This window comes from Centrocercus urophasianus, unplaced genomic scaffold (assembly GCF_019232065.1).
Source record: "Centrocercus urophasianus isolate 14NV4802_14NV808 unplaced genomic scaffold, USGS_Curo_1.0 seq_10, whole genome shotgun sequence".
NCBI lineage: Eukaryota > Metazoa > Chordata > Aves > Galliformes > Phasianidae > Centrocercus > Centrocercus urophasianus.
This window is the reverse complement of record NW_024884142.1, coordinates 45,199,651-45,343,829: the sequence shown is the minus strand read 5'-3', so window position 1 is coordinate 45,343,829 and position 144,179 is coordinate 45,199,651. Positions and strand designations below refer to the sequence as shown.

At 40.5% G+C, this 144,179-nt stretch overlaps 5 protein-coding genes across 11 annotated transcripts in view; 3 read left to right on the top strand and 2 right to left on the bottom strand.

Moving 5' to 3' along the window:
- Positions 1 to 1,084, top strand: part of SOGA3 (SOGA family member 3) — a 31,668-nt gene extending 30,584 nt beyond the window's left edge. Inside the window, exon 7 of the mRNA XM_042828465.1 lies at positions 1,012 to 1,084. The gene's annotated coding sequence lies outside the window, so the exon portion shown is untranslated. The remainder of the gene's footprint in view (positions 1 to 1,011) is intronic.
- KIAA0408 (KIAA0408 ortholog) lies at positions 1,032 to 15,188 on the top strand. Of its 2 annotated transcripts, none has more exons than XM_042828442.1 (6): positions 1,032 to 1,119; positions 4,956 to 5,153; positions 7,654 to 7,995; positions 8,318 to 8,397; positions 9,085 to 10,444; positions 12,294 to 15,188. In XM_042828442.1, exons 2-6 carry the CDS (start codon positions 5,019 to 5,021, stop codon positions 12,465 to 12,467), a joined length of 2,091 nt encoding a protein of 696 aa, XP_042684376.1. In that variant the 5' UTR covers positions 1,032 to 1,119; positions 4,956 to 5,018; the 3' UTR covers positions 12,468 to 15,188. The 2 variants fall into 2 exon arrangements, with proteins under 2 accessions (XP_042684376.1, XP_042684387.1); XM_042828453.1 differs by having other exon boundaries at positions 1,035 to 1,119; positions 5,010 to 5,153.
- Positions 15,189 to 56,577: 41,389 nt separating this feature from the next.
- Positions 56,578 to 96,765, top strand: ECHDC1 (ethylmalonyl-CoA decarboxylase 1). Of its 2 annotated transcripts, XM_042828461.1 has the most exons (7): positions 56,587 to 56,652; positions 57,115 to 57,326; positions 65,946 to 66,167; positions 70,899 to 71,041; positions 74,345 to 74,397; positions 76,541 to 76,621; positions 91,773 to 96,765. In XM_042828461.1, exons 3-7 carry the CDS (start codon positions 65,948 to 65,950, stop codon positions 92,176 to 92,178), a joined length of 903 nt encoding a protein of 300 aa, XP_042684395.1. In that variant the 5' UTR covers positions 56,587 to 56,652; positions 57,115 to 57,326; positions 65,946 to 65,947; the 3' UTR covers positions 92,179 to 96,765. The 2 variants fall into 2 exon arrangements, with proteins under 2 accessions (XP_042684319.1, XP_042684395.1); XM_042828385.1 differs by lacking the exon at positions 57,115 to 57,326 and having other exon boundaries at positions 56,578 to 56,652.
- Positions 96,766 to 97,277: 512 nt separating this feature from the next.
- Positions 97,278 to 107,229, bottom strand: RNF146 (ring finger protein 146). 5 transcript variants are annotated; one of them, XM_042827941.1, is made up of 3 exons: positions 107,186 to 107,229; positions 102,612 to 102,769; positions 97,278 to 99,034 (listed from the first exon to the last, which is right to left on the bottom strand). In XM_042827941.1, exon 3 carries the CDS (start codon positions 99,031 to 99,033, stop codon positions 97,975 to 97,977), a length of 1,059 nt encoding a protein of 352 aa, XP_042683875.1. In that variant the 5' UTR covers position 99,034; positions 102,612 to 102,769; positions 107,186 to 107,229; the 3' UTR covers positions 97,278 to 97,974. The 5 variants fall into 5 exon arrangements, with proteins under 5 accessions (XP_042683875.1, XP_042684046.1, XP_042683963.1 ...); XM_042828112.1 differs by having other exon boundaries at positions 102,612 to 102,766; positions 107,186 to 107,216; XM_042828029.1 differs by having other exon boundaries at positions 107,169 to 107,209.
- A 22,919-nt stretch (positions 107,230 to 130,148) lies between these two features.
- Positions 130,149 to 144,179, bottom strand: part of RSPO3 (R-spondin 3) — a 59,288-nt gene continuing 45,257 nt past the window's right edge. Inside the window, exon 5 of the mRNA XM_042826971.1 lies at positions 130,149 to 131,210. Coding sequence (XP_042682905.1) covers positions 131,017 to 131,210 — 194 coding nt within the window. The 3' untranslated portion in view covers positions 130,149 to 131,016. The remainder of the gene's footprint in view (positions 131,211 to 144,179) is intronic.

Genomic DNA, 144,179 nt, shown 5'->3' with positions numbered 1-144,179 from the left:
TGCCACAGCATAGCAGTCTAATGATGCAGCGATGCCTCTCTGCTGCACGAGTGTGGGGTCAGCATACACGTAAGAATTTGGGACTTCTTCTGTCTGTTGATCAGCTTCAGGATCTCCTGTGAATGTTCTCTGGCCTGGTCTTTTTTTCATGCCAGCACTTGCTGTGGGTACTCCTAATCCTCTACATCCAGGCTGTGGTGCTTTTGGAGCTTCCTCGCTAGCCTTACACCAGGGGTGAAACTCCCTGTGCAAAGGAGATTCTCAATTTCAAGCACTCTGCTTTGCTGAGACACAAAGTATCATAACAGACCAGAGAATCTAATCCAGAATCTTTATAAAGTAGCAGGAATATTTGAGTATATCCCAAAGAAACCGTTGTCACCATTTCCAGAATGCAGGAAAGTAGGATTACACAATGCCTAGTAATTCTGCCCTTTCTAAGTGCTAGTGTGTGAATGCAGAAAAAAAGATTTTAGGGAGGTGTGGTTTGCTTTTAGCTCTTGCAGATAGCTATAAACCAACAAAATTGCTGCTTTAAACACACTCCCCTTACAAAGCAGTTTACGAGATCAAGTTGCAAAGCTCTGAATGATCATACCAAAAAGTATAACCCTGGAAGCTGGGGCTGGGAGGCAGAAAAGAATCTTCCTTCTCAACATGGACTCTAATAAAAGCAACCTAGAATTGCCTATTGTCATAGCTGTAATGTTAACACTGGCTGCTTTGGCAAGCTTTGAAGACTGGACTGCACTATAAAGCCTAAAAATGTCCTGGACTTGGAGTTGTTTACACAAAATATGAGCAGATATAAAGTTACAGAGCTGGGGGTTGGAAGATATGGCTTTAAAGCCATCCTCCATGCACTGACGTCACATGGAAGCCAGCTGCTGGGATGATGCTGAGCGGAACTGTTTTTCAGTTAGCAAAAGTTGTGGAGTTATTCACAGACAGTTGCAAATGCTGCCCAACTGAAAGGTTGCATATTGCTTAGCTTTCTTATTTCTTTTAAAGATCAAGATTTGCAGAACTGGATCTCAGCTAGCTATGCATTTCCTTGCTTTCACTGCTGTTTAGAAATGGACTGAAAACCTTCTCAAGGATTTTTTTATTCCATGAAAGGTATGGTTATTGCTTATTTGAAATCTTTGAGCAATTAAAATTTAAAAACCCTGCAATTTACTAATTACTATTTAAATATCTCTTCCATGTTGCAATTCAGATGTTACGTGGTGTTTTATGTATCTTGTGCATATTCTTTATTCTTAGAGAAAGACTTGGCATTAGTTCAGTTGTTGTTTTTTTTTTAGCACAGACACAGATGTATCAACAGAATAGGGACAACAGGTATCATTTTGAGAACTTTTTTTTCCTTCTTTTTCCTCTTTCCATTTTCTTTTTCTTCTCTTCATCCCTTTTTCTCTTTCACTCCTCTTTCATTCTCATTCAAATGCAGTTTCTTTCTAATGATAAAATGCTCAGTATTGTGACAGCTTTCTTTCACAATTGAACAAATGAATTACTCTATGGTTGTTTTAGTCATTGAAAAGATAGAAATTTGCTGGAAATATAGTTTAATTGCCAATTGCCTTTTTTTGTTTGTCTTTTGTAAACTCAGTGGAAGATTTTTTTGTCTAAATGGTTGTGCAAAACCAGTCTAATTAATCTCTGTTGAAAACTAAAGTCTCCCCAGATGATGTCACTGCAGATTATTTTGAGAAGTTGGTAGCAGTTGATTTCAAACTGCTGTGCATAGTTAGATAGAAAGGATGCAGGTAAGACATAGGGGAATACTAACAGTAATGTCAAATAGCAGCTGAAGTCATTTTTTTTCTTGAGAGCAGGTAGAGCTAACGGGAAAGTTAAGAGAAAAATGCAGCTGATGTAGACAAAATTGATTATTTGCTTGAAGTTGATTGCTGTAATGAGCTTCTGACCTTGTCTAGGACGTGCAGAATATGCCAATACTGCAAGAGCACAGATCCACATGGCTGATTAAAATGTGGCATTTGACATCTTTTTGTGTTGCATAAGCCATATGCAATACCCATGGGGACATCATGGTGCACCAGACAGACAGGGTACACTGTCTGAACTACAAATAAGAACTACTAAAATAAGTAAGCAAGCAAATAAAAAATATATCAACAAATAAACGATAAAGACCAAGAAAAAAAGCAAACAGAACCACAGAAACAAGAGATAAACTGTCTGAGGAAATTACCCATTGTACAATAGCAGCAGTTTTCTTTTGAGAATTTATATACAGAGAATATCAGAGAACAAGAAGCAGCAATAGTTCTTTGTGACCTTAGTGCTACAAGAAACTACCTGTAACTTCTATAACTAACCTCTTCACAACATCCAAGGCCTGATTGCATTTTGATTATCTCCAATTCTCTTTATAATTACAACATCACATGAAACAGTTTGGAAATTGTTAAGCAGTAGTAGCTCCCAGCACAAAGAAACCACCAGGGACCTCTTTGATGTTATATGCGTGCTTGAAAGAACTAAATATCTGCTCTCATATGCATATAAATTAAGTATGATGTATAGTCTTTGGTGCTTGTCAAGTAATATGCTGCTGATTGAATTGCAGCCATTGTTACCAATGGTGCACTGGTAAAATCGCCATTCCTTAATGTTACAGACAGATTGTGCCAGCCTCTCTGGTTTGTGATTTTGCAGTGCTGACGTATTTGTTGTTGTTATTGTTTCTTTCTGACACGTGTTTGAAGATTTCAGAGAAGCAGAGTAAGTAGACAAGTTACTTGTTTATAAAAATTACAACTTTTGAACTAAGAAGGTGGGAAAGTATTGAAACAGCTGTAAAATTATTTTGCAATAGATGCTTAGATTGCAACAGATCTCAAGTGTAGTGGAATTCTTTTGTAAGTTGTTTTTGGTTAATGCTGAAGTCTGGCCCAAAGTTTTGGCTTGGAAAGGTGCATCTCTGTAGCCTGGCCATTTTCCCTAGGAACCTGTGAGTGAACAAGTGTTTAACTTCTTTTATAATGAGAATGCTGTGTTGTCTTTGAGCAGTTCTTAATTTAGAGAGTTTAAGGTGTTTGAAAAGCTGCCTCATGCATTTTTATGCAGGGAGAAGGGCAAATGATCATTTCAGAGCTCCCAGACAGGTATGAATAAGATATTAAAAGAGTAAGCTCCAAAAACAAGTTACGTGGTGACAGGACTATGCTGCTATGAAACAGGTTAACAGAGATGTTTGGTGACTGCTTCCTCACTCCCAAGGTGCTTGGGGTCAATGATATTACAGTCAGTGGGCTAGGACTGGCCCCAAGATGCCTGCCAGGTGAGATGCTGCAGCAAGACTTCCTGTGGCACCAAGATCTGAGTACCCTCTGCTCTCAGCTGAGCTTTACTCACTTGCTCATGAAAAAAGCTGACTCTAGGATTGGCATCAACTTACCAGTCAGCTGAAATAATGCAGACACTGGTAAGTGCTGATTACATAGTAGCCACAGTTGAATCAACAAGTCTCACCCAATAAAATATGGGATGAGGAAGAGCTTTGTGTGAAGCTCGAGTGTGAATATGTACTACATCAAAGAAGATATGGGTGGCAAAATGGGCAGTTCCTGTGAGCTGACAGTCACTGTCTGTCAGTCAGGGAAGTGAACAAATTCCAAGAAGGCAAACCAGAACTCACCCCTTGTTCACTCTCTGGTAGTTCATTTGCCTGCCTGTACACTTGGCTTCTGGAAGGAGACCAAAGCAGTGCAGAGGCATTTTGTGACTAGAACTAGATTCCAGCCCAACCTAAGTGACACAACAGCATGCTTGGAGACACAAAGTTAATGACTTGAGCATCAATGGGTATGTACCTGCTGTTATACTGCAGAAGTCACTGTAGCTGAATGAGCGTAGATTTGGCCTTTCTGGCATGGTGAATGTCCTGGCAGTACTGGAACTTCTATTGTGAGCCTAACAAAGCAGGAAGAGTATTAGGCCCATAAAATCTGTAATTGTTTTGTTCCAAAGTCAAATGAGCAGATCCAAAGTACTTAAAACATTTAGTAGTTATATTAATAATTTTTCATCAACACTTAGTAAGAAACTAATGACTTCTGAAAAGGATCAAGAAACTGAAGCACAAATGAGTTAAATGTTCTGAGTGAGGTTTTGAAATAAGTTTGATTTAGTGCTATCAGATAACTGTTTCCATTTTTCCCTATGCTGGTCCTATCTTTTTCCTTATGCTGTGTGTTTGTGAATCCAAAGTACATAAGTACGTAAAAATACATACAAAGTACATAAACTCTTAATAGAGGCCTATAGTCAGAATGATGCTTTCTACAGCATGTATGTGCTTGTTACCTGTTTCTAGCTTTTCTCTCCATTTTTTTTTTAATGTATTCTAAAGCATCCATACAGCCATGAGAAATTTCTTCCCATGTATCAAGTTTACGGTCTTCAATTGCCAAAAGATTTTTGGTCTCTCTCTTGCTAAATGCCTGTGTGAAAAGAGTGCCTCAGCAAACATGATACTTTTACACTTGTGGTTGTCTTTTGAACAAACGTAAATATAGCTTTCACCCTCAAGGGCAGACCTTAGAGAATCCCAAGGTCCTGATCTGCCACTCAGTATCACGCAGAGTCAGATTTCAAGGAAAGCAGGTTTATAGCGAGGTATAACAGCAAAGATGTGAAGAGGCCATGGTACACAGCCTGATGTGGAAGACACTGGTGAATCCTGTGATGCTGGTTGTGCATCCACCCTCTCATTTTCAGATTGGATCTGTTTCCTTCTGGAGTTTTGTCCTACAGCACTTAGGTCTTCCATATTCCTGTCACACTGCAGATATATGTTGTGCAGTCTTGCGCTGCTGTCTTCTGCATGCACGTTTAAGTTAATAATTTTAGGGTTTGTTTGCTTGTTTGTTTTTTCCTGGAAGCTAGAATGAAAGACAAGACTAATTCTGATAATCTTTCAGGAAGCATTCAGGGAAGAAAAAGAAAGACAGATCTGTCTTGTTGCTGTTACACAGACTGTAACCATGGACGTGCATAAACAACTTGAGAACACCGAGAGGAACTGGAATAAAGAGAAGATGGAACTGCTGGAAAAATTTGACAATGAGAGGAAAGAATGGGAATGTCAATGGAAAGTTATGCAGAAGAAAATTGAAGAGGTACTTTAAAACAAAGCTTTGAACACTAATATTTTTACTTAAGTATTTTCAGTGACTAGAGATCAGTTTAATTTATTTTTCTCTGAGTTATATCCTATTTCCTATCCGTCACTGGTCTTTTGTAGGATGCAGAGCCTGGGATTAATCAGTATTTGCAATTGCTCATTTAATACTCAGAAATATGAAGCAGGAGGTTAAACATAACTCTGTGTCAAGTTTGCTGTATTGTTGGCTGTATATACTTGTGCCAGTTCTTCTGGCACTGAGCCATGGTGCTCATTTTATACATGCTTTTTGCAAGTACAGACATGCTAAATAGATCTGAATGTATGAGGCATAGGAAAAAGCATATTTAGTGACAAAAAAAAAGTATCGATTCTCTGGCAAAAAAAAAAAAAAGGCATTACTTGGCACAAGTCTGGTAGGAAAACATTAATGTTAAAAAGAATGTAATATATCAATCTCTGTATGATGCTGAATTGTTCTGTCGAGAACGTGTTCCATTTATGGACAACATTTAATAGAGAAAATGGCTGCGGTAAATAGCATGAAAGCCCTCACACCACTTGTGTTTACACGTATTAACAGACATTCACTTTCTGCCATTTCTATGGCGTCTCCTTCCAGAAATAATTTAGATAATTATTTGTTACTTCTTTATCCCCAAATTGTCACTTGAGTAGAACCCTCTGGCATCCTGAAACACATAAATTGAATCTGCTTTGGCAGTACATAGAGACAAGCTTTTTCATCACCGAGTTTTCCACATTTTTCATGCTAATATACACATGGAGTAGCTTTGCTTGCTCTCTGCCAACACCTCCCTGTGGCTGAGCAACACAGGAATGTGTGGCAGAGACTGCTCACGTGGAAGTAGGAGATGGAAAAAGAACTGCAGCCATAGTGTCCAAAGCATGCAGTATTACTTCATGTCAGCAATCCTGTCTTTTCCCAGAGGTTTTTACAAACTTTGGTGTTCCAATCCCCACTACATTCTGTCTTTTATGTTAGGATGCTTCTGTGCTGTCAGGAAAGAGATGAAAAATGGAATGGATTTGAGGGGAAATACAGAACCAGACAGTACTAGAGGTGATGCCCCAAGGTTATTGACATCCTAAGGTCCTTTTTAATCTATGACTGTGGCAGCCCTTGATTTCAGTTTCCTGGCAGTTCTTCACAAAAAGCCACAAGTCTAGAGAAAAGGGGAGATCCCTTTTTAAATGCTGTCATCTGCAGAGGGTTTTCCTAAACAAGGCTTGTGCTACTTTATCAGGTTGTGATTTTGTTTGGTAATTTTCTTCAGCCCACCAAATGTGAACTTCATTGAAGGATCTCTCCAGAAGGGCCTATGGTGGTTTAAGAGATGATATTGCTGAATTAGCACCCTGTTAGTACCTGTGCTGAATCCGAATGAGGCTCTCTTTTATTGGATATTACAAAGTTTGGCCCTCAGATCTCTTGAATAGTTGGGCTTTGAGAATGAATTCTGAAAGCCTCAGAGGAGGTCAAGTGTCAAGTCTCTGAATATGAGAGTACTTCTTATCAACAGCACTACTCATGAAATGACTCTGTGTTCTTCACATTGTCATTCTTTTTCACTGTCCTTCCAAAAGGACAGTGCACAACAAGAGAGCAGGCAGATGGTTATTTGGAGGTGCCTACTCTGTTCTTTCTTCATAAGAGAAAGTTAAGAATGAATGTTTATAAGGAGCCGTGGGATTCTTGGCACTAGAAATAATAATGTAAGCATAAAAGGTTTTTATGATGCTGCTATTTTTTCAACTTTGTGGTTTATCACAGTACTCTGGTTTGTATATACTGGATGACAGGAATTAGCACCTTCTCATTTACTAGTAGAGCCACTGGTTCTCAGCAGGTAGAAAGAAAATAGGACAGTGACAGCACATTGCCAAATAGTACCATTCTGGAGTACTGATTTATCACTGAAGTCATAGGGAAGAATTCCATTTCTCTGAGAACCAGAAGAGTCTGCTTTAGTGCAGATGGCACTGTATGTGATGAAAATTCACTTCCCCTTCTTAAACTAACATAGTTTACCAGGCTGTGACGTAGAGCCCTCTCTCACATCTGTTCTCATTCCCCATGCAGCCTGTCAGAACTGTGTTCTGTGATTCTGTGATTCACAATATAATGCACTGATATTACTTGGAAGGCAATCATACAACTTCTGGCTGGACATTGTCCTCATGAGATCTCTTGGAATCCCATCCTATGTGTGCCAGCCATTTATTAAAACCATGGCAAAGGGTTTTGAATAGCAACCTCCCATTCCACATCCTGTGACAATAACATCCTGTGGACTATCATGCTGTGTGACTCAACACTTTTCTACTAACACGTGTATCAAATTTTTCTTCTTAGTGCTACCAAGTGAAGCATTATTCGAAATAGAAAATTAATATGTGGTGGATGTTTTTTTTTTCAAAAGTTGATCAAAGTACTGTGATTTAATAGAAGGTTCTGTTGTCTTTTTTTTTAGCTTTACCAGGAGGTAAAACTTAGAAGAGAGAACAATATGAATGTCCACGACAATAAGGCTATTCAGAGCAAGATGCTGCAGCTGTCCATGCATTCTCCTACTTCAGAAAAGAGTGACACAGTGGAACTGAACTATCAACACAATGTGGTAAATGATGGGATGGAAAGAGGGAGTTTGCTGAGTAAAAGAGGACCTGAATGCAAAGAAATCAGAGCCAAGAGAAAAAACGATACCCTGTTAATGAACAGTCTGGCCTTTGAGAACCATGAGGAACTTGAAGACAGCCTCAGCATCAAAAATTCCAAGAAAAATGCCAAGAGCTATATTGGTGATCTCAATGTGGTAAGTAAAGTATTAGCATGTTTCACTTAAAAGGATGAAGAAAATACCCTAGCTGTAGTCTGCTAGGATTAACCTGATTTTATTCTCCCAGCGAGGTGCTGTCTCTACTTCCTCCTCAGTTTGCTGATGATGTGCATCTTCTCACTGTTTAAATGTGTTTATAGCATGCACTTTACCTCAGTTCATAACCATTTTCATATCTTTCCCTACACTGCTTTCCTGTGCTGTGACTATTAAATGAAAATCCCAACAGTTTTCAAAGTAGTTCTGGAGATGCTATTTAAAAGGCTTATGTTAAAAAACTATTCTTATATTTACAAAGGCTCTTAAAGAACTTGCCAGAGTTAGTGAAGAATTATGCAGCTATCAAGAGGAAATTCGGAAGAAGTCTAACCACAGAAGGTAAAGGCATATTTGGACTCTATATCTTACAGGAAGAAAACAGATACAAGTCCATGTTTCTGTTTACTTTGAAGGGAGGGTTGCTCTTGAATTTATCAGCAGCCGATCAGTTTCTGTCCTCTCAGTCTCTTAGTATAAAAGCATAAATCATTCAAATGAAATGTTCTGAAATATGATACAGGACACATTTTACTAGTAAAATGAAGTTTATAGAACCTACAAAATGAGGTAAGTATTTGTATGAGATTAAATTGTACCTGTTTATAATGTCCATATAGAGGCTTGGGAAAGGGAACAGATATTTTTGTCTGCCCTGATTGCTGTGTGGTTCTATAGAATATTTTATATTAGGCTGGGAAGTTTCTTACGTTAATCCCAGATTTAGCCTTAAATATTGGAAATGCGTCAAGGAATGCCTGACAAGGAATCCCTGCTATAGGATAGTTAAGAAAATAAGCAAATAGTTTTAGTGGCAAGGGAAAGGAACACAAAATTCTCTGTGTTGAGCTTTCTTCAAATTCATCATGTTTGTTCTGAATAAACTGTATCAGCTGTAGCAAAACAGCTGCCAAAGCCTTTTAAGCAGCCAGTGATAAAATACCTGCTCATAGAATGAGTCCATGCTGAAGTCCCCTTAGGGAATATTCTTTTTGCTCACCCCTGAAATATCTATCTTTTTATGTCCAGAATGAAATCAGTTCCTTTCCTGGGGGAGTTTGAAGAAACCCAAAACACAGTTATTCTGCCTGAGATGAACCATCTGTCCAACAATGAATCACAGTCTTCAGTTGCATTTGTAACAGAGGAGCATAATAATAGGAAGAATCTGATGAGCTCCACCAAGGTTTTGAAGGATATGTCTTACGGTAGTCTTACTGGCAACAGAGGAGAGGTTTTCAGAACTTGGCAACAGAAAGAAGCTCCACCAGTTCCTCCACGAAGCACTTCTCGGCACTTAACAAACTCACTTTCTACAGTTGTACAGCTTTCTGAAGCACCAATGAGAGATCCAGGCATCAAAAGCAATTGCAAGGTTCAGGACAGTAGGAGTGGAAGGAAATTGACAAATCCTTCATCTATAAAACAGAATGAAACAGCAATGGCCTATGCAAATGAGGAGCAGGCTGGGAAAGGTCCTGTGGTGGTAACTGCTGCAATACCTGTAGCTAAAAACGAGTGCATTGTGCCAAGTTTCTGCCACAATACATGGGCATACGATGTTGGTAAAGACAGTAAAAGTGAGCCTTCCCCACTGTCAGCCCAGAAGAGTTGTTCAGATGGAAATATGGCTCATAGTAACAGAATGCACCAGAAACAAAATTCCAAGTCTCATTGCAGTCCTTATTACAGCAACGACTTTTACGCCCCTGCTGCCCTGCACAATGATCTTTTGGGAGACTCCAGTTGTACTTTGGGAAAGACTCAGAGAAATGAAACTTTAGCAGCAAAGATTGATGAGTTTAACCGGACTGTGTTTCACACAGATAAACGTAACAATACTTTACAAGAAAACCAGGTGATTCGGACAGCATTAGATCACAAACCCTGCAGCCCACAGTGTGACTCTGCTATTAGCAGGACAGAAACGCTAGATACATCTTGTGTTTCAAATCCCAAATTCTCTGCAGCAAAAGAACAAGAAACTAGCAACCCCAGCAAAGTTGTCAGAACAGTAGGACAACAAAAGCAAATAAATGAACCTTCAAATACTAGTGGTTACAGGCACATGCTTCATGAGCACGACTGGAGACCGAGTAATTTATCCGGTCGCCCGCGTTCAGCTGACTCAAGATCAAACTATGGTGTTGTTGAAAAGCTTTTGAAAAACTATGAAAAATCTGCAGTGATTTCTCCATGTAATGCAAAATACTGCAAAGATAAGTGGACATGGCCAAACTCTGAATCCACTGATGGAGGTTGTGAGACACTGAATCAGTGTTTAGAAATGCTTCCAAGTGAGCAAGGAAAACAAGAATTTCTGAGGAATTCAGCCAGGCATATTGGGCAGCAACTGAAGCAAGGAAAGGAGAGACAGAAGTTACCAGAGGTAAGGTTCAGAAGAATGGCAAGAACAATATCCATTTTATACTTAGCTTCATGTTTTAAAGTGAGGCAGACTATCATGATACTGTAAAAAATTACATAAAAATTGGTAAGTCAGGCCAGGATCTAGGTGAATCAGAAGGATTTCCTTTAAATCCTAACAGTCGTGAGAGGGCAGAAGTATGTAAGTAGGCATGACTAGTGAAGTTATGTGCCAGATTGTAGCCTTTGCTGCTGCTATGTAAAACTAGATGTTAACAGCAGTTTGGGGTTTGAACTACTGAAAATCAGATATTAGTTCCCTCCCTTCTTCCTTTAGCTGATACTTGTTTCATAAACCTTCTCAAATGACTTAAGACTACTCTGCCATGTCAAAATTCTAGATGGCTGAGGCAGCATCCTTAAGAGTCGTGGGTGCTGCTTGGTTCAGGATTTCCTTGGAACTGACCATGAAAATGGGAGCTATGTTATTCTTAGAGCTTTCAGGAATGAAATGACATCCACTTACATCTCCACGCTTGTCCTATAAATTCAAGTATATGCTCACAAGAGTAGAAGAGTATGGCATAACTAATTAATTTATATTTGGCTGAATTGTATTTGCAAAAGTGCTGCCTTTGCCAACATTCTTTCTTAATGAAAATAGAAACAGATGTTTGTTTTTTTCTAAATAAACTATAAGTTACAGATTTTGTAAGAGGCCTCAGAGAAGGAAAAATCTGTTTTCCTGGAGAGCTCCTTGGCCTAAACACAAATGAATGTGTTCCTCACTGTCTCAGAAACAAGAAGGCAAATATGTTTAGAGCTGAGAAACTTAGACGGATTCAGACTGTCATCTGGTATGCCTTACACTGTCACAAATTCACAGACTTCAGTGGAGGTATGTGGATTTAAACAGCTGAGAATGTGAGCATGTAGATTTTAATCTGCGTGTTTTTATGTCAGCCTTGCAGTGATGCAACATCTTGCTTAGCAGAAGCATCTTTGTTACAGCACAGGAAAATACATAAAGCCTCTGATTTCTTTCTCATCCAGTGAAAGTTTGATAGGAAAATGGAATTTCATCAACGAATATGTAAGGAAGAAATAATGATGAATGACTGAATTTGCATTGATGCAAGCCCAGAATAACTTTACTAATCCAGTTGGATTATTTTCTCCATAGACTCACACTTTATGATATCATTTATGTTGCATAAAGTAAGAGTAGAATACTGCTCGATTGGGGGTTCCGTTCAGCAGCTTTTCAAAGATGTGAAAAACTACACCCAGCATGAAGCATGGAGTTTTATCTTTATTATTTCAGATTTATATTTCTGTAGCTAAAATCAAGGTCTGTTGTTTCTCCTGTACATATAAGGCTTGGCATGCAGGCATAGCACTGCATTAATAAATAATCATTCTGAATTATTTACCAACTGTAAACAGCTTTGTGCTGTGCTAATAGAAAGAGAGTTCTTAGCAAAATGCATCTGCTGAAATGGAAGCTATCAAAAATTACCTAAAAAGTATGTAGGTCGTACTCTTAAGATGCTGAGAGTTCATTCACAAGACTTCCAACAATGAAGAGAAATGAAAAATGGGTGTTCAGTTTTAACTTGCATTAACATTTTGTCTCTTTCCTTGTGTCTGACACTTGTCTCTGCATATTTTAAACTGCTGCTGAAGTGAGAATCCCTATACATAGAAATGCCTGTTCTTTTGCATTCTGCGCATTACTTTGTTCCTTTTAATAGCTTCAAACCACCTGCTCTGTGGTCACCCTGAATGTCTTCCTACATTCCCAGTGCACTCCCTGAAGGACTTTCCTGCTGTAACTCATTAAATCAAGGATGGTTGCTTTTGTGTTCTAGATATCTGTGCCAGCTAAATGTTCAAATGGGAAGGGTTTCTCACGGCCAGCCCGACCAGCAAATAGACGTCTACCTTCCAGATGGGCATCCAGATCACCATCAGCACCTCCAGCTGTGAGAAGGACAGCATACAACTGGTCTGTCTCCTTTCGGTCTGAGACCTCAGTAGTTTGAACCCAGAAATGGGTTGGATGGTGTTGTGAAAGCTCTGCACCTCACTATGACTGTGTTCGGTATGTGTTGTAGCAACCAGATCTACACTGTCCTATCTTGTTCAAGAATGACTCCATCACATGCTGGACAAAATGTTTTGAATCTTAGGTCATCATCATGGTCTTCAGTGTTTTTATTGAGAGGAAACAATGATACCCCCGGTTTCTCCTGTTTTGTTTTTTTTGTTGTTGTTGTTTTGTTTTGAATACTAGCTCACAGAGAATTTATTTTGAGTGGCATTTCTTAATTCGCCAATCAATTTTGAGTTGAAACAATGTATAGTGCTGTATATTCTGACTCTTCTGCAAACAGCAGAACATAAAGCTGTATGCATGATCATGTGTTTGTAAGTGCATGTGTTGGACTAAGAAGTATACAGGTCTGTACTTAGAAGAGACAAACTGTGCTAGTGTTGCCATTGAAATTACAACCTATATGCCAACATATATATATATACTTTGTGTTTATTATAAAAGTTTGAAATATACAGTCCTGATGACATTTATATTTTGTATATCTTTTACATAGGTTCACAGGTGTAGTATTTAATGTACAAAAACTAAATATGCATTTTTGTGACTCTAATTGCAGCGATAATGCCTTGCACAATATGTATCTGAAGCAGACTAGCTCGACTGATTTATCAGTCATGCTTCATGGCATTCTTGTTCAGTTTCCTAACCCTTATAGTACGAGGTCAAAATACCCAAACATATTTTTTCTGAATTAAAATATTATATGATTTGTAATACACAGCCTTTTTCAACACCACAGACATTCCTGAAATGTTCTGATCTCTTTAAAATGTTTAAGCGTGCCATTATATATATATAGCATATTGTAAACAGTTCAGCATTTCCAACTAGTGTAACATACAGTTTATGAAGGGAAGAAAAGGGTTGTATGTGCTCAATTCTGCAAAACTTATTTTTTCTTCTAGCATTATACTTTGAGGTTTGGCAAAGTCAGAAAACAATGGACTTGTTTACTTTTCACTCAAGGCAGGAGAACAAGGACTGTTGTTCCCAGTGCTGCAGACACACTCCTTTTTTATTCTCCTCCTAGACTGGAGTGCCTGAGCCGCTTGCTAGCAGCATGCTGCTCCCTAACTGACTTCTGACAGTCAGTAATGAAGTTTACTTGCATTCTAGCAACATCCACATCTAGTATGGAAGTACTGCATCGAGATCTCATCACAGTAGTGACAGAAATTCTCAACAAATGACATCGGAAGTGTTATTGCCTTCACTTGAGTCAGTATTATGGGCCATCACAATGATGTGTACAGAGCTTGGCTTGTTCTTTCCCACAGTGTGAAAGAAGTGCAGATGCTGCCCAGACTCTTGCTGAAAAGATGGTTGTCCATCCTGGAATTTTTTGCACCCTTTTCTAGGTTGTTGCTGAATGCACAGGGTAGTGACGATGATAAATGGTACCTCTAAACAGCATGTCTAGGTGAAAAGGAGTAAAGAGGCCCTTCTTCAACATCAGCTTAATCTTGTCCTGCAAATTTCCTTCTTCTTCCGGAGAAACATAGTGTGTTCAAAGGAGTTTCAAAAATCATCCCAAGCTCCATTAATATGTACGTCCTCATATGTGAATGTAAAAAGGATTTCAGAGAGAGTGTAGGCTTTTGTCCTAGTGAATTGTATGTTTGGCAATATATGGAAAATTAGCTGTGCTTAATCTGATAGTGATATGTTGTCTAATCCCAGTCATGCTGAGAACCCTCACCTTTTTTCTTCTTTTTAGGGCCTTATTCTTCTTTTCCGTATGCAACTGCCTTTTTGCAGAGTAAAAAGCAGACAGCTATGTGTTCTGAACAATGTACCCTCTATTGTAGGATCAATAACTTTTCAGGCATGCCAGAGTTGGATTGAGTAGGTGTTAGAGCCATAAATCCAAAATTGCATGCAGAATCATGGCTGCCTACATGGCAAAAACATGCTCAGACTAATTTGGCTCATCTAAACTTTCTGGCACTTTATGTGTGAGTATATATATGAAGGCTTCAAGCAGATCAACAATAAACCAAAAACAGCTCAGATTTTATTGCAAGGTTATTACTAGAAAAGACAGAAGGACAGAAGACCTTGAAGAAAATTCATACAATTTGGACAGAGATAAAAATCTGTGTTTGAATGAAAAATGAAGAGTAATAAAATTTTTTCTCTTTGCCCTAATGTAGAGATTGCACTCTGTTGAAGTCCTTTGAACTAGAAAGATTAAGATGACTTACAGTGAACTTGGAACATTAAGATTCTCCTAACTATGAAAACTAGCATACCAAAATACCTTGCAAATTGACCTTTTAAATGCCGAAGTAGTCAGGAGACTTTAAATGTCTGTAGCTGAGGAAAGGGTAATATGAGAGAATGGTAAAATTATGGTTCTTTATTTCAGTCACAATCAAAACTCTCAGTTACCTTCATGGTAAAGTTATGCAAATTTATTCTGAAAAATGGGTGGTGCACTTTTCTTTTGAGAACATAATACTGCAGAACCATTTCCATCAGTTAGTCAATGGATGTGTTTCTTTTGCGTGCTTAACGTTCTTTGATCACTTTTGACATAGTCACGTTTTTGAATAACAGAGAAAGGATCAAATATCTACAACATTCCCTTATGTATGTAAATTTAATGAACAGAAGATTTTTGAAATAAACTAATAGGTCAAGGATACGTTCATTTTGTCAACGTTTTATGTGTCCATCAAATTACAGACATTGGTTCTAATGCCTGAAAGTATCAAAACTGGTGATTTTCATCTGTAGGAGGTTTGCTGGATATATTGATTTTAGAAACTTGCCACTGAGACTGTTGAAATATTCTCTTCAACCATACCCATAGGTATAGGACCTACGTACTGTGGCAAGTTTTTTGTTTCCAGAGCAGTGATTACTGAACCATAGCACTGGTTTTATTGTACATGTTTGCTGTAGGAAGAGCTCCAAGTTCCCCCATATGATCTTTGACAGGAAAATGCATTAATCTTGGAAGTCTCAGGCAAAGGTGGCTCTATATGCCTGCACACAGGCATACTCATGGAAGAACAACTAATGACCTAAGCATTGACCTTCCTTTAATACTGGAGTCACCTATGGAAGCTGATAGTTTTCCAAGTTATTTTTTAAAATAGGATTTTATTATTCTTCAGTATGTCATCTGTATGCCATCTGCCTGGGGAAGTGATGGAGTTGCTTTCCCTGGAGGTGTTCAAGAAATGTGTGGATGTGGCACTGAAAGACATGGTTAGTGGGTGTGGTGGTTACTGACTGATGTGTTGGACTAGGTGATGTTTTCCAACTTTAATAGCTCTATGATTCTATATAATGCAGATACAGATTGTTCTTACCTGTGCTCTGAATGAGTCTATGGTCTTGTTATGGCATGGTTAGGGACATTAATACTGAAACGCAGCAGGAAATTTTCAAAGTGTAAAACCCTTAAATGGAGTTACAGAGAGGACACTTGAATCAATGCCCTCTCACACACAAAAAGCCAGCTGCTCACTGGCACATTTACAAGCTGTCAGAGCTAGGGGACACCACTGGGAATCAGCTGGCTGGTGCTTAGCTGATGGAAGGGATTGTTCTCTGTTGTGGTTGGAGATGGAGGCATCATCTTTCCTTCAAACTCTTAAGGAGGAGCATGGAGGGGCAGAGACACTGACTTAATCAGATCATGCCTACAGATACAGCATAGCAGGCTATCCCAGTTCTCAAAAACTAGGCTGGCTCATGGCTTTTGATAGAGGCAGAAAGAGTAGAGGAAAAAAGATGTACTTTTAAGCTTATGGATATCATTCTTCAAAGTCAGTGTATATTCCCACTGAATATTTCATCTTTACAGTGTTAGTGATAGACTTTTATGTATGTTTAAGATGTTGCTGAGGGATGAATTTTGCATGTTCTCCATCGACAATAAAATTATCTTTTGACTATAATACTTACTGTAAAGGAGTTAGCTGTTAGATATAGAAAAGAATCAGCAATCAGCATAATGTAATTTTCCAGAGCATTCAGAGCACCAGTTTATTTCTGCAGTTGTTTTTGTTGCTGTTTTTCTTTTTAAGAATTTGTTTCTGTAAATAGGGATTTTGTATCCAATGGCTCAACAGCAGCTCAGCAAGCTCTACAGCAGCTCAGCAGGCAGGCCATTTCCCTTGGAGTTTTGTTATTTCTGGACCAAGCCTAAATTTCCTAGCATGCGAGAACTTATGCAATTCTCACACTGTTGCTATGCAAACAATTCCTTTAGCTCTGAGATCTGTAATATACAGCTCTAGCTGTTACACTTTTGATATTCTCTATTGAACAAATCTGTTGCAGTCTCTTTGATTGCTTAAATGCTCTTTAAACTGGAGGGCAGAATGCATTTCCTCTCAGTGCACTAAGTCAGTGCCCCTTTGGCCTTTCCATCCCTCCTTGATCCCAGTGAATGTTTACTGACATTGCTCTTTATGTATATGCCATACCATGAGACTTTCTACTTGTATTGATGTCAAAATATTTTGGGACAGCCTATTCTTAAAAATGCTGGTATTATTATAGCCATTCAAAAACATATTAGACCTTAATCTATTGTTTTGCATCACTGAAAATACAATTTTTTCATCAACTGTTAATGGCATATGTTATATAAAACTTGTTGCTCTCACTTTTTGAAATGAGGATTGATGTGCTTTGCCTCTAACCCTTGCCCATACACCTTTTCTGTTTTGCATAGTACTTGTATCAGCAGAGGTGTGTTTCTGATGTATGTGGTTCATCCTGTTATTGTGTGGCTGTGGGAGCTCATACCTAAGGGTGCCTTGCTAGTTGTATACCCTAAAATCAGCTGTATCAGATTTTCCCTCGGGGAGGAGAGCTTGAACCCTCAATGAGTTCAAAGTGGAAGTGTACAAATAAAAGTCAGAGGAAAACAGATAATTGAGTAGGAGAGTGTAACACTTGTTAATGCTGTGGCTAGTTCTTTGCTTCTAATGGAAGACCAATGTGTTCTGCCTATTTCGAATCTCCTGGAACCTCCAGTAATGTACTCTTTTCTCAATCAGCATCTTTCTATGTATACTTTTCCCATTCTGTGAACTCGTAGTAGCAAGAAATATTGAAATGTATGTTAGATTAACACCAGTTCTTCCTCTTTCCATATTTGATGGTATGATGTTTACTGAAGTATTTTAAAGTTTCATTTGTTAATCCTTTCATTGGCAGCAGTTGGTTTTACCAGCAGGTACATGACAGTGCTCATAGCATGAACATTCCTGAATGCAAAACAGATTGGAGCTTCCACCCACACAGGATTCCCAGCGCTGAGCAAGGGGGCACTCTGTCATGCTGCTAAAACATAGAGATTCCTGGAAGATGAATGTAAACCAACATTTTGCTTGAATACAACCAGAGCCAGACTGTATTTCATCTCCACAGATTGTGCCAGGAAGCATGATGAGAGTACAAGCAAAGTCAGTTCCTTAGTACAGGATATTTTTCACCAGAGTGGTACAAAATTTACAGTCGTATGATCTTTTGTGGCTGGGTGCCCTTCTCAAAGGACATCTGGGGAAAAAAAAGGGAATCACAGAATCACAGAATGGCCAGGGTTGGAAGGGACCTCAAGGATCATGAATCTCCAACCCCCCTGCCACAGGCAGGGCCACCAACCTCCACATTTAATACCAGACCAGGCTGCCCAGGGCCCCATCCAATCTGGCCTTGAACACCTCCAGGGACGGGGCATCCACAACCTCTCTGGGCAGCCTGTTCCAGCACCTCACCACTCTCTCTGTGAAGAACTTCCCCCTGACATCCAACCTAAATCTTCCCTCCCTCAACTTAAAACCATTTCCCCGTTGTCCTGCTGTTATCTACCCTTTCAAAGAGTTGATTCCCCTCCTGTCTGTTGGCTCTCTTTAGGTACTGAAAGGCTGCAATGAGGTCACCCCGCAGCCTTCTTTTCTCCATGCTGAACAAGCCCAGCTCCCTCAGCCTGTCTTCGTAGGGGAGTTGCTCCAGCCCCTGATCATCTTTGTGGCTCTCCTCTGGACCCTCTCCAATGGCTCCCTTTCTTTTTTGTACTGAGGGCTTCAGACCTGGACGCAGTACTCCAAATGGGCCTCACAAGAGCAGAGCAGAGAGGGACAATCACCTGCCTGTCCTTGCTGGCCACCCCTCTTCTGATGGAGAGCACGTGTAGCACATATTCTAGAACAGGGCATCTCATGAATTTGAATCAGATCCATTTCATGTAGTCTTACATTCCTTACTATCTAGGGAAAAGTGGGGAAAAAAAATCCAACTACTGGTTGCACTAACAAATCAGTGTTTATTTTTGTAAGTGCTAGGAAGGCTCCTATCCAGGCGCTGCTGCTTTATGCCTTTACTTTAACAACCGCAATCTACAGTGTTTCTGTGGAAAAGTCCAGAATCTGATTTCTCCTAGTGATGCACTTCTGTGTGGCCAAAAAATCACTGTGGCCAAGGTTCTCTGAAAAATGACACTGTAGGGAAAAATCCCTACATCTCACTTTTCAGTCTCAAACATTTGGGCTGTATTGCATGAGAGGTTTCCCTTTACTAGGGAGTAGATGGGATCCCAATACAAAATAGAAGGGAGAGAGAGTAAACACTGCACAGATGCGTAATACAGATAAGCAATCTGCACTGGTTAATACCAATTAGTGAGTTAAAATCCCTTGACCAGTCACTCCAGTAAAGCAAAATGTTATTTAATATTTAGTCTCAGTGGACTTCTACTTAGTAGCACATTCCATCAGATTTTCCTAAGTAGTTGACAGTGGCTGAAAGAATTTTTAGTTTCACCAAATCTTATTCATGACAAAAAATGACTTTTATTAAAGAAAATTACACTCACATGTGCACTGTGTGAACATGACACTGCTAGTTGGCATAGTGACACAGAAAATTATGCTGAGTTTTACATCTGCATCATGAGATACCTACAGCGGATCATCTCTGCTGGTATTACGTATAGTGGAGAGCTGCTTAGAATATTGTTGATGGAAGTGCACCACAGACAAATACATGCGTGTGTATGGACTGTATGTTCCTTTGCAGAATCCTTGTTTTCATAAAGATATTCTGACTGTTCTGGAAGTTTGGTTTTTCAAAATCACCTGGAGGCAGATGAACTACCTAAGCTACTCCTGACAAGAAGTCATACGGAGAATTCTGAAACAAAAAGTAGCCTGCTATCAAAAGAGGTAACATGTTCACATGCTGGCTCTTATGCTGTTGTATCTCCTGTACATATACATATATATATGCAAAGGCACTGGATCTTCTGGATTGAATGATAACATCCCAAGTGACACATTAGCACTTTTCCCTCAAGGAAGCCCCACAGTGTTCAGTGTAGCTGGTTTTGCTCTAAGATACCATACAATTTGTAGATGGGTATACCACAGTCAGACATATTGCAAACAAACTGTCTCCAATATTGTGTGTAAACAAACTCTTCACCCTACAAATGGTACTGAAATGCTTTATACATTAAAAACAGCCTGTGGGTTAATGAGACCCACAAGTTTCTGAGGGCTCATTTTCTTTTAAGTAAGTAAATGCAATCAAAGCTTTTACTGACAAAAAAATACTTATAGATGCCACATTTTCCTTCCAAATGTAAGCCTACTGTGCAGCTCTGATTCCAATTTTGCCTCTTTTTCTGCAAGAAAGAAAAAACAATGTGGAAATCTGAGATAGTTAGAAAAATCCTCTGCTTAGGTACTGCAAAATGACATGTATTGTTCTCCCTGTGCGTGGGGCTGAGACTCATGTAGTACTTTGACATCTTAAGGTCAAACAAACAAAACCACATTCTTGTCTATGCTGAGAAGCTGAACCTGCATTTCTCCCTGCTGTAGTTTCACTCCTTCACCACCACTCCTTCCATGAGGAGGTAAAGCTTCAAACACCCAAGCTGAAGGGAAATGGATCTTGGGAAAGCAGCTGCCTGGAAGATTCTCTTCATTTTCCAGCTCTTCTTCTGCAGGTCAGCAGAGCTGTAAGGCATGAGAAGTTTCCACGGGCATGCTCTGAGCAGCCAGAGAATTTGTGTTTTTCTGGCAAGAGGTGTTATTTTGGGGCCAAATAATTTTATGGGTTTTTTGCTTTTGTTCTGTGCAAAAAGCTTTTGCCTCTTCTGTGCAAGAGAACCCTCAACAATGGATTTTTGCCATTGTAATTCTTTTTGTAGCAATTGCAGCAGCTTGGACAGAAAGTGAAGAATTCCTCATTCACTATTGAAAGGTAGCCAAAAGCTGAACTAGAAGCATAAAGGGCCAAGAAGAATTTAGAACTGTTTAAAAATCTCCAGCCAGTGATCTGCAGTCAACCCAAAATTTTTAGAACTGACTAATCTGTTGAAGCTTGGCTCTGGGAAATAGACAAGCTTGTTTCTGTGATAGTGAGTGGAAAGCAATGATGGAAATAATCTTCAAAATTCAGAAAAACAGTGATCAGGTTATTTAAACGTCACTCTACTACTTGTACAATCTCCTATGAGCAGTTAAATCTTAGATATTTAGTTTTTCCAAGGAGATGCTATTCAGCACTAGTTCATGTCTTTTGGTCTAGACTGCTGTGTTTTGTAGAAAGTATGCATTGATGTATTTCTGGGAGAACCAGGATGATGTAGTGCTGGAGATACCATCTCTGTGGCTCTGTAACATTTGAGAAAAATCAAAGCTCACTAGTTCACAATGCTTGCTTTGCTTTTATGCACCCAACACATGCATATATGCACTCATCTATTTTTTACTGCTTCCTTCTTGATTTCACTTTTAGTTCACTCTGTGGAAACACCTATGGTGGGGCACATATACTGAATCAATCGGAGCTAAACTGAAACAAATGGTGGTATTACATTGGCCTTGGATCTCAACCGACATCCTGATGAAAGTAAATGTTGAGACATTTCAGGGTAGGGAGTTGCACCATGTCATTTATTATTCATTTCAGCTAAAGCAGACCTACTCCTTCCTTGTGATATTCTGTTCAAACACAGTAGGTTCGCTGCTATATCTATAGGGCCCCTTTGAGTATGTTCATATTTTTCCCTGCCTACATTCTTTTATGATTTGGAGAAACATAGGCCATATGAAGAAGACTTGGAATAAAATTGAAGGTTTCCCAAATTCAAGAGTCAGTCAATTCATTTGGGGCAGAGAGGTCAAAAGTAAACTGTCTCTTTACTAAATTTATCCAAAATTGGAGAGGAACATGGTTTTCATATTCAGACCTCTGGTTTAGTCTAATTTGTTCAGATTGCTTTTTTTTAAAAAAGTTTTTTCCTCGATGTTGAATTTACTCAGATTAGTCTAATTTGCACAGTCTAGCAATGCAAATTTTGTCTGGCTTATTCTAGCTAGGAAATGTGCAACAGCGGATAAGTAATTCTGTAATTCTGTGTTCACAACTTGAACAGTTGTAGAGTTCATTTTTAAAATGGAACATCCACAGATATTCACCCATGTACTCATATTTTGGGCCCAACCGCTGCACTCGCTGTTAGTTTCCTGTTCTTGTTTGTCTTAATCCAAAGAACAGAAACAGCAGCAAGATGGAGCATGGGACTTAGACTGTGGAGATCTCTGCTCAGGTTTTTTTGGGAACCAAGAGGCAAATATATCTTGCTTGAATCAGTGGGTCAGCTTATCAAAAAAATTTAATGCTTGTTTATTTCTGCAGGAGAGAGTAAAGCACTTGCATAGTTTTGAAGGTCTGCACTTTCATTCCCCTTCTACGAAGTAGTGGTTATAATACGCTTTCTTTGGCTGCCGTGTCTGTTTAGATTGTGTTAGTCACTGTAGATTTATCAAAGAGACAATGGGAACTCCCTTTCAGGACAGAAAGTATTGCAACAAATCCAAAATCCTTTGAAGTCATTCAAAGTCTTTTCTAGTTTGGATCATGCCCTGTGTGTTTAAGATCAATTTTCACCTTATATTTCCTATCATTGAATTTGGGAGAACAATAAAGAAAGGAGCATGGAAAAATGGCCTGAACAGATGTAAAGAGAATTCTTCAATTAACAAATGTTTCCAAATTAACTCTGGCAATATCTGCTGAGTGTTAGTTCTAGTCCTGGAAAAATGTTGTTGACATGCAAAAGGCCGACTAAGCATCTCACAGAATGTCATCAGAGAAGCTTTTTATTATCAAGCTAGTGGGTAAAGTTATTAAAATATTGCTGAATCTACCATATAAGGCACACTGAGCTGGTCTCTGACTGACTGCATTAACCGATTCCAAGCAGTAGATTCCAAATCTGTGATTCTTTATTCTTCTGCCTCTAATTAAGGTCTTGGATCCACACGACTCACATTTAGTTGCACTCTTCTCAGTTAAAAGCACATTTTTAATCAAGCAGTGGCAGCCACATCTTGCACAATCAAATGTTCTAATGAAAGAAAGAAGTGGTAGGTGCTGCCAGCAGAGCTCACACAAAGCACACTGAAAAAGAACGCAAGATGTTGGCTGGAAAGTTTCTGTCTTTTTCCTTCTCTTTAGTAACCCTTTCCCTCTCCTGCTGACATTTTCTAACTCTGTAGAAGCTGCCAAATTGCAGATGGTCGCAAGGCCTGTGTGAACCAGAATAAAACAAGTAAGTTATTATCTGTAGGAGAGATTGGAACAGTAACAAATATGACTGACCTGATTATTCAGGCATGGTCAGATATGATGCCAGAGTCCATTTTCTGATATTTGTTGAGTGCTTTATATACCAGCTCTGTACAGAAAGCAGTCAAAAAATCACTGTATCCCCTTTTGTCTCCTCTGGTGGGGCTCCAGGGGCTGCCAGATGCTTTGGACCTGCTGGTCTTCAAACTTTGCTGTATTAATACCTCAAACACAGCTTCCTGTGGGCAGCAATACCAAATCTGAAAATGTTTGCACACACAGTTATAAGTACAGATATCTTGTTACCAAGTTTTTCAATTCCTGTGCAGCCTCTACTCTGTCTAGAGGAAGATGTGATGCTGCTGAAACTACACCTGTAGTTTTAGCACTGTAACCTGTGTATGGAAAACAAGCAAAGGGTCATCACAGTGTTGCTAAAATTTGGTTCCAAGATTCATGCTGAATTCACATTTATTATCTTTTCTGATGCTTTTTCGTTGAAAGTCTGTTCTGGAGAAGATGTGTAGATATCACTAAACATTTAAAGAACACAGAAAAGGTAAAGGGATGCTGAGTCACTGACAGGAGACAGTGAGTTCTCCTACCTCTATGACACTAAAATAATCCCCATCCAGGAGCAAGACCATTGCAGTGTGAGCCCTGCCTGCCTTGCTGGTTGTCAGCAGTAGTGTATTATTTGGGGCAAGGAGAAAAAAGGGAACAAGCAGAAGTAGGAACTTGAGTTAATTGTGAAGTAATGTTTTTAATTTTCCTGGTGGCGTGAATATGTATCAGTGCACTTCCTAAACGTTGATGGATTGGCCCTTATGCATTTTTTGGGTGGAGAGCAATGCCATTGTTCCCACTTTGTAATTGGAAAGCAGAGGCACAGAGAGACCCATGTTTTAAAGGCACTGACATATGTAATTCCAAGGGCTCCTCATGGGAGTTTGGTTTCCAAACCAAGTTTCAGCATCTGGCTCTCTGTTGTCTTTCCTCTCTCCCTACTCAAACTGAAATTACAGGGTGGAGAAGGAAATTGAACCCATATCTCTCACATCCACCATTGCAGACACATCCAGCCATTCCCACCAACAAAGACTGGAACTTGGAACCTGTCTACTCCTATTGAAATTGTTTTCAGGTTTAAGCACAGCTATCCTGCACTTCTTTCTCAGGGGTGCTTAATTTAAGGACAACATACATTGTTCATGTGTTGAAAATGTGTATATTTTTAAACTATTTTTCTTTCATTTTCTCTCTTGTAAGAGAGAGAATAAATTCTGAATTTCTGATGCACTTTCTTGATCTGGATTGTTTCATGTTCTTCTAGTCTTGTTCCTTTTTGGTCAATCTTTTTTATTCAGTCTACAAGAACTGCCTCCAAATTTTCATGCACTCTTTACGGTTAATTCTGCCATGTCTGATTATGCTTTGAGTTGCCTCTAATACCATCCAGTCCTCCCAGAATAAGCAGTATTCTTTGGATGAGAAACTCTCCATAGATTATCAAATGACCCAGAACATATTTCATACTGCTCTCCATCCTCCACTTTTTGTATTCTGTATTCATCAGCTATTATCAGCACTTCTACAAAGAGGTCAGAGGTCAGAGGTCTTCTGTAGCTCTCTATGCCAACACCAAGTTATTTCCTAACAGGGATGCTCTAGGCCACGTCTGCACAATGGAGTGGAGCTTGAGCAAGCACTGACGTGAGCTACTCTAAGCCACCAAATGTTGCTTTGTAGTCATCTCTGAGAAACTCAGCAGTGTTTAGTTATGAATTAGTACCTGGGTCACAGCTAATGAGCCCTGCAGGTTCACTTGGTGGCTCTGAAAGACGATTCTTCTAGAAACTCTAGACATTTACATAGAGGCAATTAAATTGCTGTGTCTATTTATTCTCCTGTACACACATAAAGAAGAATCAACTTTCCTTTTAGAAACTGGTCATTTTGTTTTGTAAAGCAGTGGGCAGCAAATGCTAATGAGAGACTAAAAACCATCACACAGCCTAAATGACATGTCTCTTTCTGTGGACAAATATAACTTGCATTGAAGTCCATGGGAGTTTTGCCAATGACGAGTAGAAACACTAGACGTTCCTCAGGGACAGACAAGCAGTAAAACTATACAGGGAAAGCCCATCTGAAAGCTGCAAGTCTTCCTTATAAGAAATTCACTGTCTAGGTCTGCACAGCTGCTCAAGAGCAGCCCCCAGACTAACCCTAGAGCCTAACTCTCCCTCTCTGGGACGCAGCGTCAGATGATTCTCCTCAATGTGTTCCCTGAGATAGAGTAGCTCCCTTCTGCATGGAGTAACCCTAGCACTGGCTCCTCTGGTAGTGGCAGATCACAGGTGGAGAGGGGTCAGTCCTGTGTCATGCCAAAGAAAAACATCCTTAACTTTTCCTAAAAAAACTATTTGCCATGGGGCACATGAAACTTATGAGCCTGAGTTCAGGATGTCTGAAAGAGCAGGGGTGCTGCAAGTTCAGCCTGTACTGGTACAAAGCAGATGGGTCTTTGTGATACAACCCCATTCAAAGCTGCTAGTAAAGCAGAATCCTCTCCCCCTTTAAAAAGAAGATAACAGCCAAAATACACAAATGCAGCACACAGAATCCTGCTGCTAAGCACAGACCAGTGCGGTGATTCCTGACTTGATTAAAAAATGTTTCAGTGGGTAATTTTGTTTCAGTAAAAATAAGCCATTATCTTAGATAACAAGAGATTACTTAGTGTTCAGCCAAATGTAAGATTTGGAAAAAAATATTCTTTAGAACAGAGTAGACAAAAGGAAGAGGGTGGGATGCTGGGAAATTGATTAGAAACATCACAATACTAGTAGATATGCATTTAATATGGAAAACACAAATCTATGGAGTCAACAGATCTGGATAGTGCCAGCTCCATACAAACACATGCTGATCAGAACTTGTTGGCATGAATAATATACAACATAAAATGGGGAAAACAAGGCAATTAAAAAGTTGTCCTCGTGCTGAAAGTTGCTGCTGTAGGCGGAATCAGAGAGAAAATGTCTCTGTAACTGTTATAACTAAAATAAGTGTAGTTACTGCATCTCCAAATACCCTAGTGTAATTTTCCACACCAAGAAGCATCCTGCATTTCTTATAACTGTGCAGACAAACACTAAGAGACACTTTACTGCAAAATGAGATCAATTTTCTTTCAAATGATCTCATAGACTCAATAAGTTTAAGAGATCAGCAGTAACTCATTTCTGAGTGAGTAGGTCACAGCAGTGCTACTAACTATAGTCTGGTATTGAAAGTATTGTGTGTGACCTCTTCCTAACATTGTGTGTTTACATATTTACCCTGGTGATGATATATACATAGCTGTGGTCATTTGGTGCCTATAGGCCTCAGTACTGCCTGTGAAACTGGATAGTATAACCAGAAATGGAAGAGGAGGAGGATCTCACCCACTGACCGTGAGATCCTTGCACACCTGATGCCTATTTGATGTGTTAAAGATACAGAGCTTTAAGAAGCAATGATTTGGTAATGTGAACTCATGTTTGATGTCAGGATAACCACTGGACATCCTTTAGTAGATGTAAGACATGGTATCTGTCCTTGTGGGTGAGTACTACCAGGACTTTCCACAGCGAGAAGAAAATGAATTTTGGCTTCTGAAGAATGGCAGCATCCAAATGTCCATCCCAGTAATATACAGTTTCTCTGGAAATGAAGATGCAGATATTAGGAACTCTTGTCAGAAAGTATTAAGCGTTTTGGAGAAACCAGGGATGTAATTGCTGCTATGTAGAATAGATACAGGAAATTACAATAACTGCCATTGTGCTTACCATCATAATGCAGTACATGATTGAAAGTTTTCCTTAAAGCTTTTAAAAGGCAGCTCCTGTTCTTTTCTCACAGAGATAAACACAGAACGAAAGATAAAACTTGCACTTTTCTCACTGTTAATTACTTCCAGTACTTCATTTTTGAAAAGGAAAAATTGCTGAAAGTTGAAATTATGTGCTTATTGTAAGTCCAATTCTCATTGTGTTAACACACAGTATTTGGATTTAATTTACTTTTGTTTTGAACATTTGAAGCCTGCAGGTTGATCATGTTCAGTTTGTTTTCCTGACCTGTCATCTTCTTTCTTTCCCTTGTATTTTTTCTCTCTCTGTTCACTGTAGTTAGGAAATCTTGAAGGGTCATATGCCCTTGCAGTCTCTTGATTTCCCCATACAAAGAGATATTATCTTTGTTGAGGTTTGTATGCAGCTAGGATATGAATCTTTTCATTTAATTAACTTAGAGAGTGCTCTTGTGAAGACAACTGGTCATGTGGGCAGTACAAGCTCAGAGAAGGGCCCTACGTGTGGACTGCAACAAGCCCTGTGAATGGGACGTGGCCTGAACACAGGAAACCACAGCCATTATTTTGGAATATTCCTAATTGAATGTGACTCCTAACAAAACCACTGCTGTGAGTCACACCAGTGCTGCAGCCTAAGTACTTCTCTCAATCAGACACAATAAAATATAATTGGAGTCAGGCTGTTGTTATTGATTAGATCATAATGCATTAGAGAACATCCTTTTTAATACGTTCTATTTATAGTGTCTGCATCATGGAACAGTCATTACAGCTTTTCCATCCTTAGTGCTCAGTCATGAGCAAAGCATTAAACATGCATTCCTGATAGCACATTAACTCATGCCTGTCAAAAATGACAGGCACTAAAGCCAACCCAAGCTTTTAAGGAGGAAGCACTTCTGTCAGAATCTATCCAAGTAGAGTGAAATGTAGGGGAGGAGGGGAAGGATTTATCAAGGGGTGTTAATTTTCGATATGGGAAATGCTACATGTTGAAGACACGATACGCACTTGCACTGCCAAAACATTTACAGGAAGATGGCACTCTATGAGCCTTCTCTCCCTGGAAAAGCATCTCCAAGCCCAGCTTCACAGCTTTCCATTCAGTCACTCCATATACCTGCAGCCCCAGGAGAAGCCTTTCTCAAATTGGCTTAAAGAGGAAAACTAGGCTTGTGTTCTGCCAGATTAATTTTGCCTTAAATATAGTGCAAAAAAAAAAACCCAGAGAAACATATGTCAATTGAAAGAGGAATCTATTAATGGGCACGCAAGCAGGAAAGTACCTGTAGGCTAATGCAGTGCAAGTGTGTGCACAGAGGGAAACTTGTGTGCTAACGTGTTCTTCCTATGCCTTGCTGTGAATGCCACAGAGGGTTCCACTTGGCTACCACTATGCCCGGTGCTGTAGGTGCTGGTGGTGACAGCGCAGTGTCACCTGAAACCTCTGATACAGAGGCTGCTTTCTGCAGAGGATGCACAAAGTTGCCCTCTCAAGAATGAGGTGTACGTTGGCCCAGATGGATGGTGAGTCAGCACGATGAGTTCCAGGGGAAAGAGGAACATGTAATGCTCCTGAACTTTAGGGTTAATGTGTGCAGTCACCTCACAGAGCCCCAAGGGCAAGTCTGCAGGAGCTCACTGTCATACACATAGCCAGAATCAGGGCCACCATTCTGTAAAGCAGATAAGCACATGATTAACTGCTTGAAGTCAAACGCTTAGTCAAGAATTTCACTAAACTGGAGCTGAAGGTGAGAGTGAAGGAACAACTAAAGACCAAAATAAGAAGTGTGTTACTGGAAACACTTGTGGCAATTCTTTCAAGTCACTATGTACAAATATAGCCCTCCTTGTTTCTCCCCTGCTTGCACCCTGCAGTAGCCATGCGGAGCTCAGCTGGACTGATTCACCTCAGAGGGCTCTGCATTTCAGAGGCAATTACTTCAGAAGCAGAATTTATTCTGACTGTTAGTAGTAATTATCTAGTTTTCTGGCACATAAATTGAGTTGCATTTAGAAGTGAGTAGCAAACAGCAGTGGCATCCTACAACAAACTGTTATTTACTAAACATGAGCAAATACAGCTTGCTCCAGATTGCATGCCCATCAGCTACAGCAGACCTCAGACCCTGGAGCAGCACAGAGCAATGTGCACCTGCTACAAATAGTCACTAGTAGGGCCGTTTGAGAGTGTTCTGTAGGTACCAAGTATTTTTTGCAGGATTAGTCCCTTCGTTTATCCTTCACGGTATGACCCAATATGAAATTATATTTGCATGATACATTAAATGGCCTATTTTGAGGGGTCTGCCTCTAGTTAATATCAAAATAGGCAGCAAAAACACCAATGGAGCTGATACAGAGTTTGTAATTTCTTGGTTGTATAAAAGGCTCACAGTGGCTGTGAACACCAGTCCCCTGGCATCAAAGACAGCCATGTCCCTCAGTGACATGCAAAATCTCTACTCAAGGGGAAGAAAGCATGTCATTCCCTTTGCTCAGGTAAAAGTATAAGAGGTGTGACAGAGGGAGTATAGTCCAGCTGGGTATCTCATCAGAGTCCTGTGAGTCCCACTCCTCACTGCATGTGGTCCATGAGGTTTTGCTGAGCAGCATGCAGATCCACATGAAATCATAGAATTATAGAATCATAGAATCATACAATCATGGAATCGTAGAATCATAGAATCAAAGAATGGCCTGGGTTGAAAAGGACCACAATGACCATCTAGTTTCAACCCCCCTGCTATGTGCAGAGTCGCCAACCATAGACCTGGCTGCCCAGAGCCACATCCAACCTGGCCTTGAATGCCTCCAGGGATGGGGCATCCACAACCTCCTCACCAAGGAATGATTTTATGATAGCAGCAGCCTGCGGTCAGTGAAAAGGTAAGTGTCATTCTTCGGTCCATGACGTATGGGGTACTGGTTTTATCTTGAGCACTGTGTAGTGTAAAGAGGTATCTTATAGCCTCATAGGAGAGTGCTGGAGAGAGTACCCAAGTTGCTGCATAGTGAGGACAGAACCTGTTCAGGCACACAAACTTTCACACAGCCACAAGCCAAAAGGCATACATCATCTCCAAGGGATTACAAGAGATCTCTGTTTTTTATGGGATGGAGCTAGAATGACTGTGGCTTTTAACTGAGGTGAGCCAAACCCAGGAGCTTCTCCTGGCCCACTGCTGGACAGAGAGGACACTGAATGGCCTCCTGCTCCTCTTGAGCCTTCTTGTAGTGCCCAAGCTTCCATGGGAAGGCAGATTCCTTCTTGAAGGATTTCTGTCCTACTGCTGCCCTGACAGACTGAAAGGCATTAGAGCATGCAGCACTCAAATGGAAGCGAAGGTCACTACAGAAGGAAGCCAGGAGATCAGGCACTGTTCCAAGCTCTGCTTCTGATATATATAATATAATCCAATTGGCATGCGAGCCCCTATATCTTCCAAACATTTCCCAAGAAGAAATCAGGGTGGTCTCCAGGGCTGGACCACTGGAAGGGAAAAATGCACTAATGGCAGCAAGATGGGGAAGCTTTGCCAAGTCCAGACAAAAATCATATGTGTACCACTTTTCATGCCTCTGCAGAAAGCTCTGTTTTGTCTGTGAGAAAGGATCTACACATCTTACACTGTCATGCACACAACCACTCATTCTCAGCTCAGGCATACACAGCCCCAGACAGCTCACAACTGCATCACTATGCCCCCTAAGGCATGCAGAACCTGGGGAGATGTCCAGCTGCTGCATGCTGGCTGAGGGAACAACAAATACTGATGCCCAGTCTGAGATATTTCCCAATGTATTTTGTCTTGTGTTCCTGCCTCAGCTGGTGGACGTTCAAAGGAGCTTTGAGAATGTGCAGAGGGGCCAGTCATGTCCCTTTGGAAGACAGTGTGAAATCAGATCTGTTTAACTGCATGCAAAACCCCAGTCTGGTTCAGAGAGGTCAGATCTGCAGGAGAATTTAAAAGTTTGTTTCACGGAGACTGTTTGTTCATCTGGACTATCCTTTGGACTAAAATAGAAGTGAGTATTAGCCATGAAGAATGTTACCCCCTAGGTACACAGATGAATTTAGGCTGCTTGAGAGACCAATCGCTGGCTGTCCCACCATCCTGCCCATTTCCCTTCACTTGCCCCTTCCCAGCTGTCTGTCTTCTTGCTGCAATGGATCTGGAGTCAGCTGAAGACCATGCAGAGCAGTTCAGCACATTAAAGCCTCAGCAAATTAACCCACCAAATGAAAACAAATTCTCCTCCATCAGGACAGAGGACTGACATACCTTTTGTGCAGGATCTGATAGTCATCAGAAAGTGGTGGAAACAAGTATGTAAGAGCAACAACTGTGGCAGTCTGCAGTTAAATTCATGTGGGCTCCCACCCTGCTGCAGCAGCCCCAGATGAAAATAGCCACCTTTTTGTCTGAAACAGTGCATTTCCTGACCTGGTTTGTGACAGGTGAAAAAAGTCAGAGAAAACTTTAATTCTAGCCTTAGATCTTACTAGTGTTGTGTGGTTAGTTTTCATTGGAATAATCCCCATCTAAAAATACTATGGATTTGCATCCTTGGCTTTTTATCCATTGGTACACAGCAGGCAGAAGGTGTTGAAATAAGAAATGTCTTGTCCAGCTGGAGCACTCCACTGATGTTCAGGATCACTTCCACCAGGAAGAAGAACCAATTAACATGAATCAAGTATCCCTCAGTGTAAACTTATTTACTGTACAAATACAACCCTTGACATCCTAAGGGCAATTGGAAGGAACGGGTGCTTCCCATACTCAGTACCCACAGCCTGCCATACCAATGATCTCTGTGCCCATGAAGCCTGGTTTCTGCTTCTCCCCAGAAATCCCACAATGGATTTTCTTTGATTTTGGCTGTCAACACATTAGCACATATGTTCATCCTGTGCATGTGACTTATTAGATTTCAGTGCCACAACATATTGTGCAGGCTGCACTAGCTGCTTCTCTTGTTTTCATGAGGCTTTGCTGACAGCAGCTGGTAGTTGTTCCCACTGACTTGAGCACACCTCCGTTTTTGCAATCATGTCCCTCATGCCATAATACCAATTTTATAGCACAATCGTGTTGTAGGACAGATAAAATTGTAAGGAGATGGTCAGAACTAGTGCACTCTAGAAGACAGGCCTTCAGGGGATGTGGAGAGGAACAGCCCTGAGCAGCCCTGTCTTCCTCTCACACATAGGGTGAACACTCCCACTAATGCAATAAACTCATGGTCTACACATGACATGGTCCTGCAGCATCACAGGGTGATGCTGAAATGAGTGCCATGTACTTGTTTCTGCTCTACAGTGCATATGTTCTGATTTTCTTATCTATTAATGTCTGCTACAATGCTGTTCCCTTCAACTACACTTTCTGTTTTCTTGTTTCTTTCTCTACGTTTTTGTCCATCAAGAAAGTGCCATTTCCAGCTGCCACCTCCCTAAGTCAACGTACAGCTCTGTATGCCTTTCTTGCTGTACAGCCATTGGCTTGCCTCTGTCTCAAAGAAGGCTGCTTGCCTGGTTCCTGGGAGTGCTTTTGAATTGCAGCAAAACACTTTGCACTGGCCTGAAACATTAGTATGTGTGCGGGCTGAGAATTGCCAGTATTGAACATTCACTGGCAAAAAACCTCCCTGCAACTCACAAGCACAATTATTTGGCAAAGAAGTTATATAACAAAACAAAATAAGACTGGATACCAAGTTGCACACCAGCCCACTGGACTATTTTTCTCGTACCAGACGGATGTGAGAATGAAGACGATGAGTGGCACTGGAAACACTATGTCACCATTCTGTGCCTGGTCTGGATCCTTGTGTTTGAGAGGAAAAGAACAATATTTGTCCTCTCACAGTGTTCTGACAACTCATTAATTACCATTTGTGTCACATTCCAAAACTCTCTGCTGGGACACGGGTTTGTGTGGTTACTACAGGAGTGGTTTCAGTCATGAAAGCAGGACTGTTCCAGCGGCTGGACACAACACTGTGCCCTCTGCTGTCGTGCCAGAAACTCAAAAGTTCAAAGGTATTTCATGGGTCATGTTACTTTGGCCACTTCTCCACATCTAATATTGAAATCCGATGTGTTTTTTGGAAGAGGCAGCTTCCCCTAATCCAGCAGGATTGTTTTCATTATAAACAAGTCTCTTGGAGTCAGAGCAGCATGGAGCCTGCAGTCACCCGCCCCTGCTCCAGCACTGCTTCAGCCACAGTGCATCCCAAGCCCCAGTGGAGCCGGTGTGACCACAGCTTGAGATGGTGTGGGAGCATGGAGGGGTGGGAACACACCTCTGGTGACCAAGTGAGAGGGGTGGGAGCTGGGGTGGAGGGAGTCAGTGGAGTGGGCAGAGGAATGGAGAGAAAACAGTTATTCAGAAAATCATGAAACACAGAAGAGTGCAAATAAGGAGAGAGGGTGACTTCAGGCTCCTGGCAGGGAAATGAGATGTTGGGAAATGGAAGAAAATGTAGGATGGCAGCAGAGGGACACATGGAGCAAAGCACCATCAGGAATGGCATGAGAACTGGTGGAAAATCTATGGGCAGAAGAGGGATGGGACCAGAGAAATACAAGTAGGAGAAGGTGAAAGGAAACTGGGCTTGGGGAGAAGAGTTGGGAGAAGAAAAAGGGAATAAAAACACACAAGAGGTTAAAATAATGGAGAGTAACAATGAATTAACATGGAGAGGCAAGGAACAGTCTGTGACTTTTGGAGATTTCGGCTCATTCAGGCTTGTTCCAGCCAAGTTCTTAAAGGCAACTCTCAGGATGGGCTAAGGAACCCATGTTAAACAAATTCTGCATTTTGAAAATTTACTTCCAATAATAATGAAGCAAAGCGTTTGAAAAATGTTATGCTTTCTGTAGCATAGAGGAGATGTAAGGAAAGAAAAATAATAGACCTGTCCATAACAAAAGTAATTACAACCATATGTTCACATAGTAGAACTACTTTTAAAGGGTTGTTCTTTGTTGTTGTTGTTGTTGTTGTTGTTAACTGTCATTGGAGATGAAAGGGACCACTCCAAGAACAGTAAGGAATTGATTAACCTGTGTTTGCAGTACTGCCTGCTGCTGAATACTCATGCTTGTATGCTGTAGGATATGTGCTCATACCACGCATCCTTTGGCAAATGAGGCGCTGAGGTGCAGTTTCACCAGGGGCCTTAGCCATACTGTCACTGCAGAGCTGCTTCTGCTGAACTGCAGGACTCTGGGCTGCTCAAAAACCTCTCAGGGTGCCTCACCATGGAGTTGACCCCAGTCTCTGCACAACTTTGTTCTCATCAGCTAAAAGCAGGACCGCTTACCATGTGGCCCCATCAAGGTCCCACAGCCCATGCAAGTCAGACATCAGCCACGCTGAGGTTGTTTGCAGCTGGATTGCCTAGAGCTGAGGTAGATCATCTTGTGCTGAAACAACTGCAAAGTCTCACATGACTTCACCTGGCAGTATGCTTGTGACTGTAAAACCAGTTGCTCACTTTTGATGCTGCTATATGTGCTGAAGCAGTGAGGAATGGAAAGCTGTAATACTGTGTTCCATGTCTTGCCACATTTCAGTCACAATTGCATTCCAGCCCTGTCAAAGCTTCTCTAGCGTCAGATGAGGCAGTCTACCCTTGTACATGCAGCTCACAGGCTTCTGGACAAAGCCTCCACTATTCTTTTCACGAGGATGGGGAGGTTGGGCTGTGCTGCCAAACCAGGGGGCTGGGGTGAGGAGCAATGCCCCACTTGTGCCTGGGCATCAGCCTGGAGGAAAGGGAGTGCTTTCCACTGGCATAGCTCTGTCCATCTCCCAGGATGAGCAAAAGCAAAGAAATTTATTGCAAAAAGCAGCCAGCTCTCTGCATCCTCCAGTAATGACAAAGCGTCAGAACAGAGGCTTTAATCATGGACAAGCAGTGCTATGAGAGTAAGGCTGGGACTACAGAGGAATCTTTCCCCAGTTGTCCTGCTTTTGTGAGCTTACAATGTGCCTGCCTGGGGTGATGATATACTTCATCTTGTGCAAAGCATTTGACACTGTTCTGCACAACATCATTGTCTCTATATTGGAAGGACAAGGATTTGATGGAAGGGACCACTCAGAGGATCAGGAGTTGGCTGAATAGTTGCACTGAAAGAGTTGCAGTCTCAGTGGCTCAATGTGCAAGAGGAGACCAGTGACAGATGGTGTTCCTCAAGGGTTTATACTGGGACCAGTACAACTTAACATCTTTGCCAGTGGCATGTACAGTGGGATTGAATGCACCCTCAGCACGTTCACAGACAGCACCAAGCTGAGTAGCATGGTCAACATGCTGGGAGGAAGGGATGCTGTCCAAAGGAACCCGGATAGGCCTGAGAGATGGGACAATGCATGAAATTCAACAAGGGCAAGTGCAAAGCCCTGTGCCTTGGCCAGAGCAATCCCAAGCACAAATACAGTCTAGGAAATGAGTGGACAGAGAGCAGCCCTGCAGAAAAGGACTTTGCAGTTCTGGTACACAAAAACTAGCCAGCAGTGTGCTCTTGCAGCGCAGAAGGCCAACTGTATCCTGGGCTGCATTAGAAGAGGGATGGCCAGCAGAGAAAGGGATGTGATTGTCTCCCTCTATTCTTCCCTTGTGAGGCCCTATTTGGAGAACTGAACACAGGCCAGGGATCCCCAGCACAAGGAAGACATGGAATGGGTCCAGAGGAGGGCATAAAGATTATCAGAGGGCTGGAGCACCTCTCCCGTAAAGACAGGCTGAGGGATTTGAGCTTGTTAAGCCTGGAGAAGAGAGGGATCTGGGAAGATATCATTGCAGCCTTTCAGTACTTGAAGGGAGCCTACAGCAAAGCTGGGTAGGGACTCTTTATCAAGGAGTGTAGTGAGAGGACAAGAGGGAACCATTTTAAACTTAAAGAGGGGAAACTTAGGTTAGATGCCAGAATGAAATTTTTTACTCAAAGGATGGTGAAGCAGTGCTTTAGGCTGCCCAGAGAAGCTGGAAGTGCCCATCCCTGGAGGAGTTCAAGGACGGGTTGGTTGGGGCCCTGGGCAGCCTGAGCAGGTGGGTGGCAGCTCTGCTATGGCAGGAGGGTTGGAATGAAATGGTCTTTAAGATTCTTAACAACACAAGCCATTCTGTAATTCTATGATTCTATACATACAGTGAGAACAGAGGGCAGGCAAGTCTGATGACCATGGCAAAAGCCCTCCCTACTTGGTTCCACTGACTCTATTCAGTGTCATTCTTCCTACATGTGCCAGTGCTTCTCTCCTGATGGTTTTGAGGATGTCCTCTGCTAACAAAGCAGCTGTGAGTACCATATACTGCAACTATCCTGCTCAGGAATTTATCTGCACTGAATTTTGTTGAAAGCTTTAAATAAGCAATAGCATATTGAGCAGTTAAGTACTCAACAACATTTTAAATATCTTGTTTACCATGTGTTACATTAGAGAGCCACTTTTTAATGCCACATTCAAAGAGGTGTGTAAGTCAGCATGCACTGAGATAATTGTTGCTCATTAGCACTGCAAATGTACTGGAGGTGTACTGAGAAGCCTGCCTGCCACAATAAGTGGGGAGGCATTGCCAATAGCAGCAGCACAATTAAAGATAAAGCTAAAACAGAACTCTGTATAAGTCAGGCTTGTCTGAGCAGCAAACTCTTCTGAAAATCTAGCTGGAAGAAAAGGCTTTTGTTTCAGGATGGTATAATGAGATCACTTAACAGCATAAAAAAAAAAGAATACATATTAGTTTAACTCCACAGAACACAAAAAAATAATAGTATGAATACCTGGAATTAAGAACAGAAATTCTTGTCTTCCAGGTAACCAGTGTATCTGACTTCAGAATCTCTGCATACAAGCAGCTTTGTTTACTTCAAAACTGTCAAGGTCATAATGTCTTAATAAAAAACCTTTTGAGATCATCATCTCATTTTATAGGTTATTCCTTGAATGTTCTTAGGAAATGGTCTGGCTTATGGCATGGAATCTCATTAGAAACAGAATTCTATTGACTGAAATAGATTGTAAATAAATTTGAGCACCAGCAGGCTGTTTCTTGTCAGAGCTCACATGTACTTGTTGGAACCTTATTTTGCAGAAATGCTGACACTTGCAGTTCCTGCTCATGTCAGAAACACTTTTTGGTGCAAAAACATTTTGAAAATCAGGTCAAATGGAGTTTTCAGTATTGCAGGCCCCATTTCAAGAGCACCATGTTGGAGTGGTATGGCCATAGGGAACCTGCTCCCAACACATCTGTTCTGTGCTCCATTACAACAAATTGCTACTTGTCACTGTCAGCGTATGGATTGCTTATTTTTAATTGGGTAGTGAATTCCCATTAAAATTGCCAAGTTTCCACTATCCCACCAGTCTTCCCCTTCTGCATCCTTGCATTTCCAACTTGCTTATAAATTTATTCTGAGCTAGCTGTATCCTAGAACTGTACCTGTGGCACAAAATGTGAATGGACTGCTTCTTAAGGGGCTTCTGAAGAAAAAGCAAGCCAAGGAAAGTGAGAAAAAAAGACCTGCTCCTCTTCATGGAAATGTCTGATGCACTGAAAACAAGGAGAGCAGCGGGCAATCTCAGCTTCTCTTCAGCAAGAGTGCCTGTGCTCTTACAGCCTAATGGCTTTGCCAGAATGTGCTGTAAGGTTATCGCTGCCGTTTCTCATTCCCCCTTTCTGCTTGTTTGCTTTTGTGTTCCGTGATTTGTTTGTTCGATTTTCTTTTGCTTTATGTTGACTAAATGGCCATATATAGATATTATTTCTTTCAATGACATTACTGACTTTCTTTCATTGGCTGATGCAGGATTAACCACTAAGGTAGGAATTCCCAGGAAATTACAGACATTTCTGAATGTAAGCAAATTGCACTCAAGCCATCAGCACCTGGAATAAAGTGGAAAGCTCCCAGATGCTTAATAAGAGGAAAGCTATATTTTTGTCATGAAAGGCCTGAAAGAGAAGAAAACTCCACTGATCAGGCTAGTTTAATCCCAGGAAAAGGTAGTTGCTTTCTGGATTAACTCCAAAAAATGATGAGAAATAGGGATGAAAGCAACTTCAGGAGGAGTCTCAAATATCAAGGCAAGATCAGCCAGACTTGAAGCTCCTGGGAGAGCTCCCTTTCCATGCCTTGCTATCCCAGACATCGGGGATCTTTCTCCAGAAGACAAACAGGACTTCCAGTACTGAACACTTAATTTGAAACCCTTCCTTCTTGTTTTACTCACTGTAGTCTTGGAAAATTCGTTTCCCCTTTATTCTTGCGGTATTTGCTGTCTCCAGATCTTTGTACCAAGGATCCTGCTCCAGGACAGTGCTGTCTGTGTCGCTGCTCCCTCTGCAGCTGAACACTGCCAAAAGTCTCCTTGCTGCAGCTTTTAACAAGATCCCTGCAGAAGATTTAGGAAGACCTTTGTTTCAGGCCTGCATGCTGCAGACTGCATGCAGATAGCTGCAAGCTATCAGACACAGTGTCAGATAGATGTAGAAAAAGTGCAAATACACCTCAATACACTTCAGCTCCTCTACCAAATCAACACACATTTTCATTGGCTTTTGGCTTCTTTGCATAAAAACTGTAAGTTTTGTGGGCAAGGCAGGTGGAGAGAGAGAGAGCACTTAGAGCCAAGTATAGTGGCAGCTTATTATCTTGGGTTATCACAAAACTGTGCTTTTAAGTATTTTAACCATGATAAACGTATATCTGAAACAGATGGCAATCATTTAAAATTTAACTCAGTCTCAGCCAGCTTGCAGCATACATATTGTTTCCTGATGTCAAATTGTGATCTGGTGCCTTCTTACTTTATTCTTGAAAAAGAGCTGAGTATGCATCTTGAATGGATTAATTTCACTTCATATGTAAAGCTAGAAAATTGTCCATAGAGCTAATCTATATGAAAATGAAAACTGTTCTCTTGGTAACAGCTCTTTCCTCTAAATTCTATATTTTCTTTCATTATTATTATTTTTTGAATTCTAAGAATCTATTTTTACACTACACCTGAGTTATGTGGATTTGCATTCTTGTTTTTTGTTTTAACTACAACTACATTTTTGGGACTCAGAAAGCAGCACTCTGTGTGAGCCCTCCTTCACAACATTTGATTAACAGTCCCAGAGCTGTACTGCCATCATAGAAGAAAAAATGCTTTATTAATGCACAAAGTAACAGACTTCCAAACAGCAGGGTCTCCAAAGGGACAATGTAGTTGAGAGTTTGATCTGTTGAGATGCCCATCTCTCACCTGAAGCCAATCTGATATTGATAAACTCTACCATTTCCCATGTATTCAACAAATACCAGTGGCCTCTGCTTTTATTAACCTCCTGTCACCATTTTAACTTCATCCTACACCAGGTATCATCTATTCTCCTGATGCTCATGGACAGTTTTGAGCTGCCACAGGCTGCTGCTGTGGACTTGGATTAAATTGGGAAGAATGGGGTTGATTGATCTCACCAGTCCTGATGGGGCAGGCATTGCTCAGGTGCACAGCAAATGACTGGAGAGCAGAATCATGAAAGAGAGATGGGGGAAAAAAGTTAAGCTTGAGGAAATAAGTAAAAGACAAACAATAATAAACTCCAAATAAAACTATTGTAAAATAATTAACCGAAGTGGTTTGGTATGGGGAAAGAATAAAGCCTGATATTTCAGTGAACCCTTATCCAAAGCACTTCCTAATCATTGCAAAGAAGAAGCAGCGTATGATATGGTTTCTCTCACTTTGCGGGCACAATGTGAGGATGGGGGTATGTGGGTGGTGAGTTTGCCTGAGATCCTGCAGGAAACCTGTGCCCCTGATGAATGAGCAGCTGTGCTGAATCCCAACAGCAAGTGAAGGCATCATTGCTAGGGTGAGCATAGCTGAGTTTCTACATTTTTCTTCTCCTATGTAAGCACAACTTATAGCAAGGATCCCTGGTGCTCCCAGGTGCTTTCAGTACCTTCCAGCAGAAGATAAGACTGAGAACAGGATGGGCCAAGAGCAAAACAAACCACTGAGCACAACAATAAAGTAAAAATAGAAATAGTAGTCCTGAGGGAGGCAAGGCCCTGAATTCACACAGTTAGACTCGTGCAGCCTTCAGCTCAGGAAACTGGGAGAGGGCCGAAAAGATGTGCTCTTCCTCTGCTGCTTTATTGCATCCTGCTGGCGGCAGATTCCATCTCTTCAACAATATGGATCTGGTGAAGGAGACAGAGCAATAAGAATTTGTGTGGGGAGAATTATTAAATTCTGCTCCCTTTCATTTTCTTGAGCTATTACGTAGCAGCAATGGTGAGCCAAAGATCAGAGTTTTTTAATTTTTTGTGAATCAGTTGCAGCCAAAAACTAAAAGGTGAGCGTAGTAGTCTGAAGCCCAAAACCCTTTAAACTATTCTAGAACAGTTCTTGGGTGGGATGCTTGGTAGAGGGTGGTTATGGCCTTGAAATGGGATTTGCATTTACTCCTTTAATCCTTTCCTGTTACTGAGGCTTTTGTAGAGTTGCATCTTTAGGTGATGAGAGATCAGGTGATTTTATTCTGCTTCTTCTATATAACGAGACATTTAGATATTTTATTTCCTTGGGAATGAGGCATCTAAGTAGTTGGGGGCAAACATTTGCAAAGATAAATCTTTCCTGCATTTACAAAATTTCTGTTCAATCTATCCGCAGCTAAGTGCCATCATCTGCCCTGATTCTTGCTGTTCTCAGCAACATGTCCTGTAGTACTTTGCTGAGTCTGCAAGCTCAGAATCTCCCCTTTATGTAAGAACTACCTGCTGTGTAGCTTAGAAAGTAATGTGCTAGTGTGTGGGTAGCAGGACCTTCTTCTGCTACCATCTGCACAGCAGGGTGGAGAAAGTCAGGTATACCCTCAGAGTAGAGAATTTTCTCTTAACGTGGATCCAGGCTCTTCTCAGTGACATCCAATGATATGACAAGGGGAAACAGGTACAAACTGGAACATAGGACATCCTAAATAAACATGAGAAAAAACTTCTTTACAATAAGGGTAACAGCCTGTTCTAGTAACAGAACACTAGAACAGGCTGCCCAGAGAGGTTGTTGAATGTCTCCTTCTCTGGAGACATTCAAAATACACCTGGATGCATTCCTGTGTGACCTAATCTAGGTGTTCTTGCTTCAGCAGAGGAATTGGACTAGTCCAACCTAAATCACCCTTCTTTGTTTTCAAATCATTCTTCTTGTCCTATTACTGTTAAGCTGTAAATTTTCAGTACTAAATTGTCTGGCTTTAAAACATGTGCTCACTTGCACCGCTTCTGGAGAGTGCGTTTTGGCAGTAGGTTTGGCTTTTGTAGCACATCCTTCTTAAGGACTGATCTGACAGGGCAGAGGTGAGCTGCCTGTGCTATGTCCCCCTGCTCCCTGACAGCTCCAAACACACCGTAACATTTGCAACTGGCAGCTAACCTGAAGCAGTCTGAGGAAAATGATCTCAAAGAAAACAGATCCCTGTACTTGTGAAGGTGGAAAATAACTGTAAACTCGTCTTCTTTGGGGAGTAAAGTGTAAAAATAGTCAGGACCTATTAAGGTGGAACAGATCAAGAAAACTTTGGCAGTTTTACTACATATCTGTGTTTTCTCACACTCCGAATTGCTGTTTTCTCACTTTAATGGCCAGATCTGTTTCTTCACTAGAATTTCAGCAGTCAGAAAAATGAAGGCACACAAAATCATGCTCTGAATTTGCTCCATCTGCTGGCTTCTTTGCCTCTGCACTCCAACTTCAACCCTGGACTTTCACCATTCAGTCACTGAGATGCCTTTCAGGTTTGACTCGGTTCCGGAAACTCTCTCTCTCTCATCTTGTCTGATTTATTAATCTCAATTTCAATTAAATTGTATATATTGTGTTATCTTGTATTCCAATATTATAGTAAAATAAGTTTTCCTCCATAGATTGTTGCCGCTGCTCTTTTCCTCCCTTCCTTCCTTCCCTTTTTTGTGGGACTGGGATGGGGGGGGAGGGCAGGGGCCTGTCGCCCCTGTCACAGACATAGATTGATCTGGTCAACTCCGTGACATTATGTCTCTAACTTCTAGCACATGTTAGTTTGGCTTCATTTTCCAGCCACTGATTTGGTAACATCATGTCTATAGTCATCTTAAACCCCACTTATTTCTTCATGAAATGTGTTGTAGCCATGTGACCTTTTTTTATTATCTAATTCTTGTGGTCACTTTGTTAGCTTGTTTCCTAGGATAGTGTTTTTCAGTCTGCTGGTCTGGCTTATATCTCTTCTTCCTTCATGTGAAAATCCGCTGTTTTGTGTGAAAGCCATTTTCACTGAGTAAGTCCAGCTCACCAACTGAGTGAAATCGTTCCGGTTGTCAGTTTTAGTTTGATCTCCATCTATTTTGTTTTGTCTTAGCCACAAGTTTTAGCACCAGTGATTTTATACTTATTTCTTGGTCCATTACAATAATGGTGGCTACTGCTGGACTTGACCAGAAGCACTCAAGATAAATCACTGTTCAGTGATGATTCCTCACTAAAAAACAATTTTGAAATATGTGGTCATATAGACTTTTCTACAGGAGTGCCAGAGATTTTAAAACCAGTATGTTGTGTTTCAAAACTGACTGCATTACACCGTTGGATGAAGCTTAAGTTTAAGGTCATATCTGTTATTAGAATTTCCAAAATCATGAAAGGTTACATACGTGCATGCTATTTTTTAGCAGCTGAGCTCCTCAATGGGTGAAATCAGATTGTCTTACACTAATCATTTTTGTTTAGGATCCCTTGAATGAAGTCTGGGTAGAAGAACATTTCAGCAGTTACACATATTACTGCCTTCCCTGAAAATAAATTGTTTTCACATGGCTTAAGAGAAGAAGATGAAACAAAAATTTAACTGCAACTTGTCCCTTGCTTTATCTTTCCTGTTAACATGGGAAAATTATTTAAACATCTGAGTTATTTTCTCAGTTTTATGGGTAGTTGCTTGTGAGAAATGATTCTGACCTTTATTTGCCTGCAGAACAGGTGGATTTTTTTCCAGTGTGTTTTTTGGTTAAATTCACTCATGCTGGCTCATGAAGGGAACACAAGAGCGAGTCACTCTGATGCTGCTTCTTGCTCTACTTACTGTCAGACTTCACATGATTGATTCTGATGGCACGTTGACTAGCTCTGATTTAGACAAATGCAGACTTAGACATATCACTACATTTATCTATCTATCTATCTATCTATTTATTTATTTACTTACTTACTTATGTATTTTCCTGGGGAACGCAGTAGTGAGGAACTCCAGAAACTGAAATAATTTATTTTCCATCCAAACAGGCTTTATGTGGGATGTGTTTCCAACAGGAAAGAGGGTTCTGTCAGATTTATTGCCTGGATGCACAGTTTACATTCAATTTCCTTTTCCCATCATCACACTGGTTTATTTCCATAGAAATAAGGAATAATCTATGACTAAAGCAGAAACTAGAGATCCAGACTCTTAGCATGCCTTCTATCACCGAGGTAACTCCTCCTGCTTAAAGTGGAGACAAGGCATACAGACAGAAGATTTCTCAAATAATAAGAAGAAGCAAATCTGGGCTGGAAGGAAGAAAAGACCAAGTGCCATGTGATTCATACGTTCCGGTTTGTGAGATACCTCTTTGGGCAGATAATGCAATGATTTACTAGAGACACTCTAAGGCTAGCTTGGTTTCTGACGGAAGTTAGGGAATACTACTTTTCCAAAAGAGTGGTCAGGCACTGGAATGGGCTGCCCAGGGAGGTGGTGGAGTCACTGACCCTGCAGGTGTTCAAGGAACGTTTGGATTTTGTGTTGAGGAACATGGTTTAGTGAGAGCTATTGGTGGACAGTTGGACTGGATGATTTTGTAGATCTTTTCCAACCTTGGTGATTCTATGAAGTTAAGTTGTCTCTAGGACGCTTTGGCATGATGGATTGGTAATGGAAAGTGCTCCTTGGCAAGGCAGCAGATGACGTTTGGAACAGGGGCTGAACTTCTAGTCAAAAGAATAGGCAAGTTGCATTCTACTGACCTTCCAGTTGTAGAAGTTTAGGTTAAATCCTCATTTTGATATATCATTTTTTACTTTCAATAGAGCATCAGAGAGCCTCTCTGATAGCTTGTAAACCTATGTCACACACAATCTGACTTCAAGAGCTGTCACTGGGGATGAAATCTCTTCTAGAACGTTCCTGCGAAATAAATATTTTATCTTTGAATATAAACCTTCCAGGACAAAGAGAACAGCTGGAGTTCATTGTTTTCTAACTTATGACAAACACTCCTCATTGTATTTTGCAGTACTAGCTTAACTTTCCTTACTTCCTGAGGAGAGAAAACATTACATCTGTCTTCCTGATCAGGTTGCAACAATTTATTCATTTCCTAGGAATGCTAATTCTGTGCCTTTCTTCTTTCAGTTTTTATAGTGAAATCACTTGTGAAAAAGTCTGGGAACAACCCATAATATTTTAAAGCAATTCACATTTTGTATTTCATTATGCTGTCTCATTGCTCAGCTACCTGAGAGAATCCAGATGATGACGTTACGAAAGAGAGCCTTTATTATGAACATAATGACGCTTGTGTGTGTATATAAAAACTTGTAGCAGTTAAATACATCTCATAGGCTGTAAAGCTGGTGTGCTAATCTGAAGCAGCAGGTTGTTTTGGCCTCTGCTTCTTTTCTCTGAAGCTTTATCATCATATGGATGTGTTCAGTGTTAGCACAACTTGCAGCAGCTCTTCTTGCTAAGCAAGCAAGACTACTTTGAAACAAACCTGAAATGTGACTGGGATTTTCATTTTTCCACCAAGGTGCTTAGACATTGGCAGAATTATGGGGGGAAAAAAACTTTTTAAGATGAAAATTGCATCCAGTGAGCCTGCAGGCAATTTGACTAACTGTGCTGCCATGTAGTGCCTCTCTCAACCTTATTAGGACTGCCTCCTCTGATATATTATTACAACCAAAGGAATTAGTTGTTGAGCTGGACATTCTGTTAAACTGAGCCCTTATAATGTTTCTTTGAACTGATTAATAACAAATTTAAGCAAAAGCAATTTGTCTGTTGGAAAAGCTATGTTTACTTTAGAAAGAGGTCAATTTTGCATGGCCCAGGTTTTTGCCCATCTGTCTATATATCTGTCTTTCTATTTTGCCTCAGTATAATGCAAGATCTGCCAGTTTGCCCAAAGTGGATACAGAACCAGACTTGTTTGAAGAGTTTAACTGAGATTCCCTTGGGTCTTAGAGAGACTCTATTCTTCCTCCTCATTCCCTGCCTGCCTCAAACAAGAAAGTGATCTTTGCCTTGCTTGCACAAACTAAATGTTCATAAGAATGCCACCCTGTAAATAATATGATTCTTCCGCCTTGTGCAATTTCTATCAAATTAACAAGCTGTGATATTTTCAGTAAATATTTTGCAAATCCGACAGACACATGGCCAGTTGTTTGCATATTGCTGTGGGGCAAACTGAGCTGTCTGCAGCTGCTGGCAGAGAGAACGAGGAAAGCAGAGGTCTGAAGCAGTGATTGAAAATGACTCCTGCCACTTTTGGCATGAATTCAGGGTACAGTAGTGCTGCGCTTGGGATGTGACATTGCCTGTTTTCTGGGTCTTGAGGTCTTCCATTTCACCTGACACTGCCTCAGCAATCATGAGTCAGCCACTGTAGCTTGCTGCAGCAAATAGGCACTGCTCAGCACTATCTGTTTAACACTCTGTTCTTCTTTGCCCCAGTCCCCTATTATTTGTTTAAAGAGATGCTCTGGAGTTCACTTGGGGACTTAAGACTTTTGAAACACTGTCAATGAATTGAAGACACGGTTTCTTACAGGAGATTGTTTATCTCTCTGACTTTGAGGATGCATTATTCATGTGCATTACAGAGCACAGAAGAAGGTGAGTGAAGCTTGGAGGAACTGAGGGACTTTCAGATTGTAATACCATGTCATTAACTTTAGGAAGTTATCAAATTATAGCCTGGGGGGGGGCTTTTCTTGCCATTGGTCTTCATGTAGTGACAATAGAATGGAACAGAATAGTTGGAAAAGACCTTCAAAGACCATCCAGTCTCAATTGCTGCCCATTTCAGTGCCAACCAAAAGGTAAATCTCATTATTGAGGGCACTGTACAAATGCTTCTTGAGCACTGACAAGCATGGGGCATCAACGACCTCTCTAGGAAACCAGTTTCAGGATCTGACCATCCTCATAGTAAACAAATGTTTCCCAATGCCCATCTGACCCTCCCCAGTGAAGATTAGTGTTGTTCCTATCCTGCCATTGGTGACCAAGAGCAGCTCCCTCAGTTTCCCCTCCTCAGATAGTTGCATAAATAAATAATCTTATAGAAAATATATACAGAAAATAAATAATTGTATAGAAAATGACTCTGCTTCTGCACATTCATCTTCACTGTTAATGCCAGATCTTTGCACCAATACACACTTATGATGTCTTGTGTTCATAGTGAAAAACAAAGCAGTCAGCCTGGTGAAGAGAATGAGAAATGCCATTGTGCTGTGCCACAAAAATTCCTGTGTGGAGCTCTGATAGCTATTTCAGCCCCAGCACCTCTTTGAGCCCTGTAGGCAGCACTCAGCCACTCTTGGTGACCTCCTTGTATTCATGTGCAGCTGTCAGATCAATGACCAGGGTTATATACGAAGCACAGCAATAGCTTTTAAAAAAAAAGTGCTATTCCCATTGAGGTCTTTGCAACACCTTTAACTGAGGTGGAGCTGTGCTTCAGTGAACTGCATCTGCACATCTAACTTCTGCCACAGCTCTGCAGGCAAGGTAAGAGGTGCATGCCACACTGCAGTTTTTCCTGCTTGGACAATCAGAGTCTTGGTCTGCTTTTGAAAAGAAAAATAAAGACCTGCGTGCACATTTTAGTCTGGTTCAACAGCCAGGCCCAAAGACTCCCTGCAAATTTACTCACCACAGCAAACCAGCTCTTTTATTTTTCATTCCGAGCCCTGAAATAGTAGCAACCTCTTATTTAATTTCCCTGGCAACTGTATGGAAGGGAATAGAGTATTCCCTGGCATAGATATGCAGAGCAGTAACTGAACCTCATAATGAGCAATTTCAAAATATCATCAGTCTTTCCTACTGCAGGATATTTTTTCCTCACTTCTCCCACAAAATCCTGCCTACAGTCAACTGTTTTTACACTCTCCCATTTGTTCCCACACAGGTTCCCTAACAGTTGATTACCACTCTGGTCAGACCCATTGGTCTGCTGTAGCTGTTTTGTAACACCACCAACACATTACATCCATGAACCTGAAACTTACTTTATAGCTACATGCAGGAGCCTCAGGCCATAAGCTGAGCCCAGCCCTGATACGGCAGCTTGAAAAATCTCTACCAATGACTTTTAGGCTATATCATAATACATGCCTTGCCTGCACTCACATTATTTAAAATACTTGTTTTTATCTCCAGGGCGCATTCAGTCTGCTGTAACACTCTGCACTCAGCATGGCACTTGATGATATTTGACACTGATTTATGAGATCTGAGGTTAGGACAGCCTGACCATTTGAACAAAATGGACCATTGTGTTCCACCCATTTGTTCCTATGTTACTGGGGAATGTGACTCAAATGTTTTTGAGTCAAAAGCACAGAGAGCTTTACCCTCTCTCTTGGCATTTGTTGCTGTGGGTGTAGGCCTCTTCTCCCAGATAACTAGTGATAGGATGGGAAGTAATGGCTTTAAGTTGCACCAGGGAAAGTTCAGATTGGATATTAGGAAAAATTCTCAGAAAGAATTTTAAAGCATTGGAACAGGCTGCTCAGGAAAGTGATGGCTCTGGAGGTTTTCAAGAAAAGGGTAGAATTGGGGTCATTATTTAGTGAGCATGGTTGTGATGGGAGGACGGCTGGAGTAGATAATCTTAGAGGTCTTTTCCAACCATAATGTTATTATGACTCCAGGATTCCTCACTTTACCCATGTGCTTAAAATAAGTGTGTCTATTTTCTCACCTGAGGGCATGAAAGATTACTCACTTGACATTGACTCTCAGTCATTGGTTCCCACTGTGATGGGCACCATGGGGACATGAAGCATCCCATGGAAGCTAGTGGTTTTCCCTTCAGAGGGAACCTGGTCATGAAATCCCTCACAGTATGTTGAAGACAGCAGTACATGAGGAGTTGTAGTGTTCTCCTATGAAGAAACTGTAACTCCTGAAGTCTGAGGTAAGCCCAAGATGCAAAGCTTTGGTATCTTCTTGAAGTCAAGATTGTCTCATGAACACCAGCCAAACCAAAATGTATGTTGGTTGCAGTGCAGCCTTCCCTGGAGTTAAATCATTAACAAAACCCAGTGTTAGCTATTATGTTATTTGTTCCTCTTTCCTGCTGTAGATGTGGGCTTTTTTCTCACTTGTCTCAGCCTGAAGGGAGTTTGAATTCACTTATTATAGTAGAAAAAATATATTTCCACTACAGTTTGTTAAGATACTCCTCACTTACTTCAGGAATGTATACCACTCCTCTTACTGATTAACAATAATTTTTTAATCTGCAAGAAATGCTGAGACACCCAGCAGCTCCTACACTGTTTGTTTTAAGGCACAGCTCTCAGTTGTTATCGCAGACCAAAGGCAGCAGTACAGTTGCTCTGGAAGTTCTATCCACTTGGCAATGGCTGCAGGAATCCAGGGCTTGGGCTGGGATGGAAAGAGTCTGAAACCAGGCAGTACTGTGCATGTTGCTGAGAATCATGGTTTTTCTGTAGTCTTCTAGTCCCTGGTACTAAACTTAGCCCTTCTGGCAACTCAGTGCAGCCCCTGCTGAAGGATGGACTTGGACAATAATTCATGTCTGCTCTCTGCATCCATTTTTACCTCAGAAGAGAGGTCAGAGACCAGTGTGGTCATGCTTCCAAAACTGACATTTTTGTTTTATGCCAACACAAGGCTGTGTAGAACAAATTGCTCAGGACTATCAAACAGCATGGTGAAGTGAAACCAGACCAATATAATTATATGCCACATACACTTATCCATCTGTATAAACAGAGAGTGCTTCCTGGTTTCTTTTCCAGACCTATCAGCACAAAACATCAAAAGGCACAGCCACAAAAGAATTCCTGATCAATGTCAAAAATACTGACTTGCCAATACCATCTTTGCAAACAGATCTGACTGCCTTCTGTCTTGGTGAGACCAAGTTATCTGCACTCAACACTTGACCAGCTTTCTTCCCTCCTGTTTTCTTGTTGCTCTTCTGACACTTACCTTCTGTCTTCACTGTATAAACTTGCCATTGTTATTAATGTCTTGCTCCTTGTTCCTTCCTGGCTTTACTTTATATGGAAAGAACAGAGAAGCTGCCCCCCTGAAAAGAAATAAATGTTATTGCAACAAGGGGAAGAAAGCTCCATGGCTCCCGGGCTGCAATCCGTGCAGAGGAGCTGCACTCCCCACGTTGTCCTCGTTCTTCTTGGAGAGTCAGACAAGGCAGCCAGAGTCCTCAGGCTACCCACACTGCACAAGCTGCAAAACCTGGGAAATTGTGTCAAGAATCTCCCAATACATAAGGCAGATGACTGTGTTACAACAATATCATCCTCCTCTGGGCTCATTCTGCTTGTAGGTGACGGGTACAGACAGATACAGCCTTATAATTTAGTGCATATGTGTCTAAGTGTGGTGCCAGAGAAATGCTGTATGCACCAGAAGTTGTGCCAAAAGCTGGTGTGTCTGATTGCCTGTGAAATTAAAAACAGAGGTTTCTCTGGGTTGGACTGCTGTGAGATACACACAGCTCCACGTATTGGATGGATTAAGTCCAGAAAAGAATCTCAGAGCACAGGGCAATGCGGATGAAATGCCAGAAAGATATTAATATATTGGGGATCTGAGAAAGCAGGAAGGTTTACATTTATTCTGTTGAAAAAGCTGTTATGATAACTCAGATATATGTCTAGGCTATGCTGTGTAAAAGGCACAGCTTTATTGATGAGACTGAATATCAGCCAAAACAGTCTCATTTCTATATACCTTACCAAAGCAGGTTATAACAGTTGATGCACGAATCATCAGAAATGCTAATCTCTGCTGAAGCAACCAAAGTTATGACTCCATGGACCTTTATTCTGCTGCAATGATTGCTAAAGTGCCCCCTTCTTTCTTTTCACGTCTCTCTCCTACACTGCACTTCCCTCCTCTGTTGGGTCTGGCACAACTGGTTGTACAGTCATGCAATGGACTAGACCAGAGAGATTATCCGTCTGAAAGCCAACTTGTTTTTACCTGACCATGTTTCTTTTCTTCCAAACCAAAACATTGACTTGGTGCCTGATCTGGGAAAACAAACCCTTGCACCAGTACAATGGAAGAGGCATTAAGTCGGGGAAGAGCCCCTAGAGGAATGTAGTGTGTTGTGTAAACCTTAGTAGCACTGCTCTCAAAAGCAAGAAAATTATTTGTGCAACATCTCTAGTCTCTGAAACCATGACTAATGGTAACACTGTCCCAGCACATGATCACATTTGTAGATCCAACCAACATGTACTGAGAGATGCTAATGGTCCCTGCTCCAGGGCCTTGCTTGTCTCGCTATATCGGTAATTATCTCTGAAGTTATTATGCCATAAATAAGTAATGTATGCAAATTTATGTATGCTCAGAGGGTGATATAATCTGTCAATTTGTATTCACTTGCTGAAGCATTAAGATCAGCAGCAGCCATCTGGCCAGGTGGGATCTTACAAAAGCATCATTATGTTTCCAAATCAAAGCAAAAATAGGTGAACTTCCCTTATTGCAGGAGCCAGAGAAAAACTGGTGCCATAATCAAATTAAGAAGAAAAGGGATAGAGGTGAGAGAAAAAGGCATAAAGTAACTAATTATTTCAGATGACCCAGCTTTCTCTCTTTATTAAGGGCTGCCAAGTTCATCCTTGCTACCAACCTCCTCCTACAGCATCAACCACAGTGAGTGAGTGTTCCTCTGTCAGGCTGCAGGGGCTGTCAGTGGGGACACCAGTTCTAAGTAAAGCTTTCCCACTGAAAACTCTTCCCTTCAAAGATGGGGAAGAATTTTGTGTTGTGGGACATGGTTTAGTGAGAGCTATTGATGATACGTGGATGGTTGCACTGGATGATCTTGAAGGCCTTTTCCAACCTTGGTGATTCTGTGATTCTGTGCCTCAGCCCCCTTTTTCTACTTTCATCTCAAAGACCTCCATCAGATGCATTTAGAGCAGTACTTTGGCTTCTACTTTGTAAGGGTATGTTAGTTGTAGCCCTTTGGCAAAATGCTGTTCTGTACTACTGGACAATAGAGGAAGAGACAGAAATGCTGTAGGAGAGGTATATGGACTCTGTAAGTAGCATGCTCCTTAGTCTTCTTAGGAAGTGTCTGTTCCCACAGGTAATCCAGTGATTTTGCAGTCCTGGTACTTCAGGCCAGTTGTCTATCATGCATCTATCCAAAACAAATAAAATATGGATGGACAGCACTGCTAATGAAAACGTAGCAAAAATTATGAGGAAACTCAAAGATACTCACATCCCTGTGTTATTCAAGTTAGCTGTTATTTTCGGTTTAAATTATCTACTTCTAAAAATACAGTTTTTTGAGGTTTTGTATGTCATTTTTACAGTTGTTATTTGTCAATAGAGAGAAGTGGGTCAGCACAGGAAGTGCCAGTGACATAACACATCTATTCTGCATCCAGATCTCTCTGTCGGTACTAGCTTCAAATTAATCACAAAAACAGTAAATTTTAACACCATAAAGTGTGATGATCTAGAATAATACACATCTACAGGATTATGCTTTCAAAGGAGAAGAAATGCAGGTGCTGTTTATTCCTTAAAGAATGACCCAATGATGCTGCAGCCATGGGAGCAGGCAGGCTGCTGTGCGTCAGTCCAGCTGAGAACCTCATTACCCATCTTTTGAAATATTTCAGCTGCAGAAGCAACACACTTACATAACACTCACTTCAGACAAATAAAACAACTCTACTTTTAAAGAGAAGTGCTCTGTAGCTCCTCCTGCTGCTTAACCCTCACTCTTACAATATGCTCTTTACCTACGAATTGTGAACCATAGTAATATTAAAAGCAAAAAGAATGTTGGTCCTGCAAGGTCTCTTCTGGAGTGGGCAGGTTTCAGGTCAGTCCAGAGCCAAGAGCTTGCCTTTGCTCTAGTTTCTATATGAGATAAAGCTATGAGATTTGGCTGCTACATGGATAAAGCTGTTGTCAGAAATGAGATTGTTATTTTTATGTCTCCAGCAAAGTGCCTAAATGTGCTTCATGCAATACCATGGCACTGCTGCAGAAGACTGAAATCTTTAAGCAGTTCACAACACGGTTTCTGATGGATGGACCACCAGCATGGGCATCTAGGCATGAAACTGCCAGCACCTCCTGTGATCTCATGCTGCAGCCAAGATAGCTACTGTAACTGCTCTTTGGGAATCTGTAATGCACCACAAAGAAGGAAAGCATGAGGTCTGGCAGGCAGGATGGACCTGATTCAGCTTCAGAGTTCTTGCATGTCGCTGACATCAAGGGGACTGCTTAGGGTCTTAATTGCCTTGCTGAATCTGAGCCAAAGAGGAAAAAAGTGAGATGGTAAGCCGCAATACTATTCAGACTGAGACATTTGGATCCTTTTTTGATAGGATGATTCTCCCCAACAATTCTGGGTGGTTTAGGGAGCATATATTCTGGCCCAAATTTAGCACACATTTTGGTGCCTGTGTGATATTATTTGTGAGGATCGTGCTATTTATATAGGAAAAGAAAGACACAAGTGAAGTGCCACAGTGGGCTGTTTGTAGGTCAGGGCTACATTTTAATATCTACAGTGTTCCTGCTAAGGTTTTACAACTGCTAGAGACATCTGGACCTAACAGTGGCATATTCTCAGCTACCGCCCCTGTACCTGTGAGTGTTCTTGTGCCAGAATACTTATTCTTAATCTCTTTAAAAGAAAGAACAATATGTTCTGCAAGTTATAAAATGTTTTTATTAGTAGATAAACATTAGACAAGTAAAAGATAACTATTCCAATATTAATGTTGAAATATTTCTTTTTTTTTTTTTGCTCTCACCGGTTAGTCAGAATCCATCAAGAATTGCTGCATTTGCCCTAATTAATGGCCCATTTTCAGAGAGGCTTTTAATTAACAGCTGACATTTAAGCAGCATTACAATATGCTGTGCAATTATCACCTGGCCTACTTCTGTGTGATTCAAATGCTCTTGCAGAAAAAGGTACAATGCCTGTTTTAATGAAATTTCATAGAACACCCTGGTGAGAGACAACTGAGAAAAAGAGGAAATAGAGTTGCATTGTCAGAGGGGCTTAGGTTGGCCTTTCCCAATACAATTTACCTGGTCCAACTGGACTGGTTGCCCCTCAGAGATGCTCACACATCTCCCAGCTTGGCCCCAGAGCACATATTTCTAATCTACTCCAACTCCTCAAATACTCTGTGTCATGTCCACCACAGAGTAAAGCAACACAACTGAGCCCATTTTATAGCCTGGTACTGCTAAGGCAGGACAGAGTTCTGCCTGGAATATCCTCTGTCTTTGTTCCACTTGTTGGCTTTCCTGAGGCTTGCTTTCCAGCAACCCAGTCTGGTTCAATTCATTAGCCATGGGAACAAAACAAAAACTAGAGAAGTTTACTGCTTGTGGGTGAGCTCAGCTTGCTGTGCAGCCACCCTCACTCCAAGGAAGGAGAAAGAATCATGGAACCACCATGCACTGCTATGCAGGGAAAAGGTACTCATTTAAGCTGTACTGTAAGTTGAGCTATGTTGTGAAATAAGATTCCTGCTTGTGCAGGAAGGTAGGACATACATGAGCGTATTTTTGTATTGTATACACTTTGTGCCAGAACACAAATGTCCAATCAAATGATGGGGCTGGTAGCAGGGAAAGGTGTGACCAGGTGGCAAAAGCCTTCTGGCCCTATGGCAGCAGCCATACCAAGCCCACTCCTGCAGCACTGAGCTGTAATCAGAGGACTCTGAGGAGCAATCACTTGCTTCATCCTGCCTCTTTAAACTGCTCTATATTGCATGCAAGAACTTAAAGGAGGCGTTAAGGTTTAAATACATCAATATTTGCTGGGTCACCAAGAGACTGAGCAAACACTGAGCTGTGGCCATGCTGAACCTCTCCCCTACTCTCTGGCCTGATGAATATTTAATTATGCTGCAGCAAGACAAATAGCTTTTGCACGGATGCTTGACTAACCCAGAGTACATTGTGGCCCAGTGATCAGAGAAATGAGTTTGTCTTCCTGGGTAGAAGAGGGCCTTTGACACAGAATCAACACATAGTGGGATCATAGGGAGTTACCCAAGGAAGAGTTGATCCCTTTGTATACATGTTCAGTGGCAGCAAGTTAGTTGGGAAACAATCCCAGCCGTGAGTGTTCATGGCTTTGGTTCATGGCAGGGACAGGCTGACACACAAGTGACTGATAAGGTTACAGTCCTGAGGTATGCACAGTGACTGTGCTGTCCCCAACCAGCCCTGATCCAACGAAATCAGACCAAATTTAACTTGGCATGCAGAGCTGCATTTAGAAAGCTATGACAGCTCAGGGGTATTTCAGAGATCTGCGGTGGGGACAGGAGAGACAGCTGGGGTGGCAGTCCTGTTAGCCAGCCTGATATAAACTCCCCCTGTGAACTGAGGCTGTCAGGCACCAATGGGATTTGGGAGCCTCCAGGGTTGGGCAGCTGATCAGCAAGGAGAAACAGAGTATCATGATCTCAGATTTAGAAATTCAAATTTGAGAAATCTTTGCAAAATACAATGCAGGTACCCAAGCTATTTTTATGGATCTACTCTTTGAAGTGTGTGGCCTTTTATTCTTCCAAACAAAGTTGATGATGTTTTCATCCCGAACATTACAGTCAAGGGACTATTTAAGAATTGACCATGAGGTCATGTGTTGGTTAGTATCTAATAATTCCTGAGATGTCATTGGTTTGTTCAATGACTCTGAAAGGAGCTTGTAAAAATAGTTCCATGGAGCTGTGCATATATTGGAATTCGATATTTCAGTCTGACAACCTTGAACCTAAGAGCGAGGCTTTGTTCTCTTAGCCAGTACACAGCCATCAGCTATAATGGAGTCGAGTCGGGGTCAGTGATGGGAAACAAGAACATGCTCAATAATTCAGGAGATGACCTGACTTTCCTATGGTTTAGCAATACAAGGAGAAAGTGTCTCCAAAATTAATGGGATTTTTGAGTAAGAATGAGAAACTGTTTGCAGGATTGTTTGTGTTTCTTTCCTCTCTCTCTCTCTCTCTCTTTTTTTTTTTTTTTTTTTTTTTTTGGTTTGTTTGTTTGTTTGTTTTTGTTTTATTGCACAACAAAGCATGCAGGAACAAGTCCTGCTGGTGGAATTTTCAACATGTAAGGGATCAAAGAGAATCTTATTAGTCTGTGTTTCTACAGTCTTCATTCCACAGTAGTAATATATCCTTTTCCAATCACGACAATATACAAGAATGAGACAAACAACGAAAATTAAGGTCAGGCTTGCGCTCCTTTCTTCAAGCACTGCTAGGTGGCAATATGTTCCCTAGAAAACCACCAGCTTCCTTACAGGCACTGCTCTGCCGTCCTCAGGACAGCCTGAGCACTGCTTCATCCAAGGGGAGAAGGCTTTGGAGGATGGCATGCTGAGGGCTGCTTCCTTCCCACGGTCTAATTTGGGACTGAGGATTATCAGAAAGAAATGCAGTACCAAATCCTGCTGGAAAAGTCTCCACGAATAGGAGAGGAAAAAATCTTTACACTGAACGAAGGAACAAATTGCGTGAGGCATTATTTGTGTACTGGGAATGCTGTAACAAGGAAATGAATCCCCCTGTTCTATGAAGATATTGCCACTTAGGACTGGAGGATTTCATATCCCTACAGGATTCTCTTAACAATGGAAAATTAAAAGTATCTATCTGTTCAGAGTGCAAAGATTTTGCTTCTTCTGAATGTATGACTAACTGAAGTACTTTGCATGTTTAATCATAATATTTAATCAACTAGACCAACTACAGGACATTTGTATTGACAGCTCGGTTGATAAACAGCTTTAATAAATGTGGAGAAGCACTTCCAAGGATATTTTTTTCATCCATGCTACAAACAAGTGAGTCATCTCACACACGTATATTAACAATAAAGGCCGGCTGGCATCTGCATATCGCTTTATATGCACCAGATCTGCGCTGGAACCCCCATTTATGTTCCTGGGTTTGCTTCCCCCAGGAGGGGAGCTCAAGGCTCTTCTCTCGTTACAGCGCGGCGGGAGCTCCGTGGGCTAACTCCTCCGAGCCGGGGCCGTCCTTCAGCGGTGTCACCCAGAGACTGGCACACAACCTGCCCTGCCCAGTGCCCGTCCACCGCCATCACCTCCCGCAGGGGGCTGCCCCGATATCCGCCGCAGCCCTGCAGCCCCCGGTTGTGCGTTGCGGGCTCTTAGGGCGCGGCGCCGGTTCCCGGTGGGGCCGCATTCACCGCAGCACCGCCCGCCAGTCCGGCAGAGCGAAGGGAGCGGTGGTGCCGTGCTGTGCCGTGCCGCTGGCAGGTCAGTGCCCGCCTCTTCTCGGGCAGCCCGAGTTGTGGGGCGAGCAGGTGCTCCGCGGGGTGCCGGGCTCGGGGCCGCTACTGGGGCCGGCTGTGCGGGAGGAGCAGCTCCCAGCCGAGACGCAGCCGGGCGGCGGGCCGGGCGGAAGGAGCCTGGGTGCGCTCCTCATTAGTGGGCCGGTCCGCACGGCAGGCGGCATCTGCGTGATCTGTTTTGGTCAGGGCTGGGTTCCCGCCGCTTGCTCAGCTTCACTGGAGATCTCTAGTGTTATTCTGCAAAGAGCTGCTTCCCCTCCGGCTCTGCTCGGCCCGGAACTGGGGTGCAGGGCTTCTTGCCCTCCCTTTGCTGTTGGTTTTGTAGAAGAAAAACGCATCTGCACCAAAAATGCTTGCTTTGATCAGCTGAAGTGCTGCAGTAGGTTGCAGCTGGAATTAATTCACCTTCATGCTTTTTATGGCTTAGGGTTTGGTGACTGAAAACCTGCTAGTGGTAATTTCTATGCCTGTGGAGCACTGCATCTGTTCATCTAGCAATGTCCAAAGCTCACCAGTGGACTTTGAGCTGTGTGTGGACTTGAAACCTGGCTTCTGACAGTGCTACATGGAGTCCTTTGCTAACAGAGGCAAATAGAACATCTTTACATCAAGACTTTAGAAATATAGCATCTGCAGAAGGTGAGGGGTTCTTGCTCTCACTCTCTACTATGAAATTCAGTCCATGTACTTACCCTGTGAACACACTCAAGTGCTATCATGTAGTAGCATGTACTTTATTGAACAGCTTCTTTTACCAGCTGTTTCTTATCCTTGAAGGCCATTATTTTTCACTGAAACTCAGATAAGTGTGATTGGTTTATTAAATCTTAAAAGTAATTGAAATCTCATTAAAAGAGAGCATAATTGCTTAGGAATGGAGAGACAATTCAAGTCTAAACTTTAACCTGCAGAGACCATTAAAAATATAATGCTCAGCAGCAGAAAACAGATAACTTGAAAATCACATAACTTGTCATCCCCAAAATTGAGCTGTTCAGTAACAAGGGAAAAACAAGGGGAAAAAGAGGCGGAAAGAAAAAAAATAATAAGAGATCATGTAAAAGAAAACAGGTGTAAAGGGTAAGCCAGACTAAAACTGAAACCATAGACAAATTGACTTGTGAAGTTAAAAGGCTTTTTTTCAAAATGTATTTTGTGTACATGATTTGAAGCAACTTCAATTAGTTTCACCATCTCACTTGTTCTCTCAGCTTCTGGAAATATAAACTTTTTTTTTTTTGGCTGACATGGGGAAATTGGGAGACCTAAATCCATTGTTCTCTTCTCAGTGGTATTATAATGGCTAAAAAAGCCCATATTTTATAGGCTATTTCTAAACTCCATTCTTATAGGAATTACAAAGCTCTTTAAGGATCTTCACACTGAAGTGAAGGATTTTTGAACCTGCCTTGTCTAGCATGGAGGTACCGAAGACAATATACTAGAAGTCTGAACAGGGTTCAGCAAGTTAAGAGCTAGAAGGCCTTGAGAAGGGTATGAGGCTTAGGTAGCTGCTCTTGGCTTTAGCAGGAGTTCCCACTTTGTCTAGAAATGCCATAATGAGATGCTTCTCACTTAGGGCTGTAGAATATCCCAAGATTTTTTTCTGTTTGTAGGTTACGTTTTGTTGCTAAGTTTTGTGCTGCTGCTCCCATAGCCTGTTCAAGATCTGCTTGCTGCTTTCTTCCAGCAGAATTAAGCCAGTTGAGGAGGTTATTGCCCTCAGCTTGCCTTAGCTGATAGTTAACGGAATGGGAAAAACCTGTCAGGTAAGGTGTTCAAGTAAACTTGACCACACATTGCTGAAGGAAAGAAGCATGGTGTATGTGCAGATGAGGTAGGCAGGGACTCAGTAATCTTCAGGTGAGCGGTTGTGACGACAGTTGGAACAGTGGCCTGTTCAGCCAGTGCTGGGCTGATACATCCCACCTTCACTTCTCTTGCATCTTAAGCCAGGGTTCTCTGACTTCTCTTCACTATCAGGCCCATGCCCTTGTTTGATTTTCATCTATGCTGGCCCTCTTGAATCTTGCAGTTTCTGAATTCCAACACTGGATGTTTCCTCCCCTTTTTTTTTCCCCCTAACACTCACCAGCTACTATCCCTGATTTCAGACGGCTGATGTTTACGATTATCACTCTTTGTACAAGAGAACTACTGTCTTGCTTCGGATATATTTTTCCTTTGCTCTTGCTCTTTTGCCTGCTTTCATGCTGTAGAGACCATCATGCTGGTCCTCAGCATTGGGTCACCACTTGTTTTCATTTGTTAGCTGGTCACTGTGGGGTGCTGGTGAAGCATCCAGCAGTCACACTCACTGCACCCTGGTACGGATGGATACCTTCCACGCTGTCTGGTGACACACGTGCATGTTGAGCCATGAGTCATCTCACAATCATCTTCAGTTTACCTCTTCTATCCCTTTCTCTGTGCCCCTTCTTTACAATTCTGTGCTTGTCACTGAAATTACAGCTGTTGGAGGTCTTTGTCAAGGTCTGTGTTTCTTGAACTGTCAGCTGCCTTTTAAGTGTTTGGCAGTGTCGCATAAGTGTCTTTATAATGCTCTTTTGTTATGATGTTTAAATATTTTCTTTCTCTTTAGATTTCTTTTGTGGATTTTGTACGTTATATCCCTTTCTTTTCTGCTATACTTTATCTTAGGATACCTGTATCCAAGACAAAAAATTCAGCCGATGTCCTTTACAAATGACATGTGGGTCTGTGTCTGCATTTCATACCTGTCATCTCCTGCCCCCATTAATGGGCTTCTTTATTTCTCTGGTCTCACACGGGTACCCGGTAAACTCTGCATGGTGAAAACACATCTCTGCATACTTTCTGTTTTCCTTATTTGTGTCAGTAATTCAGGCATTATTTTTGAGTGTTTAAGAGTTTCCCCTGCTTGCATATTTTAATTTGCCTATTATTTTTGTGTAGCTGCTCTATGATGCATGCAGCTCAAGTTCTTATTTGGGCTCCCAACATCCAGTTCTCTGGATTGTCTTAGTTCACAGGATCGTAGGGGTTGGAAGGGACCTCCAGAAGTCATCTGATCCAATTCTTTTAAAGCAGGTTCCCTACAGCAGGTTACATAGGAAACCATCCAGGTGATTTTGAATATCAGCAAAGAATGACACTTCACAGTCTCTCTGTCACCATCACAGGGGGGACCTGTACCAGTGTTCTGTCACATTCCCAGGAAAGTTATTCCTCATATTCTTCCTGTGTGCCAGTTTGTGCCCATTGCCCCTTGTTCTGTTGCTGGGTACCACCGAAAAGAGCCTGGCCCCATCCACGTGACTCCCACCCTTCAGATATTTACAAGCATTGATACGATTCCCCGTTAGTCTTCTCTCCAGGCTGAACAGTCCCAGGTCTCTCAGCCTCTACTCATAAGTGAAGTGCTCCAGGCCCCTCACCATCTTTGTGGCCTTATGCTGGACTCTCTGATGTTCTCTGTCTTGAACTGGGGAGCCCAGAACTGCACACATTACTCCAGATGTGGCCTCACTAGGGCAGAGTAGAGGGGGAGGATCACCTCCCTCAGCTGTCTGGCCACACTCTTTCTAATGCACTTCAGGAAACCATTGGCTTCATGGCCACAAAGGCACCCTGCTGGTTCATGGCCAACATGTTGTCCACTAGGACACCCATGTCCTTCTCTGCGGAGCTGCTTTCCAGCAGGCCAACCCCTAACCTGTACTGGTGCATGTAGTTATTCTTCCCCAGGTGTAGGACTCTGCACTACCCCTTTGAATCTCATCAGATTTTTTTCCTCCCATCTCTCTAGTCTGTCTAGGTCTCGTTGTATGGCAGCACAGTCTTATGGTGTATCATCTACTCCTTTCAGCTTTGTATCCTTAGCAAAATTGATGAGGGTGCATTCTATCTCTTAATCCAATTCACTGATGAAGTTGTTATGCCCATCTAAGATTTTGCTAGGTATATCCTGTACCTACTGCTCTGGCCAGCCAAATTCATGCTCTCTGGAAATTGCAGCTGGGTGCTGACTGAGGTTGCTATTTGAGGTAGTGTGTTTTTAGAGATTGGAAGAGAATAATGGCATTTTCTAGGACAAAAATACTTGCTTGAGTCTTGAGGTTTATTATTTACTCAGTGAATCTGATCAATTAGGGAGTGTTTATGGTTTACTTATGGTAATATTTTATTTTTTATTAACATCATGAGAGGTGAATTTTAACTAAGCAGTTACAGAGGTTTCCAAAAGGACTCTGAAATATATATATATATATATATATATAAAAATATATATATACACATAATATATTTATATAAAATATACATTTACATATATATATATAAAATAAATACATGCACAAAAAATAGAAAATGCATGTCTGTGTATGTGTGTATTGCTCCTGTACATTGTGTATCATTTCTACAGTGCTGAGTTGTTGACTTTCAGCATATGTTTGTATTAATCCATGATCTTCCAGTCCATGGATAAGTGCATTAAAAATCATTTAAGTGCTATCTGGGATCTAAACTGTTGCATTACGTGACAGATACAACAACTGGTTACTGATGTAGCTGCAGGTTGTGGAACATATAACTCTTGATATCTACCCTGGTGGCTTGTCTGTCCATTGTTACTGTTGATATGTTAAAACTCTAGCAGTTTTTACAAGCAGAAAATTGGCAATTGTCCGTAGTGTACTGTACTGTCAGAAAGTTGATCGTTGTAAAATCATGCATAAGTTGTGCGTGTTGCAGATGTTAATAGATATAGCATGCCTGACTTTCTGAAATTAGACAAAAACTTCATTTCTGTAAATTATCTAAGTAGACAAGTATATTAAACTGAAAACTTCAGTCTAGTAAATATATCTTGTCATGTCCTGTGGCATTGTGCTGGTTAATGCAATTTGCCCTCGCGCTCCTTCATTTGCACTACAAAAAATCCATTTGAGTCACATTTTGGATTGCGAGCATTTCCTACTTGAATGTTGTTTATCAGAGATCAGCAGAAATTCCTTTAGTTTGAGAGCACTGAAGCATAAATATCACGGTTTTCCTGAGTGATCAGCTTTCTCAGACTGAGCAGTTAAAATAATCCTGTATTTATTAGAAAAGTAGTGGGTACTGCCCAGTGCTGTAAAAGATGGATTTAAAAAGAATAATTCAGTGATAATACCTTGCATGAGTCATTAATCATGAGTCATGATCAGCATGCAGTGATGTTTAATTTGTTTTTTAATTCGGCACTTGCTGATGCTCTTTATTACCATAGTGATAATTTTAAAGAGCTGTTAATGCGTATAACCACACAGTTAAAAATGACAGATTTGGTTGTTGGTTTTTTTTTTGTTTGTTTGTTTGGTTTTTTTTTTGTGTGTGTGTGTGGAATAAAATTTCCATATCTTAAGTCTGCTTTGCTTTGTACCTTCTTTGACATGTAAAGTCTAGGTAGTATAAAGGTGATCAAACAATTGTGAATTGCCAGGGACTTAGGTTAAGTAGAGAGACTTTTTTCACCTTGTTAATTTTTTTTTCTATTTTTGTTGTTGTTTTAGGCCAGTCATTGTGGTTTCCCAGATAATTAATTCTAGTCCTTCCTCTTTGGAGGGTTGGGGAAGATTTGTATTCATTAAAATTGGAAACTAATTGCTTTGTGTTGAGTCAAGCATAGTACAAACTAGAGATTGCAGCAGGAGCCTGCGCCCATCCCTGTTTTTAGTGTTTGTTCTCTCTGGCAAAAACTAGTAGCTGGGTGGGAGTTTTATTGTATGAATGCATATGTTGAAAAATGAAGTTTTAGAGAAACACTTCATTTTCAGTGCTTTATGTGGATTGCCATAAATCAAAGCTGAGTAAATTAATGGAGCTTGTCACATTATTCCCTTACGTAGTTGATTTATTTATTTATTTACTGTTCTAGCACCTTGCTAGTTAAAATGAATGAGAACATGGAAGGCTGTTTCTCTCCTGAGAGCCTGAACATAAAAAGAAGAATGTGGCTAAGAAATTGGCTTTGGTAACCTGTTTTCACTTTTAAATAAAAATTATAAAGAAGCGATTTTACAAGCTGTGAAAGTGATGGCTGAGGTGTTGGAGATATTAGAATGTGCGTAGATACAGAACAGGAGGTTGATGTTATTTGTGGAATTATTCATCTTGTATTCAATCAGATTTTAATACATTTTAATTAGCTTTACATACATTTTTATTAGCTTATGCATGAGTATGCAAAAGATGATTATGACAAATTAAAACCTTGAATTTCATAAGGAACTTAGATGGGACTTCAGAATGTCTTATCAGATGTTAAGCAATGATTCCTTTACCAACTCCCATGTATATGATGTTACAATATATGGCTTTGTATAGGTCTTACCAGCATGTTTGTGAGATAGCAATGTGGCAGAACCAGTATGAATCTGTTGGCATAGGTGGCTCTCTTTGAGTTCCCCATATGGCATATGCTGTTTTGCATTCTGTTTGCATTCTGGATGCTGTGCAGACTCCTGCTCTGTTTAAGTGGGGATTGTATTTGCACCAACAGAAGCATTTTCCCACTTTAGTATCCAATGATACAAGCTAGTTGTGCACCTAACTGGATTGTTTACTTCTTTCATTGTAAAATACTAGATTAAATGTGGGTATTTAACATGTATTTTCTCTTACATATATATAATAACGTTCTCAACAATTTTAGTCTATTATTAGCTGTGAGGTGACCTGGACACAGTATAGAATATATTTTTCACCAAATTTCATCTCTATTTTTGCTTTGGTTCACCTTAAAATTCACAGGGGCTACTTGCCAGTTCTGGAAGAATCTTGTTTCTGCCAAATATGACTGTCAGAGGAGGTCTTTTCCCAGTTCTCCAAAAACTGAATGTTCACCATGTTTTGTGCACAGGTTTATGAATTAAAAAGGGACCAGAGATAAAGACAGGGCTAGTCTAGCAATACAGCAAGCCTTTTTATGTGTCCTGTTCTTTTACTTCCCACTCTGAGTGGCTTCTAAGACCACGCTTTCTTTTTCAGACCAACTCTTCAATTTGGAATTTACCCAGCTTTTTTCAAATCGCTTGTAAATCACTTTTTCCATTAGAATGCTTTCCAAGTGAATAAAGTGAAGTCAAACATCAAGAATAGTGCTTTATGACTTCCTTTTTATTTCCTGGTGTACATTTCTAGGAATGGTAGATCCTGTCTGATAGATCTGATTTAATTCTATGTCAAGGTAGATGAAGGTAAGGCTGTCAATGTGGTCTACTTACTGGACTTCAGTAAGGCTTTTGACACTGTCCCCCATAACGTTCTAGTTGAGAAGCTGGCTGCCCATGGTTTGGATGGGTGCACGCTCCTCTGGGTGAAACACTGGCTGGATGGCTGGGCCCAAAGAGTTGTGGTCAGTGGAGCTAAATCCAGTTGACGTCTGGTCACAAGTGGTGTCCCCCAGGGCTCGGTACTGGGACCACTTCTATTTAACATCTTTATTAATGATGTTAATGAGGGGATTGAGTGCACCCTCAGTAAGTTTGTGGATAGTACCGACCTGGGAGGGAGTGTTGGTCTGCCAGAGAACAGAAAGGCACTACAGAGAGACCTGGATAGACTGGATCGATGGGCCAGTGTAAACTGAGTTTCAATAGGGCCAAGTGTTGGGTTCTGCATTTTGGTCACAACAACCCCAGGCTTGGTGAGGAGTGGCTGGAAAGCTGCCTGATGGAAAGGGACCTTGGTGTACTGATGGGCAGTTGGCTGAATATGAGCCAGCAGTGTGCTCAGGTGTCCAAAAAGGCCAATGGCATCCTGGCTTGTATCAGGAATGGTGTGGTGAGCAGGACTAGGGTGGATTGCAGGAAGCAATCCTGCCCTTATACTCAGCATTGGTGAGCCTCACCTTGAGTAGTGTGTTCAGTTTTGAGCATCTCAGTACAGAAAGGACATTGAGGTGCTGGAGCAGGTCCAGAGAAGGGCAACAAGTCTTGTGAAGGGCTTGGCGAATGTGCCTTGTGAGGAGCGACTGAAGGAACTGGGGCTGTTTAGTCTGGGGAAAAGGACTCTGAGGGAGACCTTACTGCTCTCTTCCAGTACCTGAAAGGTGCTTACAATGAGAGCAGAGTTGGTCTCTTCTCACTGGTGACAGGACAAGGGGACCAGGGGTGGTTTAGGTTGGATATCAGGAATAACTTTACAGAAAGGGTTGTTAAGCACTGGAATAGGCTTCCTAGGGAGGTGGTTGAGTCACCATGCCTGAGTGTGTTTAAAAACCATTTGGATGTGGTGCAGGGACATGATTTTAGGCTATTAGAGTTAAGGTAGTTGCTGGTTAGCTTGCTGTTTGGCTTGATGATCTACAAGGTCTTTTCTAACCCGAGCTATTCTGTGATTCTATGTGGTTTTTTACTAGAGTGGAGATAATGGAGGAATATGCCATGGTACATACAAACAGACTACTAACATTACGTAGCTGTGTAGGAAGCAAGGGCTATGCTCAGTTCATAATGCTTTTGTATAGTTGCTCCTTTGGGGTACTCCTTTGATTCTGGTGCTCAGTGTTGAAATGAGATCAGTTCAAAGAGGAACGAGCTACTGGAACGACTGTGGAAAAACTCAAAGCTACCCAGGGCCTCGGCAGTATCACAAGTTGGTGGAACGTGACAAATGTATTAATGGAATTAGGCTACATGGAACTGAATTCAAGGAAAAGTTTTCAGTTTTTAATTTTTGTGTTCCGCAAGTAATTAACCTGAGAAAATATTGCTGTAATAGTTGCTTGTAGCCAAACTGGAGATGCACCTCCTGAAAACTAGAGGATTTGGTAGGATTTCTCCTCCAATGCAGATGTGTTTCTTTCATTTTGTTTTAGTTAGGTGGTTTGCTTTGTCAAGGGAAGGAGCTGAAACATTGCTGTAGAGTAAGCTGGTCTAATGGAATAATACACAAGTATTTTACTACATTTCTTGAGCCTCTTCCATGTTCTGCGTTGAAACATATTTTGGATAATTCTTACAAGAAAAGATTTTAAAAGATGCTGCTTTCTGTCTTAACTGCTGAAATCACTGCATAACATTCAACTGTTAACTTTGTGGGAGAAGATTCCAGATAAGAATTTTGTGAGTACTGTCTTTCAATAAATTTTTGTAGACCTCTGTGATGGGATCACTTTGATACTAGGTTTTGCTGTGCTTCTTCTCCTTCTGTAGAGGACTGAATTAGATCTCAAAGGAAGATTATTATTATTATTATTATTATTATTATTATTATTTTACTGTTTCTTTCCAGAAATGGCAGTTTTCCTATGGAAAAACATATTTCATACTACAAAGGGGAGGATGCTACAGCAGAGAAGGGCATCTCTGTATAATGGTGCTCATGGCTATGACGAAGAATTGATGAAGAAGAAACTTCAGCAGTTTGCTGGTGGATCTGTCAACCTTTCCAAAGAGCACAGTGGCATTGGAATACTTACCTTGAACAACTCCCGGCTAATGAATGCCTTCACAGGTATTAATCAGTTGATGAGGATGCTGGTGGTTGCTTTCTTTTCCCCTTCCCTTTGCATAAACAAGGTAAAAAGCTGTATCTTATCATTTCTTAGGTAAAAGAAGAAATGTTTGATTTTTTTTTTTTTTTTTTTTTTAACCAGAGGTATAGTAAATATCCATGGTTCTGTGTGGTAGCTTTGCCCTGCACATCATAAATATAAGAAGTTCTCAATGACACAAGAAATATCTGATAGAACCTTTTTTTCAATGGAGGTGATTCTGCTGCTGTGCTCTCTCTTATTTCTCATTTCATTTTGCCTCTACTGCTTTAGAAACATAAGGTATTTTTACAGAGAAGAGAAGATATGATGTAGATGTATTTGTAGATGATGTAGAAAAGACAAGATTGTATTATTGTTTTTTACCTAAAATTTTATCTTTCACTTAGGCTTCTGCAGTCTGTGGTAATTCTCCTAGATATCTCTGCAGTTACTCTTTTGTTTCTTCTTAAAAGCTCTTCTATAAAATCATTGTCTAACTTGAGAAAATGCAGCTAAAAGAACTAGCATGGAGATTGTCCCTCTGAATAACTCCCTGTCAGCATGCGTGTTATTATGCTATCACAATTACGCTCTTTTTCTACAGGTTTTTTTTTCTTACTTTTGACTTAAAATAGATCTGTGCAAAGTACAGCTGTGGGCTGTGTGTTCATAGCTTACTTGTTGTGGTAGTTGAAAGGGGAATGAGAAATAAGCGGCAATAGAAAAAGACAGAGAAATCGCAGTCTGCTGTGGAGATCAGGTGTGATATAAGCCATGTTGCTTAGACTAAACTTAACTTAAAACTGTGTTCTTTGTTTTCTGCTTGCTTGGCATGAGAGTCTCAGAAGTGATATGTAGAAGTGTTAAGCAGTCACAATTGCTATTTAGGCCACTGGTAGCTATGTTTTGACTATACTGAGTGCTATATAATGTTAATGTTCTGAAATCACATCACATACCTCAAATCACAGTCAAAATTAGCTCATATTTTGTGTCTCAGTTAGTGTTCTGTAGTGTAATCTCTCTTCATGTGATTGCTATGGAAATAAATTATTAGTATACACCAGTAGCTTATGTTCTAGTGGCTAACAAGAAGCTATAAAAACCAAGGAGGAAATAAATAGCTGTGTTTTTGTAGTGAACCCAGATTAGAAAATGAGTCTGGGACCAGGCAGTACTGTTTTTATCATAGGATGTAGAACCTTATAGAGAGCAGTATTTCATCTTGCTACGTGATAGCAACAGAAATTTGCTCTGGGAGATGTTACTCTGTCAGTTTAGGAGATTACTGCTTCTTTCGACTGTGCATCTTTGCCAGAGATTTTTGCTGTGACAGCTGAGAGTGCAGAAGCAAAGTCATGCTGGCCCCTTGGACACTGCAAATGGTGATATGGCCTACTAATGTACACTGCTCTTCATTTCATTTTAAAATTATTGTCTGTAAGCTGTAGATAATGAGGAACTAGTAAGCAACTTATCATTTTCAGTTTGCTGTATATTGAGTAATACCCTTCAGGAGAAGTATGAAAAGGAATAGGATGAGCAAACCTTAAATTGCTACAAGACCTAGCTGTCTTCATTTGCCAGAGCCTGTAAAATGCAGTGCCTAAATGAAATACTGTTGATGCTGTATCTCAGAGCTTCTTGAAAATGGCAGATGTGAATTCGCGATACATGTATGCTTCCTTTAGAAAGATGCAAAACATAATTAAACTGTTGAGAGAAATCCTGTTTGCCCAGGCATTTATTTTACACAGCAGCTTTTTATCTCAAAGGAGAACTGTGTTTATTCTAAGCTCAAGCAACACATTGAACTGAAAATAGAACAAAATTATTGGCAAATTGCTAATGGGCAGTGTGGAGGTTGTTATGCATTTTTTGTCTTCTTAATTGGAATCTGATAGCTACCTGTTTGAAATGGTTTCTTTGGAAACAAGTGTTAATAATGTCAAGCCTAGTGGAACCAATTTCAGCAGCCCAACTTCTTTCTGAACGGAAGTTGAACTTCATTTAAGATAGAAAGAAGGTAGTCTGCGTGAACTAGATAATAATGGTGATGAAGTCAATTATAGAAAATAAATTCAAAGTATTTATTGTTGGATTATAATTAAAATGCAAACAAGTGATTTATTCCAAGTAGATTTAGTGCCGTGTGGAGAATGAACTTACTGGTATCACATAATGAAGGACTAAGACTGGCAGGATGAGTATTTTCTTTGGTATTGTATTCTCATGCATTGAATCAAATAAACTTGGTAGTGTCTGTTGGTGAAGTAATAGAATTAATGGTAGTTGTCAGTGTACACAGCAATGGAAGAGGTGATCTCCCTGGAAGGGAAGCAGTTGCTGACCTTCTCTAGTCTCCCCTGCTATTGCACGCAACAGCCTGATACAGCTCTTTTTTGTATATTCAGTTTTTCAGTGTTAACTGATTAAAAACTAGATGTTTAACTCACAATACTCTGTGGAAAGACTCAGTAGCTTGCTGCTCTGATTATTTAGAGCACCACAAATGATTGTGCTGTATCTTGACTTTGGCAAAGATTTGATGTCAGTCAAAATAACTTTATTATAAGAAAGGTTGAGTTACATGCAAAAAAATAAATCCAGGGGAATGATACACATTTATTTAAAGAATATTTAATGTCCACTTAATTCTTGACTTCCTTAGGAACGTTTTCAAAAAGTAGGAAGAGTAAGGTGGATGTCCCTTAAAGGGTATTCTTGACCTGGTGCTAGCATGCTTCCTTTATAAGGAGTTGTAAGGAAAACAAGCAGGAAGAAAGAATCTTCCACATCAGGATGGATGCTATCAGACCATTTTAAGACAAGAAAAGATCAGTACGTGCAGACATTGGGTCAAAAAACCCAAGAGTAGTAGAAGAAAGATTACTTGAGCTATTAATCTTAGGCATGCTTATATCTGAAAAAAATAGTCCTGTCCACTTACATCTTTGTCTAAGAAGAGTGGTGCTCAGAGTATCATCAGCCTGTATGTATGTAGTCTGTTTTTTGAAAGTAATTTCTGTAAATATTTTTGCCTTAAGAGTGCATGAGAGTCATACGCATTCAAAGAGAAAGATCTTGTAGCTAACATTCTGTAAATTCCATTGCTGCGGAGGATAGGAAATGAGGTTATGGTTTTAAAGTAAAAAAGGGTGACTTAGATTTAAGATTAGGAAGAAGTTCTCTAATATTAGAGTGGTGAGGCTCTGGAACAGGTTGCCCAGAGAAGCTGTAGTGACCCATCCTTGGAGGTGCTCAAGGCCAGGCTGGATGAGGTCCTGGGCAGCTTGGTCTGATGGGTGGCAGCCCTGCTTTAGCAAGCTTTGGAAGGGGCTTTAAGGTCCCTTCCAACCTGAATGATTCTATGCTTCTGTGATTCTAAGATGCTGCTGTCTGGGACTAGCTCTACAAAAGTGAGTATAGAAATCTGTGTCAGGAAGATTGGGGAAGTTGTCCTCACTAGTTGGTCAGTCAGCAACAATTGAACAGGTTTTAATCATATGTTTATGTGAAGTAGATTAAAAACAGAGATCCGTAACTGTAAGGGAAAGCTTTTCTTGCTGAAGAATGAATTATTTTGGATGTCAAATATTAATTCACACTTCAGTGTTATGTGGAAGAAGGTGAAAAGAATCACAGGCATGGAATGTTGCAGTAATTGATCAGATTATGTATACAGTTGATGAAGACTATATGTGTGGTCGAAAGTCTTTGGAAGTAGAGCCTGCCAATGCAAGTTCAGGGGATTGCTGTGGATAGTGCATAAAAACTAAGTGCTTTCACTGAACAAACTATACTCTAACCTCAGCAGCTTGTGATGACACCTCTGAATTGTTCTTCAAGCTTCTCAATTCTACACTTTAAATGTGATCTTTAACAAGCTGTCTCATAGCACTGATAATCTTCCACCTTTCAGCCTTTTTCTCAGTTTATTTAGAGTAGAAATTAATTAATCCAAAGAAATCTGTTTCATAACACAGGAGATTAGCATAGTTACAACAGTCCGTAGTATGAGAAAGTTCCCAAGCTAACGAATGAGAGTATTATGCTTAACCTAGAAGTAAAGAGCTGGTGTTATTCAATCCCTACATTTGAAGCTTAGGGTGTAATTTCCAAAGAGCTTTTCTAGGCAGTTACCATAGAAGGAACAAAAGAAGTTTCAGAAATATCTTTTAAAACTATTCTTTTAAAAGACAAATGTAATTTGCTTCTAGTTTCAAATCTTATTTTTATTATTTTTTGAATGGATGCTTGTCATTGACCTTCAACATATTTTGCTCTTGAGCCTTTTTTTTAAATATGTTTTTTAAAATCTTTTCAGCTGAATATGTAGAGTGAAATATGCAGTGGTGCTAAAATGAAGAGCTGATCCGAATAGACACAAATAAGTTCAGATGTCCTGAATTCATGCAATTACAAACAAAAATAAATCGAGTACAATTTGTGTTTACTTCTTTGCACTTCTTTGTTTAGCTTTAAGTGTAATGCAAATTGCAGAATACTCTTTAGAATTCCAACTGCATCGCTGAGTAAAAATAGTCAGTGTTTGCATGAGGGGAGACAGGAATTTAAGATGATGCTTTCCTTTGTGTTTTTAAGCCTTTCTTGTATTAACTTGATGTAGATATTGAAAAATGTAATGTGAAACGTGCTGGTCATAATTATTTTGTTTTAAAAGTGTTGCTTTTCCCCTCTTGCAACAGGCACTATGATGCTGGAACTTCAGGAGAGAGTAACTGAACTGGAAAACTGGAAGGATGGCAAAGGCCTTATCATCTGTGGTGCAGGGAACACTTTTTGTTCAGGATCTGATTTGAATGCTGTCAAAGCAATATCCAATTCCCAGGCAAGTAGTGGTAGAAAGACTTTGGAGAAAAATGAGCTTTCTAGTTTTCTGAGGTCTCTTTCAAACGGAGGTGTTACACTGTGGTTATGCTGCGATTGTACATGCAAGTCACAGGATGGAGCTTTTCATGGTTGAAAAAATGCTGGCAGCCCTTTTAATCCACAATTTAAGTATTATGGTAATAGATTCATAGGCCTGAATTTCTGTATTAACATCTTTTTAGCCTTTTCTTTTTTTTAAAAAAAAAAAAAAAAAAAGTCTTTTCAGTTTCTCAGAACATTAGATGGATTAGATTGTAAACTGACTCATAAAAAAGTGTCCTTCAGTAACTTCATCTTTGAAAGCAAGGAGAAGTAATCATTTCTCATATATTCTCAGGCCAAAAATAAATTTGAGTAGCATGGCTGCTATTGCAAGAACATTTCAATTTTGTCAGCAGAGTATCTGGACCTGGATAAAAGGAGAGATGCAGTTCTTGTCCAGTTGAGCAATAGCGTTGATTGTGACCAGTTAGAGCAGTTGTGAGTAAGTTGGGCGTTGAAAAGGTAAGGGTTGGATGGCGGGTTTTCACTTATGCCTCCTTATGTTGACAACTTTCACATGTGCTGTTGTGTTTGTTTTTTTTTTATGGGTTAATATATGGCTGTTGGCAAGGCTTGACTTCACTGGCAGCAAGGGAAGTGGGCCTTTCTGTAATACTCTCACATCCTGATTTGAAATTGTGGTAACGGATAGGCTGGTGCTTTTCTATGCCCAGTTACAGGATTTGACCACACAAATTAGTCGTTATTGAATGGTTTAGTAAAAAAAATAAAAAATAAAAAATAAAAATAGTTTACCTAGTATTTTTCTTTAGTAAATGCTTCTGTTGATGAAATGAGGCATCTTAAAAAAACCCTGTCTGAAGTATTTCTGGCCTGGTAACACAAATAGGATGGTCCAGCTTTAAAAAGGTACAGTAGGCTTTGTTTCATCTGTGGAATACCCTGAGAGGTGTACTTTTCCTGATATGGGGGGCACTCTACCTTATAAATACATTTTTTGAGGAATTTTCATTTTCTGTGTTTATTAGCACTGCTCATTTTTAAAATAGAAATGTATAGGTGATTTTTTTATTATTATTATTGATCTTTTTTTAGTCTGAGTTTTTCATTTTTTTATAGCATTGTAGCAACAGAAAGGGAGTGAAAACCAAGCATGGGCTTTCTTTTATCCACATCTGCAGTCTACGCTTTCATTCAGACTTCTACGCTTAGTAATTCTCCATGATTCTGTTTCCATCTTCTCTTTGATGTTTAATATTCTGTCTGTATGTTTATGTAAGTTAGTTGGAGCCACTGCAATGGGAGATAAGGCTCCTAATCTTTATATGAGACCTAGCAGAGATACTGGGCGTGAGAAAATATGTTGGTATTGGTTATAACTGTGTTGAAAACTTTCTCTGAGAATGTAGATCTCACACTAGGACTTAAATAAAAGTGCAAGTCATCAGAAATAATCTGAGAACAGTTAAACCTGATTGCTTTATGTTTCTTTTGGAGAGTTCAAATTATTTATTCTGAAGTGAAAGTTCCTTCACAATAGCACACTCCTAAACCATCTATTGGGATTTAAGTCTTTATTAAATAAAACTTTAATAGAATAGGGAATAGCATTTGCTGCTCTTTAGTCTTGTTGAACTCTGCTTTCTAACTTGCTGCAAATCAGAGAGTTTTGTTTTCTTTCAGGTTAAAAGAAGATTAAGTTTTCTATTTGCAAGTGTCTCTATGGTGTTTTGTTTTGTTTTCTGTTTTGTGAGGCTGCTTTAGCCCGTAACTTTTAGCAATGACAGGTGATGCTCTTGAGTGAGGGCAATCCCAGACGTGTATACAGACTGAGAAGAGAATTTTGAGAGCAGCCCTGCCAAGAAGGGCTTAGGGATCCTGGTAGATGAAAAACTTAATGTGTGCTTGCAGCCCAGAAGACCAGCAGTATTCTGAGCAGCAAAAGTGTGGCAGCCAGCAGGGCGAGGAAGGGGATTGTTCCTCTCTTCTCTGCCTTTGTGAAGCCCCATCTGGAGTACTGCGTCCAGGCCTGAGGCCCCCAGCACAAGAAAGATGTGGAGCTTTTGGAGAGGATGCATAGAGAGGCTGTGAGGATGACCAGAGTGTTGGAGTACCTCCAAGGCAGACAGAAGGAGCTGGGCTTGTTCAGTCTGGAGAAGAGGAGGCTGTGGGGAGACCTCATTGTGGCCTTCCAATATTTAAAAGGAGATTATAAACAGGAGGGAAATGAACTTTAATATAGTTATTTAGCAGTAGGGCAAGGGGGAATGGTTTTAAACTAAAGGAAGAGAGACTTAGATTAGATATCAGGGGGAAGTTTTTCACAGTAACCTTATTTTATTTTATTCAGGAAGACTTTCAAATTATGTTGTCTGAGACTCAAGCTAGCCGATTTTGGTTTTTTCTCAGGGTGTTTTCTGTTTAGCTGTTTTTCCATATGATACACAGTAATCAGTCTACTAGTTGAGGAAGACCTTTATTTTTCTCAGCTCAGTCATAACTACATTCATCAAGCTGGCCTGTTCTGGCATTAATCTTTATATACATCTCGAATTTTGGTATTAAGTGAAGTGACCATCTTGAATGCAAGAACTCAACTGTGGTGAATTGAAAGTGCCTTTTTCTGCAGAGCTTCTTTTCCAGCCGCACCCTTGTGGTTATAGTATGGGAACTGTTCAAGTACATTTGAGAACTGATACCATGGATAATTGTGTGAGTTTTGAAGTCCTGATGAGAAATGTTAAGGCAGCTATCATGGAAGATTTTATTATCATTAATTTGGTGTGGAAATATTGCTACTGATCTTAATGGACACAGAAGGTGGCTGCAGTGAGTAACAAAATCCACTGTTTTTAAACAAAAATACTGAATTGAAACAGTATCAAGTTCAGAGCCATCCATGGTCCTATATAGACCTTTAAATGTCTATAGATGTTTGCCTGGGAGAAGTGAGAAGAGGAAAGGCTGTAAAATTTCACATCGCAGAAACTTGCAATTGTTTTAATAGTGTCTTAATTCTAAATGAAATTCTAAAAAGTGATTGAGAGTTTTGTTTGTTTTTAACTCAATCCATATATAGTTTTTCTATAGGTTTTTAAAAAGGTTTTCTATTGGTGCTTATTGAGTTTGGGCTGGAATTTGAGCAAGATTAACCAAATTCAAACCTTTTAGAGTGAATATAATGAATACTCATATCTACTCTTTTTAATTGTGACACGTTAAAATTACTTATCGTTTTTAAATTTTCTATTCTTTGTAGGATGGGATGAATATGTGCATGTTTATGCAGAATACCTTAACCAGACTCATGAGGTAATATATTTTCTTTACCCTTCTTTTAAAGTAATTATAATGATTGAAATTTGTTTTGGCTAACTCTTTAATGAGATGTTTAAGCGTGTGATTTTGAATCCCAGAGCTTGTATTTGTGTATACTTATTCAGGTAAGTATTTGTAGATTTAAATTAAACTTTGACAATTTGCATTGTTAGCCTTTCCAGAGATTGGAACAGAAAAATTAAAAAATAACCTGTAAGTTTGTATATGGAGGGACTGGGAGGTAATTAGAGTTAAGGAACTCAAGATCTTGAAGTATCTTACTCGCTAGAAATCAGTTGTTCTTAACAAACAAGCAGGGCTAGCTTATACAGCCTACGCAGGTAACATTTATCTAATGTATTTATTTAATCTTCCCACTTCATAGGGAGAACATATTCAGTTCTACCATCTGGTTCTGTTGTTTTTTGTTTCTTTTTCTTTCCTTTAGATTAGGCTTCTTTTAAGAAATCACATTTTTATTGCATGCACGTGTGGTAGATTTTTGTTGTTTTTTTTTTTTTTTTTTTTTTTTTTTTGTCTGTTCAGGGCCCTGGAAAGATAATTATTTTTTCTTTTCAAGTAATATATATGAGAAAATGTTATAAGCTAACTTTATTTTGTAAAACTGCCCTGGAGACTGGTGACTTATTAATACTAATACTGTATTGTAAGGAATCCTCAGGATCAGAATTAGCATCCATTTGTATAAGCTGGCCTAAGTATAATAAAGATTGGTGTGGCAAAGCGAAGAAAATGTATGAAGATTAAGACCTCACCTCAAGGGCTTTAACTTAGGGTGTTTTACACTGTATTCCATTTGTGGTTCAGGTGGAGCACTAAATTGCTGTCTGGCCAAATCTATCTTACAGGGGATCAATTTCCATCAGAGAGAGCTGAGGCAAACTGTGGTCCTGAAGGAAGTGCCTCAAACAGATGACTGTGGATGTAGGATACTTGGACCATATCGTCTGGTTCCCTATAGACTATAGGAATAATGAGATTTCTTTCTCCTAGTGGGCTCCCCTGTGTGATTTATTGTGTAAAGTGTATTGCAATAAGTGGACTTGGGATGTAAGAAATTGTTGGTGGTTCTATTAAGGTAGAAATAAAACCAAATACATGATTGTGGTTTGGAGGCTGACTTCTGAATGTATTTTTAACACTGAACAATGAATTAAATGTTTCTTCATAGTAAAAATGAAACAGCTTTACCAGCGTGAAAAGTCTAGGACTAGTTATCTTTATTTTCTAGGTTACTTAGCTTATCCTAAGTCAGTCACTGTTTATTAGTATTAATTTCACAATTCGAGAATAGGAAGGATTTATCCCTGTGTACTGTTCCTTCCTTCTGTCCTTTAAATTACCTTGAATGTGATTAAATACAGCATCATCAAAGGTAGCAGATAGTTGCTATCCTCAAAGGATGGTTTTGTCCTCTAAGAAGTTTTGTTGGTTGAGATGGTAGCACTGCTGTTTGAAGAAGCTGCTGAGGTTGTTACACTGAATCTCATTATTTTTAGATAACCCAGCTGTGCACTCCTTATCTATTGCTCTATGTACTATATCAACTTAGCGTTTAGTCAGTGAGGAAGTATTACTTTTCAGAAAGGGTGGTCAGGCACTGGAACGGACTGCCCAGGGAGGTGGTGGAGTCACCGAGCCTGGGGGTGTTCAAGGAAAGACTGGATGTTGTGTTGAGGGACATGGTTTAGTAGGTGCTATTGGGAATAGGTGAACGGTTGGACTGGGTGATCTTTTAGTTCTTTTCCAACCTTGGTGATTCTATGATTCTATGATTCTATGATTCTTGTATCACCATCCTTCTTGCAGATAATCTTTTCAGGTATAATCTGTGGCATATATTTTTCCATAACGTAATACATGATCTGCTTTGCTGTGATTCTGTTAGCTACTTCTGTCTTGCTACTTCAACACGAGAGCCTGAATTAGTTGTGGAATAATTGTTTCTGCGTAAGTGGAGTTGGTATTGTGCCGATTATCTGCAAGAGATGTAGTTATTTGAATAAGATGGAGCAGTATGTTTTTCTGAGCTTCTACTGTAGAGATAGTTTGTCTGAATGCTTATCATTTCTAGAACTTCACGTGTGAATTTTGCTCACTAAACTCTCTTGCTTAGGTTGCCATTGATCAGCATTGCACTAGTCCAAGGAAAAGCTCTTGGAGGAGGAGCAGAACTTACCACAGCATGTGATTTCAGGTAAGATTAACAGTTTGAGTAGTCACCACGTTGCTTTGACAACTTAATGACTGTACCTATGAAATGTAGGAAGCGTTAGGCACTGCTTTTTCTTGGAGTCATGTCCGTGGATTCCAAGGTATTAGGAATTAGGCCTGTTTGCTTGGTCAGTAAACTTCAGGAAGCTCCATCTTTTCCTGTGATAGTATGAAGGAAAGATGTTTTACTGCTGAGTTATATAGCTAGAATCAGTGTGTAAAACAAGAGCAGTGAGGAACTTTAAGAACTATCACTGAACTATCACTGAACTATCACTGAACTATCACTGAACTATCACTGAACTATCACTGAACTATCACTCTTGTTACAGCCTCTGTATTGCAGCATTATAAATACTTGGTAAAAGGTGTCTTGTTTGGCAGCTGTAGTATTGGCTGGAATGCACCTCAGAGTCCTTTGCAAGTCCACTGACAGAAAGTGGATCGTGCTATCCCTAAAGAGGAGTTTAAGGAATATAAGCATAATGAAATGGAATCTTTTGGCTTTCTGAAATATATACTCTACTCTTACTCCAGCTATGTTGTTTGACATACTCTATCATTATAATCATTGTCAAGTAGCTCTTATTTGCATAAGTGAGCAGCTGCAGTTCCTTTAATGCGCTGCCATAATTTTCGCAATAACTACAGTTGTTGATCAATTTTCCACTGCTTTCTAACACACTCATCCAGTGCAACTAAATAATAGCAATTCAGAAGCAGCAAATGGGATTTAATTAATAGCAGAAACAAGCTAGAGAAAAATACTGTGTGCTGTTATTGCTCCTGAATTCGATGATTTCAGTACTTGGCAACAGAATCGCAGTTCTTTTGAGGACTATGAGCAGATATTGCTGGAACAGAAATTCTGTCTTGAATCAGGAGATGCCAAAAGAGGAACCTGCGAATGAATCAGAGAGGTTTGGTTTTTATCTTGAATAAACTGGTCAGAGAGAATGAGTGAGTTGTGGCTGCTTTTGATTCTCAGTTTTTGACTGAGAATATTTTTCACTGTTAAGCTACCAAAATGTTTGGTCCTGGCCTGAAAAACTTTGTGTATCTATACCAGTCTGTTCTGCATTATTTATGTTGATGTTGTTGAAGTGATTCACTTGAATGAAAATGGCTTATATTCCTTCTTAGAAATGTGTTCTGGTAATGTGTTACAATCTGTACTGAAGTAGAAATGTGGACAAATTCAATTTTAAAATAGCTGATGTGGTTTAAGATATTATTGGTGTTAATAGACTGTTCTTCCAGTGGCAGTTCTTGTGGTTTGTCTCTTTATTCTATTTTCCACCAGCTCATTTAAAATTGGATTAGGTAGGTCTTGCATGAACTTTGGCAATTTATTGCTGACATAAGGGCAGTGATGGGAGGAGAAAGTATCTTAGGTTATTCCACCTTCTATCTGGAAGAGGATGTTTTCTCAAGGCATCTTCAGTCTTAGCTTTCTTATGGACTGTTGCAGTGTGGCTCTTCATAAGAAGCAAGATCCTTTTAAGATCATAAACACACAATTTGTTTTTTAAATTGTTCTCTAGCAAAGCATGAGGTCAATAAAATCCTTTCAGGCTTTGTTTTTCTGATATGAAAATTAGGAAGATGAAGCTTCTGTCACTGTAATTATCTCACTTGTCTATTCCTGTAAATCTGAGCAATGTAAAACCATGCATGTGTCAAACTTGTTTGGGTAGCAAAGCTTTTTAGTAGTTTCAAGAAATCTAGACTTTCTTCCAGCGTGCCACTGCTGAACATTTTCTCTTCTGAATCTGTGAAGGCACCTGGGGGATTCTGCTGCCTACCATCAGTGTATGTTGCAGCTCTGCTCAACACTGCAGCCATTTCAGTGAAGTACACAAATGCTTGTGATGCTGAAGCTTTCACCTGATTCAGTGATGGAATTTTACAAAAAAGTTAAATGAATTCTATGTGTGGAAACCTGAAATATGTCATATATTTGCACAGTGCATGAAGTTAAGGAGCGTGGAGTTTGCAGATTGGCTAAGGAATTTGAGGAAGACTTGCTTACAGTGGGTTTCTGGGCAATTAATTAATGATTAGGTATGGGGCAGAAAGTTTGATAATGAATCTGTCTGTACAATTAGCAGAACATGGTAATCTCTGAGCATATTAATATCAGTAGGCTAGCAGCCAATAGCCAGGAAAGCTAATTTTGTGTTCTGAACTGTCCTATTTCACACTGTTGCCTTTGAGAAATCTCACTGCTGTAATCTCACTGCGACAGTCTGTGTAGGTCTTCTTGTTACTTGTGCAGCTCTGTAAAAATCCGTCTGTACCCCTCTTGGCAAATGGACTTCACTGTACCTCAGCGTGTTTGAAAAATACACTTCCCTGGCACCACCCTTTAACCAGGATAGAGACATTGCAGTTCCATGTGAGTCCAGTGTAAAAGGGAGTATCTCCAGGCAGAGAGCAAGAGTAAAAAGGTGAAAAGCCGCCCACGTCTTGTATCACTAATGTCAAAATGGTTCATCGATAGAAGCCGAAGTATAATTGCCCTTTTTAGAAAGTAAGTTAATCAACTGTAATTTCTTGAGGTGAAACTCATTTGGCACAGTTGAATCACAAGGGCCCAATTTGCTTTCTGAGCAGTCTCTTGCTGTCTTTAGCAATGGCAAAATCAAGCTTTTAACAAGGGAAGGAGCTAATACTGGTGGTAATGCATTGATACCATATTGGCCTTGCTGCATTTTAATCAGGTGTTTTCTGTATATTTGTGAAACATGTAAGCATGCTCCTTAGTATTTTAAGGTGATAGGTGTGTTCCATTAGACACATAAGAAATGCACTGAAATGCACTACTATTGGATAGCTTTCCTTGTGTTCTTGTAATGATTAGTTCATGTACTTTTACAAGCATGAATTAAATGTAATTTACTCAAAATGATAGGAGCAGAAGAATACAGACTCATTATAAATGTAGGCCCACTATGACTGACTTCTCAGTTGTAGGCACTCATCCTTTTATTAGTTTACAGCTCATTTGTTGCTCCTTTAAAACCCCATCAAAAGAAAAAAAGAGTGCCTCAGTACTGAAGAGAGCATGATATGAATGGTACAGTGTTACAGGAGGCAATTCACACATTCATGAGTTCTTGCAGAATCCAGGCTGACTTTACCACACGTGACTCCAGAAATAACATAGCTGCACATTGTCAGGGACAGAATCGGTAGCTAAACCTAAGAATGTGTTCTCACAGCTTGAGGTGCTTACTGGATGCCACCGATCACTTGTTTAGCTATATTTAAGTTCCCTCTCACATTCATATGTGTGGGTGTGTGTGTATATCCACGCATAAAATGCCCTTCGAATCAGTTGGCAATTTTAAAATTTCATTGCAGTCATGCACCACTTCACGTTTTTAGAACCTTGGGAGGTTTCTTATTACAATTTTCTGATGATTTTCAAAGCAATGGATTAGAGAAGCAGACTGTGTGAAACATTTAAGAATGCGGTTCTTATTTTTGACTTTGAATGTTTGGCATCTCATTAAGTAACCACAGTACTACTAAAAAGGGACACGAAAACCTGTATGTCTATAGATTTGTATTTTCTTTATTACCATTTTTAATTGGATTTTGAATCTCATGCGTTTACAGTCTTCCACACAGAGGGTTTTTTAAGTATTTTTTTTTTATGTCTGCAGTTCAAATTGACCACTGATTTAACTAGAAATGTAAGTAACAACAACATAATGTGAATTTGAGTTGAAGTTTTCTTTCTGAAGTCATCTTTTTGTAGAGATTTACTTCCTTCAGTTTTTTTTTTCTTTAGGAGGCCAAACCGTCTTATTGTGATTGAATGAGATTTTTGTTTTCAGCATCTATTTACCTTTACACTACCTTTAACACTAGGCAACCTCATGTCCTTTTTGTGTACAGCTAATGCCATGCAGGAATAGTAGAGATAGCCCAGACAGACAGTGGAAAACAAGATAAAATAGATTTTAGGGAATGCAGAGTTGGATACATGCTAACTCCTGCTGAGACACCAGGCTGTCATTTCGCTGTGGAGAAGCATTCTAGGTTCAAGAAGAATTAGTTTAGGAAAGGTAGAAATGCAAGGAAATCATCTATTACAACTGCATCTGAGAAGTGATTCATCCCCAGTGTAGATAAAACAGCCTCCAGGTATTTGACACTCCACTGCTGATTTTCACTACCAAAATAATCTTCCTTTCCTTATTTTTTCTTTATATCAGATACCTCCACAAGTTGATTAATGTAAAGTCTGGGAGACACTTAGGTATTCAAGTCTACTGACTATGAGGTGGAGTTATACTGAACTATGATTTCAAAAAAAGGGCAAACTGACTGAACAATTCACCTTGATGTAAGAGGAGTAGAGTGTCCCTGCTGCTCTCCTCTGCTCACTGCTTACTCATGTGCCAGGTACCACTGAAAATGCCTGTATGAGTCAATTATCAAACCTAAACCTAATGGAAAGGCTAGATACTTTTTGTTTCTGGAGTGAGTGATTTGCAGAAAGCTAGAAATGACTAGAACCAGTGTAAAGGTGGAACTGGGCATCTAGGAGAGGATGACAATCAGGAGAGGATGGCAATCTTTTGGCTTTAGGGAACTCTTAGGTTTTTGCCTGTTTTGCCCTGGTACTTCCTGACTTATCTAAAATTGTGTAATTGTGTAATAAAGAATGCAGACTCTTTGGACCTGTAAACAAACATGGGTAGATTCAGCTTCTTCCTTTCTGGATTCTATGGTTTGTAAAAAATGAGTTGCTACTGCTGTAAATCATCATTTACAGTAAGGGATAAATAAAATTTTAAATTCCTACATTAAATTCCTATTTTCCTTAAATTGTTGTGTGTTAAAGAACCTATGGTTGAACGTACCACCAGTTAGTGATCTGAATCTGTCTTCACTTCCTCATCAATGTAACTGATCTGTCATATTAAAAAGTTAAAAGTTGGAGAAGCCAGGTTACTGTTGAATGTTAATGTTAACATTGTCTTTCTACTTAAGCCTTTTTGACATGTCCTTGTGACACCTCTTCCCCCAATTCCAAAAAAAAAAAAAAAAAAAAAAAAAAAAAAAAAAAAAAAGCTTCAGTTCATTAGTGTAGTATCCTGACAAAGCGGCAACACGTTACAATTTAATCACCAGTGACATCAAATGATCTTGTTGCTGTAGTCAGAATTGCTGGGTAGGATGTGCAAATTCAGCATCACTCAGAGCTGAATTTCAGTGTGCCTTGTTCTCTTCAATCTTGCAAAGGTTTATTAGTGTGATGTCATGACAGTTTTTAGATCCCTCAATGCTGAGTGTTGCAGAAGTGTGGTGTATCAGGTATATCCTCAGGTATCAGAGCGGTTCAGACCTTGCAACTCCTAGGGTCAATATTGAGAAACTTTGTTACTTTCCAATCAGCTGAGTTTAGTAGACCAAAGTGAATTTTGCCTGTTTGACATTTCAGATGCCAATCTCTGATTTTTGAAAAACTCCCCCTCTCCTTTTACATATCAAGAGCAAAAGCTTTTAAGTTTCGTCCAGCAGTATTTTGTTTGGCTTTCTTTGGTCTTGATAAACATATATGACAGAAATAACAATTTGGGAAACTGAGGTTATTAATATAGGTTATTAATATGCTGCAAAAAAAAAAAAAGTTACTTATGAATGCCTGGTTTTCATTAAAAGAAAAATCTTGTAGAATATTACTCTGGATCTTTTCTAATGGAAATTTTTTCTTCAGTCTGAAAAGCATATCTGCTGTTGAAAGCCTTTATTTGAATGAAATCCAAACAACTCTAGTTCCTTTTTAGGAAGAAAAGACAGGTAATATTTTAGGTTTCTAGCATGAGTAATTTTTATGTGAGCCTTATTTGGCTTTCACTTGCTTGTGTTTTTAGGTTTTGGCAGCCTATAAAGAGTAGCTGAAACCTGCTTCATGGGCAAGACCAAAGTCCTATGTGAAGATGGAAACTACTCAAAGTAATTGTGTGATAATGGAGGTTGCAGTGTAACTGTGGCTGGGACCCATTGAACTGACACCAGGGTAACGGAAATAAACCATAGCTGGGAATTAGGAGAGGAAGAGAGTAGGAGGGGCATCAGTACTTAGGGGCGGGACAATGTGGTATGTATGTACTATACAGCTTTATCACAGCTGTAGGGAGGGAAAAGGGATCCAGGCACCACATTACAAATAACGGGCCTTCAGTCCCACATTGTTGTTCTGGTGATTTGTGGTAGGTTATCAGAGTTCATACCTCACACTTCAGTGATGTTACAGTCCCAGGAATAGCTATCTGTTTTGTTTTCTCTCTTCCATGTACTTTTATAACATGCTGTGTGCACACTTTCATAAACCTTTTCAAAGTCTCCTGCTGCTTTCTTGGTCTTCCAGGCTACCTTGAGTGCTCAGGCATGAGAGCGAGGATGAGGGACCAGTTCCACATCTTGTATAACTTTTCCTTCACATTGCACCCTGTAACAGGGCCACATGATATCTGCATGTAGCATGTCGTGGTAGGCAGCATGACCTGCTGTGCCAGAGCTGAGCAGCCTGGCCAGCCCTCTGCTTTTACCCCAGCACTTCTGGGGTGTGTGAACCACATCTGAACCTGGGAAATGGATTGATTCCTTTGAAGTTAGGCCAAATAATTTTCCTTCCTGTCAGCTTTCTGAAAAATGACAGGAGAAAAAAAGAAAAAAAATCCCTCTTTTTTGCTTCCTTTAATACTGCATTTGGAGTTTTAATCAGTCATGCTTTTTGGGTGCCTATTTCTTGCCCTGTGAACTGTCATCTAATTCAATTTTTCATTCCTGTTACAGAAAAAAAAAGACTCTGTAATTTCCAATATTGAACTTCATTTATACCTTTTAGAACAAATATAATTTTAATAGCAAGCTCTTCTGTATGAAACCACAGGCAAGAAAATGCCAGCCTGAGGTAAAAAATAGAAAACAAAAATAGATCTAAAACCCTTAATTCTCAGCTACTGGCTGAACCTTCATCCTTAATTGACTTTTGGGAGATTCTGTTTCAGAAGGTGATTAGAAGAGCCATCACCATGGATTGCAGCAAGTATTACAATAAACATCACCTGTAGAAGACTTTTGGGTGGCCCTGTCTACCTTTCCTCGATGAGGCTGATTCCTTGGGGGGTATTTGCAACAACTTCTCTCCTTGCATTTTTTTTTTTTTCCCCATAATCTCTTTCTAATTAACAGTCTTTTTGGCTCTGTTTTACCCTCTTACCTCTGATCAGGGAACTGTTTGAGAAATAAAACTTTTTCCATGCTCCAGTCATTCTTATGCAGTCATGTTCAACTCTGAGTTGATGTGAGAAAGCATGATAGGATTGTGGTTAAAAACAGTTAAGTTTCCCCATAAATGTGCTTCTCATTGTTAAGGTCTATCAGCTCTGGGAAGTGGACTCAGGTTCCCTAGCCAACTCAGAAGTCTTAGCTCTTCCACAAGATAACACATCTGTAACGAGAAGTCTATTTCTGGGTCCAGGTTTTGAGCTTAATTCTTAGAATTCTGAAAAATGCATTGGAAAAATCTGACTGGAGGGCAGCAACAAAGTTAAAGGCAATGCATGCTGGCAAAATGTGAGATATTTTCTCTTAGGCTACTTTATGTGAATATTGAGCAGGGGGAAGCGGATGCACTAAGCGTGTTACAAAATAATTCCATAACTATAAATAACATTCTGTATAATCTGTAAGGCAGTTTGAAAAGAGCTGTAAGAAAAGTGAGCTCCCTTGCTGGTGAGATTTGTTATGCTGTCCTTAAGCCTACTCCTTTGACACTGAGTTTTAGAAAGTACGTAGAACTCTCTGTGCTTGGGAGAATCTTTTTTATTTTGGTTCTTGAATATAATTTTAATGTATTTAAATCTCAAGTAAAGAAGATGTGTTTGTGATTTCTTTTTTTTTTAATCCCTGCAAGGATTTGAGAGAGCTGACTGGATCTACGTCTTTCCATTGCATTCTTGTAGTGAATAGTACAGATTAATGTTTATGAGCAGGAGAGATGATTAATATGCACAATGTCTTCTGACCCTGGTGAAATTGGGGATTGCAGAGCAATATTGAGCCATTATATATGCATAAGAACGTGGTTTCTTCAAACTCCTAAACTGTCTTCTCTTTACACTCTCTACTGGTTACCATTTAGGTATCTGTCATGAGTATATTTATGACAAAAGGATTTTCAGGAAGAGCAAAGATTTGAGGGTTTGTTTTTATGATGTCAGTCTGCGTGGACTGTCGTGGTCAATTCCTTTGTTTTATCAGTTTTAGAGTATTTTCGTTTTGGAAGTCTCTCTTCATGTTATCACTGCTCTGAAGCAGCTATTGCTGTGATACTTAATTGTTTTATTTGTGTTGGGCAGAAACATGAGAGTCTCTCCATGAGACAGAAGATATGAGAGAGGAGTAGAGGGAATTAATACTAGTAAGTTGTGCTGGAAAGCACTAAGCAATTATGGCTGATCGATACTTACTGCACTGTTAGTTTGAAAAATCTGCTAAACATAATTAGCAAGGAGTCATTCAGTAAGTTTATAATCGGGGCTTTTCGATCTCTTTAAAGCCTGTGAGATTGAAGGACAGGTGAAATTATGACTAACTGTTCTCAGGATGAATCAATTGTTAGTCTTTTCAGGAAACTGGAATGTTTTCTTGATGACAGTGTGTGTAGTAACATAGCTGAATTTCAGAAAAATCTTTAGCTGTTTTATGTAGATAACCCCTTGATGGAGTAACCTGGATAATTATTTGGTGGTGTATTGGTAAAGAGACCTTGCACTATAGTGCTTGCTTATTGGAGGAGACAGTCTTATTTTAACAGCATCTGTCAAGAAAGCTGAAACAAGGACAGAAACTGTTCTTCATCAGCTTTGCTGACTGCCTAAATTATTTTGGTGTTATACTGCATATTTCTTCTGCAGAATATTCTTCTTGCAATACCTTCCTACTTCAGCATGCACTGCAAAAATAACTAGTTAATTTGACTGTTGTTTTAGTAGGACTTTCATAGAACTGTGGAATAGTTCAGGTTGGAAAAGGCCTCAAGTCCAGCGTTGCTATAATAACCATGGAAAACTTGTGTGTTAGAATATGGAACAAACCTAGAACTTGGTTTGTTTGTTAGTTTGTTTTCCGTTTAAAATGAAACTGATAAAAGTATTCCTAGCCTTTCTAATAAGATTTATAGTCCTGAGAATATTTTGAGAGACTAAATACTATTCAAGACAAGTTGTCACTAATAGAACATGTTGTTATTATTTAATTGCAGTGTATTAAATTTCCAAGCAAGGTCTCCATTGGTATGAACTGAGCCTTCCCTTTATCAGTTATATCAGGCTTTGTGTGCCTTTGTGAAGATGAATATGAACCACTGCCTTGACAAGTCTTATTTTCACAATTATACTCAGAAATTGCTTTTGTTGTTAAAAGATTCTGGAGGAGGAAGGCACGAGTTTTATGGCAATATGCCACAGAACGTTCGTATACAAGGCCTTAAGAATTTGACTTTGTAGTATCTTAATGCCAAGAACGTTCCACAGTTTCTTGCATGCATTAACATCTGAACGTGTGGGCAGGGTTCAGATACATTGACTGGGGAGGTGTGTGTGTCTGAAGTATTGTTCTGACTGAGATTTGATGTGCAGATATCAGAAGTTGATTGAGCGTGAGATCAGCAGGGCCATTCCCCTGCTAAAGAAAAATGGGAGAAGTCAGCTAATATCCAAACTGCAGTTATGTGCTGCTATGTGAACCACTCAAAGTAGCATGCAGTGGCAGCAGTGCTTGACTGCTTTTTTGATGGCCTTGCCCAAGCTTCTGGCTGACTGCCCTGATTGTAGATTTGCTTGGCCCTTTTGTGGCTATAGGAAGAGCTTTAATCTGTTGTTGGCTGAAGGCCCTCTTACACATTTGCATCTCTTCAGGCACACATGGACTCTGGTTTTCATGTTCCAACATGGGCAGTATGGGAGAATTCCATCTACTCAGATCCTATAGTTCATACTGCACTTTAGAGACCTGTGACAGTTCTTTTTCCTCCTGTGAAAGAAACATATGGCTTCTTTCGTTTAAGGAAATACTCTTGCATCCAACTGCCCGCATTTTACCTCGTCTAAAGTTTTGTGTTTCAGCCATCTACTTTAAAGCTATTTTCTTTGCAAAGCCAAAGATGTAGTATGCTGTCTGGAAGATAATACTTGATCTATGCAGTGTGAGAGACCAAGCTGAAATAAAAGACTTTTGGTCCTAAATCAGGGCTTTTGTTACACAGATAAAGGAACTGGTAGTTTATTTATTATTCTGATGCTATAAGTTCAATAGATGCAATTCTCCCTTACTTTATTTTAACTTACTGCTCTAAAAAGCCTTAGTTGGCTAAAAATGCCCAATCTTTTGCACATCTTTGGCAGATTTCGTGCATTAAGAGCAGTGCTCTTTTCTTCTTGGTTTTTTTTGTTTGTTTGTTTGTTTGTTTGTTTGTTTTTTTGTGGGTTTTGCAAGCGTCAAGAGGAGAAGGGAAGTCAGAGTATGGATATTACCTGTGTAACTCTGTCTGCTGCCTGAGTCACAGACACTGGCTGCAAGGACCCACCATCAATACTGGGATCTTCTCTGCCACTTGGGATGATGGAAAAGTGTAAGGAAGGTGGAGTGAGACTGAGGCACAGTGTGCAGGTGAGATGATGGGGTGGGAATTGCATTTTGGGGAAGTTGCAGTACAGTAAGGGAAGAAGTGGCCAATGGACCCAGGACTTTCAAGCTTACTTATAGTTTAATGTGGATTTAAGAGCTAATGCAACTTCTGTTGGTCCTATTAGTAGTTACCAAGCAAAGGTACAAAATCCTGAGCTAGTTACTTGTGAGCTTTTATCACTTGCAAGCAAGGTCCTCAAATTTTAATGCCCACGTAGTGAAACAGTTTCTGTTTGCGTAATTAATGCCATCCACAGACAATGTAATGTTTGACCTCTAACAAATTCTGGAACTTAAACTTTCCAGCTGCATTTATTTTAAAAAGCTGCTGTGGCTACCTGTCAGCGTTGCTCAGTTGTTGCTTAATTTAACAAGAGTTAATTAAGCTGATGGCATATTGATAAATGTGTTAGAAAAACATATACATTGGCAAAATTTTACTGAATTGTGTATTAACTTTGTGCTTCTATTGTTTGTTGGTTAAAATAAATGTTCAGCCCTTGGTTACCTTCTTTCTGTTACCATTGTCCTGTTGGCTTTTTTTTTTCCTTTAATGTTTCTGTGCTTAAAATACTTGTATATGTGGTTTGGATTGTTGTCTGAAAGCTTTTGATGTCAGTACTGCATTCTTGCTGGTTTCACAGAGTATTGAGCATCTTAAGACCTTTGACTGTTTTTAGAGTTATCATTTTGTAAAAAAGAAAAATAATAATAATTTAAAAAAATCACCTTACAGATTTACCAAAATGTATAGATTTATTTCATAGAGTTACCAAAATGTATGGAAAAAGTTAGGTAGCACATTTGGTCAGAGAACCATATGACCCAAAGGCCTGTTATTTGTGTTGACTGGAGATTTGAGAGGAAGTGGTAGGAGGCCAAAGTATGTGTGGGAGAGAAGAAAGTGAGCTCCTGCAGTTCTGGCTGCCTTCTCCAGGACAACTTGAGCTGAGAACCAGGTGCTGCAGCCCTGTGTGATGCTGGCTGCTTCTCTCCTTGATGTGTCAGTGTCAGGCCAGATCATAGGAGAAGGCTGGAAGTAAGGATCTGTGTCCTTATATGACACTGAGAATCAAGCAGCGTTGAGAACGAAATCCAGATTGCTGACAGCATGTTTAATGTTTTAGGCATCCTTTTTTCCATCATGGCATTCAGAAGCATAGTGGCAGAAACTTTTAAAATGCATAATGTGATATTTGTCATTAGTGCCTTTGCTTTGTCAGAATGCTGAATTGAATTCAAATCCCAGAATCTCAGTAGATGTGGAAGTGAGGGCCAGCACAGACTGTAAAACAGTTTGTATTCTACCCAAGAAGCTGATTATACCTATTGGAACAGTTCAGTAAAAGGAGTGCTATAAAAAGCAAATTTGAAAAACTCAGAGAATACATTTCAGTTTGCATTACATTTCCAGCCTTCATTGTGTATGCTCTATCTTCAAGTAGCTGAAGATGCAGGAAGCATCACTCTTGGCTCAAAAGGAGCACTGTCTTTAAGGAAGCTTAAGGATGGGACTCATTTGGCTGCCTTGGTAATGGCAAACATGGTGTTTTTCTCACGTGCATTTTTAGTGATGTGATGTGATGTGACAGTCAGTTTGTGGCCACAACAAGATGTCCGTAAAGGAATCCTATCGAAGGTGTGGAGGGTTTGTAACATTTAGTGGATCTGAGAATACTTTAAGATGCAGAGCAGGAGTATTTGCTGCGGCTCATTTGCTTCAGACAAACCCAAAATTGGATGTGGCCCCTGATAGCTGTGCTCTCTTCCTAGAGGTGTTGTAGTGTTTGTAACATGGGATTATAATGTTCTTAGAGAAGGTTTGTGCTGCTCTTTAGTGCTTCTGTTGCCTTTTCTTCTGTGTTTTAAGATACAAGGATTTCACTGTTCGGAAGGATGTTTCTCTGCTTCTGAAGTCCTTCAGTTACATTGTATACAAATTGTGTTTGATAAATGTTTTTTTCAGCATTGTCATGCAACAGATTTTCATTTCTTTTTGGGACAGAAGAGGCACGTGTCCAGGAGCCTCATTGTATGACCTTCCCTTGGGATGTAGGAGACCCAGATTTTAATTCTCTTGACCTAGAAGAAAAATACAGACATACTAAGTCACATCAGAAACTCATTTTGTATTCATCTCCTGTTGTGTTTCAGACAGGGCCAGTAATAGATGAATAAGCTATAAACAGCTCAAGAATAGAATGGTGCTTCTGTCTTTTTATGTCTGCATCTTTGTGTTTAGTAGCATTTGATGTACTTTTTGTTACATAAATTCATCTAATGTTAGATCAGATCTTCATGTCTCAGAAGACAGACTCAACTCCTTTCATAAAACAAAGAGGGAAGTATTTATGCAAGGCTGCAGCTGGTGGTGTTTCAAGGCTGGTTCCAGGCAGCTTAGCAGCAACCTTTGCCTTTCGAAATGTGCAAAATCTGAGCTCAAGTCTCCTTCACTTCCCTGAGCAGAAGGATTGGAATTGTGCAGAGTAACTAAATGGAGAGAGTGATGGGTGGTTTCTAAAAGAAGTGACATAACTTAGGAGAGGATTCATAGTTGAAAAGCCTGAAAAACCACAGAAACCTTTCTTAAGTTTGAAGACAGGCAGAGACTACATTTACACTTTCTGTTGACCACTTAGTTTTCTCTGAGCAGCTTGTTCAAAGCTACGGTATAAGGAGAGGTGAGTGAGAGTGAGAGGTCTCTCACTCCCTGTGGGAGTCTGGACCTTGCAGCCAGACATTTATTTTCCTTTCAGCTCATTTGGTTTCATTTTCTCTGAAAAGGGTGACAACTGAGCAGGTTCACATATTCTTTCCCATACAGTAAATTCTTTTTTCTTCTTGATGGTACTGAGGGATTGACCATGCTTCTAACATAAAATTCAACTTTACATGTGAACTTCCAACTGCATTGACAGAACTTACCAGATGAATCCATGCAATTTCCCACAGTGTGTTCACTGACATGTCTGTCCCTATGTGCTTACACAATCTCAGATTCAACAAACATGGCACCACCTTACTCATTCATTGTGGCTGTGTTATGTGGCTGCCTACAGATCATCTAGCATCGTCTGACTCGCTGTGTATGACCACTTCTTTTTTTTAATGCTTTGTGTTGCTCAGCACAGCTAGAATTAAGCCCTTAATAATGTTTTCATTATTGCTTTCCCAGTAGGACATAGGGTGTCAGCAAATTGCAAAGTAAGCTGCACCAAGAAAGGAATTTTGGAATACTTGCACAATTTGAACAGGAGAGACTTGAACCTCTTGGGGTTTGCTGCATTTGGGAAGCACTTGCTCGTGTTAGCTAAAAGCCTTTCTTCCCCTGCAACACCATTCTCTTCTTTTTTGTCACATTAACCTTCCTCCACTATCTCCACAAAATGGCCTTCATGCAATCTGGCATGTCAGCTGTTGCCTTTGTGCATTGTATTGGGGGTGGGATAAAGTGTTGTAAGCTCTTCAGCCCTGGTGCTTTGTAATACATCATGAATGCTGATAATGCTCTCATTAAGAAAAAAGGAAAAAAAAGCAACCAAACAAACTCACAATTAACAATAACTAAGCAGATTTGGGAACAGTGAGTTTCCAAAAGGAGTTCTACTTTCAAAGAAGATTTTCTTCCCCTTTTTAAAGCTGTTAGACTTGGTATTTTCATTATAGAAAACTGCATTGTTAGGAAACACTCATGTAGATATTAGTATTACATGCTTTATCTTCAAAAAGCCAGTTAGTGTTTGGATGGAAGTTAATCTGCCTCACAAGTATAATTCACAACCCTTGTGTTAGAAGTAGCAGCAAGCAACCACACTGCAGAACCATATCTTAAGAATGAGAAGTACTGGCCTGCTTCTGTACATCTGTCCTTCGTGTTTCTATTTTGAGAGGCTTTTTCCACTAACCCAGTGTGTCAGTATGAATGCCATGCAGAGAGTACCATACACTGCAGCAGAGCTCCTTCAGGGAGAGAGCTTAATCAACCCTGAGGTGAGTTCTTAAACAGGGAAGGTGACAGACTGTGGAAATGAAATAAAGATGTGAAATGTTTGAAAACAGGAATGTGAGACTATCTCCTGGAGAGGAGCAATTCTATTGCACACCGTAAGGCATAAGCAGAATTCTGCTACACATTGTGTGGCATAAATAGAACATCCATCCTGACCTCCCTCACTGCAGTGAGTACTTGAAAAATCAAACTTGGGTGGACTCTCTAAATTAGACCAACAACAACAGAAAACATAATGAAGCACCAGTGATGTAAAAATTAAGATTTTACAGCTCTGGCTGTAATTAGCAAACTGTCATACTGCATTATCGTTTGGAAGCAGAAGGGAGGAAATGGAGGAGTGAATGCCAGAGAGCTGAAAGCTGAAGTCACAGCTCAGACTGACCTCTGAATGTCTGTTTCTCATTGACAGGTTGATGACGCCAGGCAGCGAGATTCGATTTGTCCATAAGCACATGGGCCTGGTGCCAGGCTGGGGAGGAGCCGCCAGGCTGGCGCAAATTGTTGGCAGTAGAGCTGCCCTCCAGCTGCTGAGCGGGGCTCGTGGGGTGGACCCTGAGAGAGCGCTGCATCTCGGGCTGTCAGAGGGGACCTTGTCTTCTTCAGATGAAACTGAATCACTAGAAGAAGCTCGAGCCTGGCTGAGTCAGTACACAGAGGGTCCAGCTAGTGTGATTCGAGCTGTGAAAATGGTGGTCACAGCTGGAAGAGAACTGCCGCTGGAAGCTGCCTTGAGGACAGAGAAGGATGTTTTTGGAACTGTGTGGGGTGGGCCTGCCAATTTGGAGGCACTGGCTAGAAGACAAAAGCATAAGTGATTGTCAATATATGATAAATATTCTTGATATTTTACACACGAAGCTTTCACCAAAGCAGATAATAGATTGAATTGTTTAGTGCCACTTTAAAGGAACAAGTTCTTAACATTCCTGTCATTCATGTCTGGCAGACATATTTGGTGTGCAACCACACAGTAATCCCCAGAAGATCCCTTACCGTTTTAATCACCTACTGAATGAAGATTAGTGAAATTCCTATGTAAAGGTAAATACTGTGCTTAGTATAAAATCTAATTATTTTGGAATGAAGCTGAAGATTATTTTCTTTGGAATAATTTTGTTTTTTCTAACTGGTATAGAAATGAATTGTGTGAGAGATGAGAGGTTTCTTTATTTACAGAACAGGTGTGCCCAAAGCTCTAAAAGCTCTAAAACCTTAAAGCAACTTTGAAGCTTTGATAACTGTTGAGCATCGTTTTTTCATCTTCAGTCAGTTCTTGGTATAATTGTTCAGAAAGTATACAAGGATGTGTTACTTTTTAGGTTTGGTTTTTTAAGAGAAATTGTTCTAACTCACCCAAGAGCTTGTAGACTTTATTTGCTGTTATGGATCCGGATCTTTAAGTGCATTTAGGTGTCTACTCACAGCTTTGGAAACCAGCTACCAACAAATGCATCTGTGCATTCTCACAGCATTGGTCTGTGTTGCTGGGCACACACAAAGCTGCTGACATCATTTTTCACTTTGAATCTTCTTGAAATTTTAGAAGATTATGGTGTATAATGCTCCCAAATATGATTTTTTTTTTTAGCGAGATGCTCTCAGTACTTCAGCATTCATGGGAGACGTGTCTGGAAGGACTTGTTTTCCTATTACTAGTAGTACATGTTTGGGCTATAAGAGATCAGATCATTGGAACTCAATAACCGTGTGTATGGGAACCGTTTGGTCACGGCCTGAGCCAGTGATTGAGCACCTGGTGAAGGGACACAGCCAGCCCTGGGATCACAGGTGGAAGCAATTCACCAGTGCAACCAGAAGGGGTGAACCCAAGGTCTGCCCCTCACTAACCTCATTTAAGGGCTGGCATCAAAAGGGAAGCAACTCTACTTGAAGATCATCTCCCCTTGTTGTTTCTAGGGAACCCTGATCTTTGGAAAAGGGGTAAGCTATTCATTCTTTATTACTGGATTGTGACTGTTACCTTTCCTGGGTGATTTGAAACTGCTTAAAGGCAACTGTATCAACTGCCACTTTTCTTACACCATGCTAGTGTGACTGTGTGAATTACTAGATAACTCAGCAGGGAGAGTTTTTCCTTTAGAAATTAGAAACTGAGACAGAGTCCCTGCTTTGGCTGATGATTCTTCATTTAGAGTGCAACATCTGTGAAAGCAGAAATGTACAGGCATATCCATAACTGAGAATTTCCTATACAGCTGATCACCTTGTCTCTCAATCCAGTGATGATGAGGGCTGGACCTGGGACCCACGTACCCCAGGGGAGCATGTTAAGGAGGAAACTCTGGACTATTTGGCATGGATGTGCATTCTTGCTCTCACTAAGCATAACTAACTAGGTGCATGGTTCAGAGTTCCTTAGGAAAAGGAAGTGATTCCTTGCATGAAAATTCATGTTATGATTTTCACAGTGTGGTAGGATTACCAAGCTTGAGACAGTGAGGTAACTATATGTAGGTTTGGGGATTTGGGGACAGATCAGTGACAGGAATCAGGCTAAATGGCCAGCTAAGATTCTGTAGCTTTTGAGTATATGCTACGTTCTGCTGGGTATTTTATTATATGGCTTTCACAGTGGGGAGTGTAGCATAAAGCAACCAAAAGAAATGCTGAAGAAAGGGGTGTGTTTTGAGCTGGCAACTTGCAGAAGATGAGCAACTTTGGCCTGTTGATCCCTCCTTTCCGCCTTTGCATGTTATACTACTTTCAGAGGATGATTTCACACCTCCCTGTCCTAAAAATAATGTTTGTGATTTTTTTACTTCCAGGTTAGAGATGGGAATAGGAATACAGGGAGAGGGTATTGTCTATTATGTGCTTTCCCTCTTCCCCTTTCTTCTCTAGCAGCTCATTGTTTAGTAGCCCTGTGCTGGTGGGTGTTTTCCCATACTCTAGAGGGTTTCAACCCCATGACTTAAGAAATAAGGATGTTTTAATATAATAAGGGAATACTTGATTCATTTGTAATGAAGCTGATTTGCTTTTCATGAAGTCTCTCAATCCCTGAGGGATTCCAGATTGCCCATCTGTCTGTACCTTCAAAGCGTGTTCCGGTCCATGTTCCCTCCTCCTCATGCCCTATTCAACTTTGTGAAGCAATAGCACCTCACATTGCCAGTCAAAAAAATGTGCTTTCTATGGCAAGTAAGTAGGTCTCTGCCACCAACAATTTGCCAAGTTTGCTGTTGCTGATATTGTGATTTTTTATTTTATTTTATTTTTTTTTTTAATAGCTGTGAATATTTGAACCTAATAAAGGCCACTTGTATCTCTTTTTTTAAAATTGAAGTGCTGTAAGGCCCCCAGTAGTATATTCTGTGAGCTGAGTGATACAAATTGGGTAGGAAACCGCAGTGGAAATGCAGCATCTGTTTTATGTATACAGTTTGAACTAGACCTGTGCTGTCAGTAAGTGAAACTAGGTATGTATGTACATCCTATATGCACAAGAGTCCTCTTTCCAGTTTGATGTATAGGCACGGAGCTTCTTCTTTCAGCAAATGCCTTTCTCCAGCAATCCCCAGTGTTTGTTACTAAGAACTGGACATGTAATCAACTGGTGCTAGAACAGCCAAGACACGGTCAGAAAAGGTTACAGGAAACTCATTTTTGCCCTCTCAGTTGGAATCGCAAATACACCAAACACTACTGTAGGAGATTCTCGTAATTATAGGTGTTTGCTTTGATCAAAGATTTGGTGCACAGTCTAATACTGTATTATTCTTCTTCATTTTAAAAATAAGTGCAGTCTTTACTATGAAAACCAGCCTAACTAAATTACTGTGAGTGCTATCATGAGGGCTCCAGACTGAGATGAAATGGAATCCCGTTTTAGAAATTTCAAACCTAAGTGGTCAATTTCAGAGCACTTGTCATCCTGAAGTGCCAAATACCTGTAACCAGCAGCTAATAGGCATTTATATTTTCTTTAAATTTGTTAAAGACTACATGCTGCTTTTCCTTTAGAAATGATCTAAAACTGAACAAGCACCAAATGCACAAAATGAATTAGAAACCCAATTCAGAATTGATCCTCCCTGGTCTCCTAATTAAAAGGAGTACTAGCTTTTGTATTTTCTAGGGGCTGATTTGCCACCTCTCTCCTCAGCAAACGAGGTTTTCTATTCCATTGTGAAATGCCTGTCTTATTTCTTGCCTCTGTGTATTGGGACACTCTTGAGTACTTAAAGTGCATGGATTCTTAGCTGAAAGCTTGAATACTGTCACGCTGGGGATCACTTCTAGCAATATTGATACTTCCCCATATTTGCTGCTACCCAACCTTTGACAGGAATATACTTACCCAGGTAAGCTTGGTGCTCCCCCTACTTCATTAAAGAAAAATATATGCAGTGTAGCTGTAACTCAGCTAAAATAGATGCAGAATAAGTTTCCTACTGATGATAACAGTTTAAATATAAGGTGGGAATTACTGGTTGCTACTTCTTCCTTGCGTGATCTGGGAGAGGGTTTGCCACTCTGATTAGCTGTTAAGCTCCCATCAACCTTACTTTAATTTTAGTAATTCGTAGCTGCAGTCAACCCTAGGGGGGGAGCCAAAAGCAGTACTGATGGGTGTTTGGCCTGAACAGAAGTCTGTTTCTGCTTTGGTCAAAAACCCTACTGGATAATCACTGATAAAATTCATTATGTATATGGGTGTATATATATATATTTTTTTTTTTGTACTGAAACTCCTCAAATTAAGTATACAGCAGGTCCTGTACTTTGCCTCTTGCTTTAACAGGGCATGACCTTACCCTAAGTGAAATGCATGCAAACACTGGAAGCATTCTTACTATTTTACAGCACAAAGTTAGACTTTGATTAGAACTAGTGTATGGTACTCAAAACAAAAAGAAAGGTGACAGCTAACAAATGAAAGTAAAAAGCACTCCAAACTCTTTCCTGCCAAAGGTCACATTACTGGCTTTGTTCTTCATGGAACTGGAATGTGAAAATCTGCGACCAAGACTATCCCTTCCAAGCTGAGAAAGCAAGAAATACTCTTTTTATCTGTCTCAGTCTCCTGTACAGTTTCCTTTGTTCACTGACCCACTGTTTCACCTGTGGGCAGTCAGAAATGGATACAGTTTTGCCCAGGAAAATGCATGTCAGCCTTTGTTACTGTAAGAAAGTTTTAGAAACTTAAATCTACCATTCTTAAAAGCCAGCCCATTTAATTCTCTTCAAATGATTGTGTACTTACAGCACCTTTTTGTTTGATGGATGGGAATACTTAAGAATCAGCTATCAGCCCTTTCTATTCAAGGCCACGTGCACCAAGAACTACAGTTTAATTAGCTTTATCTTAAAAGCAATGAACAGATGTTTTTAAAAAAATGAGGAACAACTGCTATAATAAAAACAAGTTGTACTTAAAATCTGGCTTGTAGACTTTTCTAATAATCATTCTATAATAACTGGGGCCAATTTGTGAGCGCATTTCAAATACAAGTCCCAAATTATCTGATCTCTGTAGTTATGAGCTTTGCTATGAAGAACAGATAATAGCAATCTAGTCCTTAACACGTCTTCTGTACTTTAGGGTCAAGTATGATTATTTTTGCTCTTTCATTTCAACACTTCTGCTGCTAATAAGACTGTGTGATACTTTTGCCCACAACAACAGTGAAGTGAGTTGGTCAGCACTTGAGAAGTATGAAGCCTGTGTTAGCAGTAAGCCTGTTACTTGTGATTTATTTTTTTTTTTCATTAGAAAAACATACTCCTCCTAGATCAGTGTTCTGGTTGAAATAGTCAGGAACACAAGAACTTAAAGATGCCACTTTAAACCAATCCTTGCTTTTGGTGAATACAGGAAGCTGTTTCATGATTGTTTTCTTTAAAGTTCCTCCATTTATGTTCAATTAAATTGGAGACATATCTAAGATGGTTACTGATAAAATGTAGTTTTATTAAATTATAAATTCCGTAACAAAAACGAGACGGATCAAGAAAGACCTCAAAAACAGAACTACAAGGACTAGATGGCAAAGCCGATGAAAATGCCATGAAGTGTATAGGTAAGAATTTGCAACAAAAGTTAACAGCATTTTTACATTTCCATTGAAGGAAGGTAAATGCTTGCTCTTTGTCTAGTAAAAACACAGTTTAACTCCAAACTCACATCTATTTTTCTCACATTAAATTAAGCATCCTGCTCACACCCAACATCGTGTCTGCTCCCACGTTGCTTTAGTGTTCTTTTCATACATCAATCCATGCAGAAAGTAGTAAGACACTTAATGCAACAATCAGATAATGAAGACAATTCAAGTTGTACAGTAGATATACATTGGCCAAAAAGGGATAGAGTATCTTCAAGGGCAAAATGCTACAAAATAAACACAAGACATTTTCAAGAAAACCGGGTATTGCTAAGCAGCTTTCAAACCATTAACAGGACAACCCAGTTTCTTACAGTTAGTCTTCCAGCTAAGACATGTTAAAAGACTTAAGTTAGGCCAAATCTGCTGCTTCCCTTCGCCCCACCCTCCCACCAAACACACTGCTAGGTCTGAGTGCAATGCCAACGTGGACAGAAAATTTACAGATAGGAGACTGAGTTTTTAAATTGCATGGCTCCAGATTTACACTTCAGTGACTGTGCACTGTCCATCTGGCCTCCTAGATCTTACACTTGCATTTGCCACCCCTCCCCCTGCCACTGGTCTATCCGCTCCAGGCTGGTTTGTGTTTGCATTCAAGTGTCTCTGCTGGGCAGAGGATGGATGTTGCTGGAGGGGATCAGACACATCCTCGCTATCGCTGCTAGCATCCGATTCAGTCTCCTCCACAGAGGTGTCAGGGGCTGGTACCCTACCAGAAGATGATGATTCGTGGTCCTCCTCTCCCTCTCCTCTATGACTCCTTTCAGCCATACTGTCTCCATTTATTTGTAAGTGGGCAAAAGAGTTCTCCAGAGAAGTGCTTGCATCAGGAGAGGGTGTCGAAGGACTCACAAGCTGACCATCCAGTGATGGCAGGGGCCTAGCAGAAACAGGCACCAGAGGCTGTACAGCTGCAGCCCCTCCAGTCAGTGTGCTGTCTGCACCGTCAGCAGAGCTCTCTCGTGCCAGGTTGACACTGTTACTGTCACAGTCCAACCTAAGCCCAGCCACTCCCTTCTTTGGTATATCTATTATGTCCCGTTTTATTTTTCTGCGCCGTCCATGCTCATTTCTCCTATACTGAACCATGTTTTCCAGATCTGCTATGTACAAAAACCCAGCAATTAGCATTTCAGTGCTCTTTTTACCCTTGGAAAAGGCATCTTCCAGCTCCCTGCTGGTACGTTCATCATACTGCCACCAACCATTTCTTCCTTCATAGTACCAAGCGTATTCTCCATTGCCTCTGCTTGCTGCTTTGAGTTCTTCTGGTGATAATAGAGTTGGCTTGTCAAGAAAATCCTCTGGGATCTCCTGCCGGCAGAGCGCACAACGTTTCCCAAGCCAAGAAGCTCCCTTGACACACAGATAGCAGAACACGTGTTTACAAGGCAGACTTACTGGATGGACACACGTTTGCAGACAGATAGCACATTCAGGGACTGTCAGGGAAGGTGCAGCATTAGCACACGACTCATTTGTCTTCCTGTTTGTGGGAAGCATGTTGATTGAATGATCTATTTCACCACAGCCAGCCATCCTGCAGAAGATCAAAGAGAGGCTTAAGTCAGTTTATTGTGTCAACCTAAACTAGTGCCTTTACCTCGCAGTCCACATAATGAGATGTTTGCCTTATCTTAAGGTGAGATATCGTTTATGAAGCTCAACTTCTGAAGAAACTGACACAGGTTAGCATCCTGTTTCCTCAGTCAACAGACTAAGCTGAATTTAGGGAGAATTTCTTTTGTAATCACTAAGCTTTAATTTTCTGCTTCATTTTTAATAAAATACCGTGCCAAGCTTTGAAATTTCCTCTGTCCTCTTCTTGAAGCAGTACTGATTGATGAACTTCATGCAGCCTAAAGGTACTACAAAATGCCCAGCCATTTTGGAGCATCTTCAGAAAATTTAAAGAAGCTATGATTCTTTTCCCAAGGGGGTAACTTAACCACAGATCCATCTAATTTCACAGTACTGGGGTTCATCAGTATGATTTGTGGATTATTGGAACAGTCCTTCAGAGTAGGGTCCCATAGTACAAAATGAATTTGGCAGAAGCACCAGACCGTATTCCTACTCTGTTAGTCACCATACACCCCAGTGTACTATTCCTGAGACTGCTTTGCAACAGCCACAGGGCTACAGAAAGAACTGGATTTGAAAACTGAAGTGACTTTTTCAAAACATATCTTGCATTTCTTATTCCCAAAGAGCAGGTGAACTCGCTGATTTACCTCAAAAGGAATTGTTCCAGCCCAGCAGAAGGGGTAGTATATCACAGGAGATGAAACACACAGCCAGAATCTGTGAACTTCCTTCTCTAGTCATGCCTTACTTCTGTCATTAAAGATGATTTTTCTAACCAACTCTATGAAAAGTGAGGATAAGACCAAAGAATGCATAACTGTGCTGCTCTGTCATTTTGTAGCAGTTCAATAGGTGAAATACTCTAGCTTTAACATGCAAAAAACTGCTTAGAGATGTTTTAGTCATGTCCATCTTTTTACACATTGTTTCATGTTAATTTTCCCTTTATATTCTTACATATTAGCAATCAAAACAAAACACCAAATATCAAATGAGGGAGAAAATGGGGCCTGAAAAGTTACCTTTTCCATATTAAATCTCCAAGGAATTTGGTAGAATAGGGCTCATATTTAGCAAAACAGCCTTCTGGTAAAACTAGTCTTTGGTGTACAAACAATTGAGAACGGCTAAACCAAAATGATCACAGAATCACAGAAAGGTGGGGTTGGGAGGGACCGTCACAGGTGATGCAGTCCCAGTCCCATCTCCTGCTCCACATGATCCAACCAACAGTTCTAGATCTGGCCAGTCATGGTTTTGTCTAGATCAGTTTTTTGAAACCTGCAAGGATAGTTGTATCACAGTCTGCCCAGGCAGCCTGTTCCAATGTTAGACATACTTCTAGCAAAACACTCAGGAGAAGATCTCCATTGTTAACTGTAAAAGCCTTGTTGCTTTACATAAATATCGCTGGGCTATTTAAAAAAAAAAAAACAAACACGTTATTATAAATATAGATACAGAAGCATATATAAGTGCTATTTACTTAAAATGTCTCTCTCCATACTGTTTCCTTCTATCACTGTAATTTCTCTCGAAAAAGTCCAATGCCTTTCCCTAATCCAATTATTTTAATCAAACTATTTTTAAAAGCTCTACAGCTCATATTTTTCCCTGAAGTAGCATAATTGTGTCCATCTATGTTTCAGTTTTGTATCTAAATTCTTCTCTGAGATTAAACCCTAATCTGTGTGCTAGTTCTTCATTCAGCATGCCAGCTGCAGACATGGCTCTACCTGGTAATTGTCTTTACTGTACAGTACATATACATGTGCAAGATCCATGCCAGCAGTGTTGAGAACAAGTTGCTTTCTGACAGCCTCACACATTTCAAACAAAACTTTACAACAAAATTCGTTTTTTGTTTTGTTTTTATGATGAGAAACTTGTTAGAAAAAGGAAGGAAGAAAAGCTATTTGAAATTCAGAGTACCCATGGATACAATTCGATCAGTATCTCACAACAAAAGAGCTGAAAGAGAAATCCATGTATCGACTGATTTCTGCCAACCATGGCTGAGGAATAAAGATCTGAATTTTCAAATGTTCCCATAATGACATATTACTGTGAGAAAAGGCACAGCAGCTGAGATTTGTTTCCACGCTGCAGTTTTACAAAAGGCTTCCTTCCCCTAAATACATTTTACAAGCTTGTCTGCTTCAATTAAAAAAGAAACAACCAGAAGATTAGTAACCACTGTATAAACTATGTATCGTAATTAAGAATTAGCAATCTGCTGAGATCAAAAATCAGTTCATTTTGACAAATCAAATTGTATCTGGTATCATAAGTTAACTCAAGTAAACTAAAAGCAGTGAGTTCTCACCTGTTCACTACGCAATGCTGTAACACCTGAGCTGTGTTCAACTGGTCACCTATTAATCTGAGGGCTCTCTGGTTCTTTAACAGATCAAAACCTTAACACAACACAGCACATGAACGTAAAGAAAGGATAAATGTCTTATCTTTAAAGTCTTCAGTGATTTTTAATGACTTGGAAGAAAACACTGTGTGTACAATTCATACAGTTAAGGAATAACTCTTTATCTCTAAGCAAGCACTACCCAGCAACGTAAACTCTTAATAAGAGATAAGACAACTGCAATTGCATGTGCTCAGAATGCAGGACAATTATGCATCTGAAGATTTAGATCAACTAAACTGAGGCTGTCTCCCTTTTTGTTTCTAAAGAAAGATCCTAATTAATCCTTTATTGATAACCTATTTAAGTATCAGACCTAGTTCACAGTTGGTTTATAAGCAAGTGTGATGACATATATGCAGATTTCTATCAAACAAGTACCCCCTTAGAAAGGAGGAAAAACATCTAGGGCTGCTATTCTGCTAAGCTGTGACTGTGGAAGCACTTTATTCCAGCTCTGTGACATTAATAACTAAATACAACTGAGTACAGACTACTTTCCCCGAAATTAACTTTAGAACAAGACTTAACCAAAAAAAGTCTTCATATTAAATGGCTTTCAAATGCTAAAGTTCTGCTTTTTTGAAAGTTGAGATCCTTTAATCATTTTGGGAAGTAGGGAAAATTACATTATTGAATAAATTAAATCAAACTCATCAACGCTTTCTAAAAATAAGTATTTTGATAATCAGTTCAGGTATAAAAAAAAAAAGAGAGCAACAAGCATTTGAGCACTGCGTTTTAACACAAATACAGCCCAAAGCCAACTGAGAAGAAGCTGGCTTACATTCTTGCCAGATCTCACATCCTCTCCTCTCGCCTCTATTATCTTTTTCTTTTAAATTAATATTTAAACCTACATTTCACTGAGTAAGCTTAGGGTGCCTTCAGCAGCACACCAAGTATGCTGCTGTGGACCAGGTAATGTATAGGAGCTGTATTAGAATTCCCCTGGCCTACTGGGACTCCATCAGAAGAAAAAGTAAACTCCCATAAAACCACCCAAAAACAGAGTAATTTTTCAGATTCCATGTCAAATTCTAACTGCAAGCAGGCATTCTGTCAAGGAGCTGGCAAATATAAGCCCATTGATAAAACAGCAGCTTACTTCTTCTAAGAAATTTCTACTGGAGCATGCCACAGGACTAAGATGTCCTCTCTTCAGATGTCTCCAGCTGCGATGGCAGGTCCTCCTTCCAAAGGCTGGCTCATTCCTGACTTGTCTTGCCCAATGGTACACTACTGTTTCAGCTTCTCTGCACACTACTGGAAAGCAAACAGTATTGCCATTACAACAGTGTTGTACAGAGGTACAAGCAAGCAAAACACACCACCATGGTCCTGTTACACGAATGGAATTACTATTCTTATAGCCTGACAAAGGCTATTTTCAATGTACAGAAATATCACCATCAGACTTTGTCTTATTTTTTTTCCCCACAGTTTGACGTCAATTATTTTGACGTCTTAATTTACGCAAGTTATCATTTCCTAAAGTATAACAAAAGGCAATTATCTTTAGCTATATTAAGTCAATGCCTTGTTTCCATAAGGTAACTATGTACACAAAAGGAGAAATGAGATCAAAGATAGGAGTATGTTATGTTAATGCAAATTTAATTTCTAGTATATGACTTCTGCCATTCTGGAAGTTTAGAATGTAACAACAGCTACCCAAATACATATGCAGAAAGAACATTTCATACCACATTATCCCAAAGGACTATCTATCTAGTCTTGTATCTTGTCTCGAAACAGGCAGGTGTCCGAGGAGAAAACAGTGCATGTGAACATGGGACTTTCCCTAGGCACTCTCCACAATTCAAGCAGTCTGTTGACTAGGGCCTTCCTTATAACATTTGCTCAAGGAAAGAATCATTTCAGCATAAAAGCAGTGCATATCAGACTAACGTACAGACTAGAGAGAAATGGAGGAGCAATAACTCCCTGACGGAACATGGAACACTTTGCATTATAGTCTTCTGTGCCACAGTCTATCCAACGATTGAACACTTATCATTAATAACACTGGAATGAAATGTTCAGATGGCTTCTAAGACACATTACTCAAACATTATTTTCTTTACAGCTGAGCTTCACGTGGCATTCAGTGCAGCTATTTTTAGAGACCATTCCTAAGGAAAAAAAAAATGCAAAAATTAACGTGCCTAACCATTTGTCCTAGCACCTTTTCAAACGACAGATCTCCCCTCACCATTTCTTTACACATCAATCTGGAGAGCTGCAATCACATTAAAATTCTGGCCCTACTAATCCGCTCAGAAAAGATACGGTGTTTGCTATGATCAAAGAGACAGCTGCAACAAGCTCAGTGCTGTGAATGTGGCGTTCAGTCCTTCATCTTATGGCTGGCTTTCTATGGTACATCTGTGGGCTTCACTCGAAGTCTTTTATCTATTACCTCTTGCAATCCGCTATTAGAGGTAGCGCATTGTGAGACCAAATGTTATGTGGAGATGGGAGAAGGAGGTTGGGTCATTTCTGACAGATTTCTCAGGGGAAAAAAATGTGTGCACGTACTTAACGTATGTAATTATACCTAGAAGAATCCAATTAGGGCATAATTATAGGATTATGGCACAGCAAGTTCATAATTGCTGCACAGCTATTAGAAAGAACTAGTTCACATACTGACTTCAGGTAACCTCCATGCTTCATTACATTGTTATTTATTTAATAAGCCAGTCCTGGAAATTTTACTAAACGGGATAAAAGATGTTTGTGGTTACACACACACCCCTTCCTGGACTCTGCTCCTTTGAAGTGAAGTGGCTGAGAGCTGTGTTCTATACATAGCAATTAACTTCCTACGCTGGAAGAGCATCTCATACAAGGAGTTACGCTACCTGCGGCAACCTGCGTGCGTCCCTTCCTCCTGTGCAGTCACCAATCCCACGAAGCCTATTGCACACCAACTATGAAACACAGCCCACAACAGATGAAGGACAATCCCACTCACTAGGAATAGGAATTCAAACTTGGCATCGCCATCTGGGCAACAACTGGTCCCACACTGCGGCTCAGCCAGCATTAACCGCCCCTTGTTTCCTTGGAAGGCTGTCAGGACGCCTGCTGGGGAACCTTGTGCCAGTTTCTTCCCACACCATGTTAGGATGCTGAAGCGATGTTCCCCCTAGCAGACCTGACATCCAAAAATGGTACGAGGTCTTCTTTGATAAAAGCATCAAGCTTTTTCTAAGCCAAGATGGAGTGAAACCATCTCTTGTCAGATCAGTCGGCTGCTGCCTATCAAATTCCCAGTAGCCCATCATAGCCAGGACAATTTTTTCACTTTTCTACTATTTCGGAGACATGAGTGACATGAGTGGAGGAAAAATAGCAACAACAAACAGATTTCCAGAAGCTTACATAAGAAGCCAATCCTAAATGTAAGTGCAATGTTTGTTACTGACAACCCTAGGAATTCTTTGTAAATAAAGTTTAGCTATTTAGAAAAAAAAACAAAAACACCACTGGTAAATTCAACTAAAGCCAGCTTCTCACTTGCTGAAGGCTATCACTTAAAACCTTGCCTCAAATGAAAGGTGATCTCACAAGTTCTGCAACACCAGACAGACCACTTTACAACAGTTACCACAAACTCATCCTTTGTCTGCCAGAGGCTGAAAATTGAACAGGTGCAGCACTACAAAGGAAATGATAACAGGTAAACGTTCTTCTGTGATTCAATACTTGACTGTTACCATCAGGCTCCCTACATATATCTCAGTTACTGAGGAGGTGGGGTTGGGGAAGGTAGAAGCAGGAGAAAAAGGATCCCAGAACTCTTCATACAACATGAGCCAAATACTGGGAAAGGAAGGAAGGATGGTGGTGGTTGCTTTACGCAGGTGGTGTTCTGTTTCATAAGAGAAAAAATAATAATAATAATAAAAAAATTGCTCTCCCATCTGTAGGCCTATTATCATCGATACAGTATCAGCTAAAGGTATGGAATCTATCTGGTATTTCTGTAACTGCCAGCAAGCATTGGACCGCACAGCAGGTAAATAACCTCACTGCCTCCTCTCTCTCTTAAACTTAGAATACTTTCAGAAATCACTGATGTGACAATGCTTCAAATTCCCTGTCGTTCCTTATACAGCATTACTACACATTAATTTTAAAAAGCCTATATATATCGGAATGGATCAGAGTTACAGAAAAACAGTCAAGTGCAGAACAGTCAACCATTTTGGTACTAAACTGCTACACAGTTATTCAAAATGAGTTTCTTTTGCTGTGCTATAACTGGGACCCCGCGTCCTATTTCATTTTACTTAAGCGAGGAAAACCTGTTTCGTACTCAAATAAGAGGACAGTGACAAAATTCCTGTGGGAAAATAAAGCAAAAATGGGCAGCTGAAGCTATCAACGTTTCTGAGAGAGAAATAAAGCACAGGAACACTGAACATGCACAGAAGGAGAAAAAAACTCATCAATTCCAAGAAAGATTTTTCCCCAGCAACTACAAGAGCCTTCCAAACCTTATTCAACTCCAAAAGTCCTGCAGCTCCATCTCTCTGGGCAAATGACAATTCCATTACATCTACACCAATGCCGTGGATTTGAAAGGAAACAAAAAGAACAAAACTTTCACTCAGCCATTTAAACAACTGGTACTTCGGTTTGCTTGGAAAGAAGCCACGTTAACTGCATAGGGCTATAAAGCAAGCCTGCACAAACATCAAATATTTAAGATTTACTCCAAGTGACCAAATCAATATTCAGATTTTAACATGTCTTCGGTACAACCACAAGTGATCACTTTTGGCGGTGCGTTTTCAGAGGCACTTTAAGGCCTAATTTTAAGCAACCCACTGCCCAGAGGCAGCAGCTAACAACGCCGCAGCGCTGTACCTTCAGCACGACCGATGTGACAGAACACTTTAAAGCTCCGCTCCCTTTTTTTCCTTGTCATTACCCTGCACACTGCACGCTGCGCTCCCAGCAACAAGCTCTACACTATTTCTCCTTCACACCGCAGGAAAGTTATGCGAAGACGAAAATAAGATGCTTTGATTGGGGTTTCTTCATATGCGGAAAGGAGACATCCATAGCGTGAGAAATCTCGTATTTACCGAGTATTTCGCAATAATTTCTAAGCGGTGACGATACGTATAGCACCAAGCGCAGGACCTATTTTTTCGTCCCACTTTATCACTCCCGAAGGATGCAATTAAAAACCTCGAGCCCGGACCGTCAGCCACAGAGAAACAAAAGCACCTGGCGGCACCGCTCGCAGCTCCTCACGCGCTTCCTGTCGCGCTCACCGACATTCCTCGCTCCCCCTCCGGCTGTGAGGCTCCGGCGCTGACTGCGGACGGACAGCAGCCGAGAGCCGGCCCGCTGCCCGCCCGCCCCTCCGCCGGGCCCAGGCCGCGGCACTGCGCGACCGCGCACGGCCGACCTCCTCCCTCGGCGGCGAACTGCGGCGCCGCTGGACGTGGGCCCCTGCCCGGACCCGAGGGCGGCACCCGCCGGTCCTCCTCCGCCGCAGGGCGCAGGGCGCAGGGCGCAGGGCCGCGGCAGGCCCGCTCCGCCCGCCGGCCTTTTGTTTGGGGCCGGCGCCTACTTCCCGGCCAGATCTCGGCTCCCGCCCCGGCCCCGATCCCGCTGTCAGCGCGGCCGCTGGTCCTCTCACCCGCTCCAGGGACTCACCCGCCGGGCCGAGCCGGCTCGCGCCGCTCCGCCGCCACCTGCCGCCGCCTCCGCGGGACGCGCCGACGTCACGCGCGGAGCAGAGCGGGGGAGGCCGCGCCACCGTGACGCCGCGGATCGGGAGGAGCCACAACCGGCTCCGCCGCTGGGGGGGGCGCGAGTGTGTGACGCCATGGCGCCGCGCCGCCACACCCCGCTCTCGTGGTGCTGCCATGGCGACGGGGCCTGCAGCACAACCTCACCGCAGCTTTTGTGGGTTCGGCGTCCCCATCGAACGGAGGTCATAGGAAAATAAAGCGCCCTGGATAAGGTGTTCTTAGTAATAAATAAATCCGCGCCTGTGTTTCAGAGTCTGACAGTTTAGTTCGTCTGAGAAAGTGCAGTAGTGAAAGCAGGATTTCATTTTACTCTCCGTGAAGAGATGGTTAAAGGCAATATCAGGTTGTGCCGTAGTGGGTGACCGAAGAACGGTACCTACAATAACATCAGCCCTCATTGCCAGCTTTTATTTCAGTCCAAACACATGTTGTGTGCACATCTCTTTCTGTACTAGCTGCTGTGGCACCAGCACATTTACCCTGGTTCTGCAGTGGTTTCTGTAACATGCCTTAGCTCTGCCTCTCTCTTGCAACTGAAAGCGCCTCCACTCTTTCTGCCTTTGCTTCCTTCGCAGCTCTGTGCCCTCCTTTGTTTCTCTTTGTTACCCTTGCCTACAGTGTCGTCAATCTGGAATTCGTGTCTGGTGCTTGCCACTACATTATTAATGTGCACAGTGGCTTGAAAAGTGAAGATTCACCAGACAAGTCCTGAGAGGACACCTCCTCCCTTAGCAAGAGTCTGCACCCCCACCATTAATATTTTGCTGATGCTTTGACAATTGAGAGCTATTAATCATGTTTCAGTCTTTCTATTTATGAAGACTTTTTTTTCTGCTTCTTTAGATGTGTGTGATACTATGTAAACCTTTGCAGACATGCAGGATGAGCTCAACCCTTGCTGCAGGTGACACAACTGGGGAAAGATGGGAGAAAACAGTCTCCTGCCATGGTTTGAGTTTGTATCAAAACAGATTTTGGAGAAGCTCCAAGCTTTTCCAAGTCACCGTGGCAGCAGAAGAGTGGGTAATATGTGAATCACAGAATCACACAATGGCTTGGGTTGGAAGAGACTTCAAAGCACACACAGTCCCAGCCCCTTGCCACCTACCAGATCAGGCTGCCTAAGGCCCCATCCAACCTGGCCTTAAGAACCTCCAGGGGTGGGGCATAAATGAGATAGGGTATGGAATCATTACCCCTTTTCCTCACACCTATAACTTCAGCAACCCATCTGTATAGAATGAGAAGCTGTAAAGCCATCAACATGACACTAGAGTGGCAGGTGCGCCCCTGGCTCCTCTGTTCAGGCAGCCAGAGGAGGGGCTGAGGAGTTCCAAAGCAAAAACATATTAAAAGCAAAAATCCTGACAGTGTTTTGATGACACATTTGTTCCATGAAACCCTATTGCTTATAGCTCACTGTGTTCCTATCCTCTAAGCTGTTGCAGAGCTCCCCCCACGCACCTCTAACATTTTCATTAAAGTGATATGTTGTTACCATCACAGAGGGCTGGGTGAGATATGGAAAATCTCCAAAATTCTTTCTTTTTAGAAATTAGATATGTTGTTTCTACAGTACTCGACACAAGCTTGTCCCTGATGCTGCAGGCGTTTGAAGTACCAAGTGGCCTGGCAGCTGGTCCTGTGCTGCGCAGCTAATGTCAGGCCATTGGTCCCTGTCCCTGTACCTGGCAGCACTGGCTCTCAGGAGCAGTCACTGGTGAGCACTGTCACAGCAGTATGATGGACCAGTATGACGATCACTGAGACAAATGTAACTCTGCATCAGCTCCCCGAAAGTGTAGTTGTTTTGGTGAAGTGCGAGGCCTGGCTGGCTGTGAGGTGATCAGTGGCCCTCCAAAAGCTTGGTCTTACAACTTGGTTTTCAATTTGACCGGTTGGAAACTATTGAGGTGTGTCAGCAGTCTTCACTTACCAGTCTTGCTGTACTGTAGCTAAGCTGCTTTCTAGTCTATTTGTAGATTCTGAATAAAATGCTAAGGCTTGAATTGATGTATCAAATTCTGTACCTCATATATTTTCTGTATTTTTCTTACATGATTTAGATATGTAGCGATGTCTGCCAAATAGACTGTTATTTAACAGTTTTGGAAGGATTGTGCTGTTTAGTCATGGGAACAATCCCATTTTTCTCTAAAACATAAAATTGAATGATGCTGAGGAGGAGAAGTGTGAAAAGAGGAGATGAGGGTAAGTTATTTTTCTCATTTCTCCTAACCTGTGACTCTCACTGGACCTGTACCCATTCTATCTGTGAACTCACAGGGAGAAGTCTGTATTGTTTTGCTTTCGTTTAGAGGCAGTAAAAAATTCCACACAGCACACACACAAACTTACTTTATTACCCCAGTTGGCAGGAAAGGTAAAATGTTCTTCCACCAGTAAGTAAACGTTGACTTTTTCCATAACCCCATCTGTCACAATCATATCACAGTGTATGTTGCTGTTGAATTGAAATCATCCATATGGCAAAGCAGAGAAGCAGAAGGAAAAAAAAATAAAAACAACAAAAAGCCCCAGCTACTGTGTTATAATATAGTGTACTTAAAGCCTTTCTTTTCCTTACAGCAGTTTTCCAGGATGAAAACCTACTTCAACATCTTTATCACTGACCTGAATGGACAGATTTCGTAAGTTTCTTGACAGTATGTGCTGCCATTCAGTGAGACCTGGACAGTTTGGAGAGTTGAGCAGAGAAGAACCTGATGAGGTTTGGCAGGGACAAGTCAGAGTCCCAAACCTGGGGAAGAATAACCACATGCATCAGTAAAGGTTAGGGACTGGCCTGCTGGAAAGGAGCTCTGCAGAGAAAAACCTGGCTGTCCTAGTAGACAACCGGTTGGCCATGAGCCAGCTGTGTACCCTTGTGGCTAAGAAGACCAAGGTTTTCCTGGAGTGCATTAAAAAGGCTGTAGATCATCAGATGTGCTCCTTTCACTCTGCTCTGCCCAGGTGAGGCCACATCTGGAGTACTGCATCTAGTTCTGGGCTCCCCATTTCAAGAAAGACGGGGATCTCCTAGAGGGCATCCAGGAGAGGGCCACAAAGACAGTGAGGGGCCTGGAGCATCTCTCTTATGAGGAGAGGCTAAGACACCCGGGACTGTTCAGTCTGGGGAGTAGAAGACTAAGGGAAAGTCTTACCAAAACTTATGAAAATCTAAAGGATGGGAGTCACATGGATGGGGCCAAGGTCTTTTTGTTGGTGCCCAGCAACAGAATAAGGACATAAACTGGAACATGGAAATTTCCCTTATGAATATGAGGAAAAACTTTCCTGTGAGGGTGACAGAGCACTGGAACAGGCTGCCCAGAGAAGCAGTGAAGTCTCCTTCTCTGGAGATATGCAAAACCCTCAATCAATTCTGTGATTCTGTGTTTCTGTGATTTTTCCAGTAGTAAATCTTGTGTTCTAGACTCTAGGCCTCTAAAATCTCTTTCTTTTTAACTTCCTTCCCACTAAAAGAGAATATAGTAGAAATAGTATATTAGAAAAACATGATCCTCATGATAATGAAGTTTTTAAAAAGTGAGCAGGTTAAGTTCTAGATTTTTTAATTTTGTCCCCTGTGTTTTACATCTTTTTAATGAATATTTATTTAGCTATAAGGCAGACTGTATTTTAACTGTAGTTGAAGTTGAGTTTGTGCTATGATAATACATTTTCACAAATCATATCTTCTTGCAAACTGGATGGAGTCACTAGATTTTGATGAAAATCTACTAGAGCTAGCACTATTATGCCTACATTTTATTTTAATGGAAAGAAAGCAAAATATCACAAATGTGATGTAGTGATCATCATCTTTCATTTAAGGAATAATGAAATAGAAATTGCAGTTTCCCTTTGTATCACTAGATGGTATATGTTAACTGTAGGGAAACTGTGCTCTTCAAAACAGTGTTGGTTGAATACAGGTATTTCTCTCCCAGTCCAGCTAATGCACTGAGCAAACTCCTGGATTGCAGAGTAAATGAGTACAAAACCATTCCTTTCTTAATGGCATGAACTCTGAGCTGACAGGATTTAATTGAGAATTTGAGGCATCCTCAGTGCTTACGGGATGCAAAAACGCTATTTTGATATTAAAAAAGAATAAAGTTAAAGGCTCATCATTCTGATACCCACACAGCTCCAACACAGTACTTACACCAGTCTCTTATTTGTGCTTGTAAGTAGCCTCATTCAATCCAGCAGGGTAGATTGCCCAGTGGATATCTGTGTAATTCACTGCTGCTGCCTTGCAAGCAGCAAGTTACACTGGTACAGGCCACATACAAAGATTTCTATGTCCTCTCCTTCCTACAAAAGAGGACAAGAAATGATCTGAAAGCAAGGGAGTGTTTTTAAACCTTGTGTGGATCTTTGCCAGGGGAGGAGAAGGACAAAATGACATTCTGGTTGAAGTCTCTGACAAATAAGTTTAAAATATATCATGAGCAGGCTCCCCCACTAGCACCATTTATCCGGAAGAGGTACTTCAGCAGAAAATAAATGATTTGCAATCTCAAGTGAAGGAATGCATTTTCTGCAGCTCAGAGTGCAATGCCCTTTCACGCTGTCTGCTTAGTGCCTTAATGTCAGCCACTTCCTGCTCATCATGTTAGTTCTAGTGGTCCTAATCGTTCTGATAGAGTCTGAGTCAATTTTGTGGGTTTCAAAGAACGACAAAAATTAGCTACAACAATGCCATACTGCTCTCTGGACCCAAAGGAAGACGGTAAGCAGAAAGCAGAATGCTGAGAGGAAAAGTTCACAAAATCATTACTGTGCCTTTGGGACTCAGACTTCAGAGGGTACAGCTTTCTAATCTCTGCTCTGGCATGAGTTTTCCCAAATCAAAAGTAAATCTAGCTTTCTGTAAGATGGATTTTAACATTTACCTGTCTCATGGGAGCCTCATTTGGGTTTGTTAGTTAGAATCCTTTGAAGATGGAAAGAACAAAATGGTAGTATTCTGCTGACATCATCATCCTCTCCAGGCTCCAAAGCATCATCAGGGAATGCTCTGAGGAAAGCTGTTGTTCCTCAGTTGTGGTTACTTACATTTATACTTTACTATGTATGCTTGAGCTTGTAACTGCTTGGATTTCCTTTACAGCATTTTTTCTCTTCAGTTTGGTTGATGCAATATCAAGAAAAAATTCATTTGTTCAGTTTGTGGTAATGTTGCCCTGGAAGTTACTACACCTGGGAGCTGGACTTCTTCCCATCAGTTCATAATTACTGGTTATTATTGAAAGTAAAGGGAGATAAAAGTCCCATGGGAGAGCTTCCTGATGTGTGAATTAGATTTATATTTGGTGCATCTGGAATATTAGATTGGAGGTTTTAGATCTGATTTCTTAATCCTGAAAAGCTTTTGATGTTTGCACGTATCATTAATATGGGAGAATATGTATTCTTTCAAAATGTTCAGGTAAGCAGATTAGGTATTGTGTTATTTTATTCTAAGTTCTCACATGAACTGCATATTAAAAAGAGTTCTAACTATGTGGAGCATTAAATGCTGGGGTAAAGAGCAATGAAGTAAGGTTGTTCCTGTTTCTTGACTTATGGCAGTGCCATCAAAGGCCGTGAGGGGCTGATATTGCAAACAGATGAGGAGCCTCAGTTCACTATTCCACCTGGTTTAGAATAAGATGTTAATATGAGCTCAGTTCTGGCCTCTGTTCCTCTCCAGAATTTGTTCTTCTGCTGTCAGTTAATTCTTTCAGATGTACGATGGTCACTTCTGCCACTGCTGTCATTCTTTCTCCAAGGAAGTTGTGATGGGGTTCTTTAAATTCAGACAAAAGCTACAAGTTTTCCAATAACTTTGAAACAATCTCTGACAAATCTGATTTTGCATGTCTCATTTTTGTGTCACCATTTGGCACTGCTGACTTGGCTGCATATTGGATAGTGCCATAGGGACACATTCTCAGCTAGCTTAGCTGAGTGCAGTTCCATGGAGTTTAGCAGACTTTGGGGTGCTTACATCAGCATTGAATAATGCATAGCCTTTAAAACACAGAGCAGGTGAACAACAAGATGACTTTGTTGCCTCCTTCCCCGTATAAATTCCTAGATTTATACCAGAGCTAAATTTATGACATCGATTTACTTGAGCACTCAAAGCCATCCTCATAATTCATGTCAAGCAGTATGCTGCAGCTGTGTTGTTCCAGTGTGTATGAATTGTATTCATTGCTGTTGTAAGAATATAACTCCTTGAGTGAAGCAACACTGGGTTGTACAAATTGTTTCCTATGATTTCATCCAAGACTCAGTTAGAGCAAATACAATGGGATAGTGAAAGAAAGTGGAATAGGATTGTAATGTCATAAGGCTTGAAGAGCTTTATAATATGAATTAGTAGATTAAATGCACTTTTACTTGCATTTCCATAGCACGAAAGCTATCCATATGTTTTTAAGCAATGTACACAGTTTTGTGCATCCTCATATACAGTCATAGATGCATCTTGCTCTGTGTTCTGTGGCGAAATTACTGTGGTGCTCTAGCTCAGCATTCTGATTTCATGTTCCGTAAAGGTTGAGGTAAATTAGCACGTGTGAGTTTGGTTCAACTTGATTTTATGTTGACTAATTGTGTTAATTGAGCAATTGTTTGCATTACCTAGCTTATTATAACTCATTACTTTTGTTTCAGATACTAGTAAAATAATAGTATGAGGAAGAGATGTTTCTCTGCAAGAGAAGGTTTGCCAACTCTGCAGAGGAATAGTTGGGGCTTGGGATATCTGGACAGATGGGGTGGGCAGTTTGGGATTACTGACTGAGTGTGAAAGCTGGATATTTCTGCTGAAAAGTTTGGCAAAGATATGATTTCTCACTTCATACTTTTACTTGATATCATCAGGTCACATCCTTCAGTACAGGGACTGTTATCTATCTTCTTTCCTCTTTGATTCACTGAAGAATTACTGCATCTTTAGTAGCCCAAATTCTATGGTAGTGTATTTTGAATACTATTGTCGTCAGCAATGGGGTAGAAAGCTGTCTAAAACAAGGCTATGAGAAAGCCAGCTTTATAAAGAGCAAGACATTTATACGGGAACATTCTTTAGCTGATCACACAGTTAAAATGCAGTAGCAGTCAAAATCTGTATGGAAAACATGTAAGTTCATATTGGAGAGGAACCTGGGATGATGGTTAGACTGAGTAGTGTAGATAGGGTGTGAGTTTTATTTTAAGTACATTTAAAATTGTCATCTCACTTTAGACTAATTCATACAGACAGTTCAGTTATGGCAGCTTAAGAGCTGATGGTCTCAGTTGAGTACCTATCACTGTGTTTGTATAATCTCTTAAACCAGAAGGAAGTAAATCAAAGCTAAGTCACACTGGGTAAGATTCAATCTGAGCCTCAAAAACAATTCAGCCTTTATATGGTGGTTTCTATAGATTTCTAGTTAGCCACTTAAGTCTGTGGAGATGTAACTAGTCTTTAGGTTCATATGAACAGGTGTCTCATGCCCCTTGAGATGCTGTGGAGTTTCTGAGACATAAACTTGGGGCTGGCAGATATAACACGGCCTTTGGGATACCCACATCCCTGTGCAGTAACTAGACACCAGACATGAACCTCAGGGCATCTCAAATGGCACTCTATGCTTCAGGCAGCTGCCCTCAGTTCTTAATCAGGATAGTCAAAAGAGTCTCTGGGTCAAATCAGCTTACTCTAAGGTGGACACCAAAGATCCGAAGCAATTACTGTGACATCTAATGATGTTTCAGAGATAAAGTAGGAGGTATGCATTGCCACTGGTATGACATGGGCCTTACAGCAGATCCATGCCCTCTCTGGAAGTTGCACTGAGTATGATAGGCAATGTAAAATATCCCTGGTCATCTCTACTTGGATAGTTGAGTCATTCTTCAGGGTCCACTGTCTGTACTGTCTGTACTCACCTGACAACAGTAACAGGAGTTTAGACACCTACCCTGTGTAAACACTGAGAAATGGGCAAGTTCATCTCAGACCAAACCTCATCCTTTATCTCAGAACTAGAACAGTCATGGTGCTCTCACCATGACTGATGGGCCACAGCCTGATAAGCTCAGGTAAGCAGCTGAGACTGGTGTTTCTTAGCAGGAATCATGCTTGCCTGTGACAATTAGGCATGCGCTGAGAGAAGCCAAAGGTCTTCAGGGTAGCTGTGAACAAAAGAGAGGCTGCTGCTAGCAGGGCTGTCAGCTGCCAAAGTATTCAAAGCTGCAAAAGCATTTTTATCCTGATGGCAGTTGTTGAAGAATTGCATCAGGTTAGCTTACCCTTGTGACCTTTTTTTCATGTATAATGAGCTATGTATAGAAATTCCTGTGTGTGATGCCAATGAGGGGACTGTACAACATAAATAAGGAATGCCAAAGCTGCCATCTTTCTGCTGTCTGTCTGTCTGTGGGCAGTGCTGTGGAATAACACCGTAATAGAATAATAGGATATTACTTAACAATGGCACCCTTACTGATAATTGAGCATGTTTAAATGAGGAAATACCATTTCTCATGATGCAGTGAAAGACAGCATTGTTAACAACTGGTAGCCAGAACTTAACAGGTAATTGCATCTATATATGAACCATGCTCCTGTTTGATTAAATTCATTCACTCAATAATTGAAGGCTTATTGTAATATAATGATAGTTGTAATATACTGTGTTATTTCAGAACAAAAGCAGATTAAAGGCTGAAGGGTATTTTCAGTGGAACAAACCACCTCCTGCGTGCAAATAAATTATCCAGTCCCTGTCATAAACAAGAAGCATTGTTTTCTGCTGGACTTGTAACAGAGAAATCATTATTTGTCTATCCCTTGCACTGAAGAACAATAATCGATATATTTTGAGAATTAAAACCATAATTAAGCTATTATCATGAGCCCACAAAACAAGAATGAGGAAAATGATAGTGTTAGGCCCTTCTGAATCTCAGATCTTCAATTAGCAACCCCTGAATCAATGGTTCACAGTTTTCCCACATAAGGATAGCTTTGCTTGGCTCTCTGTTGGTTATGGAGGTATCGTGCTGTGAGCCAGCCAAGTCACTGCAATGCTTCTTGTTACCCAGCTGCCAAGCAAGACACTGCCAGGTTAGACAAACTCTCATTGGGATGTTCTTCAAACACCTTGGGAGGGGGTGAAGGCCCTACTTGGAACTGGAATGCAGAAAACTGTACAGCAGCACTCTGACTGACAAACAGCAGTCACAGGCTTTTCTAGAGCCAATGAAAATAAGTAGAAATCATTCCTAGTGACCTTTGGGGCTGCATTTGACTCTCCTTCGCGTGCAGCTGGAAATCCTGCTCTTGATCATTGTGTCTGTGTAGAATCTTGGAAAATAGAGTGAAAAAGACAAAAGCAATTTTGAAAGTTTCTGCCACAAAGCAGACCCTCTAAATTAGAACTGAGGATATACAGATTTGAAATATGCATTTGTTCCATATTATTTTTAATTGTCAGATCAGGCCTAGATCTTCATAAGTCTTGTGTTTCGTATGTGTTATTAATATGTCATTGAATTTAAAAAGAAAATATTGTTCAGATAATCTCAACACTGCAACACGCAAGTTAGTAAGAAGTCTCCTCATTGGTTGTAATATCTCTCAAGCTTCGATAGAAAATGTGAGTGAAAACAGTACGTCTAAATCATTTGCTACATTACCTAAGATGGCAGAGGGTGCAAAAAACTTCAATTTGGAAATTCAAATGTGCAGTGAGTCAGAATATATGGAGAGCAGTCTTCATTTGACATGACTCACTCGCATCCTAGCTCTGAATTTCAGGCTGAAGTTGATTGTCAAAAGAGTCTGAAATATACTGGAAGCGTAGGGCCAAAACAAAAGCAAGAAGACTTTTTTCTTTTCCTTCCTGAAATAGAAACTTGCAAGGAAAAACATGATCCAGTGCAAGGAGCAACTAAGTTCCGGGTAAAGTATGTTTTACTAACATACCGTCCTCACCAAATTTTCTATTCCATCTGTTTTTTACGTAGCTTCATTCTTTCATTATGGTTCTTCCAGCTGGAAAGCTGGTAAGTATTGATCTGGGATGCTGGGTCTCTCCTGTAGTTCATATTTTTCAGTCATGATGTAAAGAAATGTCTTTTGGCAGGAGGTGTATTACTGGGAAGTTTGTTGTGCTAGAGAGGTTGTAATCTATTCAGTGTGTGAGAAGTCAGCAATTGCTCAGATGCATTAACACGTCCATCCCTCAGCTCCATTGCCTCAGACTCACACTGTAGATTGCCAACACCTGTCAGCCTTCGCAGTAAGTTGTGAGAAGCACACCCTTGAAGCCTGTAACTAGGCTCTTGTTTTGTTGCCTTTGACTCCTTTAATCGCTGATTCCTCAGTGCTGCTACTTTTCTTGTGCTGGTTATGCTGAGTAGGTAAATTATTCCGGCATTGGGAAGAGACACCTGTGACTGGGAGGAAGGAGGTGGTCTTCTAAACTATGCCTAAGACTTTTGAGAAATCCAGAAGAATCCTTCTTTTTCTTTAATTGTAGACATAATGTATGTGTGTACCTTAAGATGACAGAATCAACAGTTCTTAAAATGTCATCCGTCTGCCTAGAGAACAACCAGGGAGGCTGCCTCTACATTGCCATCCCTCTGCCAAGTGCTGGGCACAGGAGTAGATTTCCTCGGGAGTCAGTAGGGCAGTGATGACTGTGCTCCCTCTTTACACTTTACACTTACTGGAGCAAGCAGCAATGCTTGAACTGTCTGTGCTAGAGAAGATTTGCCTGAGCTGGACTAAATTTTGGTATGTGTGTGGCTGACATGGTTGTTAAAAGGGTCCTACAAATCTATCCTGTCACTGTCTGGGAGTGGCCGCATGGATATATCAGAGAGGGCTCTGCTCTTCCAGGCTGTATCTTTCAGGTGCAGTGTAAAGCTGCAACTTTGGCTGCTGACAGGTATCACTGATCCCTTTAGAAATTACAAATTTTAAGTTTGGAAGGTAGAACTATTCTCTCCATGAGCAGACAAAATAAGCAGCCAATTTTCTTTGAATTCAGGTCTTCTGGCCCCAGCCCTTCTCTTTTTCCACCTCTTGCAGACAGCTCTGGAGCTCTGTGTGTGCTGGCTGACAAGCCAAGACCTCTCTATCAAGTGTATACCTTGAATAAACCTAATTTTTTAGGATATATTTTTTTTAAAGTCAGGTTTAAACTGGCCAGCAAGCTGGAAAGGTGCTGGCACAGCTAGCTGGCAGATAGATAACATGACAGTACAAGTTTTGTTCCTGTAAAAAAGGAGATCATAGAGTTTATGTTTTGTATTTTTCTTCTGAATTTGGAGGCTTTGCTCTTCATTTGAGTCACTGAGAAACAGAGAGACTTAAGTTTTGTTTGAAAAAGAATAAGAAGAACTGTGGGTATTTTTGTCTGAATGCATGAAAATGGGAGCGAGGAGTGCAAGCATTGCACATTCTGAGAAAAGGCAAAATTATAAACTGGCTACAGTTGGGATAGAAGTGATATTTTAGTTTTATCTATCTAGATTTTTCAGGGTGTTCATCATGTGTTGCAGTTTTCTTTTCTCTCTGCCCTCACTGGGTGTTATTGTTCAGTATACAGAAAATAGAGAAGTGAGATTTAGACATGTAAAAAGCTCCATAGCTCTGTTTCCTTCAGCTGTCCTCCAACTGAGTCCCATTCATGGTCATATCCATTTCAGCCTCACTGGCATTGCTGTATATATCTGCAATCTGCTTCATAGATACAATCAGATGCAGGAAATCATACCAAAAGACGGCAAGAGAAAATTCTAGGAGATCAACGTAGTCCATCCCTCTCTTCTAATGCTCTGGTGTTTAATAACTGTTTTTCTAACTTGTGTTTGCTGAAGTTCATTGTCAGAGGCTCCACAGTTTCCTTATGGTATTGCTTCCACTGGCTCCCTCCTTTTGTCATAAAATACTGTTTTTAATGCCTCATCCAGATATCCCTTTCTGTAGTTGAAAAGTATAACATCATTTCTTTAACTTGTGCTTGCTGAAAGACCACTGTTACATACCTGAAGCATGTAACCCTTCTATCTGACCTTCTGCTCAGGGACATGATTTAGTGGAGGGTTGTTAGGATGGTATGGTTATGTCATGGTTGGACTCGATGATTTTTAAGGTCTTTTCCAACCTAAGTGATTCTATGATTCTCTGGCCTAGCAGAAATTTCCTCTTGTTGCTTCTTTCCATGGGAATCTTCTCAGACTTTGCTGAAGACTTGTCAGAGATTCCTTCTTGTGCTTCACTGAGCAAAGAGACTGCCTGGTGCATCAGACCAGCCAAACGCCAAGGAAGTGTCCCAAGCACTTTTTTCATGGCCTGGCAGCAGATCTCACACAAGGCAGCAGAAGTTGTGCTGACAGCTTTATATAGATAAGTCATCATTATTGTTTACATGAAAATAACATGCAATGAAACCTTAACTGCGGATCTGTATCACTGAATTTAAAAAAATCAAGTTAAAAGCTATTAAAGAAATCGTGCAATGCTGTCAGTGTATCCTCTAAATAAGTCACTGCCTAGATGCTTGTGTATAGCTTGCAAAGAACATCCCATTTTCAAATTAATATTGAAATTCCTCATGATACTGTCAACCATTTTTGAAACTGTGGCAGTTATTGCTTTCCCAGAAAGGGAGGTAGCTGAAGGATGATGAAGATGCTTCTGCAGCTCTAGCTTTTAGTAATACAAAATATGATCCGTGATGCTATTAGTGTGACGTTTTTATGAAGTAATATTTCAGTAAAAGCTGGTTACAAAACACACTAAGCAGGATTGATAGGCCTGAAACTATGACTATCCAACATTCCTGACCAATGACTTACTTATTCTTGTAGTCAGAAGACAAAACTTTCTATATTGAAAAATAGTTGATACCACTTTAATTACAGCTTAGGTACAATGCAGGGATTGTGCTTTTTAACCACCCACTGATGGTAACTGAACTGCAGTGGATCTGCATTTCCTAATGTATGAAAATGCTCCTAGGATTCTGTAGGACCCATGAGAAAATTGCAAAGAATTCTTACTTATCCCTGAACAAGTGTTCTTTGCCTGAATAAAACTTCTAAGTCTTTCTAAAAGCTTCATTAAGATCTTATATTAAGGTGGCCCCCTAATGGCGTATGAGAATATCAGCTTAAGCTGCCCAGCTGACTTTCAAATACTTTTAATTTACCAGGCTTTTCTTTCCCCAGGGATTAATCTTGAAAATGCAAGTCTCAGGGTTAATGTGCTTAAGAAATTATTTTATATTGACATTTCTGTCTTGTATAACAGAGCAAAACAAATCAAAACAAGAAAATGATTTCTCAAGGGAATTTCCACTAACTTGGGAATGCTTGATTGTTCTTCTCCTTCCCTCTAAGGAGCAAGCACAGTATGTCTAGACTTCAGTAATGCACTAGACATTTCAAATGTAGGGTCATAGGAAACAGAATGTGAAAAGAAACTACACATGAGAAATGGTAATTACATCATTTGTTGCACTACTGAAGCTCAGAAAATGCCAGTAAGGCAAAGGAACCCCTGTAGAGTAGGATATGTGCTTGTACTTCAGATCATCTGGAGAGCTATCACCAAAAGCTGCTCCAAAAGGGTTTTGTCTGGATAGAGAATGGAGTGTGGCTCAATCCTCACTATTTATTAACAGTAATGCAAGCTACTTCATTAACATTGAAGAAGAATGTAAGTTCGTACAGACCCCATTAGGAAATGAGTTGAGCATCAGTGGGGAGAAGGTGGTACAGAAACAGTGTGGTATATTACAAACATAGAAATGGGCCATGCCTGCAGTCCAAGAGATCAGGCTGGGCTCTTGGGATTCGTTTCAGGGATGACTAAGGGAGATTAATACATGTAAAGGTTCCCTCTCAGGCTTTAAAAATGTCTAAAACTGTAATGGCATCTCACCTTTTTTTAGAGGAGTGTGACTGAAAACCAAGTTCTTCCCCAGTCCTTCCTTCTCTGATCCTAACGCACATACATGTGCATATGGGCCTTCCAAGGCATGCAGTCAGCAGCATGAATTAACTATCCTACTTATGGTCCATCTACTAGACAGAAAGTATCTGGGATAGGGGCCGGTGGGTAGAATGTAATTTAGAAAGGTGTAACAAGAATCTTGAAAAACGAGATGTTCATTGCATGCTTGGAACTGCCAACGTCACTCTCCAGTGGAAGGGAGAGGCTGGAAGAGCAGTAATATCTCAGGTACTGTTAATGAATAGCGTAGCAGCAGGACATTTGATACGGAGTCTGTCACAAAAAGTGGCAGAACCGTGCACATCTGCCACTGTTCAAGAAATCTGCTTTAAAAGCAGGGTGAGTGAATGCTCCTTGTCCAGGAGCATTGAAAAATCTGATGTTCTTCCACCAGTTAGCAGAATAGTGAGGAAAAATAGATGGTAGGATGACCATTGTTTAGGACATTGCTTTTCCAATAAGTAGCAGTCATGCAGTGATGTTCATCAGTGTCATCTAGAGGCAGTTTACCCATTTTTAGTCCTCTCCAGCTGTATGAAACTATAAACCCTGTTGCAAAGGATAGAATTATTAGTAGCAGCATGACAGATTTGCTGTTATTTACTCACTGGAGGCTTCTTTTATGGACAAAATGTCACTGAGGTAAACTTCTCTTTATCATTTTGAATTACGCTTTCGCTGTAAGATGTTTTTCAAAGTTTGCACCACTGTTCAACTTTGACATCAGAATAAAACAATATTACAATTTACAATTTACAATTAAACAATATCATAAGAAAAGAAATACCCTTGAACAGGCTGTGTTACCTGTGAAATTTCATTCATCTTTCCTTTTTCCTAGAAGCTTATTTTAGGGAAGTATGAAGTACACTGATAGCATTTATAAGGAACGAATCATCCAAAAAACCATGTATTTTGTGCTGTAGTATGGGGTAGAAAGAGGAACTGCCCTCCTGTTCTTTAGATATACCCACAAAAATAAATTACAAAAGCATTTCTTTCATCTCTTTCTCTGGAAGAATACCTGTCTCACTAGTGCAAGGTGGTGGTTGCTATACAGGTTGCCCCAAACAACCGTAGAACTTTATTAACCAGCTCAGCGATAGGTATGCTGGCCACAAATCAGTAGAGATTATTTCATGCATATATTAAATTATGACAGTATGTTTTACAACTTCTTACTCATCTTCCTGTTCCCATATCTGCCTTAACTTGTCTTTTCTCTAGTTCCCTCTTATTGATGAATCAAAAATTAAATAAATAGAAATCTGGTAGTTTCATTCTGGGATCATTTTTCCTTGTCCTGTATCTCATTACACAACAGGGAAAAGAGAAAAAAAATAGCTATAGCTAGATGAATGTTGTTCACATCACTCTTTTGAAGCTGACAGACCAGCTCACTACTCTTCTCCCTTCCTTTCCTGTTTTATTGCGTCCTATTTTTGTGGTGCCTGCAAATGTTCTTCTGCTTCCACAGTACTTATTACTGAGAAAGTTGTGGTGGAAATTTCATCCAAGAGAGGATTTTTAGTCTACTCCCCTGTCCCCAGACTCAGACTCCTTCATTAAAAGGGAGTCTGGTATTGAAACTGTTTTAACTTTACTTTCCAGCCTACATAAGATGAAACAGCTGAAGTAAAGTATGTGAGAGATTTGAAGAGAGTGAAAAGTCTGGAAATCAAATACAAAGAGAGCACTGCCATTTGACTAGCAGATTTGCCAGTGACATTAACCAAGAGAAAAGAAGGAAGGGATTGGTGGTAGTGTAGAAGAAGAACAGGGAAGAAGAAGGGGGCACTTATTAGGAGAGTGGAGAGGACACAAGGAAGAGATAAAACTAGAGGTGAATGTGATACCACTCTGTGTAACTTCAATGACTTGAGCTTCCAAAATTCAGTTGGAGACAGGGAAACCTGAAGGTGTGTGCATGCAGCTGAAGGAAAGCCAGTCAGAAAGGAGAATGGTTAAAGACTGTCAGGGATTCAATGTGAGCCAGAAGTGTGTGCTTGCAGCCCAAAAGGCCAACCATATCCTGGGTTGCATCAAGAAAAGTGTGACCAGCAGGCTGAGGGAGGTGATTCTGCCAGTTTATTCTGCTCTCATGAGACCCCACCTAGAGTACTGTCTCCAGTTCTGGCTCTCCCAAAATAAGACGGACATGAAGTTGCTGGAGCAGGTCCAGAGGAGGACCATGATGGTCAGAGGGCTGGAGCACCTCCTCTCTAAAGGTAGGCTGAGAGAGCTGGGAGAAGAGAACCTGAGAGCCTGGAGAAGAGAAGGTCCTGAGGAGACCTTATAGTGGCCTTCCAGTACCTGAAGGGGGCCTGCAGGAAAGCTGGAGTGTGATTTTTTATAAGGGCAGATAGTGACAAGATGAGGGGAGATGGTTTTATGCTGGAGGAGAGTAGATTTAGACTGGATATTAGGAAGAAATTCTTTTCTGTGAGGGCGGTGAGACATGGGAACAGGTTGCCCAATGAAGTTGTAAATACCCCTTTCTGGAAGCACTGAAGGCCAACATGGATGGTACTCTGAACAACCTGATCCAGTGGGTGGTGTCCCTGCCTATAGCAGGGGGTTGGAACTACGTGATCTTAAAGGTCTCTTCCAACTCAAACCCTTCTATGATTCCATGGTTCTATAGGGTGTATTGAGTTAAATGTAATTTAGCTCACAGCTGTGAGCACAATGCAATTGCAGGCTTCTGAGGGTATCAGGAAATCAAGGCAGAAAGTTCTGTACTTGTTATTAACCTTCCCATGAACAGACCAGATTGAGCATGGTAATGCTGAGTTGGAAATTGAAGCCACAAGAAATTGAAATACATTTTAGGCAACTCCTAGGAAATACTTAGTACATTCTAAAAAGGAATACCAAATGGCCAATTTTGAAAATCCTTAAAGGTCTGCTTTATTGCGCATCATCATTCTCAGACAGGTTTATATCTAAAAAAAATGGTTAGTAAATGTTACTCAATCAAGATGCTCTTCCAACTAGACTTCTAAAGAGAGCTTTCTTTTAAGAAATTGAATGACCATTTTGATTGTGAGAGATTGATATGGATGTTATTAATATATTGAGATACTCTATAGAACAGTATCAACAAGCATTTAAAACCAGAAATCTATATGCCAAACAAATCAATGTGTACTCTTGCTTCTTAATGGCAAATGTAATTAGCATTCTGGAGCAGAAAAAGCAAACCTAAATCCACCAGGAATATTGTAGCTAAGGTAAGAAAGAAAGATGTAAGTGACAGATAGGTTATTGCAATGGTGAACAAACATACTTACTTAACATCTATTTAGGTGATAACAATTTATCACAAAATTGTAGGAAAGATCTAATCCACTTTTACCACTTTTAACAAGAGGTTGAGTGAGAGAGTAAATTGGAACTGTATAACTGCTAAGTACATTTGAATTATAGAATCATAGAGTCATAGAATGGCTTAAATTGGAAGGACATTAAAGACCACATAGTTCCTACCCCCTTGCCATGGATCCACTAGATCAAGCTACCCAAGGACTCATCCAACCCAGCCTTGATCAACTCCATAGATGGGGCATCCACATATTCTCTATTTAATTAACCCACCACCCTCTGAGTAAAAAACTTTCATCCTAACATCACAGAATCACAGAATGGCCAGGAAGAGAAGTGACCTCAAGGATCATGAATCTCCAACCCCCCTGCCACAGGCAGGGCCACCAACCTCCACATTTAATACTAGACCAGGGCCCCATCCAATCTGGCCTTGAACACCTCCAGGGATGGGGCATCCACAACCTCTCTGGGCAGCCTGTTCCAGCACCTCACCACTCTCTCTGTAAAGAGCTTCCTCCTGACATCGAGCCTAAATCTTCCCTCCCTCAACTTAAAACCATTTCCCCTTGTCCTGCTTTTATCTACCCTTTCAAAGAGTTGATTACCCTCCTGTTTGTAGGCTCCCTTTAGGTACTGAAAGGCTGCAATGAGGTCACCCCACAGCCCAGCTCCCTCACCCTGTCTTCATAGGGGAGGTGCTCCAGTTCCCTGATCATCTTCGTGGCTCTTCTCTGGATCCTCTCCAACAGCTCTCTGTCTTTCTTGCTTGAACTTCTTTCTGGCTTGAACTTCATTAGGTTCTCATAGGTCCACTTTTTGAGCATGTCCATGTGCCTCTGGATGGCATCCCTTCCTTCTATTATGTCAACTGCAACATTCAGCTTGGTATTATCAGCAGACTTGCTGAGGATACACTCAGTCCCACTGCTTATATCATTGATCAAGATGTTGAAGAGCACCAGTCCCAAGATGGGCCCCTGGGAAACACGACTTGTGATGAGCCTCCACTTGGACATAGAGCCGTTGACACCAACCCTATAGCTATATACAACTATCCAACCAATTCTTTATCCACCTATGTATGGGATCTGTTAAGTCACGGTCTGAACCACTGATTGATCATCTGAGGCAAGCATTGAGTCAGCCCTGGGAACACAGGTGAAGACAATTCACCTGTGTGACCAGAAGAGGTGGAGCCTGGCTGCACCTCTCTTAGACCCCATTTAAGGACTGACTGGCACTGGAGGTCCCTCATCTGTGGAGTCTTTCTATGAACCTAGATCTTCAGCTACAGGTGAGCATTCCTTCCCTGTTTGTTTCTTTTCCCATTTTTACCATGATAATCTTTTCAGCTGTAACACCAACTGCAACTACCCAATAGTCCAGCCTTCAAATCCATATCTCTCCAGTTTAGAGATAACGATGTGTGGGACCATCTCAAAGTCCTGCACAAGTCCAGGTAGACTCCTTTGTCCACAGATGTCATCACTGTCATAGAAAGCTACCAGATTGATCAGGAATGTTCTGCCCTTAGTGAAGCCATCCTGGCTATCTTGGATCACCTCTTCATCTTGCACGTGCCTCAACATCTCTTCCAGGAGGATCTACTCCATGATCTTTCCAGGCACAGAGGTGAAGCTCACCAGCCTGTAGTTCTCTGGGTCTGTCTTTCTTCCTTTCTTGAATGTGAGAGGGGTATTTTTCTTTTTCCAGTCACCAGAGACTTCACCTAACAGCCACAATATTTCAAATATGATGGAGAGCAGCTTGGTAACCACATCAACCAGTTTCTTCTGAATGCTGGGATATGTGTCATCTGGCCCCATAGGCTTGTATGCATTCAGAGGTGATGTTGGACTTGCTCCGAGTTCACAGGGGAAGAGATATTGGTCCCCTGACCAATAGGGGTCAGAAGTTCAGGGATGTCAGAGGCACAGGAAGCCTGACTGCTAATGAAGGCTGGAGCAAAGAATTCATTGAACTCAGCCTTCACCTTGTTTGTTGAAGTCAGTTCTCCCTTCTCATTTATTAGAGGAGGTACACTGGTTATGTAAGAGTGTGAGATCTTTAATGTATGAGCACTGTGCTAAGACAACAAAGCTGAAAATCTGACACTTCCACCCAAGCCCTTCCTGTTGAATCTAAGCTAGTCTGAAACTGCAGCTTTAACAGCTACTTGCATAATTTCACTGTAAAAAGTAATTCCTGTAATAAGCTAGTGTGTCATGCTATGCAGATTTATTGCTAGAATTGATGTAAATTCACACAAACTATGAAAACCAGTGCTGACCTTGGAAATAACAATGCATAGCAATTGAATACAAAAGACATTGTACATTCACGCTGCATCATGAAGTTGAGCCTTCAGTAAGTTTCAGGGCCTAAAGCCACAGAAACAAAAAAAGGAAATGACAGTGACTCATGAGGTCAATAGAGGAATACTTCTGAATTAATAACAATATTCATGTGCTGCTTTCCCATCAGTATCACAACCACAAATATCCGGAGTCAGATGGTAAAGGGTATGACACAAGACTTTCATGGTGAGGGCTGGTTGGTCCCATCCTGCTGATAGGTCCTTCTGCTACTGCATGCAGCAAAACCCAGCTAAGTGGAGGATCTCTCATTCAGCGTGTTGATAAGCCTGATAGTTCTGCTGTGGAGGTGGCTCAGAATAAAGCTGCTGCAACGATTCCATTGAAGGGTTCAACAGTACAGAGCTCAAATTGTTTCTCATGTCTTACCACTACAGTCCCTTATTCAGGATTATACTAACATGCATCCAGGTGAGAGAACTAGGCATAACTTGGTGAGACCTGGAGACTGGACCGTAACTGTTGTTTTTTTGACATTTTCTGTCTTTTTGCTACTGTTTATAGTACCCTGACTTGCTTTAATGAGATAATAGCACCTCATTTGTTTTGTGGTTTTTTTTTTTTTTTCTATTGATTGTAACTGATATTAGGTATTTTATTCCAGAACTGTTCTTTAAAAATTAGCACACAGTGAATTTGGCCAACAGTTTGGCCAACTGAGAAAGTTGTATTCACAATCCTTCTGTGGGAATTACTTTAAGTTGGAAATGTTAAGTAATCAAAATCTTAAGATTCTGAGCACTTTTCAACCAGGAAACAATTGTTTCACACAAATTTAGTCACAGCCATTTGTAATATCTATTTGTAGTTAGCCTTTCTCCAGTAGCTTCCAGCGACTCCCCTTCACCTTATCTCTTACTCAGTTTGCATGTAAGCTCATTGACTGCTGATTTTTACATACTTATTGCTTGGTGGACAATAAGTATCATTGTGATATATTTGGCCTACAAAGGTTTGTATTATTCCTCAGTTTCTTGGGAGTAATTCACATACAATCAGTGTAGTCTTCATTAGGTGCCAGGACTGGAGAAATTTTTAGTTGCCCAGATGAGTTGGACATACTTTTTAGTGCTTCACCATGGCTACAGGAAATATTATCAAACACTGTCCGGTGTGGGAGTGAACAACATGACAGCAGCTTCCTTGATCATTTCCAGGAAAAGTTGTATCATGTTTTTTCAGGTACTCATGCTATAAATTATTACAAGCACAAGCCAGGTTCCTTTTACACTTTTATCCTGGCTGAAATGTTATAGTATTCCAAGCCCTGTTCTTGGTAAGACAAACCATCTTTTTCACTACCACTTGTGTAAGAAGGGAAGATGCACCAGAGTTTGTAATAAAGGTTTATATGGGAGTATATAACAAAACTCACATTTGTCTTAACTTCTTTTCCTTTCACTCTCTTTTTTCCTTCAATCTGTTGCTCTTAATACTGCTTTTCCAGTCTTCCATCTGTCTTTGCCAGATAAATGGCATTCCTTCATTGACTCCAAATGATGTAACAGAGAGTAACTGAGATCACTGACATTCTTGGTTTAGCTCCCTTATTTTGCTTTTTTTCCTCTACTTAACTCTCCTCTGAATTATTTGTATAGGTTTTGCTCATACCTTTATTCAGAAACCATTCTTCCATCTGAAGTCCCCATGTCATCTAACTCCCATATTTAATTACAGCAGGAAAAAGACATCATCCTGCTGAACATTTCTAATAGTTGCAGACGAAGCTTTCTTGGGTTCAAGTTATCCATGTTGTCCAGCAGCTGGTCTTGTTTGACGGATCCAGCTAGGGATAGTTTACCTGGCCGTCAGCCTGTCCCTGGAAGAAGTAAATTGAGTAGCAAATTCTTCCCGAGCAACTTAATATTCCACCAGCACCCCAGGCAGATTGGTAATTGCAGCTGCCAAAGAGGGTTTGAAACACTGAACGCTTCTTCCTGCTGTGATGTCAACCCCTCTCAGCACAAAACTGCTGCCTGCAACTCAGCCTTCCGTGGCAATATCTGAGCCTGGCAGAAACAGGATTTGCCCTTTCCTCTCTCTGCCTCCTTTCAACATTCTCTGGTTACTTAGTGCTGAGCACAACTTCTGTGCCCTCTGCTTCTCTGACACCAGCTTCTCCTCAGCTGATGCTACTGAGAGAATGGGAAAATGCAAGTGCAGGAAGATTGCTGCTGCTAGGGTCAGCAGTATGAGATGGAGACTAGCTCACTGTGAAGGAGGATGTAGGTAAGTTACTTGATGGAGCTGGGAACCTGCAGGGAGCCACCTCCGCTCAAGTTTCCCACTGTTGGGTGCCTCTCACAGGCATTCAACATGCCCCACTTTTCTCTTATTCTTACAGACATCATTGTATGTTGTGCATTGTCAACCTTTAGATTCAGCCAGCAAATATATAACATGAAAACAGTCTGGGTCTAGTCACACAAAGTTTTGACTAGTTCTCATGAAAGATACAGCCAAGCTGTGAGAGCCTTCAACAACCTTGTTATCAAAATACTACATCTACACGTGTATATTTAAGAGACAAAGTTCTTATAAAGCAAAATGTAAGAAACAATACTGCATCACTGGTTGAACAATTAGTATCTCCCTCCAAAAGTCACTGAAGAGTCATTGATTGAGTCTTTTTTGAAGTCCAAAATAGACTGTATAGTCAGAATCATTAGAGAACTGGCAAGGAAGGCTTGCCTGCTGCATTTTCTAGACCACAGGGCACACTAGGCAAGCTATTACTCCTGTGAAAACTACCCTTGGGAAAAGCATGGTAACTAAGTAAATGTGATCAGTTGGCCCCTCAGTGTTTTTCTGTAAAGAGTAAATCCATTTCTAAGCAGAGAGACAGCATGTAGCGCAGCCTGTACCTTGTTTGAGTGTCACCCTAGCAGGAACATTACCATGGGGTTTTGCTTGCTCCGTGAGCAATGAACATTTTCACTTCTTCTGTGTCAGACAGAAGAACTGGGAAAAGAATTTAAGCAAAATTAGACAAAAGTTGGCAAATTCTATTCATCAATATGCTTGAAGTTGTGATTATACTGTGCACATTGCGGCTGAAGTTTTCTTTTTCTCTCTGTGAAGCTTCTAAATTTTCCCCTCCCCCAGCAGAAAAGGAGACAGCATCACTGTGAGAAACACAGTTACGTGGTCTATTTCTCTGTTTTTTATTAACTCAACATTGTCTCCTACAAATACGATTTGTCATTCACCAGAAGATTTGAAATGTAGACTTAAGTTACACATAGGTATAAAAAGCATAAAACAGCACACACTGTACCACTGTTTAGACCAGAAAACATTCTGTTGTCCCACAGATAAGAGTGCTATTCAAGCTCAGCACCATCATTTTCTGCCTCAGGGATTCAGTCTTCAAAGCTGCAGACATTTCTGCTTCTCTTCCCTCAGCTTTTGAAGCTCTGCAGGCTTTCCCCTGTGGTCTCTCATCCACATTTGGAGCGCGGACCAGGGAACCACAGGCAATACCACTCTGCTCCACCAGAGGTTATAAAACCCTTGGTTCCTCCTGGCTCTTCAGAAATCAGAAGTGTTTTCCTCCTTCTCATAATAGTTATGTACAATATATGAAGGGATACGATTTGCATCTTTGATTTAGACATATCTCTTGCCTCATACTTAAACAATAACTTGAAAAATATTTTACAAAGAAAAAGAACATTGTTCATCTGAATGTCGTTCATTATTATATTGCTATATTTTATACCCTATTATTAATATATACAAAATTTCTTAATTGCCTTTTACAGATGCATGGAAGCATATAATATAACAGTTCTAAAGTATCCCATTATTAGACTTTTTCTTGGCTCATCTCAATCTCTTTAATAAACTATGTTTGCTTGGAGAATATAGGAAGTATTTGGAATGTTGTTTAAAGTTTAATAGTAACTGGTAGCATTGTCCATTTGCGGCCTGAACGGTTGGAACACCTATCAGGGCGATCTGGTAGAGATAGCAGCATCATAAGACTTAAACAATCATGGAAGGCTGTTAATGTGCAGTGTCGACAGGTGCCAGGTTCTGTTCTTTACTGGGGGCTTTTCGTTTCTTCGGCTGCGTTTTGTTGTTGTTTTCCCTCTGCTCTCGGTTTTGTCTTCGGGCTGCTCGCCCTTTGCTTTCCTGTTTTGACTCCTTACTTTCGTCTTTGTTGGACTTTTTTCTTTTTTCCTCCCTATTTTTATTTCCTGAAATAAAAATGATGACACATTAGAAGACTTGCTCAGGCTGCAATTTCTAACTCCCCTGCTTTGCCACAGCCTGTAAAACTTGCCCTGGATTAGCACCTCCCATTAGGAGCTGGACACTAGTACCAGTGTCTGGGAGTGTCCAACTCTTCATCAACCTACTAAATTAGTACACTGGATTAGTACCTCCCATCACTCTGGCTCTAAACAAAGAGCTGAAAGTTCCCTGGAGACAATCAGTGTTTTAGAACCAATATAAATGTACTTCTCTCTCCCCCAGCCAGGGGCACAGCTCCATGTACTCCACCAAAACACAAATGGGAACTTCTGTGGGCTTTCTTACTGAGAGACTGGCGAGGTGCTGGAATGGATTGCCCAGAAAGATTGTAGATGTCTTATTCCTGGAGGTGTTTAAGGCCAAGTTGGATGGGACCCTGGGCAGTCTTACTTGGTACTTGATATAGCAGCTGACAACCCTGCCTGTGGCAAGCTGGAACTTGATCCCTTAGTCCCTTCCAACCCAAGCCATTCTATGATTCATTCTATGCTTCTAAGCCAGGTAACACTAGCTATTGACTGATATAACTTTATAGACCTCATAAACTACAGTACTACTCCAAATAATCTATCATTTTATTCTATGTCAAAAACACTTCTTGTTTTTAAATATCAGCAGATATAACCCAGATTTCCCACAGATACTGGGGAAGTTACAAAAACTTGACAGTAGTTCTTGTGGTTGAGAATGCTGAATACTCAGAACTTTGCCAATGCTGAATATTGAGAACTATTCCCATCCCAAAATCAGAGCTGGGATTTTTTGGCACTCCTGCGGTCTCTGCAGGAGTAAGACACAGTGGGGAAGTAGGTGCAGTATAGTGGCTTCGCTGAAAACTGATGACCATCCAAGGTCAGGCAGAGTAGAGGCACTCAATCAATCCAAGATAGGTTGGAAAAAGGGAAAGAGGTTCAGAGGTGATGAAGAAAAGGCAGAAAGCAAGGAGCAAGGCTAAGATGTGAGGATATGCTGTATCCTCTTCTTACTGTGTAGCTATACAGTCTAATTTTACAGCTTCCTGACCAATACTGAGATAGGAGAGCATGGGAAATTCTATTTCACACTTATTGAGTCAAGTACAGACAAACATCTGAATTGTTCATGTTGCTTTATATGCAAAATGGCCCCTCAGTTTTTTAGTAACTAATCAGAGATGATCCCACATACATGCAGAATCCCTCTCTGAATTTGACAATGCCACCTAAGATATGACGGAGCGAGCATGGCAGACCTGCGGAATGGGTGTGCCAGGCTCAGGGAGTGCTAACCACATCTGGGAGAGTTCCAGTCAGAATGAGCGTGCATCATACCCAGCTGTAACACTGTCTCTTAATAATGCATAAATTACAGTATGGCATTTCATTCCAGTGGTTTGTAAATATAGCTGGCCCAAGTTGAAATGTTTTTTTGAATGGAAACTGTCCAGCCATTCAGCGTTTAACATTGTTCATTAAGTGACTGGCCAAAGCAGCTTCAGCTGTGATTTCTTAGCCACAATTTAAGCATGTTGGAAAAATATTTAATGGCTTCCCTTTCTGTCATGGATCAAAATGTATGTATTTTTATATACATATGTGAATATACTAAGAATACACATGGCTACATATCTGCAAGTTCCGAGGAAGACTTAACATGAAGCTAAACTCATCTAGGCATGATTTCACTGTTTCTGTTTTAATCATACTGATATTTTATTATATAAAATGAGGAAAATTTATTTATTTAAAGTATTTAAAGTGATACTTCTGCTCAGAGTCAGCTGTGCAATTAAATTTTTTTTATTATTATTTTTTTATTTTTATTTTTTTGCGTGGTTTTATACCAACATCTCCATATTGTTGCTGTTTGTGAATGCAACTGTCTTCTAGATCTGATCTGTTCTGGTAATGCAATAAAGCACTGAAAGGTCACCTTTGCCCAAACTGGTTGTTTAGCTCCTTTCACTAGTATTTTTAGAAGTGGGAGTTTTCATGACAGTATAATATTACTTCATTTTATCCTGCTCAGTTTGGACCCAAAGGAAGATTCTACAAGCAGTTTAATTTTGTTATGCCATCTGCTGGCACTGGGGTGTAGCTAGAGACAAATTCCTGTATGCATCTCTCTCCTTGCTCACATACATGTTATCTTCTTCCCAGAAATTTGTTCCTGATCCTTTGCTACAGCACACTGAACTGGACTCCTGAAATGGTAGAGATTGCTAGGAAATCTGGGCATTAGGCTAAATGAAAAGTGCAAAAATGATACGGGCTACTCAATTTACAAGTTTGTCCACATAATTCTTTGCATTTGGTGAAGTCAAGGCAAAGGCAGGAATAAAGCTGAAACTCACCAATGAAACAGGCGCGATGCAAGAACATAAACTAGGCAAAAAATATTCTGGGGAAAAGTCACAGCCTCCCCGTGAGGGAGCTGTAGGGCCGGAGGCGGCCGCGAGGGGGCGCTGTGGTGCCGCTCACGGCGCCTCCGCCGGCGGACTCGGAAGCCGGGCTCGGGCCGGTCCTACTCACCCTACGGGTGCCTGAGGAAGTCAGCAAGCCCTTTCCCTACCGCCTCTTTTATTTGCCATTGGAACGCCTTTTTTTTTTTCTTTTTTTTTTTTTTTTAATAATTTACGCTGTGTATGCGATGCTTTTTTTTTTTTTTTTTCTTTTTTCTTTTCAGTATGCCAGGAAGAGGATGTAAAAAAAGGCACTGCGTTGGAATTATTGCCATTTCCCGTGGGTTACGGAATTCTTTCATAGTGATGCACTGACACTACATCATTTCTTTCTTTTTATGCATTCCATAAGCCCTTCTGAAACATAATTAAAAAAAAAAAAAAAAAAAGAAAAAAAAAGAAAAGAGGACAAGTCTATTGAAATAGGAGGTAGTCAAACACTTCCAAGCAAATGTTTTGCTCATGAAAAAGTGAATTCATGAGAGTCAAATAGCTCCGTGAAACAACTGGCATAAAAACAGCTCTTCTTTCAAACGGAAACTTTACATTGCCAACTGTACCGAAGTAAATAGTCAGTTCTGTCAGTTTTCTTGTAGATAGGAGATGCTTTGCTATTTCTAATAGTGACAGCTTTGTATATTGAAATAAGCCTACAGACATGCTGTAAGGCTGAGAAGTGCAGTAGTTCAAATTAAGTGCAGATGGTGAAATTAATTCAGAGAATGATATAATTACATGTCAAATCAGTTTAAAGGTGCTCACTTCTTGTTAATCTAATTTATAGCCTACAGTCTCAGAAATCTGCCCATCTGCATGTATATACTCCATGCTGGAATACATCTATAAATGTGCAAACTAGGCTGTTTCAGAGAAGTCCTTGCATTGTCACACCAAATGTGGAGTTTCCACTGGATCTATAGCTTTATCTTATGGTGCAAAAAGAGCAAGAGTTGATCATGGGTTAGGAAAACTCGGGATTTAGAAGATACTAAATCATTGCAGCTGATTGCTGATGTGCAGGTTCCAGATTTTGTCTTCTTTAGTCTTATGCTTAGTCTTACCCTATTATATTTTGTTGCAATTACCACAGGGAACTCAGAGCACTGTATTTGTTCACTTCTCCTTTCCGTAGACAGAAAAACCCCAAACCACCATAGGAATAAGTGCAAGTTGATTGTGCAAACTGCGTTGCTCCAGTGGGAGTTGTCATAGAAGAGGTGTCATGGAAATCCCAGAGGGGTGAGGATGTTATCCACTGGGGATGATTGTATTTCTTTGGGATACATCACTCCTATGAAGAAATTCATCCTGGGAGAGCAGAATGGGCAAGACAAGAAACAGAACTGTGTCTGCTAGGATTGCAGGCACATACGTAATGAGCTCCTGTCTGGAAGGGTTCTGGTACTTCCACTGTGCCTGTCACCACGGACCACAAATCCTCCCCACTACACTGTAATCAGCTGAAGAGCTATAATAAGAGACCACAGGCCACAGCTGCAACGTGCCACAATGTTCTTTCACACTCCTCACAGCCTCAGCTGACCCCTCAGTGCTCCCGTGTAGAGGCAAAATGTGAGGACTAAGTGCCCCCACTTCATGACCACACTCCATCCCAACTATTCTCATCTTTCTCAGAGACATTTGTTAGCCTTGTTAGGGTTGTTACCCCTTCCTTACTGCTCTACCTGGACAACAACAACATGACAACCTGGAAGAAGTTGTGCCAAGTGAAGATACCAGTAAGAGGAGCATTCACCAGGCTCTTACATCACTTTGCACAGCTCTGTAATCCAGTCATGTCATATTTTGTGTCAGTAATCCAGTCATGTCATATTTTGCAAATGGATCACTCTCATTTGCATGAAAAGTGACATATTTTTTTCTGGAACACAAACCATGGCATGTACTCACACTATTTGCTGAGATAACAAGCCTCCAAAGCCACAACTGCCCAGTGAGGCAGAGGACATTGTCCTTTCATTCACAAGCCATTAGTGACTGATTCATCTGGTAAGACTCTATGAAGTTTAAACAACATAACTTTCTTATCAGTGATCATTTCTTTCCTAGTTATGTTGGCCCACTTTTATAGTTACCAGATCTGAAGACGAACAGAATAGTGAGGGTCACCTGTGTCAGAAATACCTACTTACTACCAGGCTCAGTGTATTTCATCTCCTTAGTTGTTCCTCTTGAAGATGAAACAATTGCTGAAGCAAAGTTGAGTAAAAAATTAATAGGAGCTAAGGTTCAAAGGCATTTAAGAAGCAATTCATTTGGCCATATATACATTATCCTGCTGCTGAGCTGTATAAGAGCAGCCTACCGGACCTTCACATACCATTCCAGATAGCTACAGATCTTAGATACATCAAGATACCTCAAATGATATTGACATGGTTGAACAGCTGCACAAGTGGACTTGTGGCTAACTTATTTCCTTGTCTCCTCTAGAAAATAGAAATACTTCTCTAGTTGCAGATGGGAGGTGACATTAGAGCCTGAAACCTACAATAGTCTTTCAGGAGATTTAGGGTCCTTGATCTTCACTAAATCTGAAAATAAGATCTGGACCACTAAACTGCATTCACTTGAAAAATATTCTTACTAAACTCATGTGTACTTGTGGGTCCTTACAAGGAAAGGACAACACTGAGTTGGGCATGTTAGTAGGAATGAGAACATTGTGACTAAATATAGGAATAGGTCAGACCTGTTCGACACCAATTTCAAAAAGCAAGCAGACAGGAAAAGAAGGATTCTGAGCATGTGAATGATGCCGAGGCAGAAGATATCAGAATTTGTTGCTGTAACAGTTGAAGAGTGAATTATATCCCATTTAGGTATATGGGAAGTAGTTTCTTTCTTGGGATGCTTGAGAAATGACACTGCTGCACTCACAAGCTCACAAGCAAGGCTTATGGAAAGTCCCTCACATAACTGGCTCCTGACAACTTCTTAGCAACAGAAATGGGTTGGAGCTCTTTCTTGTGCTGTAGAAAAGACATTGCCAGTGCCTGAAAATCCAAGAATATCCTCCAGTTGAAAAAGCAACCAGAGGAGGAAGATTTCTGTAATGAGTTCTGTTTGCTGTTTATGGAAGCACTTATTGCAGTCTGTTCAAAACAGAGCCTGTAGGCATCTATTTCCTTTGCACTTGCCTGTTGGGACTCAGGGAATTTGTTAGCAGCCTTGTTTTAATCAACACTAATGTTGTGCTAACAACAGCAATTTTATAATTACATAGCAGTTTTCATCTTATAAGATCCCACAGCTTATAAAAGTTCAACAGTGTTTCCAAAGAAGGAAAACTCGTGGCTATTTAGTTGAGCAAAAAACACTCCAGTTGTTCAGGATGAGAAGTGACCTACACCATGCTGGTATTTAGGAATGCAGTGTTCTCCCTCCGACCTTCATGCTGAGCTGGCATTGAGATTTTTGAGAGTTACTTCTGAATGGAATTAAGTTTTCACAGCTCTTTAAAATTTACAAAATGGTAGATGAGTGTCCAAATTCTCTGTGTAATTCTCTTTCAAGACTAATGCAATCAGATGACAATGGAAAGGCTGCAGATAGTTGTGATTGGTACCAGAAAACCCTACCCTATTGTAGCTGTAGGATACTGAAAGAGATCTATAGTAGCTTGTATTCCTTAAAGATACCAACAAGCCATGCCCTCCTACTAGCCCACATTGAAGTAATAAATATAGTCCTTTTTAGAGACTTACTTCAGCTGGTGAAGGCTTTTGAGCAAACCAGAAATATAAATGTGATGCTGCATTATGTCAGAGTCGCATGTTTAGTCTGCCTCTCTAGAAATAATCAAGAAAAGTTATACATGATAAGAGACAGATGCTTGTGCCTCAGCAGACATTTGAACTCTTTCTAGTACAATAGTAAAAAGGAGAAAATATCCAAATAATTATACTTATTATATTTATACTGAATTCTTCAGTATTCAAATTTCTACTTGGAGTTTTTTGAAGAGAGGGATAAACAAGAGAGGCGTTTTTCTTTGGCTTTCCGTAAACCATTTGCATTAATGTAACCTGTTAGTTCAGGAGACAGTCATATTATCCAATATTTGGACGCATCCATACACAGTCAATGCAGAATGCTTTTTTCCCTACATGAACACACTGGGCTCTGCTAGTGATCCCAAAGTGGATTTGCTAATACTGTTTCTAACACCAGGACCTGCCTCACTCAGTACTGGACCTTCATTCAGTGTCATCATTGTGTGTATGCGTTCAAACACAAACGTGTGTGAACAATACATGTCTTAAGAGATATAAAAACGTAACTCCATCACTTTGAAGGTTGGGTAAAGCACAACAGTGCCAGGTAGGTAGACCTCAAAGGGCAGTTTTCCTTCTCAAGGCTGGTGGCTTTCCATCACCTGTCCTGTGCCAGGTGTCGTTTTGGAGCAGTATCTGAGGGCAGTTCTTTAATTATCCAACATCCCAGGAAGGTGAAAGAAGATGGAGAGTCAACAGGATGTAACACTGGCCCTGCTTTGCATGGTTCACTTGTTCCGTCTCCTCCCTACTCCATTTGTTTGCTTTCCCACCTGTGGTGATGCCTGTGCTGACAGGTGGATGGGAACCTGTGCACACTTCGCAGTAATCCTGGCCAGCATGACTGATTGATCAGCCAGTGGAGCAGTAGCTCACATACACATGAGAGGCAGCTCCTGATGGATCCACTCAGCACAATCATCAGCCCAGAGCCAGGATGCCATTATTCGAATATGCCAGAGGCTTGGTTTTGACTCTGTTGTACTTGCTTAAACACACTAAGGTCACCAAGGTTGTTTTCTGGTATAAATGAACAAATAATTTGCTTTCAAGGGTTCTTTTCACAAGCAAGGCGTTGAAAAATGACCATTTCTTTTTGTTTCATGTCTCCAGTGTCTGTGTACTATTTCTGTTGGCCAGAACATTGATCTTCCCCTCTCTAGGAAGTGCCAGTATTTCCAAACACATTTTCATCCCAATTAAAATGGCAGGTCATGTTTCTAAATTTCACTCAAATCAGCAAATCCAAAAGTCCCCTTTCAACAACAGTGACGTGATATTTCACTTTGGCCATTTCCACTTGGTTCTATGAGGTTTTCTCACCTACTCGAAGAATGGCATTTCAGCAAGCAAAAAGCAGCTTGAGGAGAAGGGGATTGGAAACAACAAGATTCCTGAGCTGCCTCTGAAAAAGGCTCAGGAAATTTTTTTTGATAAAGGGATTCAGAATTGAGGTCTATGAAGCTTGAAGAGCTCAGATGACCAAGATGCTCTCATCAAAGGGATCTCAAGTTCTCAGGCTCTTGAGTCCTTGTCAGCCTGTCAGGTGGACTGCCAAGGGCCAGCCCAGCAGACAAGCTGGGAGAATACTGGGCAGAAACCTAACACAAAAGCAAAGTTGTTTCAGAACCTGCCTGCTTTCTCCTGGGTCCTCACTGAAATCAATATTTTTCTGGGAAATATGATGAGTTCCACAATTTGGCATTTTCCATTCCTTTGGAAAATTCAAGTGCATTAAAAACAAAACTCAGAGATTTCTGCGGGGGTCATGGAGGACATGCATGAAAAAAAAAACAAAACTGAATGCAGTTATTTTAATATTTCCCGTAAATCCTCAGTTTGAAACGTGTCACAGATAGAAGAAATTGTCCATGTAAATTTTATCCAGTCTCTCTAGTCTTTTCTTGTTTTTTCCAAGAATGTGATAAGTTTATTCTTTTTAAATCCTTCTGAGAATGAATGCTGGATCTAAAGCTGTTTGTAGTAACACAGGCTTTGCACACTGAAGTTAGCAGCCGGTTTTATGAGTAGCTTCAAGTGGAATGTGAAGAATGAGTATTGCATGTGATGATGCATCACTGGACTTCATTTTATTTAGTATACTTTATAAACTGACCACCATCCCATTTAGATGGGGAACAAATGAGGTTAGATAGCTCAAAGGTTAGAGGAGATGAAGCCCCCAGTGGGAAGAGAAAGCAGCCTCTCATGGCACAGAGCACCAGGCTGTGCTAAGGAATGTCTGCAACCCTTAGCCACCTCCCCAGGAGATCTGCTCCAAGTTCCTGCCAGCAGGAGATAATGGCAGCCCAGCAGAACTTGCTGCAAGCATGTGTTATTTTTTCTCTTTTGTGCTCGGGGGATGAATTAGGAGTGCTACAGCACTGCTGGTAAAATTGTAATAATCTTAGGCATTGCACTTCTGAGTGTGCCCGTGGGGTGTATGCAGCCTGTAAATAGGGCCAGTTATAAGAGCCATATTGCAGGGCTGCAAAAAGGTTCTAGGGAACCAGAAGTGAAAGCAGCACTAGTGACATTTCTTCAGTAGGATGTATGGCAAGAAGTCAGGACCTTCTCTGGACTCTGAAAACAGAGACTGTGGGGACCAGCAAAGGTCTCTCTTTCTAACCATCTCTTGCCTCCATCTGAGGAAGATCTTATACACAAATCAACTATTATGCTCATGCCTGTCTTTAAAACCAATCAGTTAAACACTTTCCTGCCTCTTTTAAGAGTTTTCAGATTAGTGAAAAATGAAATAATTCACTGTTTCTAATATCTGACTGTCTCCTCCTTTTGCTATAAACTCCTTAAGCACTCTTCTTATAATACTGAAGACCAACTCTGTAGCCACTGAAATAAAAAATATTTTGCAAGGCTCTGGTATGGCACATTCTGAAACACTTTATAGACTGTCACACAGATGTGTAGCATTCTCAGGGGCAAGGAAACAGTAAACATACAGTACAGTAAGATATTAATGAAGTAGAACACGCTGCACAAAGAATCCAGAGCTCCCACTCCAACCTTAGCCATAAATTCTCAAAAATTACTTACAGCTTTTCATGTACTTTTGAAAATGTTACCCAGGATTCTCGTATGTCACAGGAAGTTATTTTTTGTACTCTGAAAGAGTACATTGCTTTCAGCTAGAAAACAGAAGTTCCATCAACTTTAAACCTGAATAAGCCCTACAGTATTCAGAGGGATTCACAGAGATTCTTCCATCTCCATATTGCATCTTCCACAATGTCAGATTTAAACTTCAGTAATTCATCCATTATAGCTTTAGTTTGTTTTAAAAACACTGGGGAAAAAAAAATCTAACAAATAAAATAGGCTGTGGCTGGGATTGCGATTCTTCATCTTCCTGGTGGACTTTTATCTATATAATGGAGTCTTTATGACATCCTCATGTTCCACAACTATAGAACGAAGATAATGGTTCCTTAATTATGTTTAATGCTTTGACAGCTACAGATGAAAGCCATTACTAGTGCAAGTTAAAGCCAATGAAATGGATGAAAAGACTCCTCCTTACTTTTACAGCTAACGTTTTAAGGAACTGAACAACAGGCTTCAGTCAATCAGAGAGCTCGGGTCCTTTATGGAGTATTGTTTCCTTGCTCATGCTTAAAGGTAGCAGGGTTCAGATCACCTACTGGCATTCCCTCCCACCACCCACATCCACATGAGAAATAAAGTCAGTTCCTCTGCATTTAAACAAAAAAATCCTTCTGGTTTAGCAATGCACATTTCTACTTAAGCAATAAACATCTGTCGTCTGCCATTCATTAATATTAATTATAAATGGTCACTAGCTCATGGAATCCAAGTCCACCAGCTGAGATTTTTCCAACTGTGACCTTGCAAGAGTTTGTATAAAAAGTGTTCAGAAGGGTCCTTCGAAGCCTGAAGCCAACAGTAAGTGCAGTTTGCAAAGTATAGCATTTATATCATGCACTTAGAACAAGAGCAGTCAGAAAGGGATATGGAAAGTGGGGGAGGGAGAAAAGGAGAGAATACAGGGGCTAAAACAGGGCTCCTTTAAACACTTAAGTGTTTCAGACCTTTCTGTAGGCTAATGACAGGGAGAGGCATCGTTCATAATGAGACTGGGCCATGCACTAAACATTACTGTAAATGAAAGGTTGCGTGAATTAAAGGTTGTTCATCTCATGTTTCAGGAATGTAGTTGTGTTTCATGTCTCAAGTCTGTTTTCCTTTTAAACGGAGTTCTTCAGATGACAAATGAGAGAGGGAATTTCAGAAAGCAAATGAGCAGAAGTAAATACATGTTTAAGAACAAAGCAGAGACATAACGGTAGTTGTAAATCTTTACGCTGGGGCTACTGTTTGCTATAGGTATTGGGGAGGATTAGATTAGATTCAAAATTCAAAAAATTTCATCACTGGGTCATTTTGCTTGTAAACCCCAGAAAAATCCCCAGAGTTAATAATTACATACTAGCCTGCAGATGTTTAGCTTGTGGACCCCTGGTTAATTCTTTTTACAGCCATTTTTTGTTTCAAGGAACTAAATATTGAAAATTTTGGAAATGGTTTCCTTTTTTTTTTCATTAAAAACATGGCCACCAAAATTTTGCATGACAAATGACTGATGTATGACTGATGTCTTTCTTTCTTCTCATTAATTTCTTACCACTTAAAAATTACTTTAACAAACACAAGTGAAAAATATTTGTTTGCATCTGTCCTTAGAATTAACTTCTTTTTTTTTTTTAAACTAAATACAGCAATATTCCCCTGATGAACCACATCTTTGTCTACTATCAAATTTTGTATAGGTTCATTGACAGAGTGGTGGTAGCTTTCATCTCTAGTGAATTAGTGTGACAAGAGAGTGGTGAGGTGCTGGAACAGGCCGCCCAGAGAAGCTGTGGATGCTATATCCCTGGAGGTATTCAAGGCCAGGTTGGATGGGCCCCTGGACAGCCTGCTGTAGTATTAGATATGGAGGTTAGCAGCCTTGCCTGTGGCAGGGGGGTTGGAGTTTGGTGATCATTGAGGTCCATTCCAACCCAAGTCATTCCGTGATTCTATGATTCTAAGTCCACTGAGCTATATACACAGGAATAGTTGGTGAGTGCAAATAGGAGCATGGCAGCATGGCAGGCATACCACCAGGAGAGGATACCTAAATTAAACAAAATGGAAGAAAATTTGTTTCAATGTCCTCATTCAGGCCCAAATGAAAATCTGAGCTTGGTAAAGACAGAAGGACACTTTATATTGAATGTGTCAATAGACAGCAATACTTGAAATAGTGCTGTGCAAATGTGCAGTATGTCTTCTGTCTGTGGAAGTCTTACAGAAGGCAATAGGCATGAAAAAAATTTATGGAAATGTTGTGGTAATTTTAGAAATGTAGGGAAGCTTATCAAAGCATTATCTAGTTCTTTACTGGACTCTGTGGCTGGACTGCTATACTTAGACTGTTTCTGATGGATGTTTGTCTAACCTCCTTAAAAATCTTCCATGATGGAGATTCCCACAACCTCTTTCCTGATCTTTACAGTCTCTGATAACAACACTGGATGTTATCTCATTGGGAACAATACAAAGCTCCTTTGGCTCTTTATAATGAAAAGCTATGGCAGCAGATGTTTTCTTTGTCAGAGTTAAGGGGCTGGAGGAGAGCTGGGAAGTGGCAGCCTAAAGGCTACAACAGGTGTCAGAGCTAGGAGGGAGCATGTGCTGAGAGAGACGAGGAGGCTGGAGATGCAGAGACCTGGGTGGGGAAAAGCAAACAGAGCTGCTTGGGTGGGAAGAACAGGCAAATACTCAGTAAGATGAGGAGAAGCAGCAGCCAAAAAAGTGCTTGTTTTCACTTTGTTACAAAGGAATGTTGAAAAATCTTTTCTCTACAGCTAGATCCAAAGTACCCTGAAGTCAATGGGATTTCGATGGGTCTTGGACAATGCCCCTTAAAAGAATTAGGCAGCTAAAACAGTAGTGAATGAGTGCCATTAGTCTCACAATTTGCTGTGCTATAACAGTATTGCTATACATGGAAGTGTTCCACAGCTCAGGATTTAGATGATTTTACAGTGCTCTCTGTGTCACCATTAAAACTTGAAACATCCACTGCCAGATTTACTCTGTAGATCACATACACCAAATATTTTGCATTCTTGGACTAAATCTGATGGATGTACTAGATCTGATGGATTTGTAAGAACTAATGCTTTCTTGCATTTGTTCTTCTTTCCAGGTCATACAGGCAAAAATGGAGTTGTAGATCCCAGATGACAAGGGCCAAGTGGGCTGTGCTATCAGTAGCCACTTCTCTTCATCTTTACTCTATGGTAATGTTGCCCAAGGACAAGAAAACAGCTTGCTCTGGTCTGCTGGGGAGTAGAGAACAGAAAGTTATCAAGATATGTGGCCATGACGCACAGCCTGCAAGAGGCTGATTTCCTCTTCCAACTATGACAAATAAATCCCACTGCTCCTTACAGTGCTAGAAGTTAGGGCAAGGCTTTGGAAGTACTAGCTGTGAGAAGTGGAGAAAAGGGATAAATGAGGACATGCAGGCAGACTAAGGAAATGATGTAGGGTAAGAGAAAAAAATATTCTGTTCTTTTGCATGTGATCTCTGCCCTGCAGCTGGGAGAATACAGTAGGCATGGTTTCCTATTTTCGTCTCCATG

Bases quoted from the DNA above. Each gene is read 5' to 3' on its own strand.
- ECHDC1 (XM_042828385.1), top strand. From the start codon at position 65,948: ATGGCAGTTTTCCTATGGAAAAACATATTTCATACTACAAAGGGGAGG. The intron at 71,042-74,344 runs GCAAGTAGTGGT...TATTCTTTGTAG, and splicing joins AAGCAATATCCAATTCCCAG to GATGGGATGAATATGTGCAT. The intron at 74,398-76,540 runs GTAATATATTTT...TCTCTTGCTTAG, and splicing joins ACCTTAACCAGACTCATGAG to GTTGCCATTGATCAGCATTG.
- RNF146 (XM_042827941.1), bottom strand. From the start codon at position 99,033: ATGGCTGGCTGTGGTGAAATAGATCATTCAATCAACATGCTTCCCACA.
- KIAA0408 (XM_042828442.1), top strand. From the start codon at position 5,019: ATGGACGTGCATAAACAACTTGAGAACACCGAGAGGAACTGGAATAAA. The intron at 7,996-8,317 runs GTAAGTAAAGTA...ATATTTACAAAG, and splicing joins ATATTGGTGATCTCAATGTG to GCTCTTAAAGAACTTGCCAG. The intron at 10,445-12,293 runs GTAAGGTTCAGA...TTTGTGTTCTAG, and splicing joins AGAGACAGAAGTTACCAGAG to ATATCTGTGCCAGCTAAATG.